The sequence below is a fragment of the Chenopodium album genome, chromosome 15 (assembly GCF_948465745.1).
Source record: "Chenopodium album chromosome 15, dcCheAlbu1.1, whole genome shotgun sequence".
Taxonomy (NCBI): Eukaryota; Viridiplantae; Streptophyta; class Magnoliopsida; order Caryophyllales; family Amaranthaceae; genus Chenopodium; species Chenopodium album.
The window spans coordinates 10,901,438-11,045,616 of record NC_137848.1 but is presented as its reverse complement, the minus strand read 5'-3'; the positions used below and the strand labels follow the sequence as shown (position 1 = coordinate 11,045,616).

Here is a 144,179-nt window from a genome sequence, read left to right as displayed (position 1 = left end):
ATCATAAATATGATTTCAAATTAATTTGCGTTTTGGTTGGTATGAAAGACTGCTTTATGGAAATATGAAATTTGTTAAATTCATAATTTTATAGTAATGTTTGAATGAATATTAATGGTTTGTAATATGAATGTTTGCAGTTATTGGGTTTGTAGCAAAAATCACCTGAGAAATTTTTTAGGTTCTGATTGTAAGAGAAGTGACGGAATAACAGAGAAGAGTGTTATCCAGTCGAATCGGATCGAATAACTCATTGATAAAAAATCATGGAGAGTGAGCTGGTAATATTGTTCGAGGCCGCCAAGAAGGCGGCAGACGCGGCAGCAGCGGAAGATATTGGCTCTGCCGATGACGAAGCTCGTTGCCTTGCAGCCTTGAAGGAGCTTAAGGATTTCCCTGTCAATTATCAGCTTCTTGTTTCTACTCAGGTTTGTTCTAATTTTATATGTTTCTTTCCTTCTGTTTCATTAATTAATAATTAGAGCAGTAAAATATGATCTTTATCTTGGGTATGAAGTTTGTCGTTACCAAGTGGCGTCGAAGTTTGTATCTCTTAGTCACAGTTATCCTGTTAGCAATTATCTTCTACACGAATGACCGAGACATTACTTTTAATGACGTGCCTAATTCTTAACTAGTGTTGAATGAACTCTGGGAACTTAACTTTAAAAATGGTAAATAAAAGAAAAGGATAAATCTTTCTCGTTGGCCTATCAGGATATCTAAGATACGCTACCGGTTTAACTGTGAGTATAGGCTGAAACATCGCCTTTTGAGGGATTATTATTATGTTTTTCCCATTTTTGGATAGTAAGGATAAGGAAGGGTTTTGGGAGTATCAGAAGTTTCCTATAATGTGAAATTTGGATATTATTTATCATTTAGGATTTTATTGACTAATTGTTTGAATTTGAACAGATAATTACTGCAGCATAGAATAACCTACGTAGACAATTGATATATTTTCACAGCTATATCCCCTCAAAAATAGTGTTGTAGTGTTTTTCATCCATGCATAAAGTGACTCAGTAGTCAAACCATTTATGGTGTCTTGAGAAGTTTTTGGAACTTGAAATTACATACTTTATGTTGCAACATGCTTTTAAGGATGATGGTTGACTAGAAAAGAATATGGATAGAGTTCATCATGAGTGGTTGTTGGACTGACAATCATTGGCAAATCATTCTTGGAAAATGAATATGGGTATTCCTTTTTTTCTTTGTTAAAACCGGGCGGAGTACTATTGAACTTATAGACCTGTTGGGTTATTGTGCTGCAGAGTTTCTGCTAATTTGCATTAAGGGCCATTGTTTTATGTTTTATGACATGCTGCCCTGCTGTTGTTTCATATGCATTTACACTGTTAGGAATCCTAGGATTATAATTTTTTTTTTTTTTTTTTTTTTTTTGGGGTGGGGAAAGAGAAATAAAGGAATGGGGTGGGGTGGGGAGAAGATTTTTTCCACCCTATTATTACTACCTTCATTTCGTATTATTTGACATAAAGTGTGAGTGGAAAGTGTCTAATAGTCTAATCGTTGCAAATAATATGAAACAAAGGTAGTATTTGTGTATCATATTAACAATTGTGTTGAGTAATGGAAGGGAAGAGACTGTTGTATAAAAGTGTTTCCCATCCATCGGACTCAAAAACTGACTGTCCAGACTGTTTCATAGCTGCTCTACCAGAATATAATACTACTCAACTAAATAAGAATCAACAAGGAAGCTGAATATCTATGTGAACCATAGTATGAACCTCACTTCCTGCAACTACTAATGCAATCTTAGTAATCTATCCTTACCATAGGTTTATAGTTTAGAATATCAAAAGCTGTTATTAAAATCAAAATTAAAGGGGAGAAAACTGAGAGAGAAGTAACAGAGGGAGAAGAAGAGTGAGGAGGAGAGACAAAATCATGACAGAGGAAAGATAGTGAGGAATGGAGAGAGAAATGATGGGGTCAGTTTATAAAGGGTAATATTGTCATGTTACAGGTTTGTAATTTTCTTGCGTATTTCCTTCCAAATCTTTCCCACCTTGAGGATCAGGATTTATAATAGAAACAGAAGACTGGAAAAGGCTCTTAGTGTTGGGACACTGTACACCGTACAATTTAGGATGCATATGTAGATTGGTTTCTCTATGAGCTACATAATGGCTTACTCCTTTGTTAGATCTTTGGCTGACATTCAAAGTTGCTTACAATATAATAGTCTATAAGGAGTATTTATAATTTTTATCGAGGTTCTTACTTATTGAGTCAATGTGCACTTAATGATCAGGTTGGAAAGCGTTTACGGCATCTTACAAAACATCCAAGAAAGAAGATTCAGAGTGTTGCAGTTGATTTGATTGAGATATGGAAAAACATAATACTTGAGGAAACATCACAGAAGAAAAATGGTGAGGTTGGTAATAATATTATGAAAGTTGAGGTTGCCAATTCTGGCAGTACCAAGAAATCAATTCCGGTCAAGGATGAAAAGAGTCCACGGGGAGGAAATGTGAAAGTCGACAAAGTTGAACAAGTTGTTTCACCCAGACCGCAAAAGCTTGCTAAGACCGAAAGAGGTCCTGTGGAAAGTAAATTTGAAAATGGTAATGCATTAAAGGTTGGGAGTGTGAGTTTAGCGGAACCTGTTAAGGTTGAGAGAACGGTAAAGCAAGAGAAGCTGGGCTCCAGTGCAAAACCAGCTGCTAATGCTCCCCCAAAGTTGCCTTCCATGGTCAAGGCTGGTGATCCCATACGTGATAAGATGCGAGAGCTTCTTTTAGATGCTCTATCCAAGGTTTCTAGTGAGGCAGATGAAAGCATTAAAGAACAAGTTGATGCTTGTGATCCAATTCGAGTGGCTGTTTCAGTGGAGTCCGTTATGTTTGATAAGTGGGGCCGTTCTAATGGTGCTCACAAGTTTAAATACCGGAGCATTGTATTTAACATCAAGGATGCTAAGAACCCAGATTTTCGTAGGAAAGTCCTTCTAGGGGATATCAAGCCTGAAAGGATTGTCAACTTGACAGCCGAAGAAATGGCCAGTGAGCAAAGACGAATAGAGAATCAAGAGATTGAAAAGAGGGCTCTTTTTGACTGTGAACGTGGTGGTCCACCAAAGGCCACAACTGACCAGTTTAGATGTGGGAGATGTGGGCAGCGCAAGACCACTTACCACCAGATGCAAACTCGTAGTGCTGATGAACCCATGACAACTTTTGTAACTTGTGTTAACTGCAATAATCATTGGAAGTTTTGCTGACCATATTTTATTGGAAAATGCTGGCATCGCCTAGCTGCTTGGCACATAGAGGTGATGATTACAACTGCATTATATATTTCAACCTTCCTGTTGCCTTTTATTGTGCAAGTATTTCTGCAGTGCTTGTGCAGTTGCCTGCTTACATTTTCGCCATCTTTGGAATTAGAGAATGAAAGTGATGTGATCTTCACTTTTATCAGTTATGTTTCTGATCAGTTTAGATGAGTTTGTAGGATTTTTTAAGTGTTACCCTTCCATTTGTTTTAGATGTTTCTTAATTGTCAGATCGGCTCTTGTAGAGCTGTAATTATTTGAACAATTACGATGGTGAAATCTATAATTTTCTTGCTTATGGCGTATGTTTACTCATGTCTGTGCTACATATTATACTAAATCTTTTTACAATAAATGAACACAATGTGCAGTTCTGTCTTTGAGCACCTCAATCAACAAGCCTCAAAGGGGCTCGCTTTAATCTCCGCCCTCCGACTTGCTAACATAATTGCTAGGGTAAAAGTACATTTACAAAATGTGTTTTCATCAATTATGATCTTAACTTATGATAGTACAGTACAATCTAATAAAGTATGAAATTTGCTTAGGTAATAATGAAAATTCTACTACACCGTGTGAACCTTAAAGATGGTCTTACTTCATATCAACACGTGTCTTATTGCCATCTTCAGAAGTTTTGGAAGCAACTTCCAAGAGGCTGAAAACTTCTGCGGTAATTCCCTGTACCATGCTAGATTACTAGCTCAGGAACTTTAGTGGCAGAGAGGCTGGGCTGACTACCTAGAAGCTTTCTCGTAAAACCAATAAGTGATCGCCGCTGGAAGAGATTCCAACTATGCTTCCCTCTTACGTTAGAAGTGGAATCCAAGCTCCTCCACTGGGATTCCTATCATTCTGTCCCCTTGGCATTAAAGCTTCACATTATCCTCACTTCCGTCAAACTGGTGAGTAACTTTTGAACAAGATTACAACTGCAGGCTAAATCTGAAACCCGGGAGGAATCTTCTACGTTTGATTTATGAGGTGCATAAGCTATACAATACAACAAAATAAAACATCCTGAACACTTGTAAATCAATGAGATGAGAATTCTAAGTTATAAGGTTACAACTTTTCAAAAGAATGTGCAGATTTACAATCCTAGCTCAGCAATTTTCATAGGACATCCTCCTGCAATAGAAGATGCATAAAACTTACACGTCCTATATTCCTAAACATCTTCATTAGAGGTCATCACACAACAGGTGTCACTGCTGCCTATACGGGGATCACCAAAGCTAACATGCTACATCTAGAATTTTCTAATTTGTAGGGCTAGCACAGTTCTGTGTTGACTCAGCTCCAGCTGCCCAAGAGAGTAATGGCACAAACAAGAAGAAATACTGGGAGTTTAACTGTTTGCAGATGGATTTTCAGTACAAATTTGTCATTAGAACTGATCATGAATTAGCAACTGTGTTGGCAACTTCAGTATGGTCAGACTCCTTAACAGTCACTCCTTTCTCTTGATTGAACTGCAAACAATGAATGCAAAGTTAAGACTTGAGACAAAACTAGTTGAGACACAAGACTTTGAGAGCATCAAAAGGATGACTGACTTAGCTCAGAGCTCTAGCATCAGAAATTCTACTTTAATGAATCAATGAAGATAGTCTAAATTAAATACTGCAGTAGTGCAGTTTTATATCAAGTTATCAACAATAAGCTAAAAACACAGTTTTAACTTTCCGGACAAAAAAAAAATAAAAAAATAAAAAAGGTATGCATCAACATAATCAACATTTCATTAGAAATGTATAAATTCCAACCTGCTAATTGCTTTACGGCTTTACATATACTAGGTTAATGAAAAGAAAAGTACGAAAAAACATAATAACAGAACTGATGAAACCAACTATTTCTGCAAGAGGAAAATAGAAATTATATGCAAGATTACATTCGTATTATATGGAGATGTTACAGGTGAAGATCACAGAATCTTAATCAAGCATGTGCAAGTTAACAAATTATAGAGTATATAGTAGTTTCAGGCAATCTGGCAAACAACAGAGGAAAATTTCTGGATTTCATGCAGGAATCTTTACTCTTAATTGTTTCAAGTGGCTTACGGCATGAAGGAAAGGGTATCTGAAAAGAGGAAAGAAACACTACTTCATAGAGTTCTTTAACATGGCCTCTTATTTCGCCTGGTTGTCAGATTTGACTGATGGGCAATAAATTTTTTTTGAGGGGGGTTTTTAAGATGAAAACCTCCCTATTTTCTAACAGTTCGAAAGGCAAATAAATCAGATTCAATTTTTTTTTGGTAATAATATAAAGTATCCTTTCACTCAACTGTCAAAGGCAATTCTTCTCCATTATCCTTCCATATAAGGGTTAATGGGTTATCATCTCAGGGTTTGATGCAATTTCAAGCGCAGGCTTCTCAACATGCCCGAGCAGCAAAATTGTTATCACACACGAAATTCAAAACTTTTACCAATGCATGTAAAGTTGATAGCTTCATGTTTACACGGACATCATTCAATGCATACAAGTAAGCATTACAAAATTGTAGACAAGGTGTAATGGATAAGCCAATGCACTTCAACTATCATGGAATCTTAAAAAAGGAAAATAATCATTTTTTACCTGCTTCTCAGGTTCTGCTGATTGAAATCTCATATGTCCAATGTTGCTGAAGGCCTTTTCTTGTCCTTGAGATACATGCTTTAAGGGAGAAAATTCTACTAGTGACAACTGTGACTTTTTCCGCTTCCTTCGCCGAGTAAGATTTGGGCTCCAAAACGGTGGTGGTGTATCAGGAATATGATACAGGACGCCTTTCAGAGTATCAGAGCCCAAATTCACAGACACAACATACCCATGATCCAATTTTTCGTCAATAACTCCAATCAAAGATGCACCAGGCTGTAAATGGACACTTGCTGCATGAAATAATCACAGCATTTTCTCGTTACAAACAACTCAACTGAAAAACAAAAAATCAATTCTGATGCATATAGATAAAAATGGTTCCATGGGAGCAAGAATTATGTGCTGTAAATAGCTCAATCTAAATCCTATCTAACAGCCATGCTTCTTTTCTACTAGGAAGCACACTGGGTCATAAGCTAAATTGTGATTTGCCTATTTCTTAATAAAAAAAAAAAAAAGAAAAAAAGAAAAAAAAAAAGCTCTGGTTGAGTGTCTAATGCAGAATTAAGCATATCAACGAGGTTTCAGACAAGTCAATTGTCAGATCGCTCTTATTCACACTGGTACAGCACATAAGTGATACCACACCTTGAGGTCTAATGACATAGAAACAAGAAGGTATTTTGACTCTTGGGGTTATCTTCAGGTTTGCTTTGACAACAATTGGAAGATTATGGTGGAAAACTTAGGCTTTGTTCTTTCACTTGATTTTTGCTGAATTAAAATTAATTTTGCTGAACTTAGATAATTTTTACTGAAATTACATTATTTTTGTTTAACTTAAATTACTTTTACCCAAATTAAACTATTGTTGTTGAACTTAATTTATTTTTTCAGAACATAAATTTGTTATTTACTGAATAGAACTTATATTTACATATTTGCTAATTTTTTTACTATATTTTTTTGTTATCTAAAGTTAATGACTTCTATTGATTAGAACTTATGTTTCCTGAACTAAACTTATTTTTGCTGAACTTAACTTATTTCTATTGAAATAATATTATTGAACATTATTTGAATTAGCTGAGGGAAACAGGGCCTTAATAGGTTAGGACAATGCCCAGGGTAAAAAGGAAATGAAAAGCAATTCTAATATATACAAGTAAATTAATAAGTGATCTCTTGCTTATATATTTTTGATCTAGTTATTATAATAACCACAATGTTATACCGCACTTCAATTTCCACTAGAGAAGTTCATGAACATATGATTCTTCCTTTGTTCCTTTTCAAATGAAACAATTTGAAATTTACACAATTTACACACTACACATTGTTTATTTTTCGTGATTTTTCTATAAGGAAAAACATAATCACGTAGGATCTTGTTAAATTCGTCACAATTTGTACTTTCATATATCGATATATTTTTTTTTATAGTTTTTAAATATTGATTATTGAAGATATTAATGGTGAAAGATATGCATTGGCATGCGTGAATATGAGATGTTTCATTATACCAGAATGCATTATGGATTTATGGCAAATGATGAGGCAAATCATCAGTCAATAACTATTTTCCAATAGGCAGCAATTAACATGTACTTGTATATAGCAGTAGCAGCAGAGGTTGAGTGGGGCAACCTAACAAATTATGCTTTCCACAATAAGATATAGGGTGGGAACTGGCAAGAAAGCATAACTGAGAAAGATAAGTCGCTCTGGTTTTTCTCATTGGCACATCTCAATCATAAAGATGTGATGGCTAATAGTTGTGGTTTCATCAACACAAGCAAAAAAAACATCTCAAACTACATCATCAATGAAGTGTGTTATCTAAAATAGTTCCAACATTTACTTGGATCCATTTTCATAATAAAGTCACCTTTTTTGAAAAAAAAAAATTATATTCTCACTATTCTTCAATCAGTAGTATAAATTCACATCCAATAGGAACAGTAAACATAAAAAGTCTAAAAATATTGGCTGACCGGCATATAAGAAGCCCATCCAAATACCTTGCAAATGGCTCATGTTGGTAGATTTTTCATTGAAGTCTGAAGTAGATTCCATAGTTGAGCCAATAACAGTAATTTGTTCTGCAGCATCTAAGGAGCACAATCAAATGGAGATTTGTCAGGGAGCTAATTGGAAAAGCATATGGAAGTCATAGTAGCTAATGATGAAGCTATTGTACCAGTGATAGCAACTGCTGGAGCTTTTTTCTTTAAAAAATATGCCTGCTCAAAGTGATATAACAATGACAAATAATACTTGCGTAGGAGAAATGATCTTTTGATAGTCACAAAATTGAAGGCAGAAACCACCTCCTCCCATTTCCGATCTGAAATTACCTAAGACAGTAGAAGGAATATTATAATTTCAGCATGAATACAGAAGTTACATAAATCAATGTAAGGTTACAGTGTTGCAAAGGTCGGGTATGAAAAGGAAACAAGAAAGTTAACTCCAAATTTATTGAGAAGATTTCAAGGTGAATAAGTCCACAAAGAAGACTTTTCTCCTCACTCCCAAGTCCCAGTCACCATTGCAAACTCCCTCCACTGTCTTAAACAGAACAAACCTAAACAGGGCATCTATTAAACCAGCCAAGCTCATGCATAACAAAACAACCAACAACCCAATATACTCCTAGCCTACCTGTTTTAGACACTTCTAGCCGAATCTGAGCAACATAGGTGAAGGTAGAAGATATGCTTTCACAAAACATAAAAAGTTATTTCAATTGTGCCAGCTTTTTCAAAAGTCAGTCACTTACTCAACATTAGGTTTTATACATAGGTTATAAAGTATGGTCAAAGTGGGGCATATGATCAACGCAAAATGTCAAATTGAACAATTACAAAATGGAGGGAATGGTAAATTTGTTTCCCCATCCCCCAAATCTCAAAAAGTAGATTACAAAATCACGGCAAAATTGCAGACAAACAGATACATGGAGAACTCAGGATTCTGAAAATCTATAGGCAGAGGAAGAAGAAAAAAAAATCCTGAGGAACTGTTTACAAAACAACAATACAATATGTTAATAACAGTAATCAACTATGAACATTAATACAAACAGAGAAAAAAACAACAGATGGAAAGGTCTATTGATTTCGTTCAATTTCATTATTGAAATTACTACTTACTTGGTCAAGACCACCACGAGACGTAACCTCTACAAACAGGCGATGTAAATCTAGAGTAGTTCCTCCAACAGAAGGAGAACTGCACATTAATCAAAAAAGTTTGAAACCCTATTAGTAATTATTAAACCAAAATATAAACTTCAACTAACCCAAACCAAAAAATAACCCAAACAACAACTAGCAGCTAATCAATCCAATGAATAGCAATCTAAATTAATTTCAACATCATCAAAGGAACACCTTTTTTTCATTCAACCTAGTTTGATAAGGCGGTATCGGATGTTCTCAAAAGGAATTAATTTCACAACAATTGGTCAGAATTGACAGAAAAGGCTTCTCTATAAAGCTCTTACACCCTTTTCTCTTCTTCCAAAATGGGTGAAATTAGACTAAGACAAAGCTAATAACATGATTTCTCCTCATTTTTTTCCCCAATTCCTTAATAATTTGATAATCAAACAAATAAACCCTTTGATTTCACAAATTCTCCTCAAATTTAATCATGCATTACTATTATTATTTAAACAAAAAAATTCCCAGAAGTGAGTAGAATAAACCCATTATATGAGAGCAAAAATTGAAAAAAAAAATATATAAAAATTGAATGAGAAAAGTGGGAAAACAAATGCATAAATCAAAAAGGGAAGGAGAGAGAGAACAAACATGAAATGGGTGTGGAAGGAAGAGTGAAAATGTTTGAGCTTTTGCAAGAAAAGGTCAGAATTTTGCACAAGTTTGTGGTATTCAGCTTCATCCGAAATTTCTGGGTAACATTTTGTTGTTGTCGATTCCTCAGCCTGCTGGTTTTCCTCTTCCTGCTCTTCCATCTCCATTTCTATGGTCATTGAATTTCTTCGAGTATAATGTGTAAGGTTAAAGGTTCTCTATTTTCTTCCCCTACTCACTTCAGTGTTTAGCTTATTTCGTCACAAGAATCACTTGTACAGACATATTATTTTTTTCAAGGAGCAATGAATATTATTCCGTATTTTGAAAAAATTGATTCTAATAATTCTATTTTTAGCCGATTCGCTGTTAATAATCCCACCTTCAAATTATTATTTAATAATAATCACACCTTTATACGGCATCTTTTTCTATTGGTCCCTTATGACCGGTAAATTTCTTTTGTTTTTTGAAAGTTTATGACCGGTAACCTGAAAATTGGGTAAACATTAGTTTTTTTTAATTTGAGTGACACGTGTCACTAAATAATTGGTCAATTGTTTTTTAAAAAAAAGAACCTAAATTATTTTTTTTTAAAACACAACCAGCCCCAAATGAACACCGTAAGGGTCCCTAACCCCAATCTCCGGCAGCCCCTCTTCCACCGCCGAACCCCCATCCCCACTACCGGAACCCCATTTCCGCCTTACCCAACAAAAACCGGCCCGATTCCAACCCTCACACCCACGAAAACCATTGAAGCCCTTAATTTCAATGAATTGAAAAAAAAAAATAAGTGAATCAATTTCAAGGGATGGCTTGAGGTTGAATTTAGGTAAGAGTTTCGGTGGTTTTCGGCGGTTAGAGGTGATTTTCGGCGGTTAGAGGGGGGGTTTCGGCGATTTGGTGGGGTTTTTTTAGGGTGGTGGCTGTGGTGGTTTCGAGGGTGGGATTCGGATTAGGGGGAGATTTCGGGGTTGCTTTTTGTCAACGGGGTGGTTTTCGGTAATGAGGTGTTCCGACCGACCATTTTCAGGGGTGTAGTGTGGAGGCTGGCCGGTTTTTGGTGGGGCTAAGGTAAGGTTAGGTTCACGGTGGGTGGGGGTGGCCAGTGGGTTTTGTTTATTTTTTTTTAAGTTTTGTTTTTTATTTTTTATTTTTTCTGTTTTGTTTTTTTTATTTTTTCAGTTTTTTTTTTTTAAATTTTATTTATGTTTTATTTTTCAACCGATTAAAAAAACGACACATGGCATATTAACCTGTCAAAATCAGTTACCAACAGGTTAGGGACCAATAAAAGAAAATCCCCTATATAGGTGGGATTATTAAATAATAAGGAAAAATTAGAAATAATAATCCTAACTTTTATGAATTTTGTTAGAATAATCCCAATTTAGGATTACTCCAGAATAATCCGAACTTTATGGGGTCTTCTTTTTCTTCAATCCCAAATACCGGTTATCGGTAGAATGGGTTAATTTTTTTTTTTTTTTTGGTTAAAGTGACACATGTTGCAAATTAATTGGTTAAAAAATTTAATTAAAAAAAACAACAAAATAAAAAAAAATCAGAAAACCCTTGAATCCGACCAGGGCGACCACCAACCGTACCACGGAAGCCGGCCAGCCAAAAACCTGGCCACCAACCACGAATTTCAGCCACCAGCCACGAACTCCGGGCTGGCATACCGATCACGAAATTCACTTGAAACCCCTCCCCTAATCCCGAAAACACTTACCCCACCCCTGAATTTGCGTAACTCCCATGAATTTGCGATTTGGGGTATTGGTGGCTGCGATTTTGGGGTTTCGGTGGCTGCGTTTTGGGGTTTCTGTGGCTGCTATCTTGGGGTTTCGGTGGTCACGTCGGGGGAATTGGAGGGGGTTTGGGGGAGGGGGGAAAACGGCGACGCAAGGGGTGGGGGATAGGCGGCGGTTTCGGGGCTGTTTCGTTGGTGGAGCTGGGCAGGGGGTTTATTGCGCTCTTGTGGCTGTGGAAGGAAGGTGGTTTCAACAGTGGTGAAGGGGGAGGTGGTGGCTGTCAGGGCTGGGCTAGGGAGTGGCTGTTAGGCTGGTGGGGGACTGTTTAGTGGCAGAGGTGTGGGTCTGGTGAAGGAGGGGCGGCGGGCGGTGGTGGTGGTTAAGGTTGGCCGGTGGGGGAAGGGGAGGTTGATTGGTTTTTCTTTTTTTTTTTTTATTTATGTTTAGACCTATCAAGATTTGACACGTGTCAAGTTACTTGATATAATATGTCATTGACTTTTGTTGACCGGTTTGGGATTGAAAAAAGAAAAGACCCCCCAAAGTTTGAGTTATTTCAGAATAATCCAAAGTTCAGATTATTCTAGAAAAATGCATGAAAGTTGGGATTATTATTTCTAATTATTCCAAATAATAATCTAAAGGTGGGATTATTAACAGCTAACTGGCCAAAGGTGAGAATATTAGAATCAATTTTTCCTATTATTTTAAGAAAATCCAAGTTTTTCTTGTAAATAAAGGTGTTAATTCGGATGCCTCGAATTTGGTGAAGTTGGATTGGGTCGGGTTACTATAACTTTGAGCCATAACTGATGGTCAAGTATTGAGTTCATACAAGTCGAAAACTAAATTTGACTTTTTTTTTTTTTTTTTTTTTTGTTTGTTTTTTTGCGTCTGTTCGGATTGAGTCAGTTTTTGACACCTCTATATGTAAGTACATCTCCTCATACATTTTATCTTTAGGGCAGTTCTTCTGCACAAAATATCCATCTACTTATTTTATTGTAATCGAAATGATATCCTATAATATCTCAATTATAATTATATTATACTTCGTATTGCATTTCATAAGTTGACATATTTTTTACTTTAAAACTATTCAACAATATAATTTTATGATTAAGTACGAAGTATTAAGAAAAAAACTGTTACGTATGTGGAGTCTCATTAAATTCATCTCAACGACTATTTTCAAATATCAAATACTTATTACTTTGTTTATACATAATTGTAGATATTTATATTTAAAATTATACAGTATGACAAACCTACCTAAGGTAAAAAATTCATATGTCAACTAAAATAAAATGAAATATGTAGGATTGAAATATTTTTCAATCACATACATCTCTCCCAAACTATAATCCTTCACCCTAAATCGTGCATGGAAGATAAGATTTAATGATTTTAGTTGCTAAATTATTGTACATCCATGTATGCATCAATGTGTTATTAGACTCAATACACTAAAACAATAGAGGTTTTTTTTTTTTTTTTTTTTAAAAAAAAAAATATATATATATATATATATGGGAATCCATAGGCCGTTGTGAATTATGTTGATTCTTGCCACCTCCGACGCCAAATTAGAATTTTCCAAAATAAAGAAGTACAAATGTACAAAATTGAATGGTGCATTTCGTCTTAAATTCCATTGTACTATCTGTCTGTTGCACAACTTAAAATTCCAAAGATAATGAATGATGGATTGATGGATCAATGCAAGGTCGACTCCAACTAGTCAATTACTTACCTTTCGCTATTGTACGAGCATGAATACCACCTTAGCTTATTGAAAGGAGTATAAATTATGGGGTGTGCTAGTTTCACCCTTTTGAAATTTCTAACTTAAATAACACTCTCACCGTTTTACATACGTTTATCTTTAAATAGATATTGTACGTTGTATGTAGGTTTATCTAATTGTACCACGTCGAAGAAAGGGGAAAAGGACTGTAACTTGTTTAATGGGGGCATTAATGTATTCACTTTTTTAGTTGATATGTCACTATTTTCACAACCTCTTAATTTGGAATGAGCTTGCCATCAAAGCTAAGGACTAATTCATGTAGGGTAAATCGAGCTTATAACATGGGTCACTATTTATACGACCTCTCAACTTGGCATGAACGTCAAAGTCTCAAAGCTAAGAACCAAGTTAATTACGACAAATTAAAAACGAGCTTAAAACATGCGTCAACTGCATCTTGCTATACTGATTGAGAGCCTGTTCTGATACGATTATTTTCAGTTCAGTTCAGTTAAGCTCTAATAAGTTCAGTTCAGTTTAATTCAGCTCTAATAAGTTCAGTTCAGTTCAGTTCAGCTCCTAATTTCCTTCTCTTATAAAATATTCATTTCATTTCAGTTCAGATGTAATAAGTTCAGTTCAGTTCAGCTCTAATAAGTTCAGTTCAGTTCAGTTCACTTCAGCTCTAATAAGTTCAGTTCAATTCACTTCAGTTCAGTCAATTAGAACAGGCCCTGAATGTTGCTCATCTTCTCAGATTTTATTGTCCACAAGGACCACAACATTTCAAGGGATACTGATGGATAAAGGGACTATGCAATGATTAACTACTACCACATATACCTTTTTTTTTTTTTACTAACTAGTTAAACTCTCAAAGATACTAAAACTTGCATATTACATGTAAAATAGCGAGATTATATCAGTGGGACGGTTAATAAAAAAACTTGTAGAAAGAACCGCGGATAGCAATATTATTTGTTCTTCAAATACAATCGCTACCAACAATGGCAATTGTAAATGTAAACCGCTATCACCAATTGCAAATCTACACTAAACCCAAAAAAAAAAAAAAAAAAAAAAAAAAGAATATCAAAGCTAATACCTGATCGATCCTACGACGCTATTCAGGAAATAAGTTTTTTTTTTATAACGACACAAAATAGGAATTAATTTTGATTTAAACAATTTCTAGGTAAATCCTTCCAAATAAATAAACTAGTCGTCTATATTTTTTTCTTTTCAACAAATAATTTGTGCACTTTTAGTAATGTAAAAATTTTCATAATTATATTTGAAAAGATTTCTTTATTTGCAATTTAACTTAAAAGCCGGAGTTATTTGTTCCTACGCAAATTCATCCTTTATAAGAGCTAGATACCCGCCAGTTTTTTTTTTTTTTTTTTTTTTTTTTTTTTTTTTTTTTTTTTTTTTTTTTTTTTTGCAATTTTCAATGGAAATTTTAATAGTTATGGAGTACTCTCCCTCCGTTTTAAAATACTTACTCCACTTTTCTTTGGCGGCCGTTTTTCAATACTTCCTCCATTTTCTTATTTGAAAAGTTTTTATAATAATTTATTCATTTTTCTCAATTAGTGGGATCCAATTTTATTACTTTTAGATCCTCTATCTCCAATTTACCTTTTACTAACCCTACTATCTCTATATTTTATTACTATATTCAGTTTCTCCCTAAACTTTGCACCTGAAAAAGTGGAGCAAGTATTTAAAAACGAAGGGAGTACATGATAGTATGATACTAATACAAGTTTAAAAAAGTTACAGAAGTAGAATATTTAGATAAGGAGTAATACATTGCATTGAGACTAATGAATAGATTTTATATACAACAACTTTTTGGTGCAAGAAGCCATACAATGTGGCAGAATTACCCGAGTTATTTTGTTAGGGGTTACCAAGTTATTCCGTTAGGGGTTACTTGATTTACTTGGTCAAGGGTTACTTGAGAGGTTCGGACAGAGGTTAGTCGAGGGGTTCACTTGGCCAAGGGTTACTTCAAGGGTTACTCGGTCAGGATCGAGTTACTCAGTTAAGGGTTACTCGAGTTATTTGGTTAGGGATTACTCGAGGGGTTATTCGGTCATGGGTTACTCAAGTTACTCGGTCATGGATTACTCGAGTTACTCGATTAGGGGTAATTTAAGGAGTTCAGTCAGGGATTACTCAAGTAATTCAGTAGTCAGGGGGTTAATTAAGGAGTTCGGTCAGGGGTTACTTGAGTGTTCAATTCAGTCAGGGGTTACTGGTTACTTTTGACCGAATAACTCAAGTAAACCCTGATTGAGTAACTTGAGTAACCTCGGCAATTCAACCTGACGGAGTAACTTGAGTAACCCCTAGCGCACGGTACAACATACCGCATACAAAAAATTGTATTTTATATTAGGGAGTACTCTGTATTAAACTTTTGTTACTCTGTATGTAATTGCAAATTTGCAACAAAACAAATGGAAAGGAAAAAAAAAATCAATTTTTATGTCATTATGTGTACGTTTTTGTCCAAAAGCGAGTTTTTTTTTTTTTTTTTTTTTTTAGCATATTCATTTTCACGGAAAACTTTTCCTTTGGTTAAGCCCATTAGTAGACTTTTCCCTTATAAAAGCTCTCTCTCAGTTTTTTGTACATTAATTTTCAGGGGAAGACTTTTCCATGATTGTTAAGCCAATCAGTAGACTTTTCCTTTATAAAAGCCCTCTCTCAGTTTTTTGTTCAATGCAATGCTTGGCCAAATTATTGAAAAACTTTACACAAAATTATCTCTTTTATTTCTAGACCTTCGAATTCTAAACCAGCATCAATACTACTCTAGTAGGCATGACTTATTTAAGTCATGCTCTTCTACTAACAATTTGCGTGTGTTGGGTGTTGACACCACTAATCACCGGAGTCGAAGTAGTGTCACCCCTCGTAATCGCCCCACACTGTTCAGATAAGTGTGGAAATTTGAGCATTCCTTACCCCTTTGGTATTGAAGAAGGTTGTTACTATAAACCACCAAATAATGAAATATCTTCCTCCTTCAAAATCAATTGTAGTAATGCTACGAACCCTCCAACACCAATCTTTGGTAAAGATTTCAAAGTTCTTAACATTTCATTGATAGAGGGAGAACTCCGCACTAAACTATATGTTTCTTACGATTGTTACAACCAGGGTAACAATACTGCCTATTGGTGGAGCTCGTTCAAGTTGATAACATTTACCCTGTCTAGCACAAAAAACATGTTAGTTGCTATAGGGTGTGACACCTATGCCTGGTTTAAGGGTTATCGAGGTGACAAGCAATACAAGACGGGATGCATGACTGCTTGCGTGGAGGAAGAAGACGTGATCGATGGTGAATGTTCTGGTGTCGGGTGCTGTCAAGCCTCCATACCCGGTGGTGTAAACAACGTTCAAGTAATATTAGACAGCTTTCACAACCATAGGTCTGTAAATACTTTTAATCCGTGCAATGTTGCATTTGCGGTGGCAAAAGATGCTTATACATTTTACCAACAAAATTTAAGTCAACCTATGGAGTACTGGAAATCCTTGCAGCTTCCCGTAGTATTCAATTGGACTATTGGACAGCACAATTGTTCAGTGGCGAAAAAAGATGGGAGTTGCTTGTGTAAAGAAAACGCAGTTTGTTATGATCCGGTTCATGAATTTGGGTATCGTTGCAACTGCAAAGATGGTTATTTTGGTAACCCTTACCATCCTCATGGATGCACAGGTATATTATTAACTTATGGTTTCACCCTTTTTAAAAAAAAAATTACTTTATCTATTTAACAAATGTTGGTTAAGATTTTATGGTCGATGTTTATATTCATAGATATTGACGAGTGCAAGGGAGCGAATAATTGTGAGAAAGCAGAGTATTGTATCAACACAATTGGAAGCTACCATTGCAAATGTCCAAAGGGGTACCACGGAAATGGAACGAAAGACGATCGTTGCATTTCTAATACAAAGCCTTGGCTCATACCGGTTTTGGCTACTGGCGGTAAGGATCAAATTATAATTGCTTACACAGATTTCTATCCTTAAATTTGTTGTCTTTCTTGACTTCTTTTACTGCGATTTTTAATACTTTCTTTGTTGAAAAACTTTTGTATACACCCGCTTCACACTAATATTAATGGACATTGAGCACTATAAAGATAACTTTTAACTAATTTTAGGTTAACTTTTTGCCTTTTTTTTTTATAACTTTAAACATAATACAATTTTAATATAAATAGAGAACAAGAAAAATTTTATAATGGTAATTTAATTACATTCAATCACTAATAATTGATTTTTAGTCATTTAAAATGTGATTCTTTACTAATAAAGCGTAGATAATTTTTATTAGTATCGAGTTACTTTTATGCATATTGGGGTAACTTTTATTCATTTTACGGATAACTTTTGATCACTTTAGTCTATCTTTATAATGGATGTACAATAATTATTGTACACCCGATTTTTTTTAGTATGAGGACCAAAAACACTTTTATATACATCCGATTTACACTAATATTAGTGTACATCGAGCAGTATAAGGGTAACTTTAAGCCAATTTAAGGTAACTTTTTGCCCTTTTTACCAATAAAGCATAGATTATTTTTATTTGAATTGAGTTACTTTTATACATATTCGAGTAACTTTTATTCATTTCAAGGTTAACTTTGATCACTTTGAGAGATCTTTATAATGGATGTATAATAATTATTGTACACCCGATTTGTTTTAAAAGTTTGTGTATTTTATGTGACTAGTCGAGCCATCGCGCACGATAGCGCGATAGCCCAATAAACTAATATTAAGTGTCGATAATGTGTTAGCGTAAGTGAATAATACTAATTGTTATTTTTATCATTAAGGAGTAAAAATAATTGTTATTGTTTTGTTAGGTTATAATTTGACGTTTGATGGAAAATGTAAGAATAATAAAGCGTTTTGTAATTAAGTATAGAGTTGTTATTATTCGTATTGTCTATAAGTAAATTAATATTGTATACAATTACCTCACCTTTATAAAAATTACTCACCCTTAAAGTATTTGCTTATCCTTGTAGAATTATTAAACCCTAAAAATCATACAAAATTACGTACTCATTATAAATAGTTTGTCTCACCCTCTATATGTCATATACAATTACCTCCTAAATAAATTGCTTACCCGTACATAACTTGCTCATCTTTAAATAATTTGTTCGCCTCCAAAGAATTTCTCACTCCTAAAAATCATATTCAAATTACATTACCCTAAAACAGCTTGTTCACCTCCGTATAGTTTGCTCATGCCTAAATAATTTGCTCACCCTTAAAAAAGTGTATACATTATCGAAGGCTGCATCTTGTACCGCATATTCTTTGTTGAAATAAAAGCTACATTTGATTAATTATAAAAATCACTATCCTCTGTTACACATCACAATTCATCTTGCTTAATTGGTTCTAATTCCAAATCCTGAGATCAAGCAATATTCAAATGGTTGGTATTCTTCACTGGCTTCAAATCCTCCTTAATATTGTTTTAGACTAACATAATCAACCTGCAACATCAAATAAAATAAGCAAATAAACGCCACCACTTTCGTGCCAAACATATTGAAAAATTTGAATTCAATGAAAATAAACTCATTACCATATATGATTATATGTATTCAGGGTGTTTGAGTGTAAAATCTATAAATTCAATGAAAATAAACTCTTACTTAATGCCGTGACTTTGCATCAATCCAAAACATTATAAAGCCACAATTAAAGTAAATTAGGGATTTTCTTACAATTTTATAGAAATTAGATTTAGGTTATGATGAATAAAGTAAACATGATCTATCTAAGCTAAAAAAATAATAGTAGTGGAGTGAAGCTCATTTTCTATTGGTACTGATAAAAAAAAATTAGCATAATATAACTCACTTAGTATTATAGGGGTTACTCGGTCAGTGAACATCCAAAAAAGGAAAACAGGCTTCTAATTATGAAACGGAGGGAGTATTTTAAAAGAATAAAGTAAATCCTATCCCCACTTTCCCTTATTGCTGGAGTTCTTTCTCTTTCGATCCTTATTGCTCTCTCGTGGCCATTTTTCTCGTTCTCTCTTTATTTCACTCGCTTTTTCTCCCAACTCCTCTTTCTTTCTTACTCTCTTCTTCCGGCTCCTCACTCCCGGACCCTTTTTCTCACTCTTTATCTCTCTCCTTACCTCTCTTTCTTTCTCTCTCTCCTAAGTCCTAACCCCTCTCTTCTCTCGGTGTGCCCCCTCCTCTCCTCTCCTAGCCTGCCCTTTATTCCTTTTTTCCACCTCTCCCTCCTTCTCTCCCCCCTCCTTACCCTCTCTCTCTCTCTCTCTCTCTCTCTCTCTCTCTCCCTCCCCCTCCCTCCTTTCTATGAAGATTCTACCATACGGTGAATTTTTTGCTTTACATATATTTTCTAGTAAAATCCAAATTACAAACAAACAGAATATTTTTCTATGAAGTAAGACAATTGTTCACCTTTAAACACACAATGAGCCTATTACGAGTTACTCCTCAATTCAGTCAACAGATTAGCTTCTCAAACTTCCAAAACCCTCTAAAGCATGAAAAATTATCAACAAATCATCACAACCGAATCCAAAATTCTCAAACCCATGTAAATCTCATCAATTTTAAACTAAAATTCAATCCAAAAAATAATAAAATGGGTACCTCAAACATCAAACAAACCCCATTTAATAAATCAACTTAAATAAACCAAATCGGATAAGATCAAGCAATTGGGTCATCAAATTAATAAGTAAGGCATTGAAGATACACCCAAATAACACAATCAAAGGGTTTTCTTTTTCCCCATAAATTAGCTTGACAGAAAGGTATGCTACTCAGCCATTGTCCCTAAATATACTATTTTTTGGTGCAATATTGGTTCTTTTGAACTATTCCACTATCTCATCCATTGTCGATGGTGTATAGCTTCAATACACATATTTATGCATGTCTAATTTGAGTTATATTATGCCAATTTTATGATGAGTACCAATAGAAAGTGAGCTTCACTACCATTGATTAATGATTAAAAAAAAATTAATAACCAAAGAGCATTTCTCTTTAGCCTAATCACTTACAAGAAACACTGCAGGACTGCCTAAATGAAAATTTCATTAAAAAAAATTAAAAAAAAAAAATTAGGCACTCTAATCTAAAACAATAGCTCTTGAGGTTCATAACCACAACATTACCTTAAAGCAGTTGTAGGCTGTGGAAAAATATAATAATAGAACCATATAGATCAATACTCCTTTTCCTAAACTCTATTTGATTAACAATAAACTGACAAAATGCAAAGGCCTCAGGCTCTGATGTAATACCGAGAGCCAAAGATGTCACGGCAGCTACCATCAATATTATTAAAGTCAGATCTTGACAAACCTCCCAAAGGTACCGTTAAACCAAGTAAGAAAAATAAGAGGATAGGGCAAGGTTTCTATGACATTAGCTCTAACTGGATTTGATATGCATAGAAGAGAGAGCACCATAAGAACTGTCTGTTTCATGTTCTGGTTCCCATTTTTCAAAAAATTCATTAAGTAGTCAATTGGTGTGGCAAGACCCTTTTCATTGCCCATAGCTATCATGGCAATGCCTAGAACAACTACTAACGCATATTAAAGTCAGCTAATCCACTAATTTGTCCATTACCCCCTTCTTGATTCCAATAGCTTATACACAACCATTAACCATTAAGCTAAACCCGTCAATTAATGTAGCTTACTTTAATTGGGACAAATTACACAAAGAAAATTAATAACACTTATTCAGCTAGAGACTAAGGGGGTAATGTTCTTATAGAGCTGAGATAATGAAAAATTATTAATTAAATATGTGCAGTCGTATCACTATATTATTTCCTTACCAAACACAGAATTCAAACACCTAACAAACAAAATCTAAAAGCCCAATAAACATATTTATACAGTAAATACAATAAAAAGGCATTACTCTGACAGAAAATTATGAAATTATATACCAATATATATTCCTGGGATTTCGGGTCCTCGGAATTCGAATCCTCGCCGGAATTGGCTTTTCTTCATCCTCAGCTGCCTCTTTGTAACACAAACTCATTAGGCGTGAGAATTGTCCCCTGACCTGCATATGTTAATAGAATTCAATTAAAGGACTCATACAATCTTTGGTATATAACATCACTAATTACAAGTATAAGTTTAATATTCCAAAGATAAATGGCATTCAAGAATAATATATTTCAGGTCACACTGCATAAAAGAGACATTCCTACAAAAGTCAACAACAAAATTCAATCAATTTCATTTTCCCAAAAATTCAATTGAAAATACATATAGCAAACTTCTATTCATTTTTATATAATTAGTCAACTTACCATAAAAGAAATTTCATGCTGTGTTTATCCCACTAAATCTCATTTCTCTTCCTACCCCCAGCAGCCCTATTCTCATAATATTCCTCACATAAATTCTACTTTCACTACTCTCTCATGAAACTACCATATTGGAGTACTATATTTTTACTTCATGTGAAACAAATAATGTATTTCACTCTACATAACCAGATAAGATACTACATTCTCCTAAATTGCTATGATCACTTAACCAAACCATGGTAGACACCTAAACCCATTCCCATTCATCAACATGATTGCAAAAATGAAACCTAAATCATGTGAAAGAATGATCAATGTACATATCACCAATACAGTTTTCATGCAAATATCATTCGATTTCGCTTAAGAATTTCTACTGCAAATATCCATGAGCTGAATTTCATATCACTCGATTTTGCTTATGTATCACTGTCTTCTACTTCCTAAATTCCTATTACTCTTGTTAGACTTAGAACCAATGTTAGGTTCTTGAAAATCAATACTCCCTCCCATCCCATAGTTCTCGGACCTATACAGCTACATTTTCAATAATAAAGAATGTCTTGCAATAAATATTCAGAATCATCACCTTGCAACAAACCCAGTTTCTATTACGCTATCAAAAATTAACATCAAAAATTAATATCAATAACGCTATCAAAAGGTTAAGATCAAACATTAAATCAAAGTTTTTTTAAAAAAAAAGGAAAATGGATGAGAGAAATAGGAGAGAAAGTCAGATGAGATCTGAATTAGTTGCCGGTGACCAGCCCACCCCCCTACCCCGAGCCTACCTACTCGCCAACCCCTGAATCCCCGACCTTACTCTTCTCCACAATCCTACTACTCCTTGAATAATTTTGTTCTTTTGTCTCTCCTTCCCCAAACACCACCACTGCTCCACCCCCTCTCTCCATCCCCACCACCACTACACCACTCCAGTTCCATCCTACCACCAGAACCGCCCCCTCCCCTTCCCGTCTACCGCTGCCAACCTCCCCCCACCCAACAGGCTAAAACTCCCATACAACTCACCAACCAATCTCTATTCCACCCCCAACCTTCTACAGCCCCAATTCCCGACCACTACAGTCAACCCTCACCACCAAAAACTCCCACACACCCCACCAACGAGCCAGAATACCCCACCTTACCCAACCATAACTCCCTTCTCCCTCATAAATAGCAGCCACCAGCAACCCTGGCGCCCTGCTGCTGCTCCATCTCCTTGCACCAAAAATAACAACCCCACATCACCAATTCTTCAATTGCACACCAAATCACAACCAACACCACCAATTACCACCAATCCACCACCCCCAATCAACAATTTGCCACCGGTTTCAACATTTTCTCCCTCCATCGTTGATTTTATTGAGTTTCGGAATTGATGATGATGGTGAGCATGACGCATGAAGCTAAAGAACAGAGAAAACACAACAAATAACTACAGGATGTTCAACGAATAACTATAATTCCACCCCATTTTATATTCGGACTAGCAACCAAATCAAAATCCAATTGAATGAGAATAAAAGATAGCCTAACAAGCTCTAATTTTAAAATAAAACCCATTAAGACAATCAATCAACGCTATCAAAATCAAACCAAAACACAAAATTTGTACTTTAATTCCAAAATACCAAAAAAAAAATCACTTCAATTATACAGGATAAACTTCATTAATAATTAAAAAAATAAATATATAAAAGTACTATAATAAAAAAGCAAGATCAGATTTTTTACAAAACCCCAAACTTAAAAAATAAAAATCAATCTAAAAAATTGTACGGAGTAAATTTAAGCAAATTTTGATTTGTTCATATTTTTTGTCTTATTGCACTTTTTTTTTTAATGCAATTAGCATTTGTGACCCATACACCCTCATATATTGAATTATTGATCTACCTTCTGCCAAAAAATAAATAAATTAAATAAAAATAAATAAATAAATAAAAACAGCAACACCATCAAACATATCATCTATCAATACTGAAGAATCCAAATCAACCTACATACTAAATTGAAAATTAAAGCAAAACCCACATCAAATACATAAGAATCTAATCTAATCAAACCCAAGTCATAAAATCATTGAAAATTAAGACTAATTAAACAACACCCTATCATTCAAAAATCTATAATTTAGAGTAGAGTATATATAGATTTAAAATGGTAAAAAAATAAAATAAGAAATACCCATTTATGATCTTGCTTCTTCGTTGTAGTTGCTCGGAGAGAATTTCCAATTGATAGTATAATCCTTCTTCAAATCTTCAATTGAAAGTTCTTATTAAAGATTAAACCCAACCCCCAAATTCGTTGATTAATCACAAACAATTTAAATGGAGGCAAAATTCTGAAACCTATAATCTTCTTTGATTCTGTGAGTTTGCATGTTTTTCTATCGTGCTGAAATCCAAAAAAAAAATAAATAAATAAATAAATTGGTTAAAGCTGCCCAATTCGTCGATTTTCTGATATTTAGTTTGATATTGAAGAATTTGAGGGGAGATTAAGATGAATGTGAAATCATGGAATGAAATAGAGGAGAGAGACAAGTAAAGATTTAGTGGTTGTAGGAATTTGGAATTGGAAATGAAGTCAAAGATATGAAAGGCTACGAGGAAATTCGGGAAAGGTAGAGGAAAAGTAGTTGACTGAAAGACCAGCAGGGGCAATTTTGAAAAAAAAAAGGGATATTTTTGGAATTACACTGTAGATTTCAAACAATAACACATGTTCTTGGTTTTGAAAGGGTAGTGATTGATTCTATATGGGACTAACATTATGAAACATAAGGAATAATATACTTAGTGGCATGAGTATCTCAAAGTTATTTGCATACTTCTAATATAATTAGTGGTTTTTTATCTCGTAGGTGTTGGTGGTGGCTTTATAACTTTGCTCCTTTTCGGGTTTCTCCTGCACTTTAAACGAGAGGAAACACAGACAAGGAAAACACGAGAAAGTTTTTTTCAACAAAATGGTGGTTTGCTTTTAAATGAAAAACTCTTCGGACGGCGTGTTGATACATTAAAAATCTTTACTATGCAAGATCTTGAAGTTGCTTGCAACAATTATAGTGATGAAAACATAATTGGAAGAGGAGGTTTTGGAGTTGTTTACAAGGGCATTTTGCCAAATAACCAAGTTGTGGCAATAAAAAAATCTCTCAAGGTGGATCCAAATCAAGTAGAACAATTCATTAATGAAGTTCTAGTTCTATCACAAATCAACAACAGAAATGTGGTCAAGTTACTAGGTTGTTGTCTTGAGAGTGAAGTACCACTATTGGTCTACGAGTTCATCAACAATGGGACGTTATATGACCACTTAAATGATGCAGCTAGAGCTTCCATAATGACATGGCATGTACGCTTAAATATAGCATCTGAAGTTGCCAATGTGCTATCATATCTACACACCACAATCTCAACACCAATAATTCATAGAGATATGAAATCGATGAACATACTCTTGGATGAAAGTTACACTGCTAAGGTAACCGACTTTGGAGCTTCAAGGTTGATTCCACCGGACGAAAGCCAATTTGCTACAATGGTGCTTGGAACTCGAGGGTATTTGGATCCCGAATATATGCAGACAGGTGAGCTAACTGAAAAGAGTGATGTTTATAGTTTTGGTGTTGTCTTGCTGGAGCTATTGACAAGGGAAAAGGCAATTTCTATTGCTAGGCCCGAAGCTGAGAAATTTCTCACTATGCACTTCCTCCTCAAGATAAAAGAAGGTCGTTTGTTGGACATTCTTGACACAAACATAGTGAGTGAGAAAACTATTGAAGAAATACAACAAATGGCTAATCTAGCTAAATGGTGCTTGATGTTAAAAGGAGAGGAGAGGCCTACCATGAAAGAAGTTGCATTGGAATTGGAGACTATAAAAAGAAAGGGATCCCATCCTTGGAATGATGATGGTTCAATTCAAGAAGATTGTGAATCTTTTCTCGTCGGAATTCCAAGGTCAGACGACCATGGTGGTTGTAGCAGTGGTGTCGATTCTAATTCATATGACTCACGCTTGCTCACTTCTTTGGGAAGTGGTAGGTAATTTTGATTCTTGTGGATGCCACTTGGAATCATTCATAATATCAAATTTCTTTCGTTTATATGTTTAAGTGGAATACTATGTAATCATGTAAGAAATAGATGTTATGCTGTTGTGAAGATTAATTAAATTGTCTCTGTATTACACATACATCGATTCTAATATATGTCATTACAATAGCTTATAGCTCCAAGTTTAGGTTTATTATAATATATATATATATATATATATACACACACACATACATACACGATCTTACTAACAAGCGCCCCGAGGCGTTAGATAAGGAGTAATTATATTGGTTGAAATGGTATTAAGTTAGGAATGCATGACAAAATCACGCGTCGTTCGGTGTAATTTATGTTAATTTTACTCTAATATTTCCACTTTAATTCTCTTATCTAACGCCTCAGGGGCGCTCATTAGCTTTTGCCCCACACACACACATATATATATATATGTGTGTGTGCACAAGTTTAGGATCAAATAACAACACATCAATTAGAAAACTAATAGTTGTATATTATGGTTGTATGTTAATATGATGTCTAAAGAGTCAGTTTTGAAGGTTAAATCCCTGGCGTGGATTTTCGTAACTTTAAGGTGAACACGCCTATTCCGAAAATGCATGGAATACATGTGAGTATGTGACTATGTGAGTGTAGGTTCATCCATTCCAGCTAAAATACAGGCGTTATCAAATACTTCGTACTTCGTATCAACTAAAAATGGGTGTTATCACTTGGAGAGCTCCTGATTTTGGTTGGTACTCACTTAATTGTGATGGAGTCGTCTGCCCTGGCCCTGCAGGTGGAGGAGCAATTATAAGGGATTATAGAGGCAATTTCATATCTGCTTTCAGCTCCAATTTTGGATACTGCACAGCTTATAGAGCTGAAATAATGGCACTAACCCGAGGCTTGGAGTGGGCTCAGAATTTGCAAATCGAAAATCTTGAGGCTCAACTAGACAATTTGGCATGTATACAGGCTTTGCAAACCCAGAATGTTCTTGAGGAGAAAATATTCATGACATAATCTATTGTCATAAGCTATTGAATGATGATCGATGGAATGTTCATGTGGCCCATGTGTATCGTGAAGGGAATAGAGCGGCGGATTGATTGGCCAACCACGGAGTTATTCAAGACTCTTAATTAGATACCATTAATACTATTCCCTCGAAACTTAATCATATTTTAGAGGAGAATTCTAGGGGTGTGGCTTTACCACGCTTGGTCCCTCCGAGGTAGCTTTATTTTTCTGTAATTTGTGTTTTTTCTTTCTCTTGGCTTCGTTCCTCATTTCGAAAAAAAAGAAGGAGGAGGAGGAGCGTGATTTAGCAATTCACGTTTATATAGACAGTACATTCAAAAAAATCTCTCTAGGGACAAAGAATTGGGATGATCTTCGTTTTGTCCTCCATACCAAACTCCATTTTTACGCCATGAATCATCTCATCAAATTCTCCTCCAAACATCCTAGATTAGCCAAATTCAACCTATAATTTTCCATCAATTCAATCAAAACCCACATCAAATGATCATCAAATCACACATAAACTCACTCAAATCTCAACATTTTCATGCACAAAATCAAACCCAATTAACACAAATAATCCCAAAGATGAACCAATTGATGCAGTTTCTTCGATTCGTAAACCGGTGAGTTTATGGCCTGGGGTTTACCATTCCCCAGTCACAAACGCATTGTGGGAAGCAAGATCAAAATTTCTGGAAAATGGTGTAATTGAGGTTGGAGGAGAAAGAAAATTACAAGATGGGTTGGTGTAAAAAAAACCCATCTCAAAGTAGAACTTGTGTTAAGTATAAGTTTTCATCGGATTATGTGCTTAGAGAACAGTATAGAAATCCATGGAATGAAATTAGGATGGGCAAATTGTTGGAGGATCTTGATGCTCTTGCTGGTACGATTTCATACCAGGTAAAATATTTGGATGATTTTGATTTATTTTTTTTTTTTTTTTTTTTTTGATGATTTTTGTGAATTGGGTTTTTTCTGTTTGGTGATTTATGTTTCTGAGGTATAATTGGTTTTGTTTGAAGGATTAAAATTGATTATATATTTGAAATATTAATTAATTAATCATGCTCATTTGTCGAAATCTTAATTCTTTAGTGATAGAGTATAAAACATATTCTTGTCCTTAACCATCAGTTTAAGCTTTTGGTTGAGTTGGTCCACTAGTATGGTGTTAGATTCTGAAGAACTACTTCAATCTTCTTCAATGGAGATTTTAGAGAAGAATCCTCATTGAAGCTTGCAGAAGAAGCTATGAAAAATATTACAGTAGAGAGAGAGAGAGAGAGAAAAGAGATTTTAGAGAGAAGGTTGTTCTAATATTAAAAGAGAATTAATGAGAGTAACAGAGTATTTTATACAAATCAGTAAATAGCTCTGTAATTAGCTGAGCTGGCAGAAGTTGTTACAACAAACTCTCAGCTTGAGTATCTGACGTGGCAGGAGTGTCTTCCAGAGTATTCTCAACATCCCCCCGCAAACTGGACATGGGAAAGAACATGCCCAGTTTGGACAGAAGCTCTTTGAAATGAGCAGAAGGAAGCACTTTGGTAAACAAATCAGCTATCTGAGCATTTGTAGGCAAATAAGCAATCTCCAGCAAACCTTCAAGCACCTTGTCCCTGGTAAAATGCACATCAATTTCAATGTGCTTAGTACGCTCATGTTGAACTGCGTTTTTGGTTATGTAAATAGCACTGATATTGTCACAATGGAGAGTGACAGGTTTAAGCTTAGTGAAACCAAGCTCTTCCAACAGTCTGACAAGCTAGGTGACTTCACTAGCTGCAGCAGATAGAGCCCTATACTCAGCCTCAGAGGAACTTTTAGACACAATACCCTGCTTCTTAGACTTCCAGCTAACGGGAGAACCTCCAAGTTGAAGGATGTATCCTGAAATGGATATCACGTTTTTATAATTTTTACGTGTATGAAAATACAGATATAAACATTCTAATACATGTCTTGGAGACTGTGCATAGTCAAATGGAGCAATAAAATAGGAACAGAGGGAGTAATAATTTATTCACCCACTCGCAATATTATATTACTCTCCTAAAACTTTGTGCAATCCAAAGTAATGCAAATAAAAAAAATGGAGGGTCCATTATACTCACAGTGCTATGGTTGTATTATGTGATCGATGGTGAATGTTTCCGTGTTTTAGGCACATAATTTTAGGCAATTTAATTGACTTGAATATTATAAGAGGTAAGTGGGATAGTTGGAATATTAAAAAATTGTAAAAGAAAGATAGTGAGGTTAATAATTTATTAAAGTGTAATGAATGTGAGAGGAAGTATATAATAATAATAATAATAATAATAATAATAATAATAATAATAAAAATAATAGTGGGTTTAGGTGAGGACCATGAGAAGAGAGCGATATAATATTTAAAGGCAGCTTTTTGCCAAAAAAGAAAGTGTAACACTTATTAAAACACAATGGGATTTGGTAAGTGTAACACTTATTAAAATACGGAGGGAGTATATAGTATTGATTCTACAATAGTCGTTTGAAAATTTGGACGACTATCATTTTATGATTTTTGAATTATTATTAAATACTAAATTCATTTTTCTTATTTTAGGAATTCAATTTAAAATTTTGAAAATTAATTATTCTAGTTTTTGATTTTTTTTTAAATTAAATTATAAAATTCAATTTTAATTATTAATAAATTAAAATTTTAAAAAATAATTTTTTTTCTGGAAATTTGTTTTTTTTAATAAAGATTGATTCATAAATAAAAAGTCATACGACATATATTTAAATCTAATAAATACATGACAATTATATCAAATAAAAACATTTTAATTTTTAGCAGAGTTACAATCGTTGTTGCAAATAATACATTCCTCATACCCACTTTCATATCGTTGTGATTTACAAACTTATTCGACAAGGGGCCTATCGATATGTCATAGTCATGAAGAACATTTTCGTTTGATTCATATGATAATAAACGAAATATTAACCTCTTTTTTTATCCTGCACAAATCTTTACCCATGAAATAGCTTGTATTATACGGAGTACTAAACAAACAAAATTGAAACAAAACCCACCATAGAGGGACTTACTACATTCAAACTCACTATAGGGGCATTTACTACCTTCAAATAGTGCAATTTTATTGAATTCAATAACAAAATCATAAAGAAACGAAAGGAAAAGGGCCAAAAATGAACATTTATTTTGATGAACCCTAGAGAGAAAAAATAGAGAAGATGCGACTAGGGAATTTTTAAAATTAAATTGATTTTTAATTAAGCTTAAAATTTAAATATAATTTAGGTATTTTGCAAAATAACACAACAAAAATGATGAAAAATGGATTATAACACCACAAAAAAAAAAAAAAAAAAAAAAAAAAAAAAAAAAAAAAAACACACACACACAAAAAAAATTGGATTTACCGCCACTTAACCGGATTCTTGGAGGATAAAATTCGTTAATATTGCCCACAACAAACACGTGTCACAAATCTATTGGTTAAAAAAAAAAAAAAAACCTAAACCAGCCACCATCCCCACCAACGACGGCGCGTAAAAGCCACCGCCATCCAACACCACTTCCGCAAGCCTAACCAAGCCGCCGGAACCCCTATCCCCTGGCAAAATAATCCATAGCCGTACTAGTCCACCACCACGAACCCTAAACCGGGTCGCCACCACCACCTACCACAACATCACCACCGCTGTCACCGCGTGAACTCCTATCCCCTACCGAAAACCGTCGCCAAACTCCTTTCCCCTACCCAAAACCGTCGCCAAAACCCAGACCCAAGCTCAAAAACCCGACCTACTCCTCTCACCCTCACCCTCACCTAAGCTCGCACCCAACCAAATCGGGGATGGAACTGGTTTTGACGACCAAGGGTGGGGCAAGGGGAGCCGATAGCGGGGGTTGGTATATGTGACGATGGCCTGGTAGGGGTAGGGGGATCTAGCGCTGGTGGTGTGGGTGGTGGTTGGGTTAGGATTTTAGGGTTTTTTCTTTTTTTTTTTAATTTTTTCAATTAATTATTTTTTTACCAATAATAGATAATTGACATGTGTACAGTGTGGGGTCTACTGACGGTTTTTGGGTGACATTAGTGAAGTGGTGGTGAAATCTAACTTTTTTTTTTTTTTTTTGTTGGTGTTATAATAAAAGTTTAAAATTTTGTGTTGTTATAATCAAATTTCTGACAATTTTATGGTATTTAGAAGTTAAAAAATTATGTACTTCAAAACTCATTAAATCTTAACTGTTCATTATTAAATATTATGTTTGTCATTTTTCAAACGGCAACTATAGAACATTAGAATTAATTATCATCCTTATTTATTTGATTTATCTACTTAGCAAATGATGCTTATGATTTTATGATCGATGTTATTAATCTTGATTAGATATTGACGAGTGCAAGGGAGGGAATAATTGTGAGAAAGCAGAGTATTGTACCAACACAAATGGAAGCTACTATTGCAAATGTCCAAAGGGGTACCACGGAAATGGAACGAAAGACGATCGTTGCATTTCTAATAGAAAGCCTTGGCTCATACCAGTTTTGGCTACTGGTGGTAAGGATCAAAGCTCTACCAGTTTTTGTTATATATAATAGCATAATAATGATATCTTTTATGGAAGTAAGGATAACTTTTGGTGATACTAGAGTAGTAGAGTCTATTAACCTCTCTTGTTGTACATGTCTCTTGCTCTCAAATTAGCGCCTTGGCTAATTTGTGGGTTTGAGACTTTGGGAGTAAATATTAAATAATGATGTACAAGTATGTTATTTTGGGAATATTATAAGGTTCTGTTCACTTTACATTAAAAAAATAATATTTAATAAAAATAATTTCATTTTAACAAAGTTAATTTCAATTCGATAAAAGTAAGTTCAATTCAGCAAAAATAATTTCAATTCAGTCCCTAGGATTAACGAACATCGACACTATTTTTTATAATTTTCATTTGTTCGTAGATCAGTCAAATTAGAAGGGTTTTTTTTTTTTTTTTTTTTTTTTGGAAATTCACTTTGGGTTTGTGGCGACCAATTTATTAGGCTCACTGGATAATACGGGAGCCATGCTCAATTTTTAATGATGGTAATTGAATTTAAATATAGAAGTCTAATGAAAAATTTGATCTTAAAGCTAAGTCTATCATAATCATAAATAATTTAAGTATAAAGTTTTCAGACACGTTAATAATTTTGCAAAAATCTAAATGAAAAAAGAGTTTAGGAGGAAAAACTCCCTCCCAAAAAACCTCTAATATAGTTTAAATATATAAATTGATAGATGGGCTTAACATTTGAGCAGGAAATTTTTGATGAGGTAATGCCATGTGTACAGCTTTGGAAAAATATGACATCAGTAGTTGCTACTTTAGTACTCCGTACTAGCTTATCTCCCGTGCGATGCGCGGTTTAAATAAATAAAATTTGCTAATTTTGTTTGTTTTATTGAATTCTAATTGATTGTCCCAAGTAATTGATACTTTAGCCGCTTTACATTGTTCTTTTTTACTTGGGCAATTTGTCTCACAAAAAAATTCTAAAGTAGGAAGCAGAATATTAATCGAAAAGAGTATTAGTAAGCCTGAATAACAATGATAATATAACATGAAAATAGGAGTATTAGTTAATTGAGATAAGTACAGTAAGTATAACATGGACAATATAAATGATGCATTATAAAAGGATAAGTAGAAAAACGTACAACTATATCCTTCATATCCCACTTTTATAGGACATAGTAGTTTAGTGTTGTTAATTTTAATTACTTATTTAATTATGTAAAATGTATGTAAATTATCACGTTATAATTTTTTTTGTAACATGCAATAAACTTTTGGGCTGGAAAATGTTTTATAATAAGTTGACATGTGTATAGTTTTGGAGGAAAGCTGACATCAGCGATTGTTACTTTAGTATATTTATAGATTAGTTATAGATAGATAGATTTGACAATTTTGTGGTTTTTTGTTTTTCAAAATCATATGATACATATCATATAATGAATAAAAAATTACTAGTAGTCAAACTTATCACAAAAATAATAATTTTGAAAACTAAGGCCTCATTCACGTCGTCTTATTTTTACTGAGCTGAAATTATTTTTAATGAAGTAAAATTATTTTTAATGAACTGAAATTATTTTTGTTGAACAAAAATTATTTTTACTGATTTCTATTATATTTCTTTTTCAAGTTTACTGATTTTTATTAAACTAAAATTATTTTTACTGGAATTTTTGCTAAACTAAACTTATTTTTACTGAACTGAAATTAATTTTACTGAATTGAAATTATTTTTAATGACTATTATTTTTTAAAGGTGAAGTGAACATGGCCTAACTACTGAAAAGTGAAAACGCCTTTTTTTTTTCTTTCTCTCTCTTTTTTTTTTTTTTTTGGTTTGTTTTCAATAATACATAATTTATAAAACAAAAAACAACGTTAAACACAAGCTTAGAGTTCTTAATTGCGACTTTGGGAGTCTAATTTCTAGTTTTTGAATAATGACAAAAATGTAAAAGGCTAGGAGTACACTAAGTGTACAAGATTCCTTTTGTACACCACCAATAAAAAAACGCCAACTCATCAATGTAATAATGGAAACTAAAAATAGAAGAGGGAAAGGAAAAAAAAGAAGAGGGAAAGATGAGCGCCAAAATTTTCAGCCTAGGCGCCATTGTGAGGAAGGTGAGCGGCAAAATTTTTAGTGGGCGCCAACAATTAATGGATAATACACCATTAATTTCCCAATTAAGCATCAAAATTTCCCATCTTCTCCCCCAAAATTTCATCTTTTCCCCCAAAATTCCTTGGCGAAGAACACATCCAATTTGAATAAGGGAAGAATTGTGATGAAATTATTCAAGTGTGGATATTAATTTCGTCAATCGAATACAATTCGCAGGTAATCTTGTTAGTTGCTGAATTATTTCATTTAAAATTCCTAGTTTGAGGATTTTGATAATTTAGGGTTTTCATTGCTTGATTTTGAAGTAGATGATTTTTGGGTAAAAATGAGGTTTTTATAATGATTGAATTGAAAGGGTAAGTCGTTTAGATTAATAGATTGATTTGTATGTTGTCTTTGGTTTTGTTTCTTGTGAGATGTTATTTAATTAAAGGAGTTTTTTGGGTTCCATTGTAATGGAAGCAATTGTTAAATGGAATCGAGGTTTATTTGCTGTCAATAATTTTATAGCATCTGTTTTTTATACGTAGGATCATTTTGTCAATATTAAATTAAAATATAATTTTATAGTATCTTTTTTTATTTTGTTGAATCTGAAATAAATAACAGTAGTGTGTTTGACATTGTGGCAGTGAAATGGAATGCAAAAATATGTCCCCTCGTTTGAACATTAATCTTAATGAAGTGATAAACGATGTGATTAGCTCAATCGGAGATGCAGATCGAATCAAACGATGTAACAGAAGAAGAAGCAACAATTCATGCCATTCGGTTATTAATGAAGAAGCTGAGGTTACTAACATTAGTAATGAAGAGATTAAGGTTGAGGTTAATAACAATATAAATGAACATGATTCTCATAATCGGTCAAACGGAGAAGAACAAGTCAGTCGTACTCCGGCTGTGGGTATGTATTTTGCAAGCGGTGAAGAATTTACAAGGTTTTTCCATATGTATGTCTTTGAGAAAATGTTTGTATTTGTATGAATTAGATATGAATCAGTAAGACAATATTTAAATTGATCCTGTTAATACCATTTTGATGCTGTTTAAATTCGGAAAGATGTTGTTTTATGGAATTTGATGCTCAGAAATGCGGAAAGGTTTTGGGTTTGTAGTAGGAGTTTCATAATTTTAGATTTAAAGAAACCAGACCTCGAACTGTTTTATTGACGATTCGTAACATTAGTATTTAAAAGTACTAATTTATATTAGGACGTTACTATTTATGGGTAATAGGTGAATGAAATATAAAATGCAAACAAAAAGTAATATTAATTGGTATATTGAATTTAAATTAATCATGATTCGAATTGTTTTATTGATAATTAGTATCAATGGTATTTAAAAGTCTAATTTAAAATGGGAAACATTAGTATTTATGGCTATTATGTAAATGAAAACTAAAAATAAAACCCAAAAAAAATGGAGTAACGCAGTTTGGATTCGAACACGGATCACTTATACATAATAGGAAAGCATTCACCAACTACATCAAGGGGTATCAGCACATATATTATCGTATTATTTATTTATTTGTACTATTTATATTTATGTCAAATATATTGGATGACTCTATTAAAGACAATATGATTCCTTAAATGGTAATAATACGCTTATTAATATATTATGATGATTATTGTATGTTGTTGTTTGGTTTAATAATGTGTTTCAACAAAAAAAAAAATATATATTAATCAAAGTGAGATATTTTAATAGGCGGTCAAATTTAAAATTATTTCAATTGCACACCGTCATTCGCTAAGGGTTTGTTCTCTTCGCCTTATAAAAATAATTTTTAGGTCTAATAAGTTCAGATTAGTTCAGATAAGTTATAATAATGTCCAATAAGTTAAGTAAGGTCTAATAAGTTACATTAAGTTAAATAAGGTCTAATAAATTTCAATAAGTTCTAATCAAGTCTAATAATAAGGTCTAATAATAAGTAGGAGTGTCCATTCGATTTTTGGTTTGAATTTAGCCCAAATCCAATCCGATCCGAAATAAATTTCGATTTTCAATTATCAAATCCAACCTGATCTGAAACCCTCACCAAATCCAATCCGATTCAAACAGATTTAAAATTCGGTTATTTGGACTCGTTACGAGAGTGCAAATTAAAATATGTTGCATATATTTTGGGCCTAATGCGATAATAAAATTAAAATACAATAATATAAAAAATTAATTCTTAAAAGTATAGTTGTACACGATTAATAAAAGTATTGAAAACGTAAGTAGGTTACATGATAAATAGTAATAATTATAATAATATATAGTTTAGCATGATTATATTAACAATACTTATTCATAAACTAACGATTTCATATTTAATTTATTTCGGTTTTTTTGGATTCAAACAAGGTCAATCCAATCCAATTCGAACGTCCGAATTTTCAAAAAAAAATTCAATCCAATCCAATTCGATTTAAAGTTCGAATCCGATCCGAATTAATAATTCAGTTTTGATTTGATTAAATTTCAAATTTTAATCCGAATGATGGATACTTGTACTAATAAGGTCCAATAAGGAACAATAAGTTCAAATTAGTTTAGTAAGGTCTGATAAGTTTCAATAAAGTATAATAAGTTTGATAAGGCGTTACAAAGTTCAAATTAGAACGGGTGAAGGAGGCGATTTGTATGCAAAGTAAAAGAGAGCGGTTATGTAAGACAACCGTTCTCTTTTCCCTCTTAAATCATTCTAAAAATTTTAGAAGAAAAGAGAACGGTTCTTATACACAACAGTTCTCTTTTATTTTTATTTTATTTAAAAAAAATTACCACCTACAATTTTGCATGTCTACGAAAGATTTACATCCAGATTTCATATTGAAAACCAAACCAAACCAAAAATGGTAGTATTGGATATATAATATTGAAATACCATAATTAAATTATTCATCTTATCAATTATAATATCAATACAAATTACAACGACTAATAATAAAGGAGGACAAATTAGAAAGCTAAACAAAATGTATGACCGAAGAACTGTGAGAAATTCTTTCTTCTTCCTCTTATAAATCTGCATCAAAAAGAAAACCAAAGGAGAAAATCAAGAAAAATAATCAAAATTCATGTATGAATAACTACAGCAATTAAATCTAAAATTCATATGATACAATTATTAAATATCAAAAGTAGTTAAGAGTATTCTAGCAATTTGAGACCAACATGATTTGCTCTGTTGCTCATTTCTTCACTAAAAAATGTAAATATGGTATCAAAATGCTGCCAAATCAACTAACAAGAAATTTCAACGAAAATAAAGTACAACGAAAACCCCCAATTCAATTTCTAGACTTTGCATGCGAAAAAAAAAAAAAAAGCAACTTCTACTACATTTAAGCATAATTTGGCGAAGTACTTACATTAATTATGAGGATTGAGCAAAAAACCGAAATTATACAACAGATTTGAGCAATTTTGAGCAAAAGGTGAGCAAGCTTGAAGAGAAAAGCAGCAAAAAAATTAGCGAAAAGAAAGCGGCGAGATGAAAAATGACGAGCTGCAATTTTTCTGGGTTTAAAAAATCCAGAAAACACGATTAGCAATCTATATCTTCATTCGTTATTTCCACAGATAAATTAGAGGGGAAACATTAGGAGAGAGAAAAAAAAAATAGGAGAGAGAAAAAAATGAGGTGAAAAAATCTGACTTTTGTTTTTTTTGGGATTATATTCTACATTATTTTGGGTAGGTGAAAGGATAGATAAATTTGAAATTCAAAAGTTGAAATTTAAAAACCAAGTTTGAAATTCAAATGAAAATGAAGGTGGCTCACAAAAAAAGAATATTCCCAATCAACCAATGGGAAACTTGTGTACAAAATTCCTTTTGTACACTAAGTGTACCTTAAATTGCTCCCGACAAAAATAACAGTAAGGTGTTTTTTATGTATATGTTTTTAGATAATTGTGCTATTGACGAGGGCCTAATGTTTCATATATTCACGGCCTCTCATTATTATTTGAGACGGCCTTAAATTGCATCACTGTACTGGTTTGGCGCTAGTCTTGTACATCAGTACATATATATACTTCCTCTATTTTTCTTTTATTGCACCATAATGACTTTTACACTATTTACTTAATATTTTTTGACCATCTTTTGTGATTTATCCATTTGGAAAAATATAGTCATGTATGATCTAGTTAGATTTATCTCGAAATCTACTTTTCAAATATCAATTTTTTATAATTTTTACAAAAGTATAATTAAACATATTAATAGCCAAAGTAATGCATTGGCAAGCGTGAAACCCCTTATGGTGAAATAAAAAAAGAACGGAGGAAGTATAATGATGTTGGAGGTCTTTTGACTTAGGGATTTTGCTAACTGTACAAACAAGGGTGGCATTATATTGGATTGAACCCACTATAGCGTATACACATAATAAAAATAAAAAAAATATAGAGTATCTCAAAGTTAGTTGCGTACTTTATGATATAATTAATGTCATTTTTGTATCTGGTAGGTGTTGGTGGTGGCATCATAACTTTGCTGCTTTTTGGGTTTCTCTTGCACTTTAAACGGGAAGAAACAAAAATTAGAAAAATACGAGAAAGTTTTTTTCGACAAAATGGTGGTTTGCTTTTACATGAAAAGCTCTTGGGACGAGAAGTTGATACATTAAAAATCTTTACTATGCAAAAACTTGAAGCTGCCTGCAACAATTTTAGTGATGAAAACATAATTGGAAGAGGAGGTTTTGGAGTTGTTTACAAAGGTATTTTGCAAAATAACCAAGTTGTGGCAATAAAAAAATCTCTCAAGGTGGATCCAAACCAAGTAGAACAATTCATCAATGAAGTTCTAATTCTATCACAAATCAACAACAGACATGTGGTCAAGTTACTAGGTTGTTGTCTTGAGAGTGAAGTACCACTATTGGTGTACGAGTTTATCAATAATGGGACATTATATGACCATTTAAATGAAGCAGCCAAAGCTTCGATATTGAAATGGAATGTGCGCTTAAATATAGCATCTGAAGTTGCCAATGTGCTATCATATCTACACACCACTATCTCAACACCAATAATTCATAGAGATATAAAGTCGATGAACATACTTCTAGATGAAAGTTACACTGCTAAAGTAACTGACTTTGGAGCTTCAAGATTGATTCCACCCGACAAAACCCAATTTGCTACGATGGTGCTTGGAACTCGAGGGTATTTGGATCCCGAATATATGCAGACAGGTGAGCTAACTGAAAAGAGCGATGTTTATAGCTTTGGTGTTGTCTTGCTGGAGCTATTGACAAGGAAAAAGGCAATAATTTCTAATGTTAGGTCCGAAGCTGAGAGACTTCTCACTATGCACTTCTTCCTCAAGATAAAAGAAGGTCGTTTGTTGGACATTCTTGACATAAACATAGTAAAAGAGAAAACAATCGAACAAATACAACAAATGGCTAATCTAGCTAGATGGTGTTTGATGTTAAAAGGAGAGGAGAGGCCTACCATGAAAGAAGTTGCAATAGAATTGGAGACTATTAAAAGAAAGGGATCCCATACATCCTTGGAATGATGATAGTTTAGTTCATCGACAAGATTGTAATCTTTGCTCATCGGAATTCCAAGGTCAGCTCACCATGGTGTTAATTCTAATTCATACAACTCAGGCCCGCTTGCTCTCTTCTTTGGGAAGTGGCAAGTAATTATAATTCTTGTGGATGCATGCCATACAACTTCATAAATATCAAATTACTTCCATGTATAAGTGTAAATCATGTAAGAAATAGATGTTATGTTATTGTGATTTGTGAAGAATAATTTAATTGTATCTAGATTAAACATTTATCGATCTTAATATATATCAAGAGACAAGAGTTCAAGTACTTGTATATTACAATGACAATAGTTTGAAATTTTACGAAAGAAATTAAAGAGAAATGTACAATTGATGTCTAAAGTGCCAGTTTTGAAGGTTAAATCCTAGGCGTGGATTTTTATACATCCCAGAGTGTGACTCCCTACTATAGGCATTCCTTGGGTCGATTCAAAAAAAAAAAAAAAAAATAATAATAGTTAGTGATGACCTAGCCTTGGTCAGAGGTGGTTTGTTGATACGCTTTATATAGACGTCACATTAAAAAAAATGAGTAAAGACCAAATACGGTCCCTAACCATTGTCAAAAGTTTGATCTTAGTCCATATACTTTCAATGACTCATCAATTGTGGTGTGGCTAGTGCAAAAAGTCAGCAAAGTTTAGGAACTTTGCCATATTTAATCGCTGACTGGATCAAAGTTTAAGGATTTCTAATGCTGACTAGACTAAAGTTCAAGGAAATTTTTGCATTTTTTTTTATTTGAAAAATTTACAACAATAATCCTATTTTTTACAAGTTTTTCAAAATAGTCCCACCTTTTAACAATCTTGAAATTATCTCACCTTTTAGGAGTATCTTCTCAAAACAGTCCTTAACTTGTTTGTAGGTAATATATCAAGTAACACCTATTTTTTAATACTAGTACATACAAAATATTTGATTTTTTAAGAAAAAAAACACTTTATATAATTTTACCTTCAAAGGTTTAAGATTTTATTAAAACAATAAAGCAATCCATTAATAAAAAGTCATATGACATCTACATGATTTTAAATGAAATTTAAATTAACAAATACATATTGTAATACTGAATCAAATAAGGGTTTCTTCATCAAAGCTACGATCGTTGAATAGATCTTGCATTGTGTTACATCTCTCGCACACATCGTTGGAATATATACAACCTTTTCGGAGAGACGGTCTAACAATTTGTTGTAGCCATAATGATGATTTTCATCTAATTCATTTGAACGTGTTTGAAAATTTGACCATCGTTGCAATCCTGAATAAATCTTTACTGACGAACTGATAATAGGGTAAAAGATGCTTACATTTTTTATAAACCCTAACACACACAAAAAAAACCTCAAACAACCAACTAAAAAAAACTAATGATTCTACCATAGCGATACCCTCCACCGCAGGAAGACAGACAAACATCTACACTATTTGTGTAGATTTATTAAAATCTAAATTGCAAAACTAAAGAAAATTAAGGAAAAAAGGTCAAAAATAATCTAATTAGACTATTTCAGGCCTAAACAACTAAAATTTCAGAAAACCCACCCTGGAAGAGAGGAAAGGAGAGGGGAGCAATAATATCAAGTAATTCATAGGTTTGAGTGAGTTTAGTTCCAAAGAATTGGGATGATATATTGATACTCCCTCTGTTTTTTAATACTTGTTCCATTTTTTTTTAAGAATAACTTGATTCATTTCTTCATGCGCTGAGTTTCAGGAGAAATTGGATAAAATAATAAAATGCGGAGATAGTAGGGTAGATGCGAGAATAAAAAAATTGCAAAAGTAGTTAAGAGAATTAGAGGAGAGAGAATATGAAATTAATGAAATACTATATCAGCTAAATATTAGTTATAACTTTGGAATATTTTATATCTTACAAATAATAGCCTAAAGTTGCAAATAATATTTAACGGAGGTAGTATGATTTATGTTGGGTCCACAGTTGAGAGAAATAAATTAAATACTATGTATTTTGCAAAAAAAAAAAAAAATAAAAAAAAAAAAAAATATTACGTATTATAAAAGCTTTCCAAAGAAGAAAATTGAGCAGATATTTAAAATAGCCGAATATAAAAAGTGGAGCAAATATTTAAAAATGAGGGAGTATATTGTCAATATTGATACTACTATATGTATTGTCTTGTCCTTACCAAACGACCAATTATTAGTTTATCACCATGAAAGGCATGAATCATCTCATAAAGTCCTCCTCTAAACTTCCCAGATTAGCAAAACCCACCTAAATTGACCATCAATTTCATCAATTCACATCAGACGTTGATTGAATTGATATATGAGATTGATGGTCAATTTAGGCTTGTGTTATTTTAGGTGGGTAATTTTTACACCCACATACTACATACTGGTACATTAAAAAAAAATGCTAAAAAACCAATCAAGTTCAGGTCAGATCAATTAATTCGAGTTATTTTAGGTTTCGAATAACTTTGGATTGGGTTACTTCGAGGATAGGGTCAGTTTGAACCGAGTAATTCGGGTTAATAAAATCCGGTCGAGTAACCTCAGATAACAGCCTTAACAAATACTTCCTTCGTTCTTTTTTAAAACATCACTTTGTGATGCGCGGTATTTAGGAGGGTAATATAAAATTGTGAGTGGTTGAATAATTTATTATAGTACTAGTTTAGATCTCGTACCTTACATGGTAATTTTCAGTGTTATTATCAATTTACAACTATTTCAATCAATGTAAAAAAAATTGTCAAAATTAGTGTGAATTAAATTATTGAATTATTTACTAAAATGAAACATAGTCATGAAAAACCGATTAGCTAAATATGTATTTTAAAGTTAAGCATTTGAGCATATGGAGCATGTTATGTATTCGGTGTGGTATTGTTAAAGTGTTATTTTTCTTGTTAACTAAATGTAAAATTTTAAAGTTATGTACTAACTTTATGAATAAATTTTCTTTGTACACACTATTAAAATCACTCTATTATTTCATCCAAAACTGTGCAACCTAAAATAATATTATTACATATCATTCCGACAACATATTATTTCTTATTCAACTTTTCTCCTGATATGAACTCTAATTAAATATCAATATATTTTAAATTATATTTTGGTAATATTTTATATAATAATTAATAGCTAGCAATCAATAAATTATACAGTTATTGATCGATGTTCTTATGTAAATATTGTTATCAAGGTAATTTACTTAACAAAAATAAGTAATAAAAATCTTTTGTTGATAATCTACTACGTATATGATATTTTTCTTTCCTAAAGAAGTTATTGTATTTTATTCTTTCTATAATTATAGATTTAGATAATAATTATTTTGTTACAATTAAGGTTATTTACATTTTAGTTAACTTTTTTTTACCTCATTAAACTTTACTTAAAAGAAGATTTTCTCCAAGGAAATAAAAGAAAATAAAATAATTTAAGGGCACACTAGGAGATGACATGTGTCACTGCTGTTGTGTCTTTTAGTATATACTATCTCTGTTTTTTATTAGTTGACACGTTTTGACTTTAGCACTATTCATACACTTCCCTTTGACCGTGTTTTGTAATTTATAAATAATGAAAAATATAGTCATGTAGGGTCTTGTTAGATTTGTCACGGTATATATTTTCAAAATATCAACTTTTTATAATTTTTTCTTATCAATAATTAGAGATATTAGTGGTTGAATTTGTAAATTGACAAATGTGACTAAAAACTATGTCAACTAAAAAGAAACGGAGTAAGTAGTTATTAATTCATAAGTAAGATGAGGAATATAAAAGAAAAAACATTTGTAGAAGGTGTTTACAATATCAAAATTAAAAGCCCTACATTAAAAAAAACAAAATCTATTGACAAAGTGTACTCTGTAACTCTTTCAAAAACGAAAAATAAAGTATGGGATAAATATCAAATCTAATATATATATATAAAGGGGAGTTTTTCCCCGAGTTTTTAGAGAGCCACGTAGGATCTAATTGTCTCAGCGCGCCATGTAGGATTATAAATTTTAGTATTAGCCAATTAAATAAGAGATTATTAATATATTTTAGATCTAATTTTCTCAGCGCGCCATGTAGGATTATAAATTTTAGTATTAGCCAATTAAATAAGAGATTATTAATTTATTTTAGAATTAAATAATTCAAATGCCACGTAAGAAAAATTGGCGAATGAGATTTTTAAGTTTAAATTAATTAAATATTAAATATTATCTTTTAATATTAGGAATTTTATCTAAATATATAACAAATTTTAGCTCATAAATACAAAAAAAAAATTAAATAAAAATTCAAACAAACCGTGCATCGCACGGGCTTCATCTAGTTAAGACTATAGCCTTGTCTAAAAATAGCATTCTAGCCAATGTTAGTGTTTTGAAATTATTAATATGAGAGATTGCCTTAGTTTCTTATATTGAGAAACAAAACTCGTTAATCAAGAGGTTAAAATTGTAATATTACAGGCAAGTAGCGGTTTTTTGGGTATAACCTGGGCCACCGTGCCTCTACTTGAAGTGGCAGATTTACCATGAAACCGCTTCTTCAAATAGGCAAAAAAAAAAAAGTTGTACATTATTTATCCATAGACATAAAAACTTGTTTTACTACTTTACTAGATAAGCCTCGTGCGATACACAACATAAAAAATTTCTTTGAAATAAATATTTATTTTACATATGTCCCTCGTATAAGATAAATTATAAAAATATAACCATTCATTACAATGCTATTTAGATCTAACTAATTTTGAAGAATCGTATAAATTTAAGTAAATTATGCAATACGAATTACTCTTTAACCGGGAGTAATTATATTTTGAAGCCAAATAGTTACTCATAAATTCATCATAATATAATATGTGGAATATATAATATAATATAATAATTGTTTTTAAAAAAAAAAAAACTATTGTAATAATTTAAGGTAAAAAAATAAAAATAAAAATAAGATGTCAGCAATTAATTTAGGCGGGAAAAATTTTAACCACAATTTGACGTGGGTATAATTTGAAAAAGTGATGATGTCAGCGGTTGTTGTTTTAGTTTATTTATATAGATTTTATTTATTTATTTTTATTTTGACAAATTATTAAAATGAAGAGATACAAATTTATCTCCGTGATAAATAAGCTTTATTTATCACAAGGACAAAAGTGTAATTTTTTGCGATAAAATGGGTAAAATCGATTTGCCTTAGATTTTGCTCAAACCGCAATATAAACATAACTTGTTTATCACCAAGATTAATTGTAAGGGTGTCAAAAACTCACCCGACCCGAAAGGTTCATTTAAAACCGAACTGTTTTCGAACTGGCTTAACCCGCGAATTTTTTATCTGAATTCGATCTGGAGTCAACCCGAAGTTAACTCATAACCGACTTCACCTGGTAATATATGGTCCAAACCAACTTGGAATCGACTCATAGTTAATCCGAAACTATTAAGACCTGATAATTCAAGATCCGAATTCGATCTAATCCGAAACAAAATCTACCCGAAACCATTTTGACCCTAAAAGTATCTCTTTTTACCCGATCTATGTATTACCCGACCTCTATTTACCCGATTTGAAACATCCTTTGACCCAACTTAACCCGACCCAAAACTACTCATGTTTAATTTTTACCCGACCCTTTTAATTAACTTAATCCAAAAAATTTCATGACCATCCTCTCCAACCATTTTAAGTTGTGGGGTTCAAGCTTAGTTATAATTAGGAAAAGTGAGACATACACTATCACATTTACTTATATATCCTTTGCATTCGTCTAACTAAGCTAACAAACTATAATTACATCCAAGAGCCCATGATTTCACACATCTAAATATTCTACATTTCTACAACATTGCAAACTAAAAGCTCATGGATGACCAAAAATTTAACGCATGTACATTATTAATTAATTATTCTTGTCAACACCAATGCCAAAATCAATCCAATCATTCGTTAGAGTGAGATATGGACCTTGTGTTAACATATTTTATATAAGTTAAATAAATCTAATACTAATAAAAAAAAAAGTTAGAATATATCCTCTGCATTCATCTAATACTAATACTATACTTATCCTGTGCATTCATCAATAGATCTAATACTTATCATCTGCTTGACTGCTTTCATCTAAATGATCAATAAATTATTGTATTGAAAAGCTAGAATTTAAAATTTGATAAACAAAAATAAAATTAATTAATACTGCATTGAAAAACATGGAGTAAAAATTATTATGTAATTTTATTTCTGATGTCCACTACCGCTACCGAAATCAAATTACATTTATTTAGAGTTATAAAAACCATTGCACACAATAACAAAAACTAAAAATCTGGGAATGTAATCTGATTCATCACGCAGCGGCATCAACACTTCAGCAATGTTGAATGGAGTCAACATATTAGGGACAATAAAAATGTACAAATTGTCATTGATTGATATTAGTGCATGGATTAGGGACGGTACAATGATCATTGATTGATATATTTAGACAATTAGTCTATGATTTTGCACTCTAAAGTCAAACAATCCAATATTATCATTATACCATGAAATATACTTCCTAAAATGTATAAAATTTGAAGTTTATGACATTAAATATGTATATATGTTATATTAATATGATTAGGTGTATTATATTCACGATTTTGATGAATATGAATTTATCTGAATTTATTTCAACTTAATTGAACTTATCTGAATTTATTTCAACACATGTTACATATATGGATTTATCTGAATGAATCTGAAATAATCTGAATTTAATTATTTGAATTTATCTTAACTAATCTTAATAAATTAAAACTTATCTAAACTTATATGATATACTCTGAACTTATTACACAAAGTCTTATATATGTGGCTGGTCACATCGTGTGGCAGGGGTTACTTTATTAGTGTAATCGCGGTTACTTGATCAGTGTTAAAGAGGTTACTTGATCAGTGTTAAAGGGGTTACTTCGTCAGTGCTATAGGGTTACTTAGTGTTATAGGGGTTACTAAGTTTGTATTACAGGGGTTACTTGGTCAGTTCGTTTTATATGGGTTACTTTTTTTTTAATAAGTGGTTACTTGGTGTGGCTGGCTACACACAAGATGGGCTGCTGAACTTATAGTCTTGTATATTTCATCTGATTGTCATTAATCTTATCTTATTGCTGTATTGGCCTAGTTTAGGGTTTGCATTGCATAAAGTTGTAAGAAAATTACAAGGTATGGTCCAAATTGAGAATTTTATAATATAAAGTGTAGTTAGTGGAAATATAATTAATTGTTAATATGAGTAAGAAATAATAAAATATTTTTGTTGGTAGGATTAATGAGGAGAAATAATAAAATATTCGTAGTAACGTGTCCTTAATTACTAAATAAGATGTTAGAATTATTATGAAACCAACGTAAAGTAAATATGTGTTGCGATTATTATGAAATGGAGGGGTATAACTTCATTAACAATAACAAAATCAAACGTTACTAAAATATGAAAAATCTTGTATTCTTAGTCACGAGTTAGTTACTAATATACAATAGACAATCTTGATACTTCTAATAATCGAGTAGCCAATGAATTGGCGATGATAAATAGCCACAAAGACGATGATAAACCAAAACGTAAGGAAACATTTTATAATATGTGATATTCACCTGATCAAGGAGATAAATAATCAATTTAATTTCTTTAATAACTTGAGTTGTCAATCTTATATCAATTCTGATAAGCCAATACAAAAACTTAAACGAAACCCAAAAAATGATCTGAACTATATGAATAAAATCTCCAACAACAAAAATGACATGACTATTCTAATATAGCTAAAAGCCGAGTTGAACCGAGATTAACCCGAATTCAAATTATTCGACCCAAAGAATGAGCTAACTATCGAAGTAACGAGATTCAATTTTTTGCCGGAAGTGAATTGATTTGAACCGAGATCTAATCGAATACGAAATGACCCGACCCAAAGCAAAATAAATCCATTTTAACCCAAATAAACCCGATAAAATCCAGACTCGAGTTCTTCTGAACTCGGTATGACTCGACCCGAATTTGATATGGGCCAAGTTTGATTTGTATCCGACCATGCTTGAACTCAACTTTAACCCGAATCTGATTAAGCTCAACCTGATTTGATTTGGTTTGTTAAGTTAAAATGACCCATCATTACCCGATCCAAACATCCCGACCCGTCGTGGGTCAACCCAAACTCTATCTGGGTACCCGATTTGACACCTCTAATTAATTGGGTCAGCCACTATTTAAATACTTGTAGTTGAAATTATTTACGGAGTAATATTTATACATTTAAATAAGAAAGGGAAATACGCTTTATATAGACTGTACATTCAAAAATAACTTAGTCCCAAAGAATTGGGATGATCTTCGTGTTATCCTCATTACCATTGTTACCATGAATCATCTCATTAAATCCTCCTCCAAACTTCCCAGATTAACCAAACCCCACCTAAAATTACCATTAATTTCATCAATCCTATCAAAACCCACATCAAGTGATCATCAAATCACGCATAAACTCACTCAAATCACACTATTTTCAACTACAAAATCAAACCCAATTATCACAAATAATCCCAAAGATCAACCAATTGATGCAGGTTCTTCGATTCGTAAACCGGTGAGTTTGTGGCCTGGGGTTTACCATTCCCCAGTCACAAACGCATTGTGGGAAGCAAGATCAAAAGTTCTGGAAAATGGTGTAATTGAGGTTGGAGGAGAGAGAAAATTACAAGATGGGTTGGTGTCAAAAACCCCATCTCAAAGTAGAACTTGTGTTGAGTATAAATTTTCATCGGATTATGTGCTTAGAGAACAGTATAGAAATCCATGGAATGAAATTAGGATGGGTAAATTGTTGGAGGATCTTGATGCTCTTGCTGGTACCATTTCTTACAAGGTGATTTTTTTTGATGATTTTTTTAATTGTGTTTTTTTCTGTTTGGTGATTTATGTTTCTGGGGTATGATTGTTTTTTTGTTTTTTTTTTTTTAGGATTATACTTTGTGATTGATTATTTTTGAAATAATAATTGGGGTATAATTGGTTTTGTTTGAAGGATTATACTTTGTAATTGATTATTTTTGAAATATTAATTGGCTGATCATGCTTATTTGTCGAAATCTTAATTGTTGCTTGAAATCTGTTTATTACCATGAGAGTATTGGGAAAGTTTGATTTTCTTGCTATTGCCTAGGAATTTTGGGATAAAAATATACTACCTCCGTTTTTTATTAGTTGACACGTTTTGACTTTAGAACTATTCAGTATTCACACACCTCCTTTGACCATGTTTTGTGATTTATATGTAAAGAAAAATATAGTCAAGTGGAATATTGTTAGATTCGTCATAATGTATATTTTCAAAATATCAACTTTTTATAACTTTTGCTTATCGGTGATTGAATTTGTGTATTGACAAATGTGACTAAAGAAACGTGTCAACTAAAAAGAAACGGAGGAAGTATTTGACTAAGTTGTTTCACCTTGATGCTATCTTTATATATGAAGTGGAAAGAGTGAAATTACAGTTAACAGTATTGTATCTTTGTATAGTAAGGCTGTACACGACGGTGTATCTGTACTCTGCAGAAAGTTTGTGGCCTTATTTAGCATTTATCAGCAGGCAGCATGCTTGTTTTGGGAATAAAATTATATATGAAATTCAAAAAATTTTATTCCCTTGAAGGACCGTTTGTTTTTGCTTTCAGTTTTTTGAAACTTAAAACAAAAAAATAGTTTCCGAATTTCTGTTGTCAGTTCTCATAATAAAAATGAATAATATGAGCATGGCTGATTAAAGTTATACGGAGTATATACAATTAGCAACATATAAAATCTAAACTTTAAAATTGAAAAATGAAAACTGATCGTGATACTAACAGGGAAGAAAAGTAAGTCTTCTTTGTACATAAGGGTAATAGTGGTATCATGTGGCCTGGATTGTTAACTTGGTCACCTTGGCTCTTGGTGTGCAGCAGATGCAGATCTTATATATTACAAAGATCTGTAAAAGCATGCAGTGTTTCGAATGATGTACAAGTTATAAGATATGTTTCATTATTGAGAAACTTGTTAAGTTAATTCAAACTCATAACAAAGTCTTTGTCCTCTCTAAATGTCTAGAAGGAAGCTGGTTGAACGAGCTGTACTGCCTCTTATTCATTAGGTAGCTAAAGATACTGTCAACTGTATTACTGGTTGATTTTGTAGGGAAAAAAAACTTGTCTAATTTTAGCCATAAAACTCTATGCCATTGTAGTTGATAAGTATTGCCTGAGACAGGCCTATGATGGACAAACTGGTTGCTGTAAAGTAAGTAATAACTATATCTCTAGTGCATCAGTGCTGTACAACTTTTTTATTTCCAGCATTTAAACTAAGAACTGATGCTTATGAGCATCTGTTGTGTGTATTCTTCTTTCTGGAGAACATAATAGTAAATATTATATGGAGTAATATAACACTTCGTATTGCTGTATGTTATTTGTCAATAGACTAACTTATACTCAGTACAAAGCATTACTCTTCAAACATTATTTTAGACTAACCTATGCTGTGGATTATATATTTTCATTGCTGGCTGAGTAACAATATCATAGTTTTCTGTTTGATGTCTTCCAGCACTGCTCCAACCCTGGTGGAATGACGAGGCCAATACTTTTGGTGACTGCTTCTGTAGATAAGATTCTTCTCAAAAAACCAATTCGCGTTGATGCAGATCTGAGTCTAAGTGGTGCTGTCACATGGGTTGGGAGGTCATCCATGGAGATGCAGCTTGAAGTGTTGCAACCACCACAAGGTAATTTGTATGGTATGATTTCAGTAGGCTGAATCTTGTGAAATTATGAATAAACTATCTTCATATTAGAGGTTGGTATAACTAAAGTATCTCACAACAGCTAGTAAAGTTAATCATCAGAAATATTTCTCCAGTGATGTTTTTCCTCTGTCCCCTTTTGTTTGCCTTTTATAGGTTTTGTTATTTTATTTACTATGTATCTCTTTATGGGTGGATGGATTTGATGAGATAGAAAATTGGTGAGATCACCTGTTAATCAAGGCAAACAAAACAAGACCGCGGGGTGGGAGGAGGGGGGGGGGGGGGGTTGAGGGGAGTAGCGTATAGTAAGATTCAATGTACTGATGCATGCAACCTTGTCTGGACAAACCAAGAAGGCGGTTTCTGATATACCATTAAAGAAAATAGTCGGTCATCAATCTTAGTAATAGAAAGAAGAAATTGTTGGTTGTGGTATTTGCTGAAAACTAACCACCTTTTTGACTGATTAATTGGGCTATGAAGGATGAAGAATCTGTTGTATCTCTCTCCGTTCTCTCCCAACAATAATTTCTTCTTTTGTAGATGGTTCCCAAATGTCAAATTCAGTGGCTCTTGTAGCTAATTTCACATTTGTTGCGCGGGATGGTGAGACTGGAAAATCATCTCCAATTAATCACATCTCACCAGAAACAACACAAGAAAAATTGTTGTGGGAGCAAGCAGAAGCAAGGAACAAGATGCGGAAAATGAAGAGAGCTGAACAGAATAAAGAAAAAAACAAGGATGTGAGCAGGATTGATAAGCTGTTGGCTGAAGGACGAGTATTTGTTGATTTGCCAGCTCTAGCTGATAGGGACAGCATTCTTATAAGAGATACTTGCCAACAGAGCTCCATGATTTGTCAGCCACAGCAACGAAACGTTCATGGTCGTATCTTTGGTGGGTATCTAATGCGCAAAGCATCTGAGCTTGCCTTTTCAACGGCATATACCTTTGCTGGAGCCTCACCTCGTTTTGTAGAAGTTGATCGTGTTGACTTTGTGAAACCGGTAAGTGATGAACATTAGTCCATTACACATTATTTCTATTTCTTTGATATCCTATCATGGCTATTAGCTTGATATAAAATATTGAGGTAAGGGTTGCTTGTTGCTCTCATCATTTAGAGATGAAGTGAATAGACAAGTGTTCATTTTGGTTATTGGTTCCATCTGGAAGGGATTTTGTTCTACTATATATGGCTGAAGTGAAGTATAGAGAGGTCAGTTTGGAATGGTTTCAGAAATTGGAAGATTGATAGTAGGTTCTATTACAAAATATAAGTTGATTCATTGAACTATTTTGTCATAATTAATAAATTTATCAGTGATGATGAAGAAACCTTAGGAAAGTTTAATACTTAGTACTTCATTTTTTGCTGCTTTGCTAGAACTCTGAGTGAACTGAGGTGTTTGTGTTAAGAAAGATTAGCATTTTATTATGACAACTTTCCGAAACTTCCATCAAGTATACATGAATACATCAGTTGTTGCATTGCCCTCCGCTTGGTAAATACTTCTATGGAACACTTATAAATCCCAAGGTTGAAACTTGGACATCCCATCAGTCTCTCAAGTGTCCAAAACTTACATGTAAGATCAGCATCACATGACTACCAAGACAGTATATTTTTGCGTCTAAATCGTTATGGTCATCATATAGATTGTGGCTTTCTCTATGCAGGTGGATGTTGGTAACTTTCTTCGTATGAAGTCCTGTGTACTCTATACCGAACTTCAGAACCCAGCTCGGCCACTTATCAATGTGGAAGTTGTTGCTCATGTTACATGTCCTGAGCTTAGAATCAGTGAGGTCAGTATTTATTTATTTCTTGACACAAAACCCCCTAAATTCATTTGCAACACATTAGTTTAATTATTCAGTCAATTTCAGGGAAGTAGTTTTTGATATTTTTGTTTTTCCCTATTTCCAACAGGTTTCAAATAAGTTCTACTTTACCTTCACTGTCCATCCAGAGGCTAGAACAAATGGGCTGAAAATAAGAAGTGTTTTCCCTGAGACAGAGGAGGAAGCACGTAGGGTGATTGAGCGTATGGACGCAGAACACCAACATGACAATTAGCGATGGTGGTGACTTAGTGAATTACCTGGATAGAAAGCTTAATTCTTCTGACCCCTTCTGCTGTTGCTGACTATAAGTGGTAATGAGATCTGACTTGAGAGATTAGTGCAAGTAATATAAGGTCATCTGTTTTGATAAATGGGAAGAACATACAATAATTGTACGAGAGCAAAAACAAAAATTGGATAGTATTTGTATTATACATTGTCTATAATGCTCAGTAGATTCTTTCTCCTCTCTGTCGCGGCTTCTGATGGCAGAGAAGACAATGATTGAAATTATGAAAGCAACCTGTGTAATAAGACTAGCACAAGTCTAAATTCAATTTTTAATTTGTACTGTATGAATTTTTGAATCAATATACAACACAATTATTTAAATATTTTTGGCAAGTAATTAGGAAAATATAAAGTTACTAAGATTGAAACTACTAAGGGCCTGTTCTCTTCCGTTGAAATTCAATTCAGCTCAGCTCAGTTCAGTTCAGTTCAATTCAGGTCTTAATTTATGTCTAATGATATTGCTAATGATATAAAGCCAAATTTCATTCTTTTAACCTCTTATTACAACGATAAAAATAATAATAATAATAATAATAATAATAATAATAATCAATAAATAATAATAATCAATAAATAATAATAATAATCATCATCAATAAATAATAATAATAATAATAATAATAATCAATAATTAATTATATTAATAATAATAATAATAATAATTATATTAATAATAATAATAATAATAAATAATCAATAAATAATCAAAGATCACTAATTCCTAGTTAAAAATCACTAATTAATAAGTTCAGTTCAGTTCAGTTCAGTTCAATTCAGCTGAGTTCAGTCAATCAGAACAGGCCCTAACTTTGTTACAGTTACACAGAATTCCCATTTCCTATGTCTACTTGTATCAGTTGTATGACATCCTTACATTGTTGACTGCCAAGAAGATTGATGTTTGTTGTAGTCATCAGCAGAAGAGAGGCCTCTTCATGCAGATTACGGATGAATAGAAAGGCTTTGGCACCAAGATGAACACGTAACGATTTAATCCTACCATCTGCATCAATGGGACATCGAAATTCATGTTTACACGGTTACACCACCCCTAGAAGAATTTCACAGGGGACATTGGACTAATATACATGTTCTCCTGTTTAAATTTTTACCCTACATCATTTGTATCATTCCAAAAAAAAAACTTTTACGATTAAATCTCGATCTCAAAAGACAAAAGCAACCGTTAATATGATAAAGAAAGCCGAACAAAGGAAAGAGGAAGGAGGAGACAGAAAATAAAATTTAAAAAATCCGACCTGCCGGAATCGAACCAGCGACCTAAAGATTATCTGCAACTACTACAGTCTTCCGCTCTGCCAACTGAGCTAAGGTCGCATGTTGTTAAAATGCTTATTAAAATTAATATCATCTGGTTTCATTGTTGGGTATAATTTATTTATTTATTTTTATTCTTTTTACTTTTTTAAATTAAATTGGACATTTGCTTTTTCCTTACCCTTTTAAGAACCAGAAGATTGGTTACTGTTTCAATTCTACAGTGTAGTGACTCTTTTACCCTTGCTTTTTTTTTTTTTCTTTTTCTTATTTTCCTTGTTAATTGACTTGGTCTTCAACTTCAGCTGCTTTTCCCATTTTCCTGCTCCACCGTTCATTTCTGCCTTTTGGTTTCTCTCTCCTTTGAACCAATCTTTCTCACTCCATCTCTCCTTTTTCTTTCTTTCTGCCATATGCTTTCTCACTAACCCAATAGCAGTGGTGAATCTCTCCGATCCTCCATTGAAGGAACTTCTAAAATATCCCCTCCATTCAAGCAGCTTGCGAGGTATGTCAATGCTGATTTAATTTTTTTTATTTTTTTATTTTATACTCATAACCTAGCTCTTAATCGTGATTAATTTGATGTTTTTCTTGATATTAAGATGAATGCTTATCTAATTATATTTAATTTGGTCTATACTCGAAATTTTAGATTTTTGAATGATGGGTGTTGTTTAATTCGTCTTAATTTTCAATTATTATATGACGTGGGTTGGATTGTATTGGATTCTTATGTATTTGATTTGGGTTTTTCTTTGATTTTCAATTTAGTATGTGGGTTGGTTTGGATTTAAGTATTGATGATAGATGATGGTATGTTTGATGTTGTTCTGCTTTTGGTTTTTTTTATTTTTTTTTTATTTATTTATTTTTTTTTTTATTTAAAAAAAAAAATTATTTGGCAGAAGGTAGATCAATATATCTTTATGTCCATTATGTTTGTTCAACGAGTACTGTGAGGGATGTATGAGTCACAAATGCAAATTGCAATTAAAAAAACAAATAGTATAAGTCATAATTTAAGACAAAAAATATGAATAAATCAAAATTTGCTTACAGATTATATTGTTAGTAATAGTTGAAAATCAATTTCAGGAAAATGAAAATCAGTTTAATGAAGGGACAAAATCAGGAAAAGAAAAAAACAAGAATTAAAGGAAAAAAAAATTAGGAAAAAGTAAAAATATGCACTTAGTTTTGCTCTTTATCCAGTTATTCAAATAGGTTGGGTTTGATTCCTATGAATTGGATTTTGGTGGATAATGGATATTGTGTGCTTTGTGTGTAAAATAGATTCGAGAATGTAGATAATGAGCAGGAATGCAGCTAAATTAGTTATGTTATGTTTAAAAATACTTGTTGATGGATGGTTTGGGATATTTTCGACAAATTCGTGATTACACTTCTTACGCTGGCTCGAATTCTTAGTTTAGCAATTTCTTTCTTGTTCTGAGCATATGTTATGGGATTTTGAAGGAAATCTTAGATCCTGTTGATTGAATTTGGCTTGAACAATTGAACACTAAAAAGTGAGTTCTTCCATCATGCACTCCCTCTCTCACATTCTTGTTTCATCAATGCATCCAATCTTGGCATCTTGTGTCTGAGAAAAAAGCGGTCTACCTATTAACCCCATTGAACACAAGCATGCGTATTTAGAAATTCATTTTTCAACAATGTGTTTAAATATGGTGGTTGTATCAACTCAATGCTCTTATTATTGTTATTATTTTTAAATTGTAGAGTGCTTAGTGCTTTTGGTGCATTGAGGATTGGATATCATATATTCAGCCACTATGGATGAAGGGGGCCGAGAATATGGCTCCTGTTAGTCAAGTAAAGGATATATATTCGAGTCCAAGGTAAAGAAAGTGAAAATTTGGTGGAGAGCTGCAATGTACTAGAACCACTAGGGAGGGTTGCTCTTAGGGAAAGGGATATCCGAAGGAGCTCAGTCCAACAATTTGTGGATATATTAGGTTCAAACGATGTCAATAGTGATGTAGATGTAGTGGAAATTCTCCGAGATACATGTACAAGTTACCACGAAAGTGGGGAGATCAGAGTTCATGATTAGATGATGCTAATGTGGATTAGATGATACAGAGCAATGAAAAGTGGGGAGATCAGATATCAGAGTTCAGGATTAGATGATACAGAGCAATGAATTTGAGGTAAATAGGTCACAGTCAAACAAATATTGACTGATCATACATGAAAAATGTTTTCTATGTGAGATAGGTAGAAAATTTGGCATTAATTAACAAAGAGTCAGAGAGACCCTTTCATGAGTTTCATACAACTCCTACCTTGTGATTTTCTAGAGGTGCACCACTAAGTCTTTGTAAAAACAAAGTATGGACTACTTTCTTTCTTGAATACGAGTTAGTGAATTGATATACTTTGTGGTTTGTTAACTGACAGTGTCAAATTTCTTATAGTAATTTCAATAATTCTTGATAGTTTATTGAAGGAATCTATACAATAATGTTCTGAGTTATTCAATTTCATGCGAAAGTTAGGTTGAGATTTAAGAAAGAGAAAGTCAAATGTACATATACCTAACTTAAAAAACAAAGTTTCAGCAGGAGCACAGTCAAATTCTTGATGAAAATATGAAATTGATATGTCTTAAAATGTTTCTTTCATCTGTTGCTGCAAATATGAAATATGAAGTGATAGATTCTGCTAATAATGGATTGATGATGCAATTCTATTCTTTTCTGCTCTTCTAGAATATAGACTTAATCTGATAGTGTCGCTGAAGATAATTATTCTATCAGCATCATACCTCAAAAGTAGGCACAATCATTATGGTAAATTCCGTAGATGATGATTAAGATAATTCAGTTATTTCACCATTGAAAAAGGCATTGCATAATTGCGTTGTTTGGCTAATTAAAAATACCTTATAGAGACTTAGCATATATGTTATACAAGTGGACCATTCTTGAACTAAAATCGCATAGAACAAACCACCCTCCATCTTTTTAGGATTCATCTTAATCTGATTAACTTATAGTTATACAAAATGCAGTATTAGAATGTTATTTTTTTAAAAAAATTGTATGCAGTATTAGAACCCTGTAAAAGGCAAGTCTATAATGAAGAAGATAAGAGGGAAGAAGGGAGAAAGAGAGGAAGATAAAATAAGATAAAAGTGCTAAAAACATTGTTGTGTTCTAAAAAGTAAATTTTTTTACCAGTTGCTTACTTGCTATTCCTATACAATCTCATGAAATTACAGTTCTCACAATTCAAGTCCTTTGCAGGATATATCTTGCTTATTGGATTAGCTAGGCAAATAAAATATATGGATTATATGTTATTGCCCGTGCTTCAGATTTTGAAAATGGCTTTGACATAGAGGTCAGAATTAGGAAAGGCCAAAACAAGTGGTCAGTTGATGAATGAAAATACTGAACTCGAGGATATTCTTCAGCAAAGACTTGGAGGTGCATAAGAGGATGCAAGCTACATTCTCTTAAGGTTTCTTTTTGTGGCTTTACAATTTCATGAGATAGTTGCTATTTACTTCTATGATTTCTAGCATCTATAACTTATTTCTCTTTGACATTTTTGGTCACTCCAAATATCTATGACATTTTTGGGAAATCTACATGGTAAAAGAAATATCAGTGTTCTGTCACTGTCACGAGTCTCATATATATTATTACATTCAGGTGATTAATTTCCAACTCCTCTTTTAAAATTTTTCCCCAGGTTTCATATTGTTGCAACACAAGTTGTGTTTATGTTAGCAATGGACCCCATAAATTTTCATATTTTTTTTGTACACAAGTTGTCTTTGCTGTGTATATATTTGATGCTTTAGATTGATCTGACATGTATGTGATGTCCCCTTATTCATCTATTCCAACATTTTAAAGTCATTGATACGTTACTCAGTGATCCAAAATCCGGTCTTTTCTTGCTACTAACAAGGTGCTGACCGTGATGTTTCTTTTCTTGTAGTTTTTTTTTGTTCGTAGTACGTTGGTTTAGTGTATATGTAACTCTGGTTTTGTAGGTCTTCATTAATCTGCAAATATAGTTTGCCTCATGTTATAAGGTTATTATGAATTGTGAATGGTTGAGCCTCACAAGGTTATTATTGTGTAAACATTGCTTTGTACCTAAGGAGGGCATTTGATCTTTGATTGTTTAGGAGCAAATTTTCTTCCATTTTGCTTTTTTACTGAATTGTTTACTCTTTTTTACCAAAATGCTTTTGTTGTAAATGATGTCTATCCCTTTTGTTGTTGAAGCACATACTGGTATATTAGAATTAGCATCTTGATAGTTAATTGTATTAGAACGAATTAGCATCTCGATAATTAATTGTATTGGTGCTCCTTCTCCATTGAACTTTGGTTATTTCTTTATTTTTCTTGACTATTTCAAACTTACCGACTAGCCAAGGCAACACTAGCTATCAACCTACAAGAAGTTCAAGTAGTTATTGATGGATTATATGACTATCAAAATATATTACTTAAGTTAGAAGTTATGAGTCCTTTAGTTTCTTATTTTTTGCTTTAAAAGTGATAATGCATTAATTTACTTTACTGCTTAAACTTTAATGTTAACATCTTTTGAAATGTGTAATTTGAGGCATGTGGGTATTTAGAATTGCATATCAATTGATGTATATGAAGGCTATTAGCTTAATTGGTAAAGCACTATGCTATCGTGCATAAGATGTGGGTTCAACTCCTACATAGCCTAGATAAAAATGGTTTGTTATGATTGATGTGTTTCAGTCATTACTTGTTTTGTTACGATTGAATCTTGTGATATCTTCACATATTGATAATTTCATTTTTTTTTTATCAAGAAATTGAACGGTATAAACATGTTCCGATTAGGGTATTGGTTGTGATTGGACTATAACATTTGCTTTTAGAATTCTCACTCCTACTATCAAATCAAGAAATTAATGGTAGCTTGTCAGAATTTCGTAGCTTCATTAACTTTGTGTAATAATGGAGTTGGTGACATGATCAAATTACATATGCTTCTTCTATAAGTGACATTGTTAGAATGGAGTAAAAGTCGAAAAAGTAATCAATTAAGAAATATTTGTTGTATTCAAATAATCCTGAAATAGGGTAAGGGTGTAAGAAAAGAAGCTTGATGATCAAGGAGGGAAGGGTAGAGAATGTGCGAAAAAATTGAGATAGTATGGAATAAAGCTAGAGGAAGAATAATTGGGGAGTACTTTAAGGGACTGCTTTTAAAGTGTTTGAAATAGATAAAGCAATCTTAAGGTAACTGGGAAAGAGGAGGAGAGGAAAAGAAAAAATATATAAGTAGGAATTGACTGTAACGTCTATAAGATTTGCAAATTAAAAAATAGAGAACGAGAAGGGTAGGGAGGGGTGAAAACATTTAAAAAGCCATGTCAATAGTGAAATAAGGAAAGAATTATAGAACACTTTAGAAAATCTTATTAAAGAGGGTAATAGATGAAGGGGCTTACTAAAATATTCAAACTATAAAAATTAATAGTAAGGGGAAGGTAAGAAAAAGTACAAGATGGGAGAAAGGAAGCTAAGGGAAGGAAAGATATTAAGGGAAAATAGGATAAAAGAAGGAAAAATATAATAGAGAGGATACACGCCATCAAGGAGGGAAGAAAAGATGGAAATTTTTTAAGATAAGTGATAAAAAGGAGAAGGGGAGAAGAGTAAGTTGGAACTGGCGTTATCGGTTTAGCAAAACCATAAAAACTAAGTGACAACAGTAAAAAAAAAAAAGACCATTTTTAAAGTAAAATTGAAGAGAATCTATCAACTCTTTTTTAAGAAAACATTATTAGAGTAATGGTTGTTTTTTTGACAATGCAAAAAACTCCAGCAAAAAGACAATCTAAGATTATATGAAATTATGAAATATGCAAAGTCATAATTAGCAAGTAAAAGAGGGTGAAGATATAAAAAAAATCGAGGTTAGGGGTGAGAGTACTTGGTATGTATTTTAAGGAGAAAGACACTAAAAGGTTGGGTGCTAGGATTTAATAATGGATTTTGTACAAATACAAGAATATTGACAACTGCTTTTTCATAATTGTAAAGCCATATGGAGAGGGGATATGTATGCAAGTATGAAATTTAAACTCTACAGAATTAAAGAAACAAGTTTTTACAAAATGTTAAATGCGACCTCAATTAGATGAAGTGTTTATATTTAATTCAAATATTTCATTTAGGAGAGTATATAGTTAATGTTATTGCTAAAATTCAAGGCTAAGTAAAGTATGTACTTCTTATTCTAATAGCTTTTCCTCTTCCATTTTCAAGTTGGTTTCCTATAACATACAACCAAGCAATAGAATTCTAGATATAACATATTCATATATAAAAACTTAAATGATAAATTGTTTCTGTGTTTATAAACATTGCAAAGTTTACATAAGTCTTATAAACATTGCAAAGTTTATATAAACATTGCAAAGTTTATATAAACATTGCAAAGTTTATATAAACATTGCAAAGTTTATATAAACATTGCAAAGTTTATATATATATATTCACACACTCTTATCATAAGTCTTATGTAACCACACCATGAAAATATAGTCATTTGAGGTTTTGTTATCTTTACATCGATATTTGTCCAATAAAAGACGATGTATTTACCTTATGTTACAATATAAAAGGAAGGCATGATATATGTAAACTTAGCTAATAAAATATAAGAACTAAAAAGTAAAAACATTTCGCATGCATTGTTAAAATTTTAATAATATTACTCAACAAAGAATATCCATTTTTTTGCTATATCAACGTTTAATAAATTTTCGACTCCCAATTTGAAATTTCTAGATCAGCCACTACCTAAGTATTTCTTAGAGAAAAACATTACGATACGAATTTACCAAATTTTAGAATTTAAATTTTAAAAGTTGTAAACTAACAGTCATTGATGACTAAAATTAACTATAAAATTTAAATTATTAAAAATGATAAAATCAAAAATAAAATTAATATTTAACCGAGATTAGACCACACGTTACAATTTATGACATTTTACGACAACCTACATAATCTAAACTCGTAATTACTTAACTACATCTATACCCATTTTTAACACAAAATCAAATACTACCTCTGGTCCAAGTTAGTTGCAACTTTGGGGTATTATTTGTAAGATATAAAATATTCCAAAGTTGCAACTAACTTGAACCGGAGGTAGTAATATCATACTAGCCTTTACCCACAGTAACTAAATTAAATTGGTATAACAGATCTATTTAGCAATAGCATTAACTACACGCAATTCGTGTTTATTGGGCTATCGCGCGCATCGCGCGCGATGGCTCAACTAGTTATTTACAAATATAATTATAACCCATCAATGTGATGGGCCACCCTTATACTTTGGGCTTCAACTTTGTTGTTCATTTAGAGTACTAAATAAGAATATACTATCCTTCAAAAAAAAAAAAAAAAGAATATACTACTACTTAATACCTAAGATCATTTATAAGATAATTGCTACTACCTCCGTCCGCTAAACTTCGACCCTTTTGGGCTAATTTTAGTCCTAAAATGATCGACCCATTTACATTAAAATACCCACCAATTTACAATAATATTTGTGCAAAATTAGATTTTCCATATAATTTTTTTTTTAATGTATTTTTAATATTTTATCTCTCTACTTTTTTTCAAACCCCATGTAAATTTATCTTTCCAATATGTTTTATTTCTTTTTATTTAAGTTTCTTAATAACCGCGAAATCAACCCAAAAGGGTCGAAGTTTTGGGGACGGAGAGTGTAATAGACAACATTGACTCTTTGAAGACGATAGTTAATAGGTCAAGAAAAAACCTATAGGTAAATTTCATATCACCAATTCAAACTCTAAAGAGATACTAACATATTGCTCGGATTAGAGGAAATGGAGATAAAGAAAAGGGAGCAGAGCAAGCTCCCTTGTAAAGATGCTCATGGGTCGTGCCGGCACGCCGGCACGGGCCCGGCATGGCGGCCCACTTGTGGGCCGTGGGTCGTGCCGTGAACAAAATTCTAGAAAATTGGCACAGCGCGGCGGGCGGCACGGTCGTCGGCATGGCACGCGGCTCGCCAGGCACGTATTTATTATTATTATTATAATAATATTATTATTATTAGCAAAACATTAATTAAATTATTAAAATTAATAAAATTATTTATATAAACTTAAACATAAATTATTTATATAAACTTAATTAAATTAAGGTTGTTCAAAAAAAAATATATTAACATTAACATAAACATAAATTAATAAAATTATTTATATAAACTTAAGTTGTTTAAAAAAAAAATTATATATCGATTTTTTTTAACATACATATATATTAAAAAAAAAAATCAGGTTGGCCCGCAGCCCGGCACGGCCCGCTGCCGTGCCGTGGGCCGAGGTGTGCCAAAACTTGCCATGGCACGGCCCGGCACGAGCCCCACCTAGGCACGGCCCGATGCCCATCTTTACTCCCTTGTGTGTGTAAGAGGATGATAGGATAAAGTGGAAGGAGACGAAAGGATCTATTTTCCATTCCTCTATTATAAACATCTTCCTACTAAATAAGCACCATTTCTTTAATATCAAAAAGATTTAGAGGATCAAAAGAGCTCCGCATTTCCCTAATTCCTCGCCTTTCTTTCCCCACCCCTTCCTCCTCTTTCATTACTACTCCGTACTTTATAATTTATTATCCAAATAAAGTGTAATATACACTTCAAGATATACCTGTTAACTCTTTTACTTTTCATTACATACATTATCTTGAATTCTTGACGTATAGATTCTTTCATTTGATATTAATGGCCACTTTTTGAGTTTGAAAAAGAAATTATTTCACCTCGTTAAATATTGGTAAAATCCACATAAAAATTAATACTCCACAATGGATTCGTATTTCAAAATATATATGTACTCCTTTTTAAATTTATACTATACATCATTTTAGAAACTTTTCTTGTTAAAACTCGATATCAAAAGACAAAAGCAACAATCTATATTTAGTATTTAAAAACTATAACCAAGAAAGACAAATGTCCTCATCCATTCTATTACACTTCTCTAACCATAGTGCCACATGTCATCCTACACTATTAATTTTTTATTGCACCATTTTTTTTTAATTCTTTCATTAAACTTATACTTAATCTTTCATACACACTTCATCTCTTCATCTTCATCTCTCCCCTTTAATTCAACCTTTCCCTATTCTCTCTTTAATTTTAGCCCTTCCACCTTCTATTTAAGCCTCTTTTTCGATTAAAGTTCTATAATTTTAATTTCTTTAATCATGTTTCCGATTACATATTATACCCTATAATGACTTACTAATATTTCTTCACTTATCTCTCAATACAATTTCATATGAATAACTCGTGCATTGCACGGGCCAGAAGGTTAGTTAATATGAAAAAGAAGCCGAACAAAGAACTATTGTACACGGCCCAGCTAGGCAGCACCTAATATTGGACACAACAAGGCTCCTTTACCTTTTTGACAAAAATGAAGGCTATGACTAAGACAATGAGCCCCATTTCATGAAAAAATACATAAATTGACCATCATCATCACCAAAATTGCATTTATCAAAGGTTTTGTGCTCCTTTATTGGTAGCACCACACAAAAATTTCCCACTTTTCATGCACGTAAGATAAGCAATTAGTAATTTAGATTCCTCCCTATTTTATTGGCTTTTTGCAACCCATTAATCTACTTACTAGTGCTTTTCCAAAAATAAAAGACCAAAAAAATTGAAGAAAGAAACCTTTTTTTCCCGCCAAAATTATGAGTCACCTATTATTATATACTCCAATCATTAACTATTTAGGCATCACTTTCATTGGTTTGAATATTTTGGCAATTTTTTGTCACATCGTTGGAGACTTGGAGTATATGATTTGAAGAAAATCCAACTACCCACCATGCAAAATACGAAGTATATATATAGCTTCGGCTTTTCAAGTGCATTAACCTTATTATTAAGCCACTTTTGTACAAATGATGATTTTGGAAAAAAAAAAAAAAAATTGAATTTTTAAAACATGGACAAAGTGAGTAATGAGTATATGTAATTATAAATCTATATATACGGCCCCGTTCTCTTCACCTTATTTTTGCTGAAATGAAATTATTTTTACTGAAACAAAATTATATTTATTGAACTTAAATTATTTTTACTGAACTTAAATTAATTTTATTGAACTGAAATTATTTTTGCTGAACTAAAATTATTTTTACTGATTTTCTATTTTAATTCTTCTTTAAGAAAACTGAATTTTAGAACTTATTTTTACTGAACTAAAATTAATTTTACTGAACTGAACTTATTTTACTGAAATGAAATTATTTTTACTTGATATTATTTTTATAAGGTGAAGAGAATAGGGCCTAAAATATACCTCATTAATCATTATCTCTATACAATTGAACCTACTATACAAAAACAAAGGCTATTAGTGATTAAAGTGTGCAGTGTTACATGTCACATTGTTAAGGTGGTGTTTGTTATACTATACTTTAATTAAGCCGGAGATTATTATAAAGTATTTCGTATTATCTTGTCCTATTTTATTGCAAGTAATAAAATAGAATAAATAAATTATAAACTTTTATTTTTTTATTATTTTTTTTTATAAGAAGAAAAAAGGATTTCATTAATGAAAGATACTCCAACGGCATTTACAAACAATTTCTAGAAAATCCAAAATTCCAACACAAGTATAAATCACCTTAGAACTAGTTACATCGTAGATTCGATCAACGATCGCCTTAATAAAAACTTCACCCAAAGCAATACAATCTGTGAGTTAGCACGAATTCGGCTTGAGATCCACGGATAAATAGTGGTTTGGGTGATAAACCTCATATGACATTCTAGATATTTCCGAAGATCATAAAACCCTTAATATTCAATCCTTGACAGACGAACAAATGAAGAAATTAAGCCTAATAAGATAAACATCATCATAAAAATGAGATTCATTTATTAAAAGCAATTAAAAAGTTTTTTGGGGCTAACCATCGATAAAAACACCGGTGGAAACCCTCACAAAAATTTACAATTGAGACCAGATGAAAAGAGATGAAAGTGAAGGAGAGAAAAGGAGAAAGTGAAGAAAAACTTTTTTAAAAGCAGAAAAAAAATCTAGTAATAGAGGGTAGAAAACCCCTCTTAAGGGAGAAACCCTAGAGGTAACCAATAACCCTGTCAAGGAGAAAATCTGGAGGGAACTCTAAGCTGTGATTTATTCATCAACCATTTGTATAATAATAAATTCTGAATACAAACTAATGATTGGACCAATAGATTTGAAAAGCAAGGTATTATTTAAAAAATAAATATATGGTTTGAAAGTAGATAAATAATGAAAAGGTTTCTTTCATAGGATCAGGAGTTGAAATATTGCACATATGTAAGACAAGCTCTTATAATTCAAATTCAAAATTGCCTTCAGGCTTATTTTGTTAGCTTATTATCAAAACACCATAAACAAAACTAGGCTACAATTGAATTTAGTTAATACCAAAATAGTAAGACATGTTTCTTTTTGTTGGTTTTCCTACAATTAGACCTTCTCCAATAGTGAGACTTGAGTGAATTTTTTTAAGAGAGAGAGTATTTTTTGCAAAGGATACCAATAAATTAGTATCTAAGCTTAGCAATTCCAAAAGAAAGTTGCTAAGTTTTAGATACTCAACTTTGAGTCTCATTTGACAAAAAGTGTAAACCCTTTTCAATATTATAATATGTTTTGTAATTTATTTAAGTTTTAATTTCTTTTTTTTTTTTCTAAAAAAAAAACTTATAATATGATTTGGTGGACTATAAATTGAAAATGACATAAGTATACTTTAAAGTCTCACAATTGAGAAATTAGACTTCACGTGAGTTGTTAAATTGAGAAGTGGGTTGGGTATCACCATTAAAGGTAAAAAACAACTTATTTTGTATTTCAATATTTAAAATTAAGTCTCACCATTGAAGATGGTATTAAAGCAATCACAAATTAAATTGTACTCGTTTTTTTATACTACTTTAGTACTTTAAATCAGCTCACAGCTAATTAGTGTGTATTAAACAAATATTTTGGAATGGATGATGTCAAACACTTGAAAATCAAATTGGATAACTGGCGATTTCATTGAAACAAATGAAATACAAGTATCAAAATTCAATGTATGAGTTTTTTTCCCCTTCGTTTTGAAGAAATAAATACTTACATCCTCAGTTTATTTATACTCGCAACGTCTTCTTAACATGCTATTTTTAAAGTGATTTGACTAAGGGCCTGTTCTGATTTACTGAACTGAATAGAATTTAAATGAATATTTTATGAGAGAAGGAAATTAGGAACTGAATTGAACTGATTGCAGCTGAACTGAAATTAAGCTGAAGAGAACAGACCCTAAATAAATGGACAAATTGAGCTATAAAATTTAAATTGTACTAACTTATCACTTACTTTTTATTGATAGTAAAATTTTGTCAATTTATTTATCGTTTACCTAGTTTAATCTCATTTACAATATATGCCAAAATGACATGTTACTAGTACGAGTAGTAATTTGAGTTAGCATTCTATGTATGGATATTTCGGAATAGATATCCAAAAAAACCAAATCAGTAATTAAGCCGAATTTTGGAATTTTCAAATAATTTGGCTCAACCAAGACGAAATATAAAGATACCCTTGAAGATAGTAAAAACTGAAGACACATCTTCTTCCCTGTGTCTGTAATTCTGTATGTACATCAATACATGTATAGATATAGTGAGATATACTGTACTCTTATCACGGGTTATCAGCCCTTAATACCCCCACCCATATGCCCTGCCTTATGACTCATCGTCATCTCCATATATGTAACCATATCATATGCTTTGGTAGCCCCCATTGTTTTTTATTCCCAAACTTTACAATTCCTCAATTATTTATTTTTTGAAAAGTTTACTGCTCTGCTTGGCTATAATGGTCCAAGTCCGTCCAACTGTTCACCTTAGATGGCCCTACTTTCATAAATTCGCAAACAAATTAGAAATCGATATAAAATTAATTGTCACGTTGATAGCATAATTTATTGTGACGGACTATTGGTGCTCCATATGTGAGCTATATTAGAAATACTTTTTACATAATGTGCAAAATCATATCAAGAAGTTTCAGCAATCATACAAATGATCTAATACTAATGAGCCTTCTGCAAAGATATTTGTACATTAAATACTATATATATATATAATATATAATATAATTATATGTAATTGCATACAGATTGTGGGTATCTTCACGAGGCATGAAGATAGAGCAAAAAGAATCAACACAATCCGTCAATGAAAGTGCTACTTCTCAGTGATACTATCACTGTCTGAGGAACTATCTCCATGCGTCACACTGAACTCCGGGAAAGGTGGTGGCGTTGATGGATTTACTGGTACAGAAATAGGACGAGCAGAGCTTATAATGGTCCGTTCATTTATTTTTCCAACTTCCTTGCATACTTGATCAAGAACACCGAGGAAATCTCTCACCACCATGAATATTCTCAATGGATGAGCCTCTTCGTGAGCCAAATTACCATGGAAATACTCGGTTAGCTCCTTAACCCTGGATAGAGCACAGCTTTCCTGGGCTTGAATCCTTACGATTTCCACCTCAGCCTTCTTTAAGAAACCATTGATAGACTCCGAAAACCTATTGGGACTCCCAACAATTACGGAGTTTTCATTTAGCTGCAGAACTTCATTTACTTTTATGATTCCCTGAGTTAACTTCGCCACATCCATGCTAAGGGAATTGAAATCCATGGCAGCTGCCTTCTTGACATTCGTCAACTCCCCTCCTAAGCCAGAAACGACTTCTAACCCTCTCTTTCTCAACTCAATGTCATTGTGCAAAAATGGTTGGTCACTTGGTTTCTCAGTCATTGGATTGTTTTTGGTACTGGAAAGGCGGAAACCTTCAGCTCTAGTTATCTCCTGCACAACAAAGTGCAAAAGGGTGGTTTTCCCATCAGTTCCCTTGACATCGATGAGCTTGAGGAGTGTGTCGAGCTTAATTGCCTGCGCATCACCACGATTTGTTCCAACATTCATTCGGTTTCCTGTCTTGAGGACTGCTTCTAGAAGTTTCAAGAACATTCGGCTGTTTCTAAGTTCAGCACATGCTGCCTATAATAAGAAATATTTCCTTGTTAATGATTTTCAGATATGCATTAAAAACCTCAGGGGCATAAATCAAACATATTATTAGGTTACCTCCAATGTTTCAAATGACTTCCTAAGATATTCAACTTCAGAATCAAAAGTAGCTATGTAAAGCATAGCACCAACTCTCTTAAATGCAGCAGGTACATGATCAAGTACCGCTTTGAGAAACTTCTCTGCCGGACCAAGCTTCAAAGGAGATCTATCATTGTACTCCCTAAGTTTCCGTTCTTCCTCGTGGGTAGGAGCCATTTTAAGTAAACTTTCAAGAAGCTCTGACCCAAGGCCATCTGCATTACCTGAACAGAGGAAAGGAAAAATACAGAAATCAGATAAAATACACTCAAAAAATGACTAAGTATTGTAATTATTCACAATTACCTACACCTTACATTTACTAGTAAATTATACTGCCCATATTTCCCAAAGTTTTAACTGAAAGAAGACATAAAGAAAAAGAGACAAACATATCGTGTAGCTAAGCATATATGAGAATAGGATTGTAACAAAATCCAGTCATCCAAAAGTAAACTCACCTGAAAGGGATAAATATTGTACAGAAATAGAATATACTCCGTAATTCTTTTTTTAATTCACATGGTTACGTAATACCTTCACAGCCTATTACAAATTGTTTTTCGTTGTCATTTATGAACAGAATGCACTAAAAAATAACAGGACAGAACAAACCCTAGACAAAGCAATAGAAAAATCGGCCACCTCGTACGGACACAAGTTGCTAATAATTTAAATGCTGATGGAGAGACAAAGTTGCTCAAGCGGATTGTGGGGATAAATGTTTTATTGGCAAGTCAAAAAGCAACGCACTTAGATTACAGTAATCAAAACAACATGCTTTAATAATATTGCACTAAGACAAATAGATAAGCCAACAATATGCATATACAATTATATATTTTAAGACTAATTCGAAACACCGTGTTTTATTCATATCTAATGGGAAAGCTAATTACTATACCTTCCAAAAGCGCTTCACAAACCTCCCCTTCCGTGACATTGAGAGCCTTCAATAGAATGGCTATGTTTTGAGATTTCTTAGGATCAAGTACTCGATACTCTTCATCCATCAAAGGCGGTATTGATCTACGTGGGCCATCTTTTGTAGCTATACCAGGACCATTTGCTTTAAACAATGTCTCTATCATTTCTTCATTCAATCTACAACACACAAACTTGAGTTCATTACTTCGTTCGTTCAATCGAGATATGCATAAGTCGAAACCAACCTAGTCGGTAACTGATTATGGTTTGATCGATCTGTAAGCTTATTAGCTTAATTTTACAAACAGGTTGGATATGAACTGAACGTGCACGTCCTATTAGCTCATGCAAAATCTTTGTCCAATATCTTGGAATATGTAAAATTTGGCAATTCAATGCTCATATAAAATTCTCACAAATATCACAATATTAGTATTAATATAGCTTAAATTAAAGCAAGACAGTGACTGACAAATTGACTTATTCCCTACATAATTCCAAACCAATCCGAATAACTTGGTATTTGAACACAAATTTCATGCCTAAAAACCAAATAATATCCAAACTCGAACACCCAGAATATCTCTATACAACCAAATAGTTTAAGCAGCCCGAGAACCGACCCGAAACCAAACAAATTACTTACAAAGTTTATCTTTTAGGCGAACTACAAAGGGCAATGATAAAGACGGGATTTAGTCCGAATATTTTATTAATGGAAACAGGAAATTAAACCTGAATCAAAATAAAGGTACTAACCAACAATAGCAAACTACAAAATGAAGAAAGAATAATTTAGCATAATAATATCATTAATTAACCTGAAAATGTAAAGAAATGAATGAAAATCTTACTGAAAAGAGCCAGGTTTAAACTGATCCCACACCGTAGCACGGTCAGAAGTAGCCCTAACTTTATCCCAATGTAATGCCTTCAATTTAGGTTTCCCATTTTCCTCTTTTCTCTCTCCACTTTTTCTCTCTCCTAAATTCCCACTACTCTTAAACACCACCGGCCCAGAAGGCGGCACTAGCGGCGGCGGTCCCGGTCCCACCGCACACGGCGGAGGTGGGGGCGGCGCAGCAGGTGGACCCATCTTCCCATTCACCGGAAAATGCGAAGTTCTCGCCGCTAAAGTCTGTATCTCAACAGAAACATCAGAATCCGACGCTAACGAGTCAGAGTAAGATCTTGCAGGAGAGAAATTCAAGCCGTAGCTATTATCCTCGTCGGTTCTCGGGGAGTAGAATTCTTCATCCTCTGCTGGTGGTTTGATGTTGGGTTGATGGTGTTGTTGTTGGGAGTTTTGCTTGGGAAGAGGGGGAAGAGGGCGGAGTTCAGGGGAGTCGCTGCAGAGTTTGAGGTAGATTTCGGAGGTTGTGGAAGGGAGGAATTCAATGGCGGCGGAAGAGGTAGAGGTTTGGAAGTCTCGGGAGTTGGTTATGGCGTTACCGACGTAGAGAAAGTCGGTGCTGGTGTGGGATGGGGTGTATGTGTTAGGGTTAGTAGCGGGGATTTTGAGGGGTGGGAGAGGAGAGAGGGGTTTGTCAGGGGGAGTTTGGAGGTGGTGGCGATGGCGGCGGAGGAGGAGGAGAGAGAGGGAGATGAAGAGGGAGAGAGTGAGGAGAGAGAGGAGGATGATGAAGAGGGTGAGTTTAGGGGAGAAATGGGAGTGATGAGGGGAGGAGGAGGAGGTGGAAGGGAGAGCGAGGGAGGAGATGTTGGCGGGGAAGGTGGGGAGTGCTGTGGTGGTGGAAGGTGGTGGTTGGGAGGGGGGTGGTGGGGTGGAGTAAGAAGGGAAGAATGGGTTGTTGTTGTTGTTGTTGTTGTTGTTGTTGTTGTCGGAGGGAGTAGTGGTGGTGGAGGAGGGGGAAGGGAGGGAGGTGGAGAAAGGGTGAGTGAGGTGAGTGGAAGGGGAAGGAGAAGGAGAAGGGGGGAAGGTGGGTGTTGTGGTGGAAGGGATGAAAGGGTGGTGGAGGAGACGGCGGGGGTGGGTGGTGGAGAAGGCGGAGGAGTGGTGGAGGAGGAGGCAGAGGAGGAAGGAGAGGAGGTATGAAGGTGGTAGCATTTTCAAGAGTGGTATTGTGATTGAGAAATTATGATATGGAGAGAGAGAGAGTAGTAATGAGTAATGACTAATGAGAGTAAAGGTACGAGTAGTAGTAGTGAATTAGTGATGGATATTTGGAGGGAGTAGTAACTAGTAAAGGCAAGTGCTAAGTAGGACTGTGATTTGGTGGATTTTCTTTAATACTCTTAACTTTAATCAACTTATCATAGCCTCATAGTTCTCTTACATATAGACTATAATCCTATAACTCCTACCTATCATATAAGCTACTAGCTATTACAAATTCTTAAATGGACCTGGTTCACACTAATTTATTGTGGACCACTAACATTAGAGAAACTATGGTTGTTTTATTAATAAAAAATAAAGTCACTATAATAAAATGAAGGTCACTATGTTGAAAAAAAAAGTCATTTTGGTAATATAAGGCTATAGGAAGTTAATTTTTTTAATGAAATATTTTATAAGGTCAATATAAATAATAAAAGTCACTATGTTAAAATTAAGGGTCATAACGCCGTACTTCAAGTTCACAATAGTATTAAACGTTATACAACTTTTAATAAGGGTCACTATGTTAAAAATAAGGGTCATTATGTTCAATATAATGCCAGTTGCGTGTGTATAAACCTCGGGTCCACAATAATATTATTGTGGACCAGGTCCACGCAAGTATTTCTGACTAGCTATAGCCTTCTCCCCCTTTGTAAAAAAGTTTTTTTTTTCTTTTTTTTTTGGTGCCATATACTCTCTATTTTTTGCCCTATTTGATTTTTTACGGTCTCCAATACACGTCTTAAAGCGTATTTATTTCCATTTGCGTACGCATAAAATTATAAAAACTTGATATTAATAATACATATAGCAAGACAAATCCAACAAGATTCTACATGAATATATAATATAAATTAATAGGAAAACATGGTCAATGTTTTTAAAGTTTCACTCATATATTACCAATGGAGCAAAAAATTAGAGAGAGTAGGGGTTAAAAGTACGCAAAATATCGGCTAATAATATGATATACATTGAAGAGAATGTTTACATACACTTGGGTACATCCATGAGTATTTTGTACTCATTTTGATGATTTCTTTTTTTATTTGATTCCTAGATGAAAAACAAAAACTAACCTTTAAATAAGTTGAGTGTACCTCGAGTGTATATAAAAAGTTTCATATACAGATTATACACCCAACTCCATAATTTAAGGTGCCATTTATAAAAGTGCGAGTACACACTTACTCCATAAGTTTTCACCCACAAAATACGTAAACACTTGGAGCATGTTTAGTAAGAGTATTTTTATGGTTGGAAAAGGATTCAATTAAACCATTACCGTTACCAAGTGTTTGGTTATAAGGCTTGGTTAACAATTATAATTACTTAAGGGTAATGATTTCCACTCATTTATTACCTCTCTAAAAATTAAAGTAACAAATACCCTTACCCCTCCTCAAACAAAAATAAGGAGAGTTAGGTTTAGGTAATTTATTTTCATGTTTATACCAAACAAATAAGACCATCTCCAATTGTAAGATTTGAGAGAGTTTTTTTTAGGTGAGAGAGAGTAATCAAAGGATACCAATAAATTGGTATCTAAACTTAGCAACTCCAAAAGAAGGTTGCTAAGTTTAGATACTCAAATTTGAATCTCATTTGACAAATAATGTGGGCCTTTTATTAATATTACTCCCTCGGTTCCATAATGATATTCTTGTTTGGAATCTTTGACTTTTCTTTTTTTAAAAAAAAGAATCTTCTAAATTTCTCTTAATCTATAAGAACAAATATAGTCATGTGAGATATAGTTTGATTCGTCTTGGTGAGTAGATTATTAATATTTAACTTTTATAATTTTTGCTAGTGTGAGATTAAAGATATTTGCGGTCAAAGATGGTTAAAAATTTGCAACGATTTACAAAACAGGAACATCATTCTGAAACGAGGATAATATAGTTTGTAATTTATTTAAGTTTTGTTTGTTTTTTTTTTTTTTTTTTTTTTGAAAAACTTACAATATGGATATGATGGACCATAAATTGAAAGTGATATTAGCATACTTTAGAAAGTCTCACAATTGAAAAATTAGACTTCACATGAGTTGCTAAAATAAGAAGTGGGTTGGGTATCATCATTGGAGGTAAAAAAAACAACTCATTTTGTATTTTAATACTCAAAGTTGAGTCTCACCAATAAAGATGGTTTTAAAATCACAGTTAAATAATTTACTTCCTTCTCCTTATTTATTTTGTTTCCACTCCATTTTCAATATTCATACCAAACGCCCTCCTACCTTGGAAGTTTTAAGTATATACTCATAGAAAGTAAGATGGTATAAGGGAGTTAAGTATAATGGAATGACTTCACTTTTTGATTTTTTCACCTTTAATCACTTTTTTTATTTATTTATTTATTTTTTTACCTTTGAGGACCTAAGTTTTGATTTTCGGCCAAAATGGAGTTAAGTTAACTCAAGGTGAGTTAAGCATTAAGTTTGGACATCACTAATAATTAAGTAAACAAAATTCTAGGACCTAACATTTCATATTTTTCACCTTTAAGGACCTCTAACCTTTTTTATTCTTCACTTTAAGGACTTTAGTGTAAAATTTAAATGTGAACAATTTCTCTTCCTTCATTGCAACATTTTCTAATGAAGACCAAAATCCAACACTAACTCAGATGATTATTGAAGCAGATGCCACAAGTTACCAAACTTTCATCAAGTCTCTTTGTCCAAAAATAAAATAAAAAAATGAAAAAAAAATACTACTTCGGTTTCTTATTATTTATAACAAATGGATTTTTTTTTTTATATATATTTCACAAATAATAATTCTCTTATTGCAAATAATAAGAAATAAAATTAGTAAATAAAACTTTCATTAAATCTAAAACCACATAAACCCCAAAATAATCAAATATCATCAACCTTATCAAATAATACACCATAAAAAACCGATCAACCAAAAAATTGCAGCAGCTCGGCATTATAATCGAACACACAATAATTTTTTAAGTCCATCAACACTCACGAGGATAGTGGTTGTTGTGGCTTTTCCGTCATACAAACAAGGGGAGAGCTAGAGAAAATTAGAGGGAACAAGTTGGGGTTTTGGGGTTTCTTTCATTCATACGCCAAACAAATTGAGGAAGGTGGGGGTTTCATGATGATATATATATCACTCGGTTTGAACTAAGTCCACCGACGTGGTTACGGTGGAGCAATTGTCTAAGAATGAGAAAGAAATAATTCTGATTAAGGGACCATCATTTATGCATGATAATGAATTAATTATGATATGCACTTCGTAATGTATAAAGAATTGATATAAAGAATTTGGTAAGGACCTAAGTTATATATATATATATATATATATATATATATATATATATATATATATATATATATATATATATATATATATATATATATATATATATATATATATATATATATAATTAATTAATTAATTAAAGAATTTAGTAAAGACTTAGGGATTTTTTTTTTTTTAATAAAATAATTTGTTTTGGTGAGTTAAGGTTGAGTTAAGTTGTCGAAAAGTTAACCATCAGTCCTCAAAGGTGAAAAAAAAAAATAAGAAATCCTTAAACGTGAAAAAATCAAAAAGTGAAGTCCTTCTCTTATATTAACTCTGGTATAAGGCCATTCAATTACGGTAAAGAAGCCCAATAATAAAAACCCAAACCCAAATTGTGTAAAAAAGGGGTAATGTGTAAAAAAGGGTTAAGTAAAGTAAAGTGAATAAAAAAGGAAGCAGAAAATAAGGGGGGAAAGGACTGACAAAAAGAAAGACAAACATATTGTCTGTTCTATCTTATTGGGGTTCGTTTAAATTTTAAATTATGGTATGTATTATTTGGATGATAACACATAAAGTCAATATTGGGTATGAAAGGAGGTGTACGTACAACAATCAAAGTATACAGTAAAATTAGCAGAAGAGGTGGACGACAGTGTGCTTGTGATAGTGTGTCATAAATTGCACCATATTTGGGAATCTTAAGCTTATAGTCTTATACTTGTTCACACAGCTGTAACTCTTTACTCCTCTAAAACAATCATATAATTTGTGACTATGTTGAATATGTTCATTTGCTAGGTTTTGGGCCCTTTTGCCCTGCCTCTGTTGTTTGCCTCTATATCCTTACAATTTATAACGTGTGAAATGATAGACTTGCATATAGCACTGTCAAAACGGTTTGACAGTTCGGTTTCGGTTCGGTTTGAAATCGGTTCAGTAGTTAATCGGGTCGGTTTGAAATCGGTTTAATTGTCTCACGGGTCGGTTTTGGTTCTGTTTAAATAGTTATCGGTTCGATTCGGTTTCGGTTTATTCTTAAGCGGTTTTAATTCGGTTCGGGTTGTACACAGTCCGGGTAGTAAACGGTTCGGTGCAGGCGGGTTGCGGTTTGTTAACGGTGCGGTGTAAACGGTTTTTATCCCGGTTCAAACAGTTTCGGGTTGGAAACGGTTTCGGGTTAGAAACAATTCGGTTCTTTTTTGGTTCAGTTTATAACTGGTTCGGATCTTTTTCGGTTCAGTTTTTAACTGGTTCGGTTCTTTTTCGGTTCAGTTTATAACTGGTTCGGTTCTTCGATGGTTTAACCACTTTAACGTTATTCATATCGGTTCCATTTCAAGTTTACTAAATTACGGTTCCGGTCGGTTTTCGGTTTCAAAAAATAAATTGTTTATCGAGTTGTTTGGATTCGGGCAGTTAAATGGTTTTGGTTTGAAATTTGATAGTACTTGCTAACCTTTTGCGTTCACAAGTTTTATATAAAGTCGGCAAGTCACGAATCATTTCTTATTTAGGCATCATATTATAAACAAATTCTCATTGATTTTATAAATACATATTATGTTCTATTTCAAGTTTAGTCATACCGTTTTTACTAGTTTATTACGAAGTAGATTATAAGAGTTAGTGTATTAATGTATTATTGTTTTACAATTAGGTTATTATATGCTTCTTATTTAATCATTTATATATTACGCATAGTATCATAATCATGATTTGATGAGTTCTTGACTTCTTGTGAAATGGAAATTTGCAATTTGGTAATTCGATACTTGATTAGTCAACAAAACTGATAATTATGACTAGTTTATCATTATATATTTTCATGAAATTATGAAGATATTACAAAGTGCTTTGATTTGTATGATGAAAGAAAACACTAATGACTAATTAACAAGGTAGTATTGATTAGTTCAATCGATCATATGTACACATTATTAACACATGGCATCTAACCATCTCATAATTTAATATTCGTATCATCGCTATTCGTATGTATTAGTACAAAGTTATAGACTCATTAGTGATCTTTTTAAATTTATCTATTTATACATTTTATTAATATAATGTTTTTATAATTTTTACGTGTATGAAAATAAAGATATACTAGTAGATGTTTTAATACGTGTCTTGGGCACTGATCCCGATCAAATGGGGCAAAAAAATACTAAAGAATTGAGGGAATAATATTTTTGTAGATGAATGTACAACACACAAACACACACGGATCACCACTCTCAACCATAGATTAAAAAATCAATGGTTAGATTCTTTCTCCCACAACACACACTGATCACCACTCTCAACCATAGATTAAAAAAAATCAATGGTTAGATTCTTTCTCCCACAACACACACAGATCACCAATCTAAACCATAAATTAAAAAATCAATGGTTAGATTTATGTGAAACCCTTTTGAAGCCCAATTTGGAATTAGGGTAATCACTTATCAATCTTCCCCTCTCTCTCTCCGCCGCGCCCTTGCTGTTCCTCTCCCTCTCTCTCTCTTCCTCTCTTGCTGTTCCTCTCTCTCATCTCTCTAATTCTATTTCATTTCTTGTGTATTCTTTGACAGACAAGCGAATTTGTTCTAGTTTTGAAACCCCCCAAATCATTATAGTTTTGCCGTCGACCACAATCATCCCTCATTCCCTTTCTCACATAGTCAAATGACGTCCGACGGATATCCTACCGCAACGGCAAGCCGGTGACTGCGCGAGTACAAGATCTCGTCGCAAACAAGCACATGACGATGACTGCAAGTTGCAGTGTTAATTTAGATGTTTTCATGGTTTGAGATGGGTCCAGTTTAGCTATGAGTTTTAAGGAAGATGTTCATTATTAATTGTTAATGTGGTTTGCCTATGATAAAGTATGATAAAATATTACAAGATCCTTCAATTTTTTGGATTTTTGGATTATTTGGCTTTGTAATTGTTGCTGGTCTGCCTGTTAGTATTATTTTTATAATTTTGTTTTAATTAATTATAATCCTGGTAGAATGGATTTGATAAACTCGGGTACCCTATGTACCCGGTTTTCTTGGGTCGGGACATGGGCCGACTTTTGAACTACCCGAAGATCCGGGTACCCGAAAACCCGGGTACCCGGATTTGAACACCCCTACCTGAGGCTTGTTTTGCTCTTGTTTGTGAACACTGATTATTCATAAACGGTTATTTTAAAAAATATTCTAATATTTAATCCATTTAATTAAATTCCCGTAAAAAAAAAATCCATTTAATTATATTAAAAAGTTTGTAAACGGTTCGATTTAGAAGCGGTTTGGTTCATAAACGGTTCGGTTCATAAACAGTTCGGTTTACAATCTGTTCGGTTTTTAAATGGTTCGGTGAAAACGGGTAGCAGTTTGCTAACGGTTCGGTGTAAACGGTTTTTTTGCCAGTTTAAACGGTTTCGGGTTAGAATCGGTTTCGGGTTAGATACGGTTCTGTTCTTTTTCGGTTCGGTTTTCTTTCAGTTCGATTTATATTTGGTTCGGTTTGTTAACGGGTTCGGTTCTTATACGGTTTAACATTATTCGGGTCGATTCGGTTTCAGGTTTACTAAAATACGGTTCGGGTCGGTTTTCGGTTTCAAAAAAATCGGTTTTTAATCGGTTCGGTTCTCATTTGGGTCGGTCGGTTTCGGGCAGTTAAACAGTTTCGGTTTGAAATTTGACAGCACTACTTGCATATGTACAGTCGTAAATTGTCATGTACTATCTCCGCTCCTTTGAGCAAACTTCACTTTATCAAGAAGTGAGGTAAAATTGTGCACATTTTGTGATTGCAGTTGATATAACAAAAGAGGGTAAGAGAGCAAGTTTGATTACAAGTAGAAAGTTTCATTTCGTAATTCGTACTTTTCCTGTCTCTAATTGTTTGTCCCATAAAGATGTTTCACTTTAAATTTTAGTTGAGAGAAATTGATAAAAGAGAAAAAGTGGTTGGATCTAAAGTATTTTGTGAGGGTAAAGTAATAGTCCATATAGTATAAAACAATGTTTAAGAGACAGCTTGGAACAAACAAAAAGGAACATAAGGAGTATTAGATAAGACAAAAGAGGCATAGACCAATCTCAAAGAAAAGAATATGGCGCAAACAAAAAAAGGACGGAAGAAATTGACATACGAAGTATTTGACAAAGAGAGAATTGGGTTACCCAAACCTCATAATGAACCAACTTAAACTCATAATGATTCATAGAGTTAGGACTTGGGATTGTTATATGCAGTACTATATTAATTAATCACTTTGTAATAAATTTTCTCCGATGAAAGATGATATTTTGACGGGTTGGTCCGTGGCATAACATGTTACTATGATTATTATTGTGGTGTCTAGGAATGGATTGATGCATGAAAATATCAACCATGCATATAAACATCGATTAACTCATTCAGCTGCTTATGCTCTTCAGGGATCTTACAGTACAAAGCTTGTTAATCTTAAAGCTCAACTAAGATTATACTGTGTATTAAGAATCTGAAACGAAACAGAAATATAGCATAAGAAAATATACACATCCAACATATCATTTACTTTTCTACCTATAAAGATTCAGAAAACCTCTAAGAATATAATTGAAATATTCATTATCAAAAGTCTATATACACAGTCAAGAGCCCCAAGCAGCCAGCCCTAACTGACATGAATTGCAACAGAGATAGTCCACTTCACCTTAGATCTTTCCTTGCGGTCGTACTTTCGCTTTCTTCTGAGCTATAGTATCATTCTTGATCCGATTAGCATACATAGGCAAGCGAATGATCTTACCAATCTCATTCAATAATACATCCTGGGTTATGTTGTCATTTATGCTCCTCATAACCTGCAGAATGCAGTAAAGATCATAGCTCAACATGCTATATTGGAAAGAAGAAAATATCAACCATTACATAATTACGATTGAGAGAGAAGTCAATCATCAAGGTAAACCTTCTTGTAGGTACTGAATTCGTTTGGAGTTAACTTATCAGTCCTGGTTCGCATGTAGAGCCACACATTTTGCTTTGTATCCCAAGAGCACTCAATAATCTTACCAGAATACGAAGAAGAATCAGAACCATCTGTAAGGTATTAAAATTGAACAAGCATTAGGATATAGGAGTGGGCATACGACAGTTTTAACATACGCCAGCAGCCTGATACAGATATACCAAAACAATAATAATATGAATTAGGTTGCCAATAATCCTAAGTGCTGATAATTTGCTCTAGTACCCCAACCGTTACCACCATAAAACCCTTTTCTGAATTTTACAAATGTATTCATATAATCACTATGGTTTTCTTATCTTTTGTCATGAAAATAACCCTGCATTTTAACATGTATATGCACATCCAATCCATCAAAACGACAATTTATCCTCAAACAGCTCTTTGATACAGTTATCCCCCAATAATAATATTACTAATAATTTGGGAGAACAGATATTGAATTATGAGTGATGTGCATCAAATTAACAAATTGTTTTTGAGACATAAAAACAGAAACTAGCACTTTCATAGCAAGACAGAAAGAGTGAACAAAGTTTTTATTATTGAGAAGAAAAAAAACAAAAGGAATACATAGAAATCAGAGGATAGGTGAAATTCCGTATATGCAGACAGGAATAAGATGCATCTTCCTTAATAAAACAAAACAAATTAGGAAAAACACCATTTACCACAGACAGCAAAGAAACTAAAAGAGCCACAAACAATTTCATACCCATTAGCCTTATTACAAAAGATGAGATCAGTACACTCCAACCACATCTTGCATCACTAGGCATTTCTCAAAAATTTTGCAACGAAATTCTGATAATACTAATTGTATAGGTGAAGAGGGAAACTGAAAGAAGAAGACAATAAAGAGAGAGATAGTAGTTCACCGGAAAAAGTAACCCTATTGCCTTCCATCAATCGCTTCTTTCCCTTGTCATACAAATAAAGATCCTCAGAACTGAATTCTCCAATCTGCCATGTGTCAACAAAAAGAAGTAATACCTTTGTATATGCCACAGACTAATTTGAAATATTTAATTGAGAAGATACACATTATGAAACTCAATTATAAGGGAAACACCTCAAACAGAAAATCAACCGAGTTCATTTCAGGGAATTTCCACTTTAGGAGGCCTTCATGCGTTTTTGGAATGTAGGGATCATCCCAACCCTAGTTGAGTAAAAAAGAAAAAAAAACAACAGAGTGCGTGGTTAAACCTTCCATAAAAAGAGTACTAGAAATTTTTATGCCTTATAAAAAGCAGGAAGCACCATCAAACATGAGATGGAAGGTCAAATTCAGATTGAATGTTTGAATTAATTCAGATCAAAATTTAACATAGAAGTCTTGATGACAATTTAGAATTTCTAAGATACAGTGAATTATATGTAGCTGAGATGCAAAGTCCATATAGAAACCAGATATCTGCTACTACCAAAGTTGTTATTCTGCTTATTGGTCATTGACACATGTTCCATTGACAGGTTCTACCTAGGTTCCAATATATTTAAGATCTTTGTGTGAAACTTAACACAAATAATTATCTAAATGATTGACCAACCTAATAAGCTTATTTTCCTTGTGAATATCATGTGCCTTCAGAATTCTGGCAAGTTAAATATGCTAAAGGAGTTGGGTCAGCTAGCTGATCTCTCGAGTATTCTTGTATCAGCTTCATTTACAAGTTCCCTTCATGAGTGTGATTGGACCAGATTAATAGTGTGATCATATGGTGTGTTGCCTGTCCTAATAACAGTGAGGAGCGCTTGAATCCTAACATTAATGAGCTCCAGAAGAAAGAAGGGGCATATGATAATAAGAACAGTAAATTTGTGATTTTTCTTTAAGAGATCAGATAACTAACAGCAATTCTTTGTGGAAAAGTAATGTTAATATTGAATTAGAAGCGAAAAAAGACTAGAACTCTGTTATTTAGAGACCACACTTCCTTCTTCCCCTATGTATTGTTTTGTTTCATACACAATTACTTAGATATTATTTATTCTAAAAGGGATGAGATGTTAACACATCATTATTTTAGAACATTCAAAACCCCTAGTGAGAAACTCTTTTGGTATGCAGTAAAAACCAATCTAAAGACAAGCGTTAGGCAATACAGAGAACAGTTGTAACAGTATAAAATTACTATCAAGCTACAAGCACCTGAAATATAAGACCATCAGCTTCATGTGAGAGATTAGGAATGAATTCATTCAAAAGCTTTCCAACAGTTGACAGCAACCAAAAGTCCTTCCTCCTAACCTGGGAAACATTTGATCAGGTACCATTAACTACAGAAAAGGCAAAATAAAGGTCACAAAAACTTCCTAGGTTGTAATATAAATTTTCAAAATATAAAATTCCAGATGTCCAAAGGTGCTTGACAAAACTTTCTAATAATAATATACGAAGTACTATATCATCAGACAGCAGTATCTAAATAGTGGACTTTTCTACATACCCTAAACGGCTCTAAGTCGTATCTGTAAGAAGGTTTGGAATGTGATTCTAACATCCGTTTCCGATCTTGATTCCGGGGTTCAATTATCTCTTTCTCAATCATCATCCAACGCTCAGAGAAGGGTCTCTGCAAATATACACTGATCAGAACCATGGAAGGAACTTGCAAATACAGATTTACATATAAATATTCATTTAAAGTATTTGAAATCTTAGATCAACAGTTAGTACTCTTTTATAACTAACCACCCTAAACAATGTAGAGAATAGTCCCAATTTTGAGAGGGAGGGAGGAGAGAGGGGGGGGGGGGGGGGGGGGGCTGTGTAATAATTACATAATCAAATAAGAATGGTATGTAGCAAGAAGTAAAAAGTTGTATAATCGACAACCAGAAGGGAGCAGATTAAAGCTGAAGGCACGCCTCATTTCTGTTGCACGGAACATTATATATGTAACTCATCTTTGCTGTTAAAAAAATTGTCCACAGTTCAATATTTAGCTTTGTAGTAGAAATAATCTCAAGGAATAAGAAACTAACACAATCCTTTTCTTTGTGACCTGTCATGAAGATACCCAAAATAAAAATAAATTTCAAGCTTGGTGGAGCTGGTGCAGCAAATCTAAAATGGAGAGTCATCAATACTAGTTAAAGATACCGCTGTAAATGTCTTAGTTTTACTACCAAAAAAATCATCGCAGTAGGTAACAATAAAAAATTATCAACAGGCAAGAGGGTAAAACATAGCAAACTTGTGACAAGGGTCATTAAAGATCTAACCTCTATGATAGACATGCCATTGAGTGCAATCAAGTCATATATCAGATATCTTCTCTCTTGCTTTTGAGGGCTTACAAAATCAATGATCATTTCATCGTCAAGCAAAGTATACTGATGAAATTCAGACTTGCATCAAAGGGAAAAAGAAATTAGCTAAATGATATGCCAAAGCAATTCAAGATCATAATGAATGCCATCTCATCAATTAAGACATCCATTAAATATTAAGTTATAGATCAAGGATTCCTGGCCCCTAATGTATTTTTTAGGCGAGCATGTAAATATTAAATTGACACAACATCATAAAACAGTGGTCAAGTTAAATTATATTTAGCCATAAGGTCAAGGTTTCTATTCCATCCAAATTCCTCCATGGTTCAATCACATACTTTAGTCCTACTTCTGCAAGGGAGTCTCATCTGCATTCTCCTAAATTTAAACCTTCTATCAATTAGGTAGCACCCATCAGGAGAAAGAAGCATCATGTATCTCGTGCCATCAGCTTTCCATGTAGCATAGTAATAACGCTGCCTCAGCAGTTGTAACTTGACCCTATACACAAAATTAATAAGAAGCAACACAACTTAGAATTGTTGCTGTATAATAAGCTTATGTTTTAGCAACATAACATAGAAATAAGATGCTTCAAAACTTGGTATTCCCCTTGGTCTAGGCGCCAAGTACTATTCTAAGCTACGCAACAAGATGAGACCTCCTCCCTCTAGTTCTAGAAAGCCAACATGGTCAGTAACAAATCCTACGGCTAGGAAGTTGACCTTCACGAGGGATATTCCCAAAGGTGTGTCGGTCAAACCTATAGCTGCAAAACCTCTTCGTGCTATTGCTGGTGAGCCGAGCGGTTGTGTGCCTCCTCGGAGGACGAGCACCCCTCAGCCCACGAAGGAACTAGAAGACCTTCTAGACGAGGACCCCTTGTATGCTAAGGTGATGATGTACTTGGGGGACTTAGCAGGTGAGGTATTGCACTCAAGTGACCCATGGTTGTCCCTTAGCCAACTAAAGTCCCTTGTGAAGGAAAACCGCGAAAAGCTTAGGTTCAACCTCGAGGATCCTTGGTCCTCTTGGTGGAACTAGGTGAAAGCAGGGGAAATGTTCTTTATGGACGACCATCAAGCGGAAGTCATGGAGAAATGGTGTAGTCGAGTGTGGGATGTTAGCAGCAACTTCATCTCACAAATTCCTTCCCCAAAGTTGGAGCTGGCATCTGTGACTAACTTTGTGCCTTGCAATGCTATTGTTTCCAATGCAGGTTCCACTGGTGAGCAAACAGGATGCTGTGCCCAAGGAAAGGTCCAAGAAATTGGCCTAAGTATCTAACCTCATCAAGATTGCAACCGAAGTGGCAGAGGTGGTCAATCTCGATGACTCCGATGATGAGGGGGTGGACAATGCTCCGAGGATTCTCCTAGTTGGAAGGGATATTGCTTCAGCAATGATGAGGGGAATATGGTTATTCCATCACCAGTGTACAACCCTACTTGCACATCGCCAGAGTACAACCCAACTACCCCGGAGTATGCTAAGCTTAAGCCTGGGTTTGGACCCTTTGGTCCTTGAAGCCAAAGGATATCCTTGTGAGGATTTCTATCTATCTATATTAGATGCTGCTTGTTATATTATCTTTTCATTTCAGTTTAGTTTCCATTACTTTATATGTATATACGCAATGTAAAGCATATTATTAATGAAAAGAATGTTGCTTTCAGTTTATTGCATGGCTTGTTTTCATAGTCGTGGTGTGTTATGCGATAACTCACTCGCTTAATCGATGTACTGATTTTAAGCCGGAGGTGTGCACGGGGTGCCGCTTCACTTCATAAAAACTGACTTGAAACTACGCAAGTGTAATAATGCGGGATGTAGGTAATTGGTCCTTAAAAGCAACAAGGTTCCTTACGAATCACACTTAAGACTTTGAGATTTCTGACCGGATTGGGGGACACCCTACAAAGGTTGGCAGTTAAGCTTGGGGTTACGCCCGATTCTTGAAGTGATGAGTGGGATGTCGAAGGAACGATGCTGATGATAAGGCAAGACCCTTCCCAATGCAACCCATTTGCAGAGTTGTTTAACTTTGCAAACTTAGCTTGGAGAGGTGAGCAAGCTAAGGAAAGCAACGCAAGTCCCAAGCGGTTGGGCACATGGTCGTTGAGTGCCATGACGATCTGAATGTCAAAATTCTGGGTTGAACTATGGGAACCTCTTGGTATAGAAGGGGATGGCGTTGAGCATCCTTGTAATCGGGGCGATGCACCCATGCTAGACTTAAGGTCTAGGGCATAGTGAGAGTGACTCTCCTACCGGACATTACGGATCACCCTTGCGAAGGGTTTGGTATAGCGAAACCAGGAATGAGCAATGGAGCATGGCCAAGTGGTGCCATTGCCTTGCTCCCAAAATTCGATGCCCAGCAAATGAATGCCTTGGCCTATTTATAGGCATTGACTACAACCCAGTCAGATAGGATAACTACCCACTACACCCATGATCTAGTAACTTCCCACCACTTGCTTGGTTAATTGGATGAATCTGGACTTGTCCACGTGTCAAGGGAGTTACCCACATCCCATATTATTCTCTCAACTGCTTGGTAACTGCCAAGCCCCACTATGCCATGCTCCTATATTTTAGGAGGCATGCATCAGTGTAACCGCCCACTCCCTTAGTGTTCCTATTTTCTAGGGCCACTAAATGAGTGGTGTAACTTCCACATGACGTGGCATTATTCTCTCAGAATAACTACCCACGTACTTGGCCACACCCCACTACTCTGGTGCTCCTATTTTATAGGAACTGCCCCCGTAGTGGCTTAACCGCGTTCCCGTTTGACCTCGGTCAAAGACGCAGTCAAGATAACCATTAGTCAACCCAAACATCATGGTCCTATATTTTAGGAACCATACTTAGCCACGTGCCACCTCAGCATAACCGTCCCAACAATTTAGGGAGAGTGGTGCAACGTGGGTGGTTACCTCAACCGCCCACTAGCCCCACTACTTAGCCAATCCCTAGATTTAAGGCAACCGCATACAACCACGATAACTAAGCATAACGGTCAAGGAGTCCCTGCTATAAATAGTCCGCCAAGGAAAGCTTTGGGTAGACAATCTACAAGCCAAGGTCTTTCCTTAGCATCTAGCATATGGCCACGCAAGTCCATGGTTCCCTCGAAGGCACCATAGTCATCGTTGACTCGGATTGCACTCGTTCCTCCATGCCGGAGCCACTACGGTCACCACCGTAGAGACACCCTAACATGATCCCAAGAGCATCCCTTAGTTAAACCACGCACCACCTAGCTAGCATGCACCGTACTAAGCCATTGACCATCGTTAGTCACCCCGCGTCTGTCCTAGTCGGGATTACCGAGTCAGTTTGTCCAATTGAGTGTCCACCATAGCCATCCAAGTATGCTATAGTCCCCATAGGCTATCCTATGTCTAAGACCATGCCCAAGGCCCCTAGCCATAAGGCCACCCTTAGATCACCCCTTGAGTGAGCACTCGCCCCCTAAACAGCTTTATTTTGATATGGCCATGAAATACTAGTGAACACGCGACTGACAGTAACACAATAATGGGCTCTCAAGCCCGATCCTTGAACCCAACCTTGGCCCTATGGCCATGTATGATCTATTAGGGTCCTAATAAGTCCCCTCAATAGGTATCAAAGGTTGTTATGGAGTTTTGCTCATCCAAACACTCCAAGGTTCTTTTAGTGCGCGCACGCGCGCTATCCATAGGCCCAAGGCCTAGCTGACCAAGGCTTTGCTAGCACCATGGCTTAAGCACTTGGGGGTTATCCCTGATAACCTCACAAGCCCTAGACATGGTAGTGAGCTACTCTAGCCTCACTTGGCTCGTTCTTCCCGAATCGAGCGCGCACTTGCTCGTGTGGGCAAGTGGGATCCTAATGCCCTTGCGCGCCTATGCGGGGAGTTCGACAGCCTTGCCTAGGTCTACCCAAAAGTGACTGTGACAAACCTCCCCCAACAAAAGAGCTTGACGTCCTCGTCAAAGATTAAGAAAGTAGATCATCGCACGATCTATGCTCTCCGAGCACCAACGCCTTCCATTAATCCGGGCTTTACCCAGTTCTCATTAGTAGGAGGTTGCTAGCCACCCAATCTACCTTGACGATACTCTCTAGTATCATTCCTTGGACCATGAATTTCCCTCGCTCGAATATAGTCGTGTCTCGCGTGACTTGCCTCAATGACACCCAGATGGACTACCTCGTAGCACCAATGTGTACTAGGCAACATCATAGGTCCGATTAAATAACTCTTGTCCAATATTCCTTTTCAAAAGCCGGCACGGGACTCATTGGACTTGCTTTTGCCTTCTACGAAGGCATTCTCATAGGGTTGCTCCCCTACGGAGCTTCTTAAGAGATGATTCACATCCCTCCCAAAGGTCACCCCTCGCTCGGGTTTACACCCCAATGGGATAGAGTGATAGCATACCCTTACCACTCACTCGCTTGGAAGTGCTCATGTGCCCGGGGATCCACATGCAAGCTCTATCACCAAGACTCCCGTTAGCCTTTTGCTAACCTCGGCTTTGTTGGCAGCAATCGTCATTGCTCCCCAACCGCCTCGCAATCAATCGCATTGATCGCTGGTCCATAGGCCGACTCATTCTCTGAGTAATTTCCTTACCATGGTATCACTTCTTTGTAACTATTCTCATCTTTCCATGAGAAATAATAGGAGCAAGGTCCCACCGTACTCTACCACACTAGTAAACATGCTCCGAATTTGTCCTTCAACCTTGACCTTCTAGTCACGGTAATGCCTGTGGATGTAAGGATTCCTTAATTTTTCAAACTTTATAGACTATAAATCGAACATTCCATCTGACCATAGCAACATTCCTTGATTAGCATCCCCAGTGTAGAGTGATTGTAGTCAAGACCACTTTCTTGACATCTCAAACCACACATACATGGAGCATTTCTCCAAGATATTTGCATAGCATCAAAGATGGTGTTGCTCCCAGCAACGCTTGTGGTACTCCACAATTGTTCGACTCTAATAGTCAGCTAAGTTTGAACAATTAAAGACACATCCTTACCTGATCAAAAATCATTCGCATAGCATCATTTGAAGGTTTCGGACTTTGTTCACCTCAATGCTATCAACTTTGCATTGAGTGTGCAAGCCGCTTTGCTTGCTTCTTTGGTTAGTCATAGGCTCAACCAAGGCCGCACCGACCCTTTTAAAGTCATCAAAGTATCTATCTCCTTTGATCCGGACTTTTTGTGCAAAGATAACGAATATCCAGCCACAAGAACGTCGTCCTTGGCATACGTTCATCTTTATGCGCCCTTGAGCAAGGCAATGGCCCCACTTAGCCATGCTCCATTGCTCATTCCTGGTTTCGCTATACCAAACCCTTCGCAAGGGTGATCTGTAATGTTCGGCAGGAGAGTCACTCTTACTATGCCCTAGACCTTAAGTCTAGCATGGGTGCAATGCCCTGGTTACAAGGATGCTCAACACCATCCCCCTCCATACTAAGATGTTTCCATAGTTCAACCCAGAATTTTGACATTCGGATCGTCATGGCACTCAACGATCATGTGCCCAACCGCTTGGGACTTGCGTTGCTTTCCTTAGCTTGCTCACCTCTCCAATCTAAGTTTGCAAAGTTAAACAACTCTGCAAATGGGTTGCATTGGAAAAGGTCTTGCCTTATCATCAACATCGTTCCTTCGACATCCCCACTCATCACTTCAAGAATCGGGCGTAACCCCAAGCTTAACTGCCAACCTTTGTAGGGTGTCCCTCATTTCGGTCAGAATTCTCAAAGTCTAAGTTGATTCGCAAGGAACCTTGTTGCTTTTAATGACCTATTACCCACATCCCACATTATTACACTCGCGTAGTTTCAAGTCAGTTTTTATGAAGTGAAGCGGCACCCCGTGCACACCTCCGGCTTAAAATCAGTACATCGATTAAGCTAGTGAGTTATCACATAACACACCACGACTATGAAAACAAACAATGTAATAAACCAAAAGCAACATTCTTTTCATTAATAATATACTTTACATTGCATATATACATATAAAGTAATGGAAACTAAACTGAAATGAAAAGATAATATAACAAGCAGCATCTAATATAGACAGATAGAAATCCTCACAAGGATATCCTTCGGCTTCAAGGACCAAAAGGTCCAAACCCAGGCTTAAGCTTAGCATACTCCGGGGTAGTTGGGTTGTACTCTGGCGATGCGCAAGTAGGGTTGTACTCTGGTGATGGAATCACCATATTCCCCTCATCATCGCTGAAGCGGTATCCCTTCCAACTAAGAGAACCCTCGGAGCATCGTCCACCCCCTCGTCATTGAGATTGACCACCTCTACCACTTCGGTTGCAGTCTTGATGAGGTTAGATGCTTCGCCAGTTTCTTGGACCTTTCCTTGGGCACAGCATCTTGTTTGCTCACTTGCACCGGTGGATCCTCAATCCAGCCACCTGCATTGGAAACAATAGCATTGCAATGCACAAAGTTAGTCACAGACGCCAGCTCCAGCTTTGGGAAGGAATTTGTGAGATGAACTTGCTGCTAACTTCCTCCACTCGACTACACCATTTCTCCATAATTTCCGCTTGACGGTCGTCCATAGAGAACATTTCCCCTGCTTTCACCTGGTTCCACCAAGAGGACCAAGGATCCTCGAGGTTGAACCCAAGCTTTTCACGGTTTTCCTCCACAAGGGACTTTAGTTGGCTAAGGGACAACCACGGGTCACTTGAGTGCAAAGTATGTCATCATCGTAGCATACAAGGGGTCCTCGTCTAGAAGGTCTTCTAGTTCCTCCGTGGGCTGGGGTGCGTCCTCGGAGGAGACACACAACCGCTTGGCTCACCAGCAATAGCTCGAAGAGGTTTCGCAGCTATAGGTTTGACCGACACACCTTTAGGAATATCCCTCATGAAAGTCAACTTCCTAGCCGTAGGATTTGTTACTGACTGAACGAAAGGGAGGAGGTCTCATCTTGTTGCGTAGCTTAGAGTAGTAATTGCGTTTCCGACACGTCAGACCAAATTGTCACGGGATATTTTGTGGACTAGTTTTTTTGCTAAGTTAGGAACTTAGGAGGTTCCCGTGATGGCGTCTAGACCAAGTCTAGACCAGCCTAACACTCGAACAACGAAAGATATACGCACACAAGCAAGAGACAAAGCACCAACAACGTAAACACTTTATTATTTTCGTGGCTTACAAATTACAAGGACCAGTCCTTTGCTCACTATATAAGAAACTGCCGGCTAAAAATCTTGTTCTAAAAGGCCTTTCTGTTGGGCACCACTATTATCACATAAAAATCAACAAAGTCCATTTTATAGCTAATTTCAGGAAGAAGGATTCGATGGTTAACATTAAAGACTTCCTTGAGTTTTTTTACAAGGTTTTGTTGGTCAATATTTCGATCCAATATCAATGGATAAAGAAATGAAAATCTCCAAGTAGTTAAGAAATATTTGGATCCTTAAAAAAAGTATGCACTACAGCAGTCTGCCATAAGTGAATCCCAAGAAACAAGTGGACTCAATTAATACTGGTTCAATTGGCGCCCACACAAACAACAAATTATGCATTATTTATTCACAGATATTATAGAAGTTCTTTTCAGATAGTTTCCCCTTTACATATTTAATGTTCCTTTTGGATGCCTCTACAACTCTCTTTATGTTTACTAAACTTCAAAGCTGTTCTCAAGTTTCATGTCTAATGAAGGAATGTAAATTTTCATCAACTAAACAGCACTAGGAAATGCAACCACTAGAATGAGAGATTTAGCTTACTTCATATAAAACAAAATTGAAATTTTAAAAGGTTATAAAAGGACCTATTAAGCACAAACACAAACCAAAATTGATATGCTGAAACTTATCACAAAACTGCCAAGAAATAGTGTAAGTGGAAACCTTTTCTTTTGATTGTCCTCACTCTGCTCACAATATAACCATGCCAAGTATATGCAGGCTAACATATGTTGATAACTTTTTCAGCACAATAGCCTGGACCACTATGAATTATATGAGAACTTCAGTGAGATCCCACCCCTGACATTTACAGATTGAACAATAGAAGACACTACACTGATGTAACACCCCTCAGAGAAGATGCAATCAACAAAGATCAATCTGCTTCTCAACCCATTAAAAAATAAAATAAAAAATCACACAATGATCCATCCTCTATATTTGGTTCACAGTAGATCATCTAGTTTGGCCTTTTGTCTTATCGACTTCCGTGTTTCTAGCATGAATGTTACAGTTCCAAGTTTTTATTTATTCCTACCACTAACAATGGCCAAATATTCATCCCACAATTGTTTGCATTTAATGCCAGGACCAGACTCTGAAGAGCAGTGACAGAGTGATCCACTGCAAGTCTACTTTATTAACCCATGACTCCCAAAAACCCTTAAACTCGTCATATCAAATTCCATGGTCACAAATTTTCCAAATCCTAAATATATCTGGATTCTTTTCTAGATAAAAATAATTACTATTTGGAGATGAATTACAACCAGAAAATTTTCCGTACTGATGAAATCTCCGGTCCAAATAGTGGGATCTACAATGAAATAATGAATTTCTCTCATTGCATAATTCAAAGTTCAAGCTACATTATCCTTCCTTGATAATGTGGTCGATCGACCTATTGAGAAAACCAAACACTAAATCTATATCAAGAGATGTTGCAAGGACCTTGTTCAAAGAGCTCAGTAATGTATAAGGAATCTCTGATGCATGGAAACTGATAAGAAAGAGGTTGTCAGGTCTGTATCACATTATAATTATAGTCACTCTAAGGCTCTAAGCTGATCACTAAAAACAAAAAGGCCGCAAATCCACCAAGTTTGCACATGTGCTAAAATTTATTAGCACGATCCAAATTAGCATAGTACAATTACACCTTAACTTTCTATTTTAAGTTTTTAACTAAAGAAAGAAACTTTATTGTATAATAAGATGTGGCACGAATATGGACCTGTCGAGAGACACTGGATGTGACCCAGGAAATTGGGAATTTGCCTGTAACAAAAATCATTAGTTTCCTTTGTCTATTCAGAAAAAGTTAGAAGTATCAATAGAAGATTAAATAATATTATCAGCAGAGAATATGTTAGGAAAATTCATCAGAAGATAATTAAGAACAAGACAAAAGAACAAGTGAAAATGTAACTGAAAGACTCTAATGCGTGAAGGAAAAAAAGAAAAACATACTAATCATAAAAATAAAAAAAAATAAAAACGGATGGACCAGAAGAAAAGTCGAAAACTTATAAATCTACACATGAACACGAGCACTAAGGAGCAGATTCAGCTAGGGCAGCTACCAATAACATATTATACACTAGAAGAAATCGATCACTCCCTAAAATAGAGGAATAATATGAGAGAGAGATATTTATACAGATTTTACAAGCAAATTCTGCCAACACACGTTTGCCAAGTATAGAGGAAATAATAGTTCTGTGCAGATCGCATATGAACCGTTCTAAAAAAAAAAAGAGAAAATGAGGGACTACACAAGAACAAAGTACACAGCAAAAGGCTAACAAATTTGTTGTAATGCAGAGAAGTCCATTTGAAAGCCGTCGCTTATTAGTAAACCTCAACTTTTCAAACAAACAAGGCAAAACAGCAAAAGGCACAGGAAAGGTAGATATGTCAGTAAAATGAACCGAAAGGATTCTACAAGAAAGGTGATTCAGATCAAGAGAACACATTGGTACAAAGAATACAAAAAATAAGATACCTTGTATTAACTATGTATAAGTAGCAAACTATCTAGCTAAAATATTTGCCCTTTAGAGAATAGGGGCAAAAAATTGAGCCACTGATACAAACAATTAAATGGGTTGAAAGTTGTGAATGGAAAGAGAAAAATTATTCACCAATATATATTAACAGGCAAATCCTCCAAACTTAATCAACTAATAGACACTTCAACAAAATACACATACCCCTGGGGGTTTAAGCATGTCATAGCAAAACCTTCGCAAGTGGAATTCTTGTTGATCAGGTATTTTATCTCCCAAGACATCATCATTGGTCATCCTTACAGTGTTCTCATGTTTTCCCTGTAGAAGAAATGCGGAAAATAATGCAATTTATATGACTTACTAAAAACCCTATTAAAAAAAAATTAACAGCAAAACCAGAATTAAATATATAGACAGCAGAAAGTAACGTAGGATTTTAGTTTCCATACTGCTGAAGTGTTATTACATATGTTTAACACGAGGATGAGGTGGGGAACTTGCAAGTAAGCAAGGTGACATGATTACTATCCAGCAAAGAAAAATTCAAAAACCAAAGGCATAGGTTAAGAAAAAACTCAGGAGCTAAATCTACCATCCAGCAAGTCTGACCTCAAGCTCAACCATGAATTTACAATTGAAACTTCATTCTATCTAGCTGTGCCTCATATTTATCATAAATTTCAGCCACAAATCAACTAGGAAATTTAAGCCTTGCCAGGGGGAAGATGAAAATGAGATTTAAATTCATATAAGCTATTTTGGACCCCCTCAAATCTTGAACGAGGGTTACTGAGTACATGAAAGGAGAAAACAGGAAAATGATCTCTTACCATGATGGAAGCATTTGAAATACCATCGTCATCATCTGGTAGAGCGTCATTATTTTGAAAGACATCAGAAGACCTCTTCCACTCTGGGGTAGACGGGCACACAGCTAAGTCAGGTTTAGTTTCATGATAAAAATCATATAATGCATTAATATAGTCTTCTTTGTAGATCCCTGGAGGCCGACTTTTTGCAAAAGTTTGTATAGCCTGCCCAAATGAACCAAAGGATTGAATTAACTTAAGAGTGTCATCGAAACTCGAAAGACATAATTCAAGCAATGACCAATTGAAACCAAAAATATAACTGACCTCGGTCACCGAACTGGCTTGCTGGGTCCGCATCAGATAGTGAACTATCATGTAACCAGTCCGATTGTGGCCATGAGTACAATGGACGAAAACATATTTTCTGGGCTGCCTCTCACTTTGATTATATATGAATTGTGCAACCTATATTTAAGTCAAGGTCATATACATGCAAACAATCAAAAGAGCTAAGTTTGGATATATTTACTTCATCCAATTCATATTAAGTGCAACAACAACAAAAACAACAAAATCATAGCCTTATACCTAAAAGGGATGGGATCGACTGCATGAATCTATCACTCATGGTCATCCACAAAGATCCTCCTTATTCCGTTCCATTCCATTTAATACTACACGCTCCTGCAAATCCACTTTCTTTATGTCATTGCTAACTCCTCTATCCAAGTCATTTTTGACCTCCCTCGGCTCCTTTTAAAATCTCCATTATCCTAATTCTCTACCTTCTTTACTGATACATCCTCTAGTCAATGTCCCACATGCACAAACCAATGTAGCCAGTTCTGCCTTATCATATCCTCAATATCTGTAACTCTAACTTCTTCAAATATCTACATTCTTAATGTTATCCCTCAAGGAATTCCCACACATCCATTGTAACAAATGTAACTTTCACAAAATCCACAAGTTTACAGAATTCGCTAATCCGATATTTGGTACGGATTTGCAATTTGCTACCTATTATGTGTAAGCGAAAAAAAAAAAAAATACCAATTCTCTTATACAATTCATCTTTTCAATTCACAGTAGATAATTGCGACACTTTTCTTTGATAAGTAATGTCTTAATATAATTTCAACACTTCTATTTTGTTTTTTAAAACAGTTTTAAAAATAAATAAATAAATTTTTTTAAAAAATAATAATTTAAAAAAAAAAAAAACAGAAGGTTAAATTACCCATTATAATCTTATAAGTCTTATTAAATCAACATAATTAATCTAATTACATAAATATCTTAACTCACCTCCCTCATATGCTTGGCAAACCACCACACCCCTGACCTCCATTCACACCACCTCCTTTCCCCCTTCCCTTGCATTCACCCAAAATCATTGACCACTGCAGTCTCAAGCTCCCACCTACCCATGCAGCTTCACACTGCCAATAACCATTAGAAAAACCCTTACTACCATCAAAAATCACAACCACACTTTGTTATGTTAAAAAAGATTACTCTTAGAGAAAGTAGAATGAAGTTGACAACAAATCTCATGCTAATGGATCCAACATGTTTCATACCACAATCTAAAATAAAAGGAAAAAAATTTCATCACTTTTATATGAAATTGACATTGTATAAATGACAGAAAAGTAAGCTTACCTCAAAAACAAATTTGTTTACAGACTCGTTATCGGGTATAGCATGACGTCCCTGGCATCGAATCTACAATAAATAGACAGAATAGGATGCATTCAGCCACTCATATACTGCTTCATGTTACTTAATTGAGAAAAGAAAAAGAAGATTGAAATTACTAAATGGGTAGTAAGTACCTTCAAATACTTAAGACCCCTAACCTCAGTCATTTGATAATAACGATCTGTATTTGTCAAATCAACCACCATACCAAGCTGAAAAAAGGCAATAACCTTCACAATTCAAACCCCGCAAAGAGTACTAGCATTTACTTTATTCTTCAATTTACACAACTGTTTGTGGAAAATAACATTCAACTAACCCACCTACTTAAATTCCAATTTACAATGGTATCCAGATTATACAGTTAAGTCCAACAAAGGATTGAAGGTTTCTCTATCCAGCTTGCCAAAGAAAAATATACAATAACAACCGCAAACTAATCCATGGGGAGGTCCAAACGTATACAGCCTCACCCCTAGTAGTCAAAGATCATCAGGAAAACTATTACTAAACCCATAGAAAACCTGTATTGCAAAATCAGAAAGCAGATCTTGTATGAGAAAACAAATTTAACTTTTTAGAAAACTTAAGAAATAGCATTAAAATAAGCATTATAATCCAACGTAGCCTAGAGAATTAATGGAAAAGCTAATAACTCCCCCAAATAACCTTATACTACCTTGAGATTACTCTATCGTTCCAAAATGAGACCTTCCTCTCTCATTTCACTCCTTAATCTAAGTTCCATCACAGCACTCTGTCTCCCTTTCTCGAAAACCTTCTTTCACTTCCTAAACACTCCTTTTCTATCTTCCACACCACCTCACAACCACCATTCCCCAGTTATTATATGTTGCACCTGGGATGTGGTCTCAAACAAAAAAATAGTTCTAACATATTGAGCATATAATTCAAAGATTGTGAGCTTATATGCTTTGTGTATAGATTTTGAGCTATATGTTCATTTTCATTGTTGAAGTAAAAATAAAAAAAAAAATAAAAAAACAAAATTACTAAATCTAGTAATCTCTAAAATATATGTTCATAATATATGAAATTATGAACTAAATGTTCATAAGTTTATTAATTGTAAAAAGTAAACATTCATATTCTAGAAGCTAAATGTTTGTAATTTATTAACTAAATATTTATATATTTAAACTATATTTTCATTAGGGGCCACAATGTGGATTATGGTCCCTAGCGTTGTGGTGCATTATATAATATTCACTCCACTAGTCCACTCCCTACCTTCACCTCAACTCACACAACACCGCCATCACAAATCAAATATCCCAACACCAAGCCCTCACCTCAAACAGACTTCCTCTTTCCCAATCATTTCTACTAAAGCAATTCGTCATCACCAACTCACGCCACACTCTCATAGTCAAGCGCACCTCCTTACAACCATCATAAATTTATTGCCAAACTCCCCACCCTATTCTTTAATTCTCTTCTCTATAACCCTCATCCCAATCTCTCCAAGTCTACAACCTTTTCTCTATCTCTAATTGGCACACATCCCCAATCACTTTAAACTTCATCTTAAACAACCATCTCGCACACATCCTATGCTTTCCGTAAAATTAGGGTTTGTAAACCATAAAATAAAATACATTTCGTAATAGTATCATGTAATTCACTATGCCAATGGGTTTCCCGCTGCCAGTCCCAAGCCCGGATAAAGGAGAAGAGTTACGAAAGGCCAGTGACAGAATTGTAAAACTTTGTCACACCGCTTGACATGAGCCACCATGATTGAGAGTATAGCGCTAGGATGGTGACCTCCTGGGAAGTCCTTATATTGGTTCATGTAACTGACCCCACTTATGGGATTAAGGCTTTTAAGCAGAAGATGTATTATGTAATTCTTTCTCTTTATCTATTCTCAACAAAGTGAATTAGTCCCTTATAATTCTTTTTGTAATCAGCCTTTCTCGTAAATTCATAATAATCAAGTAACTAAATTCATTTTTCTATAGCTCTTACTACTTTGGATATGATCAATGAATTAATATAAGGAATATATAACGTTTATTGCTAGAATCGGATCTAAGCAAGGTGCTTTGAGAGACGTGGCTTCCCTTGCGTGCCGGAGAATAAGATGGATGCAAAGGAAAAGCTCATTCTTTTAAAATCTTAGCCGACTCCACTACTTACATAGAAGAACTTTTTAACAAAGTAATTCCTTCTTCTACACATGGGCAAGAGGGTGTTAGCCCCTACAAAGCTTATAATAACATTTAAAACAATAAAGTGCATGTACTAAAAGTCTTTCCATCAATGGAAAAGGTTTAACTTAATTATCTGGTGGGATGTTCCCGGTCTTAGGTTCAATTGTTACTATGTCTCTCTTTTTCAGTTGCTCTCTAATTTTCCCTTTGGCAGATTTAGTTTGCTTCTTTCAATTTCGGGCACTGTTGTTGCTTCTACACACTTCAATAATCCATTATTCCCAAGAGTATATCATCACACTACAATTTCCTCTATAAAATATTATAGTGCCAATGCTATAATCACGACCCAAAATCACAGCTGACAAAACATTTTGTAGTTTATAGTAGAAAAAAAATATTAGTGCAATAGTACTTTTTTGCCTCAAAACATCAAAATAAAGAATTTCAAGGGAGCATGGCCTACTACTAAATAAAGACAAAAATCAATGCAACTAATAACCCATACTAAGTAAAATATTTCACCAACCACGCAAATAAGACCCTCTTCCATCGCCATCAAAAAAGAAAAACAAAAAAAAAAAGATGTAATATAGTTTTACAATGTTTACCTTGTGGCCAAGCAACCTTAACACATTCCGAAAGGAATACCGTTTCTTATCAACAATGTAGTCATTAAAAGATTCATTAAGCGGAACTTTCGAAGGAATAAGAAAGCCAATTTCATGACCAAAATTTGGACAATCCAGCCAACCTATACACAAAATACATGGTTCAAATGAGGTTAGAATAATAAAAATAAAAGACTAAGTGTGAAAAGCAGACTACATGAACCAAACAGACCCAAACACACACGCTCAATATCCTCATTTGGACTACTATCTATAACCCAATCTTTAACACAAGCAAATAAGCACGCTTTAGAGTTTTTTAGTCCTATATAGCTTAGACAAGACATACAGCCAATAAAGCAGCAACAACAACAACAAAGACTTGGTCCTAAAATGATTTGAGGTCGGCTAACATGAATCGTCATAAGGAACCATCCGACAAAAAATAAAGCCAATGGCTCCCAAAAAAATAAAGTGCCAAATTGGCTGTAGATGTATCCTAGATTTTAAATTTCGTAACTTTCTTTTAAAAAAAAAGAGTTGTGCCCAATGTCCACCAAAACATCTACAACTAGTCTTGAATGACAAAATCCAAGCTTTGAACCAGCAACGGTTTTCAAAAAACAACACTACTTCCAAGAGTTTCAACTATAAAGTAAAAAGTCCACCAGCCAAAAGATCTAGGCTCACTTAAACTGCATTCCATTTCCGTTTTGCAAGCTGCATGGCGACTACATGCCGCACTAGACACACTCTTTGATAAAATGGCTTCAAAAATTTTGCAAAACTTGGAACTTTATCAATAGTTAACTCCAAACAGGTATTTTTTTTATGTGTACAAACAAATTTCTATGCTAAAAGTTCAATGTGAAACCTACCAGGGGGAAGCCTGTGTGAATCATATTTCAACTTCTTTGAGTAAGGCCCTTCATCACAGATACAGGGCTCAGTTAGAACTGGCCTATTGTTTATCTGATTTCTTCTCAATCGCTCCCGTCTTTCTTCACGCTCCTATAATAAGACCAATTCATATAGAGATCAGAAAAACCAAGTAGTATTATTTTAATGGTCTTTTGTGCTAAGATAATTAAAAAATAAATTAAATAATATTCAATAGCACTGAATCAACCGATCTGCCTGCAAGAGACATTAAACAGAAATGCAGCATTATCCAACATTCAGATTACATTTAGCACAATATATCCATGCTTCAAATTCTGGTTAATGTCCTGAGTTAGCATGAGGAATTATCTTAGCGCAAAAGACCATTAAAATGCTACTACTTGTAATCAAAGAGTAGACAAATTTTACAAAAGACTTTCTGAAATTTTAAGTAGCTATAAGCTCTAATTATTCCCTGTTAGGAAGAGAGTAAAAAAAAAAAAAAAAAAATTAAGGTGAACACAAAGTTCCAAAACATAAAAGAGCTGAAAACTATGCATAAAGCTTCAAGATACAGACAAAAATAGGGATTATACAACAACCAGACCTGTCCAGTCAAGATTCTTAAAGACAGCCATAAGGAAAACAATATGTATACACTACAAAGTCTTCCCTTCCAAATAGCCAATATTTGGAAAAACGAACAGCAATAACAATGAAATTAAGAGCTAGGAAGACCGGTTCCTCAATCCCCATAATCACATAGTCAATAAAAACCAAATTGGCTATTGACAAAATATAACTGCTACTCTTTAATTTTTTACTAATGCCTCCATGCCCCTGAAATTAATTTCTACAGCTGGAAAGTTGTATTAACATCTCCTTCTCACGTCTGTTGTATGGATCATTCTTTAAATTAACAAATCAGAAATTTGTCTCATAAAATTTCCACCCCACCATTAAATGCCATAGATATGTTCTTTGGGCACCATTTGATCTTACCCTACTTTTATAAGACACCTTGCCATAAGTACCCATAAGGCAATAACCACCTTATCTCAGCAATTCACATGTTGTAGTACCAAATTTTTGGAAATTATGTTAACAAGGATACAATGATAAATCAAGTGTATCCAATGGTACACGGAAGAGCAAAATTCCATATCAATAAAGCTTCACATTTTCCTGCTGCCTTAATTCCACAACATTTAGTGAAGCATGTCATATGATACTATGATAGTGTTAGCTTGTAACATTCTAAAACCCTTTTTCAATATTTGGAAAGGCTGAATAACTTTCTTTCAAACATGCATCAACTTCAAGGCACATAGTTACCATAACAAGCATTTATTATGTGGCGGTTCATTCCTCAAACCATTTCCAAAAAATATACAAAAATGAAATAGAAAACACATGATCCAGATATGATACTCTTCTGTGAAGACGGTGCTTATAAGAAAACCAATTCATAGGTCCAGCATAGCTATTGAGATGATATATAGCATACCCGCCGAAGGATTTGAACAGATGTCTCTTTGATATCCTGTGGTGCTTCATCTTCCTCCAAATGATTTTTGAAAAACTCTTCATCGTCTTTAAGTGGTGGAGAAGAGTTCAAGTCCATGACACAATTCTCTCAACAGCCAGCATGAACAAAATAGTTGAATATCTATGTCATATATCAATAAATTATTAAACCACAAAAACTAAGTAGAAACAAAGAGAATAGAGCGCTCAAATTGATAAAATAAACCTCCAAAAGCAATTAAAAACTTTTCAAATTGAACAAATTTAGTTTTTCTATCATTTCCAAACACACTCACCCCTAGAGAATCGATCTTCTTTACACTTACCATTCTTTTATGAGACATAAAGTAACTAATGTATACTTCAATTTCCAAACACGCTCTCTTCAGCATATAACAACCCACTAAGAAACTTGCTAAGAATCCTTATAGCAACCCCTGCCCAACAGGATGAAGAACTAATTTATGTTCGAGCATTCAACAGCACACAACCACCATCCAATATAAATCATTCAGTGATCAATAAACAGCAAACTTTCCGGTCAATGTATCCCACATTAGAGTAAGGTTGTGTTCTATTCACTTGAATTCACTTATCTAAACTTATTAAAACCAATTTTAGTTGTAAATTGCATTAGGGTACCCTTCATCAACCCTTATTTGAACTTATATTTTCCGAATTATTTATCTTATCTGAACTTATCGGAAAACAAAGCCAGGCCTAAATAATCTTTCATTATGCGGACATAAAACCCAAAATCATTCATCTAAAGCTTGCAAAGAAAGGGTAACAATGCACAACCATAATTTTTCACTTATGTTCTGTAACTCTGAAAGCATGCTGTGTAATTTCCAAAAACAAGCACAACCCAACAATTCAATTTTCCCCAATAAACTATTTATATCCCAATAATTACTCCTGCTTAACTCTAAACCTTACAAAATTAATTACAGGAATAAGACAATCTCCAGAAAATTAGAAAATTATACGTGAAAATAAATAAGAAATCACAGATTATCGAGGCAATTAATATTGAAATTGCAAAAGAAGCTACAACATGATGAAAATTAAACATTCAACAGGTGAAAATTTTGAATTAATCATATATTTTCATACCATTAATATGGCCTTAGTTCAACTCAATGTTGTCATTCTCAGTGCATGTTATTGGAGAGAGAGGAGAGAATGCGGAGAGGAAGTTAATTAAAAGGAGGAGGAAAACGAGGGAAGGAATTGGCAAGTTCGCGTTATTTGGTTTTATAACTTTGTTCGTGGGTAACTTCGTCATTTACCCATTCGCTCCTTCGGGTAAAGAAAAGGAACACATTAAGAAACCCTTCTCACGAGGGTAATCCAATGTATTGAAAGATAAAGATGCAAGGTACAATTTGCTAACTTCATGATCAACGTTAGCAATCTAATCTGCTACTCGATTTGCCTCTCTATAGATATGTTAAATACTCCAATTGTCGAACTTGTTGAAAATTAATGTCTTTTAGTATGCTCACTATGTTAAATATGCCATGGGATTGACCAAATGACCGTGGTAGTATGCTTAATATGCTCAACAAATACTTATTTTGGTGATAAGTATGATTCAAAATGGTTTCTAAAATTAGTAACACCAATTTCGTAATGAATCAGCCGTATGATATTTAATTATTTAAACTTTAAAAGTTTTTATCAAACGAATAGTGGAGCTCTATGCCTCTATGGTGACATCCATAATCATCACTTTTTCTATTTTTATTTTTTAAAATTCAAAATTGTTCCTAAAATTAGTAGCACCAATTTAGTAATGAATTAGCTATATGATATTTAATTACTTGACAATGAATAGTGGAGTTCTATAGTGACATCCACAACTCAATATGATTGCTTATAATCTCGTGCTCAAGAGACAAGAATGCTTATGTGAGGAGTTGTAGCTTCTTCTATGAAAAGCTTGGTGTTGTTGAGCTTAGACGCAAGTGTCTCCCAAAATAGCTTCTGCTATGACATATTCATGGTCTCTTTTGCTTTGAAATATCAAAGCCTAATGAATGACAATGTGAAAAATAAAATTTATTAGGAGAATTTTGAGTTGTGGATTGAATGTATACCATGTAATGACTTAGAGCATTACCTCAATCCCAAATAATAGTTAATAAGGCACAATAAGTCATTTTAAGGGGAAAGGTAAGGAATCCTTACCCACAAAGTATTCCAGTGAGATTAAATTTATAACCTCACAATTATGAATTACAATTTTTTTTTTAATCAGACAAAAATTAGTTTAGCTTATTCATACTAGATGAGACTCGTGCGATACACGGTTTATTTGAATTTTCCCTTTTTAAAATAATTTTTTATATATATATATTTATGTGCTAAAATTTGTTATATATTTAGATAAAATTCCTGATATCAAAAGATAATATTTTATATTTAATTAATTTAAACTGGGAAATCTCATTCGCCAATTTTGCTTACGTGTCATTTAAATTATTTAATTCTAAAAGAAATTAATAATCTCGTATTTAATTGGCTACCACTAAAATTTATTATCTTACATGGCGCGCTGAAAAAATTAAATCCTACATGGCTCTCTAAAAACTCGGGAAAAAACTCCCCTTTATATACTAGTTTTGTGCTCGTGCGATGCCCGGGTTGTTTATTGAATTTTAAGATAAATTTTCGATCTAAATGTCATATTTTAAAATGTATCATTGATACAAAATTAGTTAGGAATTAATGTGCTTTTGTGACAATTTAAACTATGTAGTAAGCATGTAATGACTAATAGTAATATTGGTTATAATGTTGGATTAAATACATTAAAAAAATAAATAGCTTATTAAGCCTGAAATGTTAGAAATTTTTAAAAATTAGCAAAAAAATAAATTAAATAAAAAAAATTGTTCTAACCGAACCCATAACCTTGGGCTAAGGTTGAACATTTCTTGACCTGTAACCTAAAGTAACTCTATCCGAAATAACTCGTGACTTGACCCGATTAACAGATTTACACAAAGTAAGTATATTATTTTAATCGATTAGAATATATTATAAATGGATGTTGTACTTTTTGAACTACTTGCTTTGCTTTAAAAAATATTATGACATAAAAATAAATTTAAATAATGATAATTATTGATAGTTATAATCTAATTTCTTTTGAATAAAATTATAATTTAATTTGTATTTATGAAATATTCGTATTTTATTGAAAACAAAACTCTAAACTAACAATTTTATACTAAAATTCTATCCAAATTTGATTGAAAATAGAATTCTAAATTAATATATTTATCCTACAAAGTCTATATAAATCTATCCAACGTGGCGTAACACTTGACGAAAAGTTATAATACAAAGTGTCGCTGCCTCGTAACCTGGCTAAAATTTTAGCTTTATATATTAGTTATATAATATAATATGATATTAGATTAGATTGATATATTCAATCGTAAATCAAAATTTACACCCGAATGTAAAATAAACACGAGGGCACCTAAGACGCCAGTACACCCTCCTCATTCTCAAATTTGTCCTTTGTCAGTCCTGAGTCCTGACCCTCCCATCCATCCGTTGGCTCTCTGATCTCCCCCTCTCACTCTCTCTCCTTCCCTCGCAAGTCGCATCCATTAACATGCTCTACTACTCCTAAGCTCCAACCAAATTCACCCCTTTAAATCTTCTGCAAATTTCAATTGACCGTTGAGATTTCGAAACTCCCATCAAGTTCACAATCTTCAATTTCTACGATATTCTTCATCTGGTTTTTTAGTTTTCCCCCCCAAATTCCCTGCTTTCATCATTGTTTCTTCGCCCCACCTCAAATTTTCATCTGGGTATTTCCCAAAATGGGTAAAAATCAAGCTTACAAAGCTATGCAAAGATCCAGGGTGGGGTCCAGCAGTGGTGCTCAAGACGAGGTTGAAGATGGATTGGTTTGTACCCTTCCTTGTTATTTTCCTTCAACCTAATTATCAATTTGGTTGATCTTCTAATTCTTTGTAATTAGAATATTAATTGGGTAATTTAATTGGTATTTTCATATTGAGTGAGCTAGATTTTAAATTGTTTTGGGTTGATTATGTGTTATTTTGCTATAAATTTTCTTAATTTTATGTTATGATTGATGTAGAAATGTCAAATAACAGTAAATGTGTTGCCTTTATGGTAGCAGAAGTGTGTGGATTTATATTGACATTAGCATTACCAAGTGGGCATCAATTTTTGACTGGATATATCTCCCTTCTCATGTCAGATAAGCTCATTTACTCAATTTTACTAGTATTATATTTTCCAAGTATGCCAAAGTTGTTGAAATTTCATGTATTATCATCCTTTGATGATCACTGTTATATTTTGATCTTCTACGTGCATTCTAATAAGCGAGCTGCTCTTATGATGACCGTCGTTTCTCAAGTGATAAGCTGCGTAGTTTATAGCTGCTTTGGCTAGTAAGGTAGTTAATTGATGCTCTGAAAGTAATCATTAGGGACCTATGTATAATCCCATTAGTTCTGATTCCGCTACATAATCTATGTCCCAGTTTTTTATTTGAATTTTTAAGGGTTTGGTGTGGTCTGGTCTGGCCTAAACCTTTAAGGTCTTGATTTGAATAATGTATCTTTATAATTTTCGTTTGGTTTGGTCTGGTCTGGTTTGAATTTCTCTAGTCTGGTCTATTATGATTTGGTCTGATCTTAACACGAGTAAGTAGCAAGTAAAAAGAATAAAATGAACAGAAAAAAGCCTGCATTTACCAATAACATTAAATAAGTAACCAACTTTGAATTGGTAGAAGTGGGGTGCTACTCACACAATCACACAATATGAGACGCAAAATGGGACATATAATCTTAACCCAAAAGGGATTGTCTACAAACAGTATAAACTTTTTCTCAACTTATTGACGAATATGTAATTATGTATCAATGTATCATATAGTATTAATCTGTCCAAGCAACACTTTTGAAGAGTGAGTTTTGTCTATTGTCATATGCTCCTATCCTAGGTGGTGTGCCAGCATAATATATTATCTTTTCATGGTTTAAGGGATGTGGATGAAATGAACAAAATCATCTAATTTCCAAGTGTATTATGGGTGAGTGGAATTCTGTTTTGTAATATGCGTGGGCAGTAATTGGAGAGTATGTTTTACGTTGCACCTTACTTTTATGTGAAAATGCTGTTTCATTGCAGGTTTCTTTGTTAGGTTAGAAAATCATAACTAGGATTATCAAACATGGATCCTTTATACTCAAGATTAAGTACTTCACTGTTGAAGTTGTACTGTGTGTAAAGCAAGCATTAAGACTGTGTCGTGTGCGTATCATTGAACACTTATTTACAATAAGCATTGTAGGCTATCTTGTTTCCTATACTTTTATTGATGAGGACAGTCGCAGGTGGATGGTTCATTTCATACACCAGAGTGGCATGCTGCTCGTTTGGCTAACTTGAGCACCTCTCACACAGTCACATGGGAAGAGTTTAAAATGAAGCAAAAGGTGACCATTTCTTCTTTACCTCATTTTTTTCAAACTTTGATCCAAATACATTTTCTCAGCATCAATAATTTCTGTATTTGACTGGAATATGGTGTTAATCTCTTATGATACATTATCTGTGATCAACATGAGTTGATTAGGGTTCCTAGAGCCTTTGTGTATCAATTAGTGAAAATGTATGTGATGCTTTTTATTGAAGTGACTTATTAGTTGCTCCACTGAATTTTGTTTACTGTGAAGGTCAAAGGAAGCCATTATCATTTTCAACAACTACATTCTATGCATTGGAGCGTGTGCATTCTATTTGCTATAGCTAATTACTTGAAACCTCTATTCATGGGGTTGTTTGAGTTGATGATGCTTTGACTAGTGGCACATGACAATGATTTTTCATGATTTCAGGAGAGAATTTTCTATTCCTGTCTGATAGAGTTTACTTGGTTTAGATCTTTAGGATGTGCATATCCTATGTGGCAAATTAAAACCTACATTTTAATCATCTTAAGGTTGAGTATTGGATGGGCAAAAATATTCTAATGTTTCTGATGGAAGCATATGGTTTTATGGTTTCTTTCAGCTGCAGAGTAAGAGTATCTGATTCAGATGTAATAAAACTAGTAAACAATTTAGAGATTTTTATGAATTGTTTTGTGGAGCTTCTGATCTTTGATTTGTCAGTTTGCATGGTGTGATGACCATAGTTATTTTTACCATCAGATGATTTCATGGCTTCTCTATGGATGGATATTGCTGTTATTTTTAATTTGCTCTTTTCTTTGATATATTACAAGGCTGAAGTTGTGGTTTTCTGTTTGGACCCTCTTTGTCCTCATTTGCTTAAAACTCCTATGTGAGGCATTTCCAAGTGGTCGGCCCTTTGCATAGTTTTGATGTAATGCATACATATAGATCTATGCCAATCTTGCTTCAGTTCCTTTGAGTCCATACAACTATTTGATACTGGATGACCTGAAACAATTATCCTTGAGAGGTACATAATCAAGAGTCAAGTTTGGCTATGATGTATAGGGTCATGAATCTGGTTTGGCTGTGAGCCAACTTTTGAATAAAATTAGATTGAAGATACATTATGGTAGTATAGAGGTTTACTGCATTGAATTTCTGAAACCTTTATGATCTCAAGACCATGATTTTGTTCTCTTAAAGGGTGATACTTGTCTGAAGCACTTGATTTCTTAATGATGATAAACTTTGTTTAGATGTTTACCTCCTAGCTAGCTCCTCTTTTGGACTGCAATATGCATGGATCAAGAGTAGTAGCAACTATGTGGAGAGATTAGTGTGATTAATTTCGTTTCCCTATCAGTGCCTTTGTGACATGCTTGCATCTGTAAACACCCCCTTCCCAATGAAGTCAAATATAGCAGACATCCAGAGAATAGATTGTTGCTGTAGGCAGTAGGAAAATAACAAGTGGTTGCTTTTGTGTTGTTTCAAGAAATTCTCAGTTTCTCTGGTTTTAATGTTTACATCATTTGCTATGATGTCTGCGTTGATGATTAGGACTCACTGATTATCTTATCTGTCCAGGAGGAAGCAGTAAAAAGGGGTGAACAGGAAGCTGACAAAGACAGGATGATGAGAGAATACAGGCTTCAGCTAGATGCAGAAAGAGAACGGAAGCTTTCTCAAGGAAGAAACCATTCTAGTAGCAAGTCAAAAGACTCAAAACATAAAAAAGGTATGGAAGAATACCTAGAATTTGGGAAACAAAGTCTTATTTATATATATAAGGAAAACACTTTCATGTGGGATCTTGTTAGATTTGTTCCAATGTGTATTTTCCGAATATCACGATTGCAAATAATGTGAAAAGGCAAATAAGAAGAGCAAAAAGGATTAGAGGGAGTATATTTTCTACATTTGAACATTCATTCTAAAATTATTTGATTTGTTCTACACTGCCTAAAGGGGTGTAGACTATAGAGCGAATGTTTTTTTTAATAATCTGATTTGTGTATAGCATTTTATACAAATTCTTTTTCAAGCTTGAAAAAGGGTTAATAGGTAAAGAAATTTCTGACTTCAGATTCCTTAAAGTTTAGGTTTTTTTATTGTAGATCTAATAAACGAAGAAGAATTTTTAAGACCAATAGGGTAAGGTACCAAAGGGGAGAAATTGTGAAATTAATCATGCCATCAAGAGCACTCAAGCTCCAACCTTATATTGTACAGAAACTTACATCTTTTTGGGAGAAACTTTGCTTGAATAATATTCTGATGACTCCTTGCTTACTACACTTTTCAAATATGTTTTCTTCATCCTCGTTTACTAATCTACAACCAACTTTTGAGGCTTTTGATGATGCGCTTAACTCCTCCCAGCATTTAAGATGATTAATGTATTCCTCTTCACCTTGGCAGAAAATTTATTGATGTGTGAAGTTTTATCCTTTGAGCACATCTTCTTGGGGGCCTTGTATTTATTGCAGCCCAAGTAAACAAAGCGAGGTTCAGTCTGAGCCTTGGGATCTTCTTAGATAGCTTTTGTAGAGAGTGAGATATTGATGTTCTTCCATGGAGTGGCAAAAAAATTTCACAGATAATGAGAGATAGAATTCCTATAACCACTGAATCCTATCATCTCCATAATTTTCAACCTTCATCTTGGAAGGTGATTCCCTCATTTAGATTAAATCTTCTTTGGCTCTTGCTGTTGGGGAATCTACACGAGGAAACATTCTAATGTCTCATATTACTATTCCAAGCTACTACAACCTTTTTATGGTGTATTTCAATGAGGTGATTTTAGAGAGGCTTTGTAATTGGATTGGTGAAGCTCATAAATTGACCCAACATCAAAAAGTCTCGTTAATACAATACTGCGATCTACTTCATATTCAAGATTCAACCTAAATATAAGTTGTTGCAAATTTTCTAAGATGGACTTCAGAATTATCACTCCATATTGAGAAGGCACCTTGCTCCACCAATACCATAATTTTGAATGATAAAACCCTTCCAAAGGCTGACTCCTCAGCAGCAGTTATAATAGTAAGAGGGGTCATTCCTGAGCCTGCTTCTTACTTGCAAGAATAAATCTATTGGTTAGGGGATTTTCAGACTTCAGAGTACTTTTTATTTTTTTGACAAGAGACTTCAGAGTACTTAGTCCTATACTTCTATCTCCTTAGATAACCACTTGCTATACCAAATCCATTGTCTTATTTCTTCTCTCGTTTTTATTTTTATATCAGAGATCTCAAAAAAACCAAGATTTTAACATGTCATGATGGATTGTGGCAAACTACAGCTCCAGTGACCCAAGAATTTGCTGTTCCTCCAATATGCATATCAGGGCCCTGAATAATTTTTGAGTTATTAAGTACTAAACTTAAATAGCCCTATGTTACTTGTAAAATGGTGTACCATAGTGTATATAGTTTTACTTGTGTAGAACGAGAGGTTAAGGGTTCAAATCTTGTCCCATCACAATTTTTTGTCCAAAACCACCACCGATGTGTGTATTTTAAGTTTTGGTAGTGTTCACTGGTCAATCGTGTTAGCTTTGGGAGACACAAGGAGAGGAAAATCTTTCTTTGATCTGCATGATTGGCCATCCTATGGAACATACTGGTAGAATTTTCTATGATAGATCCTGTTGTGAGTCTTTGTGGGATAGAGCAGTCTTCCGTGCTTCCTTATTATGAAATATTTGTGGTGTCCTTTCAGGGTTAATCTTTGAACAATGTACAATGTGATTGGTCCTCAACTCCCTATTTTCTGATGAATATACATGTATTTCTTTATCTTATTATATTCTTTAAATTATATGAAGTGGAAGAAAATTCATTATTAGAGTTGGTAAATTATTTGGGTCACAAATAACTGCATTGAAGAAGTGATTTAGTCATTTAGGTAGCTTTGTCATAATGGAGCTTTTCTTTCTTGTGACAGATAAAGATAAGAGCTCAAAAAGACGTTCCAGCAAAAAGAGAAAGGTATATTTATTTTTCTTTTGGTTTCTTTTAGTGATTTCATAGCAATTGAACGTCAACGTCTATGAATTATGTTGCAAATGTAGGAAATATGCTCACTGATCACCTCTTTTCCTATATAAGAAATGTGGACCTGGAGGAATTAATCTACTATATAATTCTCATTTGCGAAATTTTGAACTGTTATAATTGTAGGTCTAATATCAATTATCAACTACTTTCTTGGGGCTCTTAGTCCTTGAGAGTTGTTTTAAAATTCATCTAGATGTCAAGAAGTCTAAGACATTCAAGAGTTATATTACATTCCCTGGAAATAGATTCTGCAAAATGTTGCTCTAGTTCTTAAGCTCTGATTTTAGAATAATCTCTTTGCCTATGCATCGTATGTTGGAAATGTGGTTGATGTTTGCTAGAAAAATTTAATTGAACTTATGAGAGCGCTCCCAAAATTCACAGAAAATTTACTGCAATTGCTCACCATTTTTACCAACATCATGCAGTCCATTTTATTTTGGGTTTTGAAGGATTTCTAAACTTCACTATGCTATCTCTCTACTTTTCTGTTGATTTTGTGGACCCTTAACAGCCACTGTGTTCTATTCCTCTATCTTAGGGTCCTAAGATATCTGATTCATATGACTAGACTATCACTCACCGGGCAGCACTTCATATGGTGTGACTTCTGAGTTCTGAATACTACATAACTTCATTGGTATCATGATTTTGTTGCTTGTTTGATAAGCAGTAAGAAATGATGGTAATGATAATGAGGTTATCAATAACTTTGTTGAGGTTTTAGGGGTAACGCAAGATTATGAAGATATACATGTCAGTGCAGTTGCATTGCCATGACTGTTGGTGTGGGAGTTGGGATTTTTCTCGCGAAGTAAAACACAAACCCACACCCACTACCATAACTGATTACCAAATCAGTCATTATTGCATATCCAAACATCCACTATGGATTGTTATCTGGTGATTTTTGTGAAAAGCTTCTGCCTATCTCACCAACATTTGGAGCCCCTTGCTGTCTACCAAATGGGTTATTATTGTATAGCTATACATCTGTTATGCGTACTTTATTATGATTTTTATGATATTTTTGGTCATCCCATAAACATTTCGAGCCCTACCACTGTTATAACATTTTTATCTTCTTTACTCTAGGGTGGAAGAAGAGAGATTATCTAGCTACGAAATGTTTATGAAGTTGTATTTACTTTTTTTTTTTTTTTTTTTGGAAAATGAGCTGGAATTAGGAATATTACAACCAATTTATCATATTTGAATCTATTTTGCAGCACTCACGTAGATATTCTTCAGATTCTAGCTCCTCCGATTCATCTTCTGAGTCTTCAAGCAGTGATGAAGAAGAGAGAGAGTCAAGGAGGTCAAAATCTAGGTCGAAGAAAACAAGGAAGGAAAGAAGACATAGGTCTAGAAACAAAAGTTCTAGTACTGATGATGAGGCTGGTCCGTTGCCACTTTCTAGGTTTTTTGGCAATGTGAAGAGCTCATGAACCAGAGTAAAAGAGCAATTCCAACTTGTAGCATTTTAGTTTTGTGTCATTTAACAGGGATTTTCATTATTAGATTCTGGTTTCTTGCTCCGGCGTCAAAATATGTGATTAGTATAATGTAACTATTATGTATTTTTTAGAGAGCAGGAAATTCTTTTGCATGTCAAAAATACCATCCGTCTTCTAATTCGTGGGTGGATATTGAATCATTCATGAAATTTTGTTCCTCGATGCCTAGTTTTGTTTTCATTACTTAAATGAAATCGTAATTCTGCCTTTTTGTTCGGAGCAGATTTGTGTATGTGCGCGCATGTGGGTCAAAATGGGCAGATGGTGTAATGGGTTTATAATTGTGAGGGTCGGTATTCTATGTTCTGTCAATACAGGCTGTGTTAATGAGGTAGGAAAATTGTCATTTTATTTTGTTTTTTATATGTGATAAAATTTTCTGTTTGATGTATCAGCAGAACAAATATGTGCGTGATCAATGGACACAACACACAAGTTATTGGACTAAAAACCAAATTGTACCTGAAATTTTGAGACTTGGTTTTGACATGACCCAAATTATATGCAATTTTCATTATTTTTTTTCCTGGCATAGTATGAAGAATATTGATTGTGAGCTAAAGAAAATATGTAGCATAAGACTAGGCTGACCAAATTAATTAAAATTATTTACCAATGATAGCTTAAACTGTCTGATCACATTTTTCCAATCACTTCCTTAAATAACTTGCTAAGGTGTGTTTCAACTTGCTAGCATTAAAAACGGAGGAAGTATTTGACAAGAGACCAACCCTCAACTTACGGCTTTGGAATAGATCAAGTTAATGCTAATTTGTTAAGCACAAGTGCACAACAAAGGAATGGTGTAAGAAAGTAAATAAATTATCCCCCCATAACAGCAGTTCAATATTTGACCACCCTTACTAGTATTTAAATATTATCTTCACTACTTTGATAACGCAGGGCTGTACAAATGTACAATGGATGCAAAGACCAAAAAAAAATTGAAAGTAGGCTAAACTAGGGAGTAGTGACTTGAGACAGCAAAGGAATGAGAGCTGCACAGAGAATTTTTTGCACTGGAATTGACTCCATATTGTACAATAAACTCATGTAATAACTAATAACCATAAAACAAAAACATTCATAGAATCAGGAGCAATTAATATCTTAAAACATGTACTAAATAAACCAAAATCGAGCATGAGAAATGGTTTTCTCCTCCATCTCAAAAAAATTGTACCCAACAGTTCTCTCCCAACCCACATTTCCCCGGAACTTCTAGTCCTATCTAGTCTCTCTTTCTCACTTCTTATACCTCACACTCACAGAGGGCAGGGTGGGATCTCAAGGGTGATACCAGCTTGAATCTGTCCCCACCCAATCAGTCGCCAATGCTTTTCAACCCGCCGACTCAGAGCGATCTTCTCTCCTTTGCTTGTGCAAACTGGAGATGTAAGTTGCAACTTCGCCAAATCATTTTTGACAGCAACTACACGGGCACCAGTAGACATGGACCCAATGTTCAACATAAGAATCTCCGCCTTGGTTAATTTTGTCACCTTTCCTTGCTTCTCAGTTCCCTTCGTTCTCACACCAAGCAGCCGTCGAAGCAAGAAGAAATTCACCTGTAGCATAGGGAAAAAGCTGAGAACCAAAATGCTTAAAAAAAACACTTTCCAATTTGTACTGTTGGTTTGATGAAAAAAAGAAAAAACATGTAATCATTTCAGTAGCAGCAATAACGAGGAATTCTCAGCCTCTAATAATTAGAGTCATGAATGACTTCTAATAGCACGCATTGGTATTTTATTACACTGTAGATGGTATCATCATGATACCAACATACTTATTCAGTGATACCAACAAATGCAAAAATGTTTTGTTGGTATCGATATAGGTTGTTGGTATCATGATGATACCATCTACAGTATAATAAAATACCAACGCGTGCTATTAGAGTCATTCATGACTCTAATTCTTAGAGGCTGAGAATTCCTCAGCAATAACAAATGAAGAATAAAAATGTATCTAATTAGTCAACCAACAAACTCTTGCTTGCAGAGTAGTGTGCATGTTCTTTTTTCCTCTCTATAAGAAATCCCAACATGGAATCTCATTCACAGATCAGGTCCTCAATAATATCAGATATTTAACACTTCGTAACAGACTTGATATGATTTGTATACAATTAGTAAATATTTAAAACTAGAACTGGAAACTAGTTAGTAAAAAATTTTATTTTCATTTTTTTCCCTACATTATGATCCAAACTTTTCTTCAGGGAAAAATATTTCTATGGGGGAAATCTCAAACCCTACAATTGAAATCACTCGCTAAAACAGCTTATGTATATCAATTTCAGTATTAACTCTATATCCAAGTAACTTGAAAGCTCCGCATACCAGAGAGAGAGAGATAGATAAAAGGCATGAGAATTCTTGATAAATGGAATGAGCAAGCACAGTGAACATTGATGAATTAATTCATATGCTATGGGGAAAAAGAAAGATTACCTCTAGCTCAACATATACATCTGGAAGTGATCCAACCTCACCAAGTACCTGACCTACCAATCTATCAGCTCGGGTTAATGTGGGATCCATGGTTGTTCCAACCCCAATCAGACCTCCTGGCACAGCAAATTGCAACTCATTCTGCTCAGCAAACAACGAAACAATTCTGGAGTATATGGGTGTGCATTTTATGTTGCCACTATCATCCTTCACAACAATTCCAGGTCGAACTTCAATATTTTGGTTTATCCTTAAAACACCCTGCATTCAAAAGCACATATAATGAAGGATTCCTCGAAGTATCACAAATATGATGCCCATTGTTAATTTCTGTAAGGCCTCCATATAGATATGCAAAACATTTTCAGTAAGAAGACCATGTAGAATCAAATCAAAGAATAAAATACATAGATCTCAAATTCTCCAACACAAAGATTTGCAAATGATATGGGTTAGCATTAGGTCGTCATTTAAAAGCATGTATACTCCAACAGAGAAATGACTTTTATAACACATCTCATAAATATGCCACAAAATAGAGTGATAAAGTCCAGCAGAAGACTAAATTTTACTTCCAACATTTTCACAATTCAGGCATCTCAACAGTTATATTAGTATCAGTATTGTCTGTATCAGTATTGTCAATAAATTGTGAAAGCAAAGCACAAGTGAAATGCCTTAACAGATGAACCACTGTTTAAAAGGACAAAAAAAAAAAAGAGCTTATGGTTAGATTCCCATCCTAATGGATAATGTACATGCATACCAGTTCACGAAATACTTCAAACGTCCTGATAATGCACCGACATCCATATTCAAGAAACAACGATACCAAAATAGAAGCACAAGCCAATAGCAGATAAGACAGCAAACCCCATGAAATTTTTTACTACTCAAAGATAGAACGGAACCTTTAAAATACTTCCACCAGCAACACCACCTCGAATATCATCAACCTCATATCCGGGTTTGTTAACATCAAAAGACCGGATCACGATCATATTTGGTGGTGAGACAAAATTTCTTTCAGGAATAGGAATCTTTTTGACAATGTATTCACAAACAACATCAATGTTGTACTTCAACTGAGCAGAAATCGGAACTACAGGCGCTCCATCAGCAACAGTTCCCTGAAGAAAACAAGGACCATCAGAAACATACTTCTGCTTTGCCACCTTTTCATTAAACGAACATGGACAATTGGATGACTATTCAAAACAAGTTACCTGAACAAATTTCTGAATAGCTTCATGCTGGTTTATAGCAACATTTTCTTGGATGAGATCAACCTTATTTTGGAGGATGATAATATGCTGAAGTCGCATGATCTCAATTGCAGCAAGATGCTCAGATGTCTGGGGTTGGGGACAGCTCTCATTGGCAGCAATAAGAAGTAAAGCTCCATCCATAATAGCAGCTCCATTAAGCATAGTAGCCATGAGAATATCATGACCCTGACACAAAAAAAATTCAAAAACATAAATCACCAAATTCCGAATATCTCTGTAAAAATAACATTTTAAAAAAATAAAAAAAATAAAAAAGAGAGAGAGAGAGAGATGCTAAAGGTTTTTAAATAGAATTGTCTATGTACAGGGTTAAAAAAAAATTAAAAAAAAAAAAAAAAAAAAAAAAAAAAAAAAGACATCTATTGCTCTTTAATAGCAATATGAACGCCAATCAATTGGAGAAAGGGGACTAGAGTATTAAATCAAATAGTAGAAAGTGTATACATAAGGATGAGTAATACATAACAACGCCAAATCTCACCTGCTAATAACAAAGGCCATTAAATAGAAGGAAATGTATTGGCAAGGTGGTAAGTACATTGAAATCAAGATCCATAATTTAGCTCTTTCACCTGAGCAAATTTACACTCTCATTATCAGCTAGACTAGATGAACTGACCCACATGAGCCTAGGGAAGGGTATGGGCCCCAACTCACAAGAGGAATCCTAACCCAAAGTCATAATCGTTGGGAAAGAAGACAAGCCACCCAAGCTGGGTTAGGAGAGATGAGAATCAAATTCCTAAACTTAAGGTTGGGTGTTGAGAGGTGAGAGATTTACCATTAAGCTTCAACATATTAAGTCAAAATATAGGTTTTAGACTTTTAGGATTTTTTTTTTTTTAAAAAAAAAATCTATGATTTCTAGATAAACATAATGAAATATAGTATACAGTTAAATCAAGCTATACAAAAATTATAAACTTGAATAATGACTACTGGGTAAGCAATGTCTTGACCAGTTAATACTACAATGGAAACTGAGAAAGTATCTGCCAATCATGAAAACCATAAAGGTTTAAGTCATATAGAGATAAAAGTCTCTAAGGCATATCAAAACCAGGCAAATCCAAGGGAAATCAAAGGCGCAACAAAAGAGAGAACAGCCCGGGCCCGCCCCAAGATTTCCATAGAGAAAGAGGCTATTAACTGCAGCAAGAGATTACCGGGCAGTCAACAAATGACACATGTCTCAGAAGCTTCATCCTAGCATTCTCAAATCCAGGTACATCACACATAGGGGTATCTTCCTTTCCACTTCCGTATGCCCTGCAAAGGTTTGGCCAATGTGTCAACAACTCAACATAAATACAATATTGCAACACATAGGTGAGCTACAAGATACATCATTCATCTTCAACAAGCAACTCTACTGGCTCTTACACAAGAATCTAGCAAATTCATGATTGTCAAGTTATAAGCTCAACTCTATTGATCATTAGGGCATAATAGATAACATACTTATAGCACATAGGTCTTGGGCACCGATCATCATCACATTTATAAATCTTGGCATTAGCATAACCAAGCTTGATAGTGATATTACGCTCCAGCTCATTCTTAAAACGTACAGTCTGCATAAAAGCAATATAATATAAGCTATCTTGAAGAATAAAACACATACTTCCTCCGTTTTTGTTTAGTTGCAACACACCCCCTTGGCACGCATGTTAAGGAAGACATTAGACTAGGTAAACGGATAAATTAATTTACAAAATTTTAACACTAATAAGAAGAAAGAGATAAGTTGCTACGGTATAAATTTCATAGCTTAATTCATTCGTTTACCTAATTTAATCACCTCATCGATAAGCATGATAAAAGGTGTGTTGCAAGTATAAAATAACAGAGGAAGTATAAAAAATAAATAAATAAAAAAAAAACATTTTCCCAAACCAAACACAAATAACCAGCAGTTGCCCAAACCACATCGATTCATGGAGTAAAGAGAGATGCATCAATGAGTTGAACAATTACACAGCTTGCTCCCACCATCTAGTTGCATCTAGATCCCTTTCACATCTATATATACCCCAAATAAAATCTAAAAAAAGCTGAAGTTAAAACAAGAATTAATCCATTATTACACTCCTGCTAATACATTCCTTCATCTCTAATGCAAATCCCCCTACTGACCCTTTCCCGATTCCAACACTCACCCCTACAGTAAGAGCAAAGACCTTTGATCCCATGAAGCTTCCTGCCACAATAACCACCATAAACATATGTGGTAACGACGTCGGAAAATCAGGATGGAGTAGACACTGTAATACAAAAAGAGTTATAATCCCAATCCCTCCAAAAACCTCTGCATTCTTATAATAATTTTCACACTTCCCTGAAACTTCTGCGTTCTTAAATCCCTTTCCAAAATCCAAACAATCAGTTCATATATGCTTGATCAATTTTGACAAGTATTGGACCACAACTACCCAGTTTAGTAACTAGAAATCAGTTCCATCTTCTTTAAGACCATCGTCAGGCTAAAATTGCCAATCTTTGATCACAACCGTCAAAACCATGTAAGCTTGCAATCAGACATACCCCTCAAGATCCCTTGTTTCAAATTACATAATAGATCGGCAGGTTTCAAATGAATAAAAGGCAGAGGTGCACTTTCCCAGTAAACACCAATTATCACATAAGAAATCAGAAACAAAGAGTGCAAATATAGAGATTTGAAGAGGAGAGGGGGGGGGGGGGGGGGAGGAATTACCTGAACACCAGATATAGCCTTCACAACTGTCGACTTTCCATGGGCCACATGACCAATAGTTCCTACGAATATAGTGAAGGGGATGTTTCAGATTTGTAAGCAGAACAAGCAGACTTTTTCTGAATACATTTGTAACTAAGATGTGAATTACCAATGTTAATTGTAGCTTGTCTAGAAATAACTTCGGGTGATAAAGGATGTAGTTTTGTCACATCCAACTTGCTCAAGTCCTGTTCCATCAATCCTTTGCGCGCCATATTGATCACAGTAGTCTAAGCTCCCCTCCCTAAAAATTCCTACAATGGACATTATTGAGCAAATAAATAGAGTCCTCAACTCTTTACAAAAAAAACTCACAATGGTTACATCTAGGACATAGTTTTGTATTTTAATCTGTGGAGACCAATAGGATTTTGGTCACTCATATTTTTTCATCAATTCGTAAGGGAAAGGGATAAGTTAAGAAAACACCACAAAAAACATTTCATGTTAATTGTTTCAGTGCGAAGTATATGCTAATACAAAAGTAATCGGTCCAAAAAATAAGAATGTCTATAGCCCGCATTTAGTTATTGATTCACATTTAGTTATTGAATTGTAAACAATCCTAAGCAAAGAAAATAAAAAGATTCTAATGCAAACAACAATAGTTTTACACCAGAACTAGAATACTAAATTTAATCCCAATTTACGATACACAAGATTAATCAGGTTACAAAAACTAATGAAATCAGGTGAATTAAGATTGAAAACATGAATTCAAACCATCAAAAACGATAAATTTCAAACGATGACCAATCATGTAAATCAAAGTTAACCATAATTGCTGGCATATTAACTAATTACATACCCAAAAAAAATAAAAAAAAAATTAAAAAATTAAAATTAAAATTAAAAAATAAATAAATAAATAAGCCCCATTATCTTAGCTAATTTCCAACACTCATTAAAAGAATTGAATAAGTTCTAAAAATGGAATCATGAATTCAAACCATCAAAAATGATAAATTTCCAACCCTAAAACTAAATCAAAGTTCACCCTAATTGCTGACAAATCAACCAAATTTCACCAAAATAAATACACCCCATCAAACCCATTATCATAGCTAATAAAACCCATCAGAGAATTGAAAAGTTTGGTCAAATTAAAAGAAAAAAATTGACTTAACATGTGAGAAATTAATTGGGAAGGGAAATTACCAACCTTTAAAAAATCAGAGAGATCGAGTGGAGGAGCGAGAAAGCGGATTGATCAGAGAATTTGGAATCTGCGCAAGAGTTCGTCGTAGTCTTCGGCGTCAAATGATGAGTGAGAAAGAGTGAAGGAGATAGGCGATAGAGGCGGAGGATTAGAATTGAGGGTTTGGTAATTCTAGGGTTCTTCCCAACTCTTTCTTATTTTTTCCTTTTTACTTAAAAAAAAAAAATTATGGGGTGGAATCTTAGTAATTGAAGGAATATATTACTCCTTAAAAGTTTAAATGATACGAGTAATGTATGAATTTTAATATTTTTTACTAATACTCGTAATGTAATCATATTAGTCTATCTAAAATCACTGGATATTTAGATCAGCTGATAAGAGAGTTGTTTTAATAAGGGTAATGATATATGTAGCCCCTTAAGGCTATATATAAACATTCAATATACTTTCTAAAATGAAATTAAGTTGGAAATTCACGACAAAATCACGCGCATATCGGTGTAATAAATGTTAATCTATCCTCAATATTTTCATTTTTAGCTTCTTATACATATGTTTATCATTTTCCTTCTAATAATAGTAGGAGTCTAACGAGCTCTATCTTTTATTTTTATTTATTTTGAAAGAACAAGCTCTAAATTATAGGTTTAAATTTTGTTCCATATATATTTCCATGTTTTTTTTTTTCGGAAAATTTTTCATGTTTTAAACATACTGAGATTACATGAAAATCAAAAACTCATTTACTAAGAAAATGAGTGTCACGTAACACTGAAATAGCACCCTGCCACGTCAAGGCCAAGGCACAACCGATCATTAAAAAAGGCACAACACGTTACTACGTGTGTTGGCCCATGGGTTGTCGTTATTTGAGAGGAAGAACAACAAAACACGCTAAACTCAATGATATTTGGTTTAGGCACAAAAGCACGACACGGTGGCATGTGGTCTTGTGTCGGACACAAATCATTCCTTTGAAAATTCAACACGATATGTAGCTCATGGGCTGGGCCTAGCTAACTCCAAAAAACGTGAGCTCGACATGACCCACAACCATCTTTAGATATCACATGAAGGTTTTTAATTGAGAAAAATATTCATGTGTTACAAAGTCAAGATGAGCATAAATTATAACTAAAAAGTTACACTTAGCTTGATCACCTCTAAATCTCCACTCTACTCATCTTCATAGCAAAATACACCACATGTATGATGTATCCCTTGAAAAATATTGCAAACGTAACTTGAATGACCCTACATACATATAAAAAAAAAATACACATAGGGGTTGTTTGGTTGACAAAATAAAATGGGAGAAGTGAAAATTCATGGAATTTTGTAATTTGAATAGTTGTTTGGTTGACACAAAAAAGCAAAAATGGGGGAAGTTGGAATTCATGGAAATTTCTACTTCCCACAAAATATAGAAAGTAAATTACCTAGCCTCCCCTTAGTCATTCAAAATTTATGGAAATTCCAACTTTCTATTATCACAAACAAACAAGTTAAAGAAATTCCTAAGAATTTCAGTTAGAAAATAATTTCCCATGAAATACAACTTCCTACAAAACTTATTTCTCGTGTCAACCAAACGAGGCCATATACTATTGTTTTTTATTTTCTTTATTTTATAAATCTTGGATGGAACGTATTGGCCTAATAACTTAGTACATACGGAGTAAACACACTCCAATATTCAAGCAACTTCTTTCATCAGTTTCATGCAGTCAAAGACGTTCAACTTAGAACAAAAATGTACTATTGGAATTTACTTTATGGTGGCAAGATATTTTCATTAACCAAACTTCGGTGACAAGAATAAAAGTCTAGTAAAGCTACTATATAAACTAAGGAGGCCATAATCAATTTTTAGGGTCTGTTCTTTTCAAATTATTTTCAGTTCAATTTACTTTAGTTCTTAATTTTTTTCTCTCATAAAATATTCAGTTCAGTTCAATTCAATTCAGCTCAAATTCAGTCAATCAGAACTGGCCCTTAGAGTCAATCAAGACCTAAACTCAAAAGTCACAACCTCATATTTGAGAGAAACCACTAAATAACCAACTATAAGTCATACTTCCTCCGTTTTTTTTAGTTGACACCGTTTGATTTTTACACTATTCACACAACACGCTTTAACTCGCTTTTGTGGTTTATAAATACGATAAAACATATTCGTGTGGGATCTTATTTGAATCGTTTCAATGTATATTTTAATAACCACTTTTTATAATTTTACAATGTTGATAATTAAAGATATTAATCGTTAAAAACATACGTTGACAAGTGTAATAATAAAAAGGTGTCAACTAAAAAAACAGAGTAAGTATAAGTTAATTATTACATTATTTTTAGAAAAACCTTTAATATCATGTATATTAGAGAAGACAATTCGGCAACCTGGTACCTGTTAATGTGTCCATTAACTTTCACAACACAATCATTTACTAGTATTAAAAATAACCTTGATTCATCTTATCTTATAAAAAATGTAACCATTTTTTTTTTCGGCTGACATATTGTAATATACATTACACAGCATCTAGTATCAAAATTGGAGAAATAAAACCATCACGGAATAGCATATGTCAAGTATGTTCATCTTAGAGTGGAAATATTGAGATTAATTGGCTGTATTAGCCTTGTTTTTTTAGAATAAACATCTAGTACAATTAATGGGTAGGAAAAAAAAAAAAAAAAAAAAGTAAAAAAGCAAATGGCCAACACAATGTTTACAAGAAGCTATAAGCTTTCAAGGCCCTCAGAATTTAAAAGAAAAAAAAATAAATCACTCGTACAAACAATATTTTCATCATAAATGCCCTGAATTATGCGGAGTAAAATTCTAAAACACAAATCCATCCAATTCTGGACAGGACATTATATGTACAGAAAGGAAAGATGACAGGACCATATGAAAAAGTTAGCCATTGCAATGCAATAACCAAGATTTTACTCCTGTTGAAATTCAGGATTAAATGCAAGAGCCTCGCGATAGATCAATTCCCTCATCTGCTCCTCTGACAAAGCATGTTGCTCAAAATCAAAGCAAAAGGGAGACATGCATATTGGCTCGTCACTGATGTCATGCAGCGAGTTCAGGTAATGATGTGCTAGTGCATCTTCAACTGTAATACATAAAATATTAGAAAGTTATAGCTAAAGAATATAATTCTCCAATCGAATATTAAATGTATTAACTAAGCCGAGGAAGTATTTTCCATCTCTCCTTTTTTTGGGATTTGGTATGAATGTGGACATATAAGTTCCCTACTTCTTAGATTATAGATTGTTGGCAAATGTTTTCATACGTCAAAGTTATTTCAAAGGGAAGTACAAATTTGTAGTTAATTACTTGAAAGGCTGATTAGAATCAAACATAAAGATTTATAATTCAAGAAATGAGAATATGCAAAACAATACAAACTCAAGTAAGCATCACAATACCAGAAATATACTAAAATAAATTAGACAATTGTTTAGGGATTCGCAGAAAAAATTCCGGAGAGCATACATGTGATAGGGTCTGTTTTGTCAATAGGTTAGTAGGTATAAGGACCATAGAGAACTTATACCAAATTGAATTATATCAAGTTACTAACCTACTAAAGCCAGTAGATTGCCTGCCAATATTTCTTTTGGCAAAGACAAGTCATTAATAGATGGCACATCAGACGTTTATTAAAATAAATCCTAGACATGACCTGTATAAAAGCAATTGACCATTACTTCAAGATAGAGAAATTATCCTAGGGTCATATAAGCTGTCCTTAGTGACAGTCTCGCCGTTCAGGCCATACCCTGCATTCGACCAGTTTAAAGACAGTGTGGCCCTTGAAAGGAGATTCAGAGTATCATTGGGTTTTTTTCACAGTTGAGTTGTATGCTACACACTCACTAACAAAGGAGAAGCATAGAAACAAGGGGGCCATGTTATCAGAACTTACCAGTATGCTAGTATAACAGACGACTATATTAGCAAATTGATAATTTTGGCCCAGTTTAACAAATTAGGTACTGAATTGCAAACCAATCTGCATCTCATTCTCATAAATTAGGAAGCACTCAAATGAGAAAAATCTCACACACTTTTGAGACTTTAAATAAACCTTAGCCTACATCAGGACAAAAAAAAGAGGAGGCTGGCAAGGCTTTTGGATGTTATGAAAAAAAAAAAAGGAAAGCAGCCATTTGAGAATCACGTAAGCAGTCAAGTCCAGTTGATTACAAATGATCACACTGCACCATACAACCAATTTGTTGTTAGTGCGACGCACAGCCACGCTGCATGCTCCAATGAGGTTATTTGAATAATAAAATAAAAAAAAATCAGAACGTCCACCACTCATTTACATGACCTTGAAGAATCACCTAGTTCATTGAAAAAAGCTCTTGTAGCTTGGAGAAGAAAGGTTGGCTTGATGAAGTGGAAAATGGTATTTTGTTGGCAATTTTGTGGTGCACTTGGAAAGCAAGAGAAAACCAATGGGTTTTGAGGGTATAGCCTCCCTTAATCAAGGTTTAAGTTTCTTTTTTAGGCTTTTGTATTGCTGAAGCCATATTTACTACAGTTTTAAGTTCTTCCCTGACTATGTAGATAAATTGCTCCATGATAGGTCTACAGCATGAGTTGTTTGGCCCTTTACCCTCCGCCCCAAATTAATAGTAAAGTACATTTTTAAATAGCAAGATTTCTGATTAGAATACCCAATATGGAGCTAGTAAAAAAGTGACTAGGATCATAGAAATAACACAATTATTATTAAGGGTCTATCTATACAAACATGCCATATACTATATTATAAGGGGTCAAGACAGCATGAAAACTGAATTCGGACACACTTGAGCTTCAATTCTCCCAAACTTATATTGCCACAGTATTCTCCCACCCTATCACATCCGCCGAATTTCACACATGCAAAATTTGTTATGTATATCTATCCAATATTTCAATGTCCAGTCAGAATGCATTTCATCTCCCTTTTATAATACTTGCAAGTTCTTGGAATTTTGCTCTATTCTACCTTCCCTTAATTATTTTAAACAATTATTTATATATAGATATATAGGGAAATAATTGTCAGTGTAGTGAGCAATGACAGGAGAATGAGCTCCAGTGCAATTTATTGATTACCCCTTAAGTCCCCATCTAAAAATTATAATTAACATAAAATTGATCATTAGTACATCCATGTCTTGATAATTGATAACATGAAAGTTTAACTCATTTCCAAGTGGGACATCTTTCGGAGATAAATTCAATTTACCTGTTATTCTCTGTCTGGGATCAAATGTCAACATCTTCTCAATAAGATCAATAGCTGCTGGATGTACGTGTGGAAACTTCTCAGATAATGACTGCCTTCTAAAAGGAGGGAGCTGACGAATATATCTTTTAGCATTTTCATTAAGAAATCCTAGCTCATGTTCTGAAGGGGTGCCAATCAGCTGCAAAGTACAAGTCAACATACACTTTTAGCCAGAGATAATACACTGCTACAGCAAAGAAAATTGGTTTGTAGACCAATGCTTTCAAAAACAGAACGCTATTCAAAAACTAAAAAGAAGATGTTTGTCAAGTTAGCTAATGCTTAAGTGAGAAGCCACCATTTTCTTCCTCATGTTGACTAGTAATTCTGGTATAATTGGCATTAGAAATTGAAAGAAAAAATCAACATTTAAAAACTAAAACTGCAAGAGGGGTAATAATAATTCACAATAAGATGCCCAGTCTCACAGTCAATATACCTCCATGAGCAGGCGTAACTGGTGCACATGATCTCTGCCTGGAAATAGAGGCTTACGGTCCATCAACTCCATAAATATACAGCCTACTGACCATACATCGATAGCGGCTGTATAATCTGAAGAATTCAATAATAACTCTGGTGCTCGGTACCATCTTGTCACAACATATTCAGTCATAAAGTCCGTCTCTGATGTTACTCGAGCTAGTCCAAAATCACATATTTTTAAATCACAGTTGGCATTAAGCAAGAGATTGCTAGGCTTCAGATCCCGGTGAAGAACATTGGCAGAATGAATGTACTTCAATCCACGTAATATCTGGTAGAGAAAGTACTGCAAAAACAATATTTATCAGAAAAAGTACAAACCACAAGTCAGTAGATGAGGTCATGAAGAGTACTATTTTTAACACAGACAACATGTACATATAGTACTCCTTCCATCCCTTAACAAGTGTCACTTTCCAACACTTAGCACACACTAATTCACATAATCTGCAATCAAGGCTTTGTCACTTTTTAATCATACTAATTCGATGGGGATGGAGTGTCATTTTCAAAATGAGGGAGTAGAGATGAGCCACTTTTTAAGGTCAAGAGGTATATACTAGTCGAAGATATGATCGGGAAACTGATATTACTATTACAACTCTGTCTGTGTGCGTGTGCGCACCGGGGGGAGGGGGGGTACGTTCTGGATCTGGATCAACTGTAGATCAAATTTGGTTAGTTACAAGTGCATGAAACAAAGCAGAAGAGTTACAGAGAAATAAAGGAATGGGGCCTAGTCCAAGAAATGTAGAGATGTTAAAGAAATAAAGACAGCACCAAATTCATACGTTCTTGATGACCCTTTTGGGAAAGTTTTACGCAAAGTGTTGCACAAACCAGATGTGAATTATATAAACCATTATATACAATCTTGGACAAAAAGCTGATAATAAGAGCCAAATAAAATAGCTCATTTAATTATGACTCACGGCTTAGTCTACACACACAATTCATCCATCAATCATAATTCCAAACTCAACTTTGTTTATATTCCCTGAACTAGGCAAGGAAATGAAAGAGAGCTCCTGAAGATGAAATAATGCAAAGAGTATCCATTTTTCAGCTGTTACAAAAAGGTTAGAGCTTTGACATCTTGAGGTATCTTAATTATGATACAAAAAGGCAGTAGACAGCAGTTCTACGTTGATCCTCTACGTTAAGAGATTGGGAGTTTTGGGACTGAAGAACAAGTAAATTCTACGAAAACATAAATAATGCACACCCTCTTTACAGAATATTAGGAACATGAACTACAAAAGCACATATTCCAACATAGATATCATCATAAACAATAGACCCTATTCTGGCAAAAATTGACTAAGACACATATAGGTCTAGATTAATGCCTAATAAATAAGCAATTTCTTCCAATTCATTCTAACTAAAGTTGGAGACTTGGAGCCAAGCGTTGCTTTGCACCACCATCTATAATGCTATGAAAGAATTGACAAAAAAAGTCAAACTGTCCCAGAGAAATACACAGGATGAAGAGAGTGGGAACAGGAACAGCTGTAGGGAATTACAAGATTAAAGGAATATCAACAATCAACATGCATGTAAAGGATGCAGGAAAACACATTTGGTCATCTTTCTGGTCTCAACTAGATGATAACCTTAATTCCTAAGAAGAGTGTTACGTAAGATGATACCTGACAATGCTCTTCTGATAATCCCTGGTTTGAACGGATGATTTGATGAAGATCAGTGTCCATCAGTTCATATGCAATATATACATCATTAAATGCCTCCCTTCGAGGAGGTGGTATAATGTCTCTAATTGCAACAACCTGCAAGGAGATTGCAAATCAAAAATGAACACCAACAGAACAAATTTCATGGAAGTCTTGGAGAGAAGAGAAATAAAATAATTTACAGAACTACCTATATTGAGTTGATATAAAAGTGGAGAATCAAGGAGAAACTATAAAATAAAGCAATCAGAATGTATATATAAAAGCTTCTCAGTCAAGGCATGCAAGCAGTTTTAATAGTCCACAAGATTAAAAATATCATAGATCTTCTAGGCCAAATTATAGGATCAAATTAAGTGGTAAAGACCACTAAGATTTATTTCGGTTGATTTGGTTCCTTAATTGACTAGCCAATGGAAATCATCCAAATATGGACATGGATAGTGCAACTACAAGAAACCTTGAGGCTTACACCAAATTGAATGATAAACACAAGATCTGCTATCGAGGATAATCCCTTCCTAGCCAAGTAGTAGTAGGTCAAAGATGCTTCTTATACTGTTAGTGTCCAAGAAATAGGATAGAAGAATAGGCTAAATAATCCTCTGTGCCCCCGCTACTTACGGAAACAATCTTGTAAAGGTTATAGATTTCTAGACGTAATAATATCAAGATCTATTAGCACAGCCTCTGGAAAAAATATAAGCATGAAGAACGAAATCAACCATAGAAGTACTTTATAATATCTAGATTTATTAGTGCAGCCAATAAAAAATAATGTAAGCATGAAGGACCAAATCGACCAAATAAGGACATCAAGCAAAGAAATTGCTTGCACTAACTACTTCAATTGGCAACTAGAACCAAGGATCCTAGAACGCTGGAATATTTCAGTCCACAGCTCAAGACTAGGTGTCAACTACTTGTCCAAAAATATTGGAATAGGGGTAAAAGCCCATTCAAAGCTAAGAGGGAATATCAATTATAAGACATTGCCAACTAGTTGAAGTGAAATGTATGTAGGATCATTAAATTGACAACTTCTCCATTTACTCAGATTTCTCTAGAAGCACCCAATTTTTTATCTGTTTCGAGTGCCAGGTATGGAAACATATCCATGTATAAGACATGTCAAGGCTTTGGTAGTAAAACAAGAAAAAGTAGTCCTAGCTCCTATAAGGCAATAATTGGATATGACATTCATAAAAGATATCCCTAACTTTAATAGAATTGCATGCATGTTACAGATTCACCAATACACATTTCAGAATTCAGATCGACTTATTTGCAAGATCTTATTATATATTACAATCCCAAGCCCATTTAAGAGCTAAATCACAAAAAGAATGATATTCACTTGCCCACTTTAATGACTTTTTTCTCTATAAATACGCCATTTAAGATTGTTAAGGTGCTTAGCTGAAAGTTGAAGTGTCTGGAAGGATTTCATACATTTGAAATGAATATTAAGACAAATATATTCCAAATAACATAGGTCTTTATGAAACAAATGAACAACTAGAATCTAATTACAATAACAACTTTCAATGTTAAACGTGGATCCTAAAACGTTGTCAAAAATTGATCATTTTCCTTTGACTTGGTAGAATCAAGGATTTTCTCGAAAGATTTTGTCTATTAATAATTAGGGAAGATTTTAAGAAACCAGGGGTGGGGAGTTAATGGTCGTTTTAGCTATGCTTCATAGGCTAACAGGTTTTTAAAAATTTGTAAAGGAAGCGGGGGTGGGGAAGAAGCTAATGGTTGGTTAAGCTATGCTTCATAGGCTAAACAGGAAAAACAAATTCTTTGTAACAGCCAAGTATACTGAAATACGCTTGATAAGCTTTAAACAATAAAGCTCCTGTATTTTAAAAAACAAAGGGATATGTACAAATTGAACATTCAATTGCAGCGAAGATGGTATTAATTGAAAAAATTGCACCAAATTCTGCAAAGTTGCTTTGCACGCAAGATGTCACAATATTACTATCTCCTAAAATCATTAATCAACACCAGATTCCAATCTTCTGCTTTGCCAACCACACTCACTTAACACAAAATTATGTTTTTGTTGCTAGTCAAATGGTGTAATGTGTAACACAGCATTTGATGTGAGCTCTTTTTACACTTAGTATCATTAATCATTTTTGAATTTCTTTTTTACGCCCCCATCCCCCACGGGGGGTGGGGGGGGGGGGCACAAGGGGTATAATTTTATTGTTATATTATATATTTTCGTGAGTCATGAACATCAGTTGAAAATTCTTGATATTTTTCTAGTTTCTTTAATATCTTTTGATTGTATTTAAAACAAATCATCATACGTCAAGGAACAAAGATAGAGACTTGTTGAAGCTAAAATCATCAATATTGTGCAGGCCCTTCCAGATTCAATAGTGAGCAAATACTGAAGCAACATTGATGACAAACTCTGTTCTCAGGTGCTGAGAGTTCAAGCTCGTGAGCATTTTATACAATAAGATGAATCGTGGTGTAAGAGCAAGCTTCTGACCAACCAGAATTTTCAATATCAGGCAAAAAATCAATTCTTCAAATTCCCATCTTTCACTTAAATCACTAGTAAGTTCCAACTTCTAATTGCTAAATTGCTTTGGAAAGGCTAGCAAATTACAGTCTCATGATGAATATTAATCATATATCTTAACGCTTTTTCAGAGTAGAGAAAAATTAAGGGGGAACTTATCTCCATGCATCTTATGTTGCACTGAATCTTCATCTTTCCCCTCTCTTCTAAAAGCATTTTATACCAAAAGAACTAATTCTTAGTAAGAAGAAACAACACAAAACAACAGAGAAACTTTTATTGATCTTGAGGGCATAAATAGAAATAAACTAGGTTATAAAACCTATAGTTGTAATCCCAAAATAGAAATAAAATTAACCCTGAATATAGGCCCAAACAGAAAACAGTTGCCCAATATAACAATATCGTTAGTTTTGAACCCCCTCTGTGTTGGGTTGTTTGTAACGGACAAACATATGGAAGGCATTTTCTAAGGCTAGGGCAAAAGGTCAAGAAACTTACAATTTTATTCTACTATTCTTCTTTAGAACAGCTTTGAGCACAAACTTCTTTTGGTTGTATATAGAGGAACAGAGATGGAGGGAAAATTCAGATCTAGGTGCTCCCATAAAAAATCAGGTGTAATACAGTGTTAAGCAATAGCACATGCTTTCATATTCACATGCTTAGGAAATCTCTACTTGACTTTCATTTAATGCTGTTTTCTTTTTCAATAGATCACCTTCCTTTTCTGCCAATCTCCTGTCTGGTGATGCAAATGTCAGTGAAATTTAACCTAAGCACCCTGTTGTCTTTGTAGAAAGTATAATTTTTACAACCATTATGAGTATACCTACTTTTGTCAGGAAAACATAATGTCCTTGTTTAGTATCGTATTTATCTTCCCATCTATGTCTCTTCTAGTTCAGCATCAATGTTAATTCCGTAATCCCACAGTGAGCCAAAACAAATACAAATTATAACATGAAAGTAGTACATTCATAGGTCTCATGGCCTAATCTAACAAATTAGGTAATGAATTGAAAACCCATACCCAATCCCAGGCAAATAGTTATTATTGTCAGCATCAATTACTCTAACCATTAATATTATTATGCAGGATCTAGCACATCAAGTATCAAACTAAACCTGAGCATCCGCAAAATGTGATTAATCAACAACAGATCTTGTTAATCAAGCAAGTACAATAATTTTGCAAATATTCTGAACGATTTACAAAAGATATCCAAGCAAATGAAAAATGAAAAGGGCACAAAAATGTTGTCACTTAATCTCCTGAAGCCTATGCTAGACCTAATCTTTCTTTTTATTTAAAAGTTACCACCAAAACATGCACTCAAAAAATTCTAAAAATGAAAAATCATTGTATATTCAATATATGCAGTATACTTTTATTCATTCTTGTACATCATTTCACTATGCCAACAACCCGGATTATTATAGTTTCAAGTGATATATGAACATATCAAAGCCCAACCAAAAAATTGCGCCATGCTGTGTTGCTTGTTTTTCCACTGATTCTCTCCTTAAGACCACAAATCTGAACGTAAGCCAAACTTCTTAGAGATCCGCTTGACTTTCAACTATATATCCCATAACAAATATCTTTCATCAACTCATATATCTGGCATGGTCTAGTAGAAAGTATCAACTCTACAACGCCTTACATAGTTACACTCATAAAGATACTCCCACTTTTTTCAAGTGAACACGTGTCGATAGGATATAAATAATGTAACTTTTGAATAAGAAGAGCACAACCCACTCCAAGTCTCCAACCACAAGCTGCTAGAAATTAATAGCAAGTGTAATACATACCGTTTACATTTTCCCTTGGGTGTTTCTCCTAATAATCCACCCTCATTAATTAAATGGCAATAATCTTGACAACCACCAAAACCCTTTGGGAAAGTATCTAAGAAATTCATGATCAATAATATCCCAAAAAAGAACTTACAGTTATTACCTAACCAATCTCATCAGTGTTATGATCATTCATCAAGACTACTTTTTCATAAGCCAAAAAACCTTGATCCGACTATAATCATTCATCAATAAATGACTACTTTTTCATAAGCCAAAAAACCTTGATCTGACTATAATCCTTTTTTGATATTGCAGAGTATGATCCTCCACGGAAAGATTACGACTTTCAATACCCAAAAAACAAAATACCGATAAAGAAACATAACATCTTTAGTGGATTTAAGTTGTCCAGTGTCCACACCAATATCTCCAACCATTTCAATCACTCCTGTAAACTAGGAAGAAAAGCTACCGATATCTATGGCGCCTCAAGTTATCAACTTTTAAGTTGATCAACCCCGGTTCTTAATCATGTAAATCAATGAGCTCAAGTAAACACTGTCTAGAGAATTAATAAAAACAAGTTCAATGAAAGAACCTCACAATACCGCCAAACAACATAAATCCCAACAGTACAAAAATTCATTAACACATAAACAAAACCCGAAAACCAAAAACTAAATACAAATAATCACTCACTGACGTTTTCATGATCCATATGCCTAAGAAGCTTGATCTCACGCAAAGTCCTCTTAGCATCCACTTTATTATCAAACGCATTCGCAATCTTCTTAATCGCAACATGTTCATTCGTATCCGAATTCAACGACGAACTACACAACAAACCCCCAAATCCAAAATCAACCACAATCACAATCAAATCAAACAACAAAACAATCAAATACGAGAGAGAAGAAAATCAAATTACCAAACAATTCCATAAGCGCCTTTTCCAATAGGCATAATAGGGGGCTTATACTTAGCAGTAACCTCAAAGATGTTCCCGAAAATGTTGTATTGTATAAACTTTCCGCCATGGCTTAGTGTCGCCGGAATACTAACCTGCTGCTGCTGTTGCGGCGGTTGTTGCGGCGGCTGCGATTGATCGGACGACGGAGGAGGGTGGTTTTCCGGCGGAGCTCCGGCGGCATCCATCATGTCGGTGTCGGAGGGTTGAGCAGCTGAGGCATCCATGGTTGTGTGTGTCTGAGCTCTCTGAAACCCTAGAATTGGAAAATGGGGATCTCTTTACTGTTTTTTTCTTTTCTTATTTTCTCTCTCTTACATTAAGCAGTTAAGCTGCTTATTATTATGGGTAAAATGATGATTTATTGGTTTATATTAATATTGATATGAATATTAATTCATTGATTATTGATTGTTTGTTAAACTTAGAATAAGGTAAGTACATAACTAGATTGAGTTGTTTAAGTACTTAACTGGATTGAGTTGTTTTATTGTTGGATGTTTTTGATGTTATTATGGTTAAAGTAGTTTGTTGAATGATTTTGTCATCGTATTATTGGTTGTTAGTTGTTACACTTACTTTAATAATGAATTTATTAGATCTCTATCAAAGACAATGTGAGATTACTACAACTCGTATATTGTGATTGTTTGAAAAAACAACATATGATTACGAAAACTTTTGATAGGATTACATGACATCACCAAAATTACATTGTCATAGATAACATATCAATGACTTTATTTATGGTTTTTTTTTTAATAAAAATGAGTTTTGTTTAACAAGTCTATAATAAAAAAAATGAAAATAATAACGAATATTATTTAACTTATTAAGTCATATAAATAGCATAATTAATAAAATAAAAATGCAGTAAATAGTTTTAGGAAATATAGTTAGCTTTTTTTTTATTGAAAGAAAGGAAATATAATTTTTTTTTTTAGGGAAGAAAGGAAATATAGTTAGCTATATATACAGAATGCCATTGAGTTGCATTTATGGTTTTTTAATACTAGTACTAATTATTTGTTTTAGGAGACTACTCATCTTTTTTATATATTAGCTTTCTTTAGTAATTACTCAATACTCCATCTTACTTAGCAATAATGCATTAATATAATTGTAATTATGAAATATTTAGAAATTTTTTTAATTAAGGTAAGTCAATTTTTGCCAAATTAATACTCGGAACTCTCACCAATTTTTTGTGAAGTAATACTTTGGGAGAAAGAATACTTACAAATATACTCTGAACTCTCACCAATGTCCCATCTATCCACCTTCGATGAAGTAGGTTGAGTATATTATAGGCACGGAAATTTTATTATGGGTCGTTGCATATTGTTTGGATTAAAGTCAAATTGTTGACTTGTATATTTTGACTTTCAGGTTTACTTTGGCCCATGCCCATTTTATTTATTTTAGTTGGACTCGTTTCACTTAATTAAATGGTAAACTCAACAAAAATGGTTAAACTATTAATCAAATGAGTTGTCCATGAAAATGAGTGGAAACGGATTTTTCGAGCTATTTAAGAAAAGGGTTGTTACGTGTTAAAACCATAGCCTATGGGTTCTATAAATAAAGCCCTCCCCTTTCATTTGATACATAAAGAAAATCTAGAGACAAGCCTCTCTAAACCTATAATCCTCCAAGAAAAACCTAAGAATTTATTTGAATGACTTTTGGATACAAATTACGAGAATGTATAATTTTCCTCAAACTTTTCATTGAGAGGGAAAGGATTCTCAAGACCTAGAAAAAGAGAAATAAATCACAACTCTAGAAGAAGAATCTTGATTGAGATATTTGAGATCAAGCCTCTTTTGACTTTATAGTGTGGATATTAAATTAGTGAATCATATTAAAGATTGTATTCAAAATTATTAAATTACTGCAGTAAAATTATATTTATTTTGATTCTTTATATTATTACAGACTCAAAATTAGTGTTTACACATTTAATTTAAGAAATAAGGGGAAGAGAAAAAAAAATGGATTTTGCATGGTCCATCTCGGGTCAAGTTTGTTTAAGATCATCTATTTTCACTTACGTGTAGTGTCTATTTGATTCGGTTGGTTTTAGGCTATTCAATTTAAAATGAAGTTCAAATACAACTCGTAATACCGGAGAAATTTTGTGACCCCATATATACTTCTACATTAGGTTCATTTGCTATAAGTATAGCTATCTCAAGTAGCAAGAAGACAACCTGAAAGTGTTCTCTAGCCAACCTTGAAGTGTAAGCCTCTCTTTAACAGCGTGGCAATGTCCCTTAGAAGGTTTTATAAAAGTAAGGGCATACTTTCTTTAGCTTAATTTCAGTTCAGTTCAGTTCAGCTCAGTTCAGTTCCTAATTTCCTTCTCTTATAAATAATTCATTTCAGCTCCAATCAGTCCAGTTCAGTAAATCAGAACATGCCCTAAATGTGGATGCTCATGTTGCTAATTTCTATATGGGGTTGGGGCAGTGTCGAGAAACCATCAGGGGGAGCTCGTCTGGGTTGCAGTTAGAAAAGTTGAGGGTGTGTGAGGGGTAGAGTGTGCAGAGGCAACAATTGTGCGTTTTGGGCTCTCGGTGGCTAGGCGCCTGGGTGTGATGCACGTATGGCTGGAAGGGGACTCTTCTTCTGTGTGTGCTGCAATCAACAATGGTTCCAGTGGTAGATCGCCAATTTGGTTCATTTATGATGATATTAGCATGTTATCTAAGTGTTTTAATGCTTTTATTTCTTCGCATGTTAGAAGGGTAGTAACACGGTGGCCCATCTCGTAACTAAATAGGATACTCGTGATTGCTCAGAATTTGTTTGTATGGATTCGTTTTTGCAAAGTTTGGTACTTTTAGCGAATTGTGATTTATAATATTCCTATCTAACGTTTTCAAAAAAAAAAAAAAAGGGAAATTCTCACCGGTAACACCCAACTTCTGTTTTTTCTCAATGGTAGAATACAAAATTTTGGATTATCATTGGTAATCACTAATTAGTAGCACTAATTTACTGGTAACATTAATGAAACTTTTACCTAAGTCCTTAACCATGGTTACCATATTAAGTGGGAAATTAGCTGCAAAATAACTTAATTGCCCCTATTTATTTCCCTTAACCACTTATGTCTAATCAAATAACTTCAAGGCTTCATCTTCCTCTTCATTCCTTATTCGAACTTCACTAGAGATATTCGATCAATTTTCACGACAAAAACGCTACACAAATTTCTAGGGTTTGCAATCAATTTCTGGGATTACATAGGGAACGATTGTCATCGGGTTTTTTGGGGATTCGCTGCCACGCTGGGTTATTGAAGATAAATTCTCATCGGTGAGTTCAATTTCGTGGAAAATTGGTTCGACATTTGTGGCGCTATCTTTCGAGTATACTGAATTTGGTGTAATTCTCGACCCTGAATTTCTTAAAGTTACGATCTTTCTGGTGATTCGAAGCCATGTAAGTCTTTATTTGTGTTGATTTTTATTATGCTCTGTTATTTCGAAAATTTGGGCAAAAGTAGAATATTGCTGAATATTTGTTATAAAAGCTGAGTGATAATTATGTTCTGGTGTTATGCTCATAAAGACATGTACATTCCTTCAACTCAAAAATAACATGATCATGATATAACAAGTATCGCTAAATATCTATTGTAAAAGCTGAGTGAATCCTTCCCCAGAGCAACCACAACCACAATAACACACAAGTAATAACACATATAGACATGTACTCCGTACTATTTAACTGATTTTGTGAGTTTTTTTGGTCAAAATAAGGCAAGTTAAATAAGATGAAATGCATATGAATATATGATTACAGTCATTGTGCTAGTGTTTTTATAAACAAATTGATGGCACCCCACTTTTATGAACAAATTATCATTATAAGATCAAATGCATAAGATTTCAGAATTGCACATACAACTTACATAGCCACCATTATTCGATGTTTGTGAAGGCCGAGCATTTTTTTTTACAATAAGATGGTGTTGGTTGAATTACTAAACAGTATGTTCAAGCAAGCACATCTAATTTGAAAGCATGAGAATACCAATGGTAGCAACAACGTATTGGGATGCTATTCACATTATTTAAGCGTAGTCGGTTTAATTGGGATGCTATTTTTGTATGTGATTGGTTTAATTGTCATGCAATTTTTGTTGTTATTGGTTATTTGTTAAGCTCATAGGTGTTGGTTGGTTTTGTTTGTGTGATATGTGCAGAATGGATGATAATAGAGTATTGCAATTTCAGTACATGGGTAAGAATGTTACTGTTTTAGTTGATGATACTGATAGGGCTAATCTGATTGATTTGGTCATAGAGTATTGGGAAAAAGCTAAAGAAAACAATGTCCCAACACCCACATATCCCACTTTTAAATACGTGTTTAAAATGAAGCATGTTGATCTCAAGACTGATATTAACTTGGTGAGCATGTAAAGGAGATTTACATATGGGTTGGTGAAATTGATGAGCCTATTGAATCACTCATTTTAGGTAAAAAAAACCCATTGAACCCTTTCACCAGCAGATTGCTAATACATTCAGACTTAAACTAACCCCTAGGAGAAGACAACCAACTGTGGAAAGTAGAGTAGATAAAGAAGAGGATGCCATAGTGGTTAGTAGGGAAGAATTTGAGAGTCATGTTCATATTATTGGAGCTCATAAATCACTTGTTGTACCTGAGATTGATTATTATCATGAAGATTATGGGCCATGCCTTGCTACAGAGGAAACTTGGGCCGATGTTGTCAATTCACCAATCAAAACAAATGTGGCTAATGAGAGAAGGAGAGGAAGAGAAAGGGGGAGAGGGAGAGGTAGAGGATCAGGGAGAGAGAGGGGATTAGTAACTGGAGTAGAGAATGATATTAGAAATGGAGGAAATGTGAGAGGGAGGGGTAGAGGTAATGGGAGAGGGAGAGGTAGAGGTAGAGGGAATGGGAGAGGAAAAGGGAGAAATGCCCAGGAGACTTGGTTTAACATTTCCCCAACCCCTTGGGTTGAGCAAGCAGTTGAAGTGACCATTCCCGACCAGGCAGATGAACTGACTGAAGATCCAACACACCCCCAACCCTCCACACAGTCTATAGTGGCTCCATTGCAAAACCTAGGACAGTTTGGTCTTAGTAACCATCAACAAACAGGTTCATTTGAAATAAACACTTCAAGGTCTTCTAGGGCATCATTTGTGAAGAAAAGAGTGCCTAGAACTACAACTAAGAGAAAAGGGATTGTGGTTAGTGTGAGTGCAAGTGCAGAAGAGAGTGACCCTATTACTGACTCTGGTGTTGGGAGTACAAGAAGGAGCTTGTCAAGGAGTTTGTCCCTTAGTGTAGAAGAGCCAACTCACCAAGACACTTTGCATGATGGTGAAGATGATCAGGTTTACAGCCCTAGTGAGAGTGACTCAGACACAAATGAAAGTGTTGATACAAAAGATGGTTTATCTGAGGATGAATATGGAATCATGATTGAAGATCACTTTGATGCTTATGATGACTGTCAGTTTGACAATGAGAAGGATGAAGATAATTACTTTGCTAGGCTATACAACAATGGAGAGGTTTATGAAGAGAAGGAATTTGGCAAAATTGTATTGAAACCATGGCATTTATTCCTAGACAAACAACACTTAAGGGATGTTGTTAGGGACTACTGCATTCAGTGTGGTTTTTCGGTGATTGTTGATTATGCTAACAATCAAAGGTATACAGTGAGATGCTCAGATGCAGATTGCAACTGGAGATTACATTGTCTGCATCTGCATCTGAGCATCTCACTGTATACCTTTGATTTGTATACGGTGAGATGCTCAGATGCAGATTTCACATTATTTGCTCTAGTGGCTTTGGATGCAAATAATGAAATATTTCCTATAGCTTGGGCAATTGTCTCCGGAGAGGATGCTGAAACTTGGAAGTTCTTCATATGGCACTTGAAGAATGCTTTGAAAGATAGTGGCAGGGGGGATGAGTGGTGTATCATCTCTGACAGGCAAAAGGTTAGTAATGTTTACTCTAATGTTTCAAATGGTGTTATCTTTTCAACTGTACATGTAACTTAACTAATGTGTTTTTCACATACCAGGGTATTGATGTTGCAATCACTGATTTGTGGCCTAAAGTTGGTAGGAGATATTGTTGTAAACATCTCCTCAAGAACTTCAAAGGCACCTTCCCAGGTCTGTTGATGTTTTCTCTCTTCTGGAAAGCATGTGGGGCTTACAACCCTTTCACTTTTAGAAAGGCTATGGAAGCCTTACAAAAGGCAGACCCTGCAACACTGGTATGGTTTTCAAAGGTTGGACCCCAATCAACTTGGTCTAAGCATGCCTTTAATCCTGTTATAAAGTCTGATTTGAACAAATCAAACTTTGTTGAGAGCTTTAACGCAACATTGGGGGTGGACAGATGTAGGCCTGTCTTGACTTTACTTGAAGGTATACAATCATTAATTTGCAAACCTAAGTTTATCTGTGATAACCCCAACACACTATGACCATAATTCATTATTGTTGTTCAGGAGTAAGAAGAGTGACAATGGTAAGGATGGCCACAAGAAGACAAGTGTGTGAGAACTGGAATGATGACATATGTCCAAATATAATGAAGAGACTTCAAGTTATAAGCCAAGAGTCAAGATCATGTAAGTGCTTGCTATCAGGAGAAGGAGAGTATGAAGTTCTTGATGGAAAATCAGTTCTTGCTGTGAAGCTCAACGACAAGACTTGTGTGTGTAATAAATGGCAACTAACTGGTTTGCCTTGTAAGCATGCCATGAGGGCCATATTGCACTATAATGATTATCCAGAAAAATACATTAGTGAATGGTATTAAGTTAGAAGATACAAGCTGACATATGCTAACAACATCAAGTCTATCCCTGATAAAGAACAATGGCCTGAGAGGAACCATCCACACCTAGCCCCACCAAAAATGAAAAGGGGAATTGGAAGGCCAGCCAGAAATAGAAGAAGGAAAGAAGGAGAGCAGGCTAAGGGAAAGAGATCAAAGACTGTCAAATGCAGCAAATGTCAGTGTTTTGGACATAATGCACAAACATGTCAGGGAGGGTTAACTGGAAAAGAAAGGATAGCAGTAGCAAGTGCAACAACAGTCATCAACAAGAGAAAACAACCAAAAAAGGGGGTTTCTTTATCCCAACCTGACCCCACTACAGCTGCATCAACATCAAAGAGGGCTAAGAAGGGTGTTTCATCATCTCAACCACCTTAGTGTTAAGGAATTAGTTCTATTTGCTGTTTTTTTTTACAGATATTTGCTGTTATTTGACTAAGTTAATATTGTTGAATCTTTTGAGTACTTTCTTAAATGGATTATGAGTTTTTGGATTACATTGTAATGGTTTAAAAATTTTAACAATGATTATGTTATATCTGATGTTAGTTTGGAATACTGCCTTTTTTGAAGGTTTGAAATGAATTGACTTGAATTTCGAGCTTCTTATGTGACTTCATAGTTTAACATTGCTTCCTATTGACTTATTTACATCTTTTGTGTTGGTAATGCTAGCTGGTGGTATCCAACATACTTCTTTGGAAGGAGGTCCGTACTTCACCTTCTGTAAGGATGACAACTGATTGGAAAACTGTGCGACTGTTTCCAATACCATCAGTTATATATCTGATTCATAACAATGTTCAGTTTGCCACTCTCACATATGTGGATACATCCACTTACCAGATCATGGGCAATCTCAAGATTGTTACGACTATTCCGATCCAATGTTTTCAAAACTTCTTGATTCACATCCTCTTATCTTTTGAATTTTTGATTTAATTTGTAGTAGACTCATGTTTAAATATAAGTTGGAATTTAATTCTGAAGATTTTTTGTCATGTAGATTATTTTTAAAGAAAAAGTTGACAAACTTGCAATGGATGGCAATAATTCCAAACCTGTGTGCTCCTTTTTTCCAAGTGCACTTCTGAAATTATTTTTTATGAAGGTGCATGTTAATACCTACCAGATAGAGTTATCAACATTAATGATGGTTATCAAGATTAATGATGGTTTTCTACCAAACTACCAGGGGCATGGGACATGCTTTGTGCCTATAGTAATTTAATCAACAATTCAACACAACTTTCGTTGTGGATTAAGGAGGTCCTAGATGAGTCAAAGGTAGATACTAATGGTCAATCAACGGTCCGAATCCCAAAATCTATGTTTAGCCATGGAAGTATTAAGAGAAATTGAGAAGAAGAACAGGGAATACGATTAGAATTGGGGGTTTAGGGTTTAATAAAGGGGTAATTGATTAAGGAGGGAAAGCAACATATAACTTTGGAGGGAAGTGAATTTTTAGAAGGGTAGGTTTGTAATTGTGTTATTAGTAAACCATGGTTAGTCAATAATTAGGTAAAAGTTTATTAATGTTACCAATAAATTAGTATTACTAATTGGTGATTACCAATGATAATCCAAAATTTTGCATTCTACCATTGAGAAAAAACAAAAGTTGGGTGTTACCAGTAAGAATATCCTTAAAAAAAAAAAAAAAAAAAAAAAAAAGCAAGAAGACGTGTTCCATTATTGATATTAGTACTGAAACTTGCAGAGTTAGAAAAATCTGAGATTTTGCCAATTCACTCTGCCATACAACTGAATAATGAATATCCCGCCAACATGCTGAGCTTTTAGCTCCAATTTTATCCACAAAAACCCCTTAAACCCCCTCTCCTAAAAACCTCAAATTTCTCTCTAATGGCGGTTACAAATTCCGGAACTTTTGCAGTATCAGCTTCGCCATTGCACATCGATTCACAATCCAAGGTACGCAGATGCATCCCTTCTTATTGCACTTTAGCTTCTTCATCTTCTTCTGCATCAATTGAAGAAACTACTGTTGAAGAATCAACAAACCCTAAAAAATTTAGTTATAGTAGAGCATCTCCTTCTGTTAGATGGCCCCATTTGAAAATCGCTGAAATTCAACAATCTACGCAAGCCCATTTCAATTTGACCCATAATTTACCGACCCATTTGGCAAAACCGGCGAATGATTCGGAGGAGGAGGAAGAATTTGGGGTTGAAGATGATTGGGGTGGGGTGGATGATGTTGGGGGTGTTGTAAATGATGAGAATTTAGAGGTTTTGGGTAGGACTAGTAAGACTAAGGTTAAGAAGATGACTAAATTGGCGCTTAAAAGGGCTAAAGATTGGAGGAAGAGGGTTCAATTTTTGACTGATAAGATATTAGGGTTGGGGCATGATGAATTTGTGGCTGATGTGTTGGATAAGAAAATGGTGCAGATGACTCCTACTGATTATTGTTTTGTGGTCAAGTGGGTGGGTCAGTCGAGTTGGCAGCGAGCTTTGGAGGTTTATGAATGGTTGAATCTTAGGCATTGGTACTCGCCTAATGCCCGAATGCTGGCCACAATATTGGCAGTGCTTGGGAAGGCAAATCAGGAAAGGTTGGCTGTGGAGATTTTTGCAAGGGCGGAGCCTTCTGCTGGTAATACTGTTCAGGTTTACAACGCGATGATGGGAGTTTATGCTAGGAATGCTAGGTTCTCAAAGGTTCAAGAAATGCTGAATTTGATGAGAGAGCGTGGTTGTGAGCCAGATCTTGTGAGCTTTAATACCTTGATAAATGCGCGTTTGAGATCAGGTCCCCTAGGGCCAAATTTGGGGATGGACCTTTTAAATGAAGTGAGAAAATCGGGTATAAGACCAGATACTATAACTTATAACACACTTATTAGTGCTTGTTCTCGTGAGTCTAATCTGCAGGAGGCGATAAAGGTATATGCTGATATGGAGGCTAATAATTGCCAACCTGATTTGTGGACATATAATGCCATGATTTCAGTTTTTGCTAGATGTGGGCTGGCAAGTAGAGCTGAAAGGATACTAAGAGAACTGGAGGCTAAAGGGTTTCTCCCTGATGCTGTGACATATAATTCAATTCTGTATGCATTTGCTAGAGAAGGAAATACTGGGAAGGTAGGAGAGATTTGCGAAACAATGTTGAAAAGAGGTTTTGTAAAGGATGAAATGACTTACAACACTATCCTTAACATGTATGGTAAGCATGGAGAGCTTGATACTGCGCTGGATTTATATAAAAACATGAAATTGTCTGGGCTAGTTCCTGATGCAGTTACATACACAGTTTTGATTGATTGTCTTGGAAAAGAAAATAGAATGATTGAGGCTGCAAATTTAATGTCAGAGATGTTGGATAGTGGAGTTAAACCGACTTTGCGAACTTTTAGTGCCTTGATATGTGGTTATGGTAAATCTGGGAATCGAGTAGAGGCTGAAGAAACATTTAATTGCATGCTGAGATCTGGAATTAAGCCTGACAAATTGGCGTACTCTGTTATGATGGACATCCTTTCAAGGTCTGGTGAGGCAGGAAAAGCCATGGTGTTGTACAGAGATATGGTTCGCAACAATTTTATGCCTGATCACAAACTTCACCTTTCTTTGATTCAGCTTCTTAAGAAGGAAAACAAAGATGAGGGTCTTCAAAGAATTATCTTAGATATGCAGCAATTGTGTGGTATGACTCCAGTAGATATATCTTCCGTTCTTGTTCAAGGTGAATGCTATGACGAGGCTGGCAGAATGTTGAGATTGGCTGCTGCTCAGGGCTATGATTTGAACCATAAAGACCTATTATCTGTCCTCAGCTCATTTAGCTCATCTGGTCGGCATGTGGAAGCAGAAGATTTGCTTAAATTTATGAGGGATCATGCTTCATCATCTCAGGAACTTGTTGAAGAGGCCTTGGTAATTGTGTTTTGCAAGGCTAATCAACTTGATGCAGCTCTGGAACAGTACTATAACATAAAGGAGTCTGGCTTATTTAGTGGGAGCTGCATGATGTATGAGTCTCTGATAATGTGTTGCAAGGAAAATGAACTGTTTTCTAATGCATCTCAGATATTCTCTGATATGAAGTTTTTGGGAATTGAGCCATCTTATAATATATACGAGAGTATGGTGTGCATGTATTGTCATATATCCTTTCCGGAGACAGCACAATGGGTGATTGATGAAGCAGAAGGAAAAGGCATTTTTTTTAAGGATGTTGGCATTTTTGTTAGTCTTATTGAGGCATATGGGAGTATAAAGGAACTGCAGAAGGTGGAGAGTATTGTTGCTCGTCTAAGGCAAAGATCAAAAGTTGTGGACAGGAGGGTCTGGAATGCAATAATACAAGCTTATGCTGCATCTGGTTGTTATGAACAAGCCAGGGCGGCTTTTAATACAATGATGAGAGACGGGCCTTCTCCAACTATCGATACAATTAATTTTCTGATGCAAGCTTTAATTGTGGATGGGAGACTAAATGAGCTATATGTTTTGATTCAAGAGCTTCAAGACATAGGTTTTAAGATTAGTAAAAGCACCATCCTTTTGATGCTTGAAGCATTTGCAAAAGCTGGAAATATATTTGAAGTAAAGAAAATATATAATGGGATGAGGGCTGCTGGTTACCTCCCAAACATGCATCTCTATAGGATAATGATTGGGTTGCTTTCCCGGGGAAAACGAGTGAGGGATGTAGAGGTCATGGTTGCTGAGATGGAAGAAGCTGGATTCAAGCCCGATCTTTCAATGTGGAATTTATTGCTAAAAATGTACACTAGCATTGAGGATAATGAAAAGACTGCTGAAGTGTTCAAGAAGATTCGAGAAGCTGGACTTGTTGCAGATGAGGATACTTACAATACTTTGATACTGATGTATTGTCAAGACCGAAGACCTGAAGAAGGTTTACGTCTGATGCATGACATGAGAAGGAGGGGTATGGATCTGAAATTGGACACTTGCAAAAGCTTGATTGCTGCCTGCAGCAAGCAGCAGCTTTCAGATAAAGCTGAGGAACTCTTTGATGACTTACAAGCAAGAGGGTTCAAGTTGGATCGGTCTTTTTATCATTTAATGATTAAAATGTATAGAGATTCTGGAAGACATGATAAAGCTGAAAGGCTATTTAACAATATGAAGGAAGTTGGAGTGGAGCCCACCATTGCAACTATGCATTTACTGATGATGTCTTATGGAAGTTCTGGACAACCTAAAGAAGCTGAGAAGGTCCTTGATAATCTCAAATTATCAGGTCATAATCTTAGTACATTGCCATACAGCTCAGTTATTGATGCCTTTCTGAAACAAGGAGATTATAATGCTGGAATTGAGAAGCTCTTAGAAATGAAGGATGATGGTTTGGAGCCTGACCATAGAATATGGACTTGCTTTATCTATGCTGCAAGCTTGTGTCAGAGCTCAAAAGAAGCTATGGTTCTCTTAATGGCTCTGCAAGATACTGGTTTTGATCTTCCAGTAAGGTAGCTAATTGTGAAACGTCCAACCAATGACAAGACTGCATAATATTTTGTCTGCTTAATTTCTTTCTATGTGATCAGCTTTATTATGATATATATGCTGATGAACATGACTCCTAATTGACAGGCTTCTCACTGAAAATTGGGAATCATCAGTTACAATTTTGGATCACTGGATTGAAAGATTAGAGCCACTTGAGGACAATGCTGCATTCAACTTCGTGAATGCTTTGGAGAACCTGTTGTGGGCATTTGAACTCCGGGCTACTGCCTCATTGCTTTTTCAACTGGCAGTAAAGAGGAGAATTTATAAAGATAATGTGTTCAGGTACAAGTTATAAGATTTTAACTTTCAGTATGTACTATATGGTGCTCAAGAGATAACAGTTATGTTTAATTTCACAGTTATGCCTCTAGAGTTGAACTTAATGAATTATTTTGTTTGTATGAAATTCCCTTATTAATTATTTGTTTCATCATTGTGTTTTGCAGAGTTGATGAAAAAGATTGGGGGGCTGATTTTAGGAAATTGTCTGCTGGTGCTGCTCTTGTGGGCCTTACATTATGGCTTGACCTCATGCAGGCATGTTTTCCTTCTTAATTTACTTTAACAGCCTGAAGATGATGAAGTCATAGTCTTATTGTCTAAATTGTGAAGCCGTGTTTCAAATTTGTCTTATAAGCAATGCCTGGT

At 34.3% G+C, this 144,179-nt stretch overlaps 11 protein-coding genes and 1 non-coding gene across 14 annotated transcripts in view; 6 read left to right on the top strand and 6 right to left on the bottom strand.

Annotated features, from left to right (window-relative positions):
- LOC145582943 (transcription elongation factor TFIIS-like) overlaps positions 1-3,626 on the top strand; it is a 4,140-nt gene extending 514 nt beyond the window's left edge. The window contains exons 2-3 of the mRNA XM_081640010.1: positions 141-428; positions 2,288-3,626. Of these exons, the coding sequence (XP_081496136.1) occupies positions 267-428; positions 2,288-3,259 (1,134 nt within the window). The 5' untranslated portion in view covers positions 141-266 and the 3' untranslated portion in view covers positions 3,260-3,626. The remainder of the gene's footprint in view (positions 1-140; positions 429-2,287) is intronic.
- A 633-nt stretch (positions 3,627-4,259) lies between these two features.
- On the bottom strand, positions 4,260-10,058 carry LOC145582944 (high mobility group B protein 10-like). The gene is made up of 6 exons (XM_081640011.1): positions 9,730-10,058; positions 9,067-9,145; positions 8,112-8,268; positions 7,933-8,022; positions 5,906-6,201; positions 4,260-4,788 (listed from the first exon to the last, which is right to left on the bottom strand). The coding sequence occupies exons 1-6, from the start codon at positions 9,909-9,911 to the stop codon at positions 4,714-4,716; spliced, it is 879 nt and encodes a 292-aa protein (XP_081496137.1). The 5' UTR covers positions 9,912-10,058; the 3' UTR covers positions 4,260-4,713.
- Positions 10,059-15,997: 5,939 nt separating this feature from the next.
- On the top strand, positions 15,998-25,868 carry LOC145581893 (wall-associated receptor kinase 2-like). Its single transcript, XM_081638927.1, has 3 exons — positions 15,998-16,981; positions 17,084-17,254; positions 24,509-25,868. The coding sequence occupies exons 1-3, from the start codon at positions 16,078-16,080 to the stop codon at positions 25,696-25,698; spliced, it is 2,265 nt and encodes a 754-aa protein (XP_081495053.1). The 5' UTR covers positions 15,998-16,077; the 3' UTR covers positions 25,699-25,868.
- Positions 25,869-30,208: 4,340 nt separating this feature from the next.
- On the top strand, positions 30,209-39,156 carry LOC145581892 (putative wall-associated receptor kinase-like 16). Its single transcript, XM_081638926.1, has 2 exons — positions 30,209-31,304; positions 37,914-39,156. Exon 2 carries the CDS (start codon positions 38,084-38,086, stop codon positions 38,969-38,971), a length of 888 nt encoding a protein of 295 aa, XP_081495052.1. The 5' UTR covers positions 30,209-31,304; positions 37,914-38,083; the 3' UTR covers positions 38,972-39,156.
- An 8,162-nt stretch (positions 39,157-47,318) lies between these two features.
- Positions 47,319-52,287, top strand: LOC145581891 (acyl-coenzyme A thioesterase 2, chloroplastic-like). Its single transcript, XM_081638925.1, has 5 exons — positions 47,319-47,910; positions 49,635-49,812; positions 50,377-50,843; positions 51,517-51,645; positions 51,770-52,287. The coding sequence occupies exons 1-5, from the start codon at positions 47,407-47,409 to the stop codon at positions 51,914-51,916; spliced, it is 1,425 nt and encodes a 474-aa protein (XP_081495051.1). The 5' UTR covers positions 47,319-47,406; the 3' UTR covers positions 51,917-52,287.
- Positions 52,288-53,231: 944 nt separating this feature from the next.
- On the bottom strand, positions 53,232-53,316 carry TRNAY-GUA (transfer RNA tyrosine (anticodon GUA)). Its single transcript is given in 2 exon segments — positions 53,232-53,267; positions 53,280-53,316. It is a non-coding gene; the product is annotated as a tRNA-Tyr (tRNA).
- A 13,111-nt stretch (positions 53,317-66,427) lies between these two features.
- Positions 66,428-70,656, bottom strand: LOC145582941 (formin-like protein 1). The gene is made up of 4 exons (XM_081640009.1): positions 69,330-70,656; positions 68,453-68,652; positions 67,525-67,772; positions 66,428-67,437 (listed from the first exon to the last, which is right to left on the bottom strand). The coding sequence occupies exons 1-4, from the start codon at positions 70,541-70,543 to the stop codon at positions 66,610-66,612; spliced, it is 2,490 nt and encodes an 829-aa protein (XP_081496135.1). The 5' UTR covers positions 70,544-70,656; the 3' UTR covers positions 66,428-66,609.
- A 7,709-nt stretch (positions 70,657-78,365) lies between these two features.
- On the bottom strand, positions 78,366-100,844 carry LOC145581890 (uncharacterized). The gene is made up of 18 exons (XM_081638923.1): positions 100,751-100,844; positions 99,615-99,776; positions 98,104-98,236; positions 97,226-97,368; positions 94,572-94,649; positions 94,399-94,461; positions 93,058-93,198; positions 92,752-92,955; positions 92,123-92,239; positions 91,144-91,187; positions 82,498-82,660; positions 82,109-82,234; positions 81,331-81,456; positions 81,033-81,131; positions 79,950-80,039; positions 79,756-79,840; positions 78,818-78,948; positions 78,366-78,710 (listed from the first exon to the last, which is right to left on the bottom strand). Exons 2-18 carry the CDS (start codon positions 99,729-99,731, stop codon positions 78,561-78,563), a joined length of 2,010 nt encoding a protein of 669 aa, XP_081495049.1. The 5' UTR covers positions 99,732-99,776; positions 100,751-100,844; the 3' UTR covers positions 78,366-78,560.
- A 2,340-nt stretch (positions 100,845-103,184) lies between these two features.
- LOC145582940 (uncharacterized) lies at positions 103,185-110,845 on the top strand. 2 transcript variants are annotated; one of them, XM_081640008.1, is made up of 5 exons: positions 103,185-103,566; positions 105,034-105,135; positions 106,687-106,837; positions 109,054-109,097; positions 110,418-110,845. In XM_081640008.1, the coding sequence occupies exons 1-5, from the start codon at positions 103,480-103,482 to the stop codon at positions 110,601-110,603; spliced, it is 570 nt and encodes a 189-aa protein (XP_081496134.1). In that variant the 5' UTR covers positions 103,185-103,479; the 3' UTR covers positions 110,604-110,845. The 2 variants fall into 2 exon arrangements, with proteins under 2 accessions (XP_081496134.1, XP_081496133.1); XM_081640007.1 differs by having other exon boundaries at positions 103,191-103,566; positions 110,396-110,845.
- Positions 110,846-111,717: 872 nt separating this feature from the next.
- On the bottom strand, positions 111,718-118,527 carry LOC145582939 (eukaryotic translation initiation factor 2 subunit gamma-like). 2 transcript variants are annotated; one of them, XM_081640005.1, is made up of 9 exons: positions 118,349-118,527; positions 117,296-117,440; positions 117,145-117,206; positions 115,890-116,002; positions 115,595-115,697; positions 114,366-114,593; positions 114,051-114,269; positions 113,140-113,400; positions 111,718-112,251 (listed from the first exon to the last, which is right to left on the bottom strand). In XM_081640005.1, the coding sequence occupies exons 2-9, from the start codon at positions 117,399-117,401 to the stop codon at positions 111,949-111,951; spliced, it is 1,395 nt and encodes a 464-aa protein (XP_081496131.1). In that variant the 5' UTR covers positions 117,402-117,440; positions 118,349-118,527; the 3' UTR covers positions 111,718-111,948. The 2 variants fall into 2 exon arrangements, with proteins under 2 accessions (XP_081496131.1, XP_081496132.1); XM_081640006.1 differs by having other exon boundaries at positions 117,296-117,430.
- A 2,407-nt stretch (positions 118,528-120,934) lies between these two features.
- Positions 120,935-131,493, bottom strand: LOC145581889 (mitogen-activated protein kinase homolog MMK1). The gene is made up of 6 exons (XM_081638922.1): positions 131,120-131,493; positions 130,895-131,024; positions 125,796-125,933; positions 124,097-124,429; positions 123,616-123,796; positions 120,935-121,476 (listed from the first exon to the last, which is right to left on the bottom strand). Exons 1-6 carry the CDS (start codon positions 131,383-131,385, stop codon positions 121,301-121,303), a joined length of 1,224 nt encoding a protein of 407 aa, XP_081495048.1. The 5' UTR covers positions 131,386-131,493; the 3' UTR covers positions 120,935-121,300.
- An 8,212-nt stretch (positions 131,494-139,705) lies between these two features.
- LOC145582938 (pentatricopeptide repeat-containing protein At3g18110, chloroplastic-like) overlaps positions 139,706-144,179 on the top strand; it is an 8,610-nt gene continuing 4,136 nt past the window's right edge. Inside the window, exons 1-3 of the mRNA XM_081640004.1 lie at positions 139,706-143,488; positions 143,613-143,813; positions 143,978-144,068. Coding sequence (XP_081496130.1) covers positions 139,887-143,488; positions 143,613-143,813; positions 143,978-144,068 — 3,894 coding nt within the window. The 5' untranslated portion in view covers positions 139,706-139,886. The remainder of the gene's footprint in view (positions 143,489-143,612; positions 143,814-143,977; positions 144,069-144,179) is intronic.

Excerpts from the sequence above, each read along its gene's own strand:
- LOC145582940 (XM_081640007.1), top strand. The coding sequence starts at position 103,480 with ATGGGTAAAAATCAAGCTTACAAAGCTATGCAAAGATCCAGGGTGGGG. Across the intron at positions 105,136-106,686 it reads AGTTTAAAATGAAGCAAAAG|GAGGAAGCAGTAAAAAGGGG; the intron begins GTGACCATTTCT and ends TTATCTGTCCAG. Across the intron at positions 109,098-110,395 it reads GTTCCAGCAAAAAGAGAAAG|CACTCACGTAGATATTCTTC; the intron begins GTATATTTATTT and ends TCTATTTTGCAG.
- LOC145582941 (XM_081640009.1), bottom strand. The coding sequence starts at position 70,543 with ATGCTACCACCTTCATACCTCCTCTCCTTCCTCCTCTGCCTCCTCCTC. Across the intron at positions 67,773-68,452 it reads TTGTGAAGCGCTTTTGGAAG|GTAATGCAGATGGCCTTGGG; the intron begins GTATAGTAATTA and ends TCCTCTGTTCAG. Across the intron at positions 67,438-67,524 it reads AGTCATTTGAAACATTGGAG|GCAGCATGTGCTGAACTTAG; the intron begins GTAACCTAATAA and ends TTCTTATTATAG.
- LOC145581889 (XM_081638922.1), bottom strand. The coding sequence starts at position 131,385 with ATGGATGCCTCAGCTGCTCAACCCTCCGACACCGACATGATGGATGCC. Across the intron at positions 125,934-130,894 it reads GGCATATGGATCATGAAAAC|GTTGTTGCAATTAGAGACAT; the intron begins GTCAGTGAGTGA and ends ATCTCCTTGCAG. Across the intron at positions 124,430-125,795 it reads TATCAGAAGAGCATTGTCAG|TACTTTCTCTACCAGATATT; the intron begins GTATCATCTTAC and ends TTGTTTTTGCAG.
- LOC145581893 (XM_081638927.1), top strand. The coding sequence starts at position 16,078 with ATGACTTATTTAAGTCATGCTCTTCTACTAACAATTTGCGTGTGTTGG. Across the intron at positions 16,982-17,083 it reads CCATCCTCATGGATGCACAG|ATATTGACGAGTGCAAGGGA; the intron begins GTATATTATTAA and ends TTATATTCATAG. Across the intron at positions 17,255-24,508 it reads ACCGGTTTTGGCTACTGGCG|GTGTTGGTGGTGGCTTTATA; the intron begins GTAAGGATCAAA and ends TTTATCTCGTAG.
- LOC145582944 (XM_081640011.1), bottom strand. The coding sequence starts at position 9,911 with ATGACCATAGAAATGGAGATGGAAGAGCAGGAAGAGGAAAACCAGCAG. Across the intron at positions 9,146-9,729 it reads TCCTTCCACACCCATTTCAT|TTCTCCTTCTGTTGGAGGAA; the intron begins GTTTGTTCTCTC and ends ATTAATGTGCAG. Across the intron at positions 8,269-9,066 it reads CTCGTGGTGGTCTTGACCAA|GTAATTTCAGATCGGAAATG; the intron begins GTAAGTAGTAAT and ends CTACTGTCTTAG.
- LOC145581890 (XM_081638923.1), bottom strand. The coding sequence starts at position 99,731 with ATGGACTTGAACTCTTCTCCACCACTTAAAGACGATGAAGAGTTTTTC. Across the intron at positions 97,369-98,103 it reads TTCACACAGGCTTCCCCCTG|GTTGGCTGGATTGTCCAAAT; the intron begins GTAGGTTTCACA and ends TTTTGTGTATAG. Across the intron at positions 92,240-92,751 it reads TTTCAAATGCTTCCATCATG|GGAAAACATGAGAACACTGT; the intron begins GTAAGAGATCAT and ends TTTCTTCTACAG.
- LOC145582939 (XM_081640005.1), bottom strand. The coding sequence starts at position 117,401 with ATGGCGCGCAAAGGATTGATGGAACAGGACTTGAGCAAGTTGGATGTG. Across the intron at positions 114,270-114,365 it reads CTATTCAGAAATTTGTTCAG|GGAACTGTTGCTGATGGAGC; the intron begins GTAACTTGTTTT and ends TGTTTTCTTCAG. Across the intron at positions 113,401-114,050 it reads CTGGTGGAAGTATTTTAAAG|GGTGTTTTAAGGATAAACCA; the intron begins GTTCCGTTCTAT and ends TTTTGAATGCAG.
- LOC145581891 (XM_081638925.1), top strand. The coding sequence starts at position 47,407 with ATGAATCATCTCATTAAATCCTCCTCCAAACTTCCCAGATTAACCAAA. Across the intron at positions 49,813-50,376 it reads AGTGTTGCAACCACCACAAG|ATGGTTCCCAAATGTCAAAT; the intron begins GTAATTTGTATG and ends CTTCTTTTGTAG. Across the intron at positions 50,844-51,516 it reads GTGTTGACTTTGTGAAACCG|GTGGATGTTGGTAACTTTCT; the intron begins GTAAGTGATGAA and ends TTCTCTATGCAG.
- LOC145581892 (XM_081638926.1), top strand. The coding sequence starts at position 38,084 with ATGCAAAAACTTGAAGCTGCCTGCAACAATTTTAGTGATGAAAACATA.